Source organism: Suricata suricatta, chromosome 8, assembly GCF_006229205.1.
Source record: "Suricata suricatta isolate VVHF042 chromosome 8, meerkat_22Aug2017_6uvM2_HiC, whole genome shotgun sequence".
Taxonomy (NCBI): domain Eukaryota; kingdom Metazoa; phylum Chordata; class Mammalia; order Carnivora; family Herpestidae; genus Suricata; species Suricata suricatta.
The window spans coordinates 107,469,771-107,607,648 of NC_043707.1; the positions used below are offsets into that span (position 1 = coordinate 107,469,771).

General features: G+C 47.3%; 7 protein-coding genes, 1 long non-coding RNA gene, 5 other non-coding genes and 3 pseudogenes across 26 annotated transcripts in view; 6 read left to right on the forward strand and 10 right to left on the reverse strand.

The window, feature by feature from the left end:
• Positions 1 to 1,449: 1,449 nt before the first annotated feature.
• Positions 1,450 to 9,234, reverse strand: BTBD19 (BTB domain containing 19). 2 transcript variants are annotated; one of them, XM_029946535.1, is made up of 8 exons: positions 6,365 to 9,234; positions 4,893 to 5,106; positions 4,751 to 4,804; positions 3,314 to 3,373; positions 3,150 to 3,218; positions 2,941 to 3,072; positions 2,690 to 2,815; positions 1,450 to 2,543 (listed from the first exon to the last, which is right to left on the reverse strand). In XM_029946535.1, the coding sequence occupies exons 1-8, from the start codon at positions 6,448 to 6,450 to the stop codon at positions 2,409 to 2,411; spliced, it is 876 nt and encodes a 291-aa protein (XP_029802395.1). In that variant the 5' UTR covers positions 6,451 to 9,234; the 3' UTR covers positions 1,450 to 2,408. The 2 variants fall into 2 exon arrangements, with proteins under 2 accessions (XP_029802395.1, XP_029802396.1); XM_029946536.1 differs by having other exon boundaries at positions 5,314 to 6,456.
• Positions 7,466 to 9,458, forward strand: TCTEX1D4 (Tctex1 domain containing 4). Of its 5 annotated transcripts, none has more exons than XM_029946539.1 (3): positions 7,469 to 7,690; positions 8,482 to 8,553; positions 8,658 to 9,454. In XM_029946539.1, the coding sequence occupies exon 3, from the start codon at positions 8,669 to 8,671 to the stop codon at positions 9,326 to 9,328; it is 660 nt and encodes a 219-aa protein (XP_029802399.1). In that variant the 5' UTR covers positions 7,469 to 7,690; positions 8,482 to 8,553; positions 8,658 to 8,668; the 3' UTR covers positions 9,329 to 9,454. The 5 variants fall into 5 exon arrangements, with proteins under 5 accessions (XP_029802401.1, XP_029802399.1, XP_029802397.1 ...); XM_029946537.1 differs by lacking the exon at positions 7,469 to 7,690 and adding an exon at positions 7,840 to 8,184; XM_029946540.1 differs by lacking the exon at positions 7,469 to 7,690 and adding an exon at positions 7,840 to 8,017.
• Positions 9,341 to 14,271, reverse strand: PLK3 (polo like kinase 3). 4 transcript variants are annotated; one of them, XM_029946530.1, is made up of 15 exons: positions 13,955 to 14,270; positions 13,634 to 13,741; positions 13,428 to 13,544; positions 13,157 to 13,286; positions 12,988 to 13,075; positions 12,134 to 12,229; positions 11,846 to 12,044; positions 11,602 to 11,728; positions 11,330 to 11,421; positions 10,999 to 11,092; positions 10,776 to 10,859; positions 10,525 to 10,687; positions 10,256 to 10,385; positions 9,975 to 10,088; positions 9,341 to 9,871 (listed from the first exon to the last, which is right to left on the reverse strand). In XM_029946530.1, exons 1-15 carry the CDS (start codon positions 14,162 to 14,164, stop codon positions 9,680 to 9,682), a joined length of 1,944 nt encoding a protein of 647 aa, XP_029802390.1. In that variant the 5' UTR covers positions 14,165 to 14,270; the 3' UTR covers positions 9,341 to 9,679. The 4 variants fall into 4 exon arrangements, with proteins under 4 accessions (XP_029802390.1, XP_029802391.1, XP_029802394.1 ...); XM_029946533.1 differs by having other exon boundaries at positions 9,810 to 9,891; positions 13,955 to 14,271; XM_029946531.1 differs by lacking the exon at positions 10,256 to 10,385 and having other exon boundaries at positions 9,341 to 9,891; positions 13,955 to 14,271.
• A 9,846-nt stretch (positions 14,272 to 24,117) lies between these two features.
• BEST4 (bestrophin 4) lies at positions 24,118 to 28,652 on the forward strand. The gene is made up of 9 exons (XM_029946543.1): positions 24,118 to 24,729; positions 24,815 to 24,909; positions 25,498 to 25,731; positions 25,891 to 26,045; positions 26,473 to 26,550; positions 26,842 to 27,039; positions 27,159 to 27,239; positions 27,346 to 27,500; positions 27,651 to 28,652. The coding sequence occupies exons 1-9, from the start codon at positions 24,578 to 24,580 to the stop codon at positions 27,922 to 27,924; spliced, it is 1,422 nt and encodes a 473-aa protein (XP_029802403.1). The 5' UTR covers positions 24,118 to 24,577; the 3' UTR covers positions 27,925 to 28,652.
• Positions 28,653 to 32,159: 3,507 nt separating this feature from the next.
• Positions 32,160 to 34,877, reverse strand: RPS8 (ribosomal protein S8). Its single transcript, XM_029948423.1, has 6 exons — positions 34,772 to 34,877; positions 34,268 to 34,374; positions 33,697 to 33,796; positions 33,127 to 33,302; positions 32,771 to 32,900; positions 32,160 to 32,321 (listed from the first exon to the last, which is right to left on the reverse strand). The coding sequence occupies exons 1-6, from the start codon at positions 34,773 to 34,775 to the stop codon at positions 32,212 to 32,214; spliced, it is 627 nt and encodes a 208-aa protein (XP_029804283.1). The 5' UTR covers positions 34,776 to 34,877; the 3' UTR covers positions 32,160 to 32,211.
• Positions 32,435 to 32,503, reverse strand: LOC115300572. Its single transcript, XR_003912736.1, has one exon. It is a non-coding gene; the product is annotated as a small nucleolar RNA SNORD38 (small nucleolar RNA).
• LOC115300573 lies at positions 32,997 to 33,066 on the reverse strand. Its single transcript, XR_003912737.1, has one exon. It is a non-coding gene; the product is annotated as a small nucleolar RNA SNORD38 (small nucleolar RNA).
• On the reverse strand, positions 33,878 to 33,981 carry LOC115300574. Its single transcript, XR_003912738.1, has one exon. It is a non-coding gene; the product is annotated as a small nucleolar RNA SNORD46 (small nucleolar RNA).
• Positions 34,460 to 34,539, reverse strand: LOC115300566. Its single transcript, XR_003912730.1, has one exon. It is a non-coding gene; the product is annotated as a small nucleolar RNA SNORD55/SNORD39 (small nucleolar RNA).
• Positions 34,878 to 38,852: 3,975 nt separating the features above from the next.
• LOC115297694 lies at positions 38,853 to 39,940 on the forward strand (annotated as a pseudogene).
• Positions 39,941 to 45,943: 6,003 nt separating this feature from the next.
• Positions 45,944 to 65,914, reverse strand: KIF2C (kinesin family member 2C). 2 transcript variants are annotated; one of them, XM_029948421.1, is made up of 21 exons: positions 65,785 to 65,914; positions 64,803 to 64,897; positions 61,898 to 61,999; positions 61,677 to 61,725; positions 58,545 to 58,667; positions 57,276 to 57,398; positions 56,622 to 56,722; positions 55,880 to 55,975; positions 55,387 to 55,441; positions 55,135 to 55,297; positions 52,844 to 52,934; positions 52,522 to 52,585; positions 52,352 to 52,443; positions 51,436 to 51,578; positions 50,438 to 50,642; positions 50,212 to 50,322; positions 49,360 to 49,427; positions 48,979 to 49,084; positions 48,773 to 48,886; positions 46,686 to 46,809; positions 45,944 to 46,591 (listed from the first exon to the last, which is right to left on the reverse strand). In XM_029948421.1, the coding sequence occupies exons 1-21, from the start codon at positions 65,846 to 65,848 to the stop codon at positions 46,509 to 46,511; spliced, it is 2,172 nt and encodes a 723-aa protein (XP_029804281.1). In that variant the 5' UTR covers positions 65,849 to 65,914; the 3' UTR covers positions 45,944 to 46,508. The 2 variants fall into 2 exon arrangements, with proteins under 2 accessions (XP_029804281.1, XP_029804282.1); XM_029948422.1 differs by lacking the exons at positions 64,803 to 64,897; positions 65,785 to 65,914 and adding an exon at positions 62,158 to 62,181.
• On the forward strand, positions 54,129 to 54,224 carry LOC115300470 (annotated as a pseudogene).
• Positions 65,915 to 74,569: 8,655 nt separating the features above from the next.
• Positions 74,570 to 74,639, reverse strand: LOC115300473 (annotated as a pseudogene).
• A 7,867-nt stretch (positions 74,640 to 82,506) lies between these two features.
• LOC115300488 lies at positions 82,507 to 82,622 on the forward strand. The gene has a single exon (XR_003912661.1). It is a non-coding gene; the product is annotated as a U5 spliceosomal RNA (small nuclear RNA).
• Positions 82,623 to 88,713: 6,091 nt separating this feature from the next.
• The window catches only part of ARMH1 (armadillo like helical domain containing 1), a 51,780-nt gene continuing 2,615 nt past the window's right edge, over positions 88,714 to 137,878 (reverse strand). The window contains exons 1-13 of one of the 5 annotated variants that reach the window (XM_029949091.1): positions 129,314 to 130,353; positions 126,451 to 126,574; positions 125,196 to 125,419; positions 119,928 to 119,996; positions 119,079 to 119,245; positions 118,014 to 118,210; positions 114,450 to 114,534; positions 90,087 to 90,209; positions 89,912 to 89,984; positions 89,640 to 89,787; positions 89,476 to 89,553; positions 89,082 to 89,163; positions 88,714 to 89,005 (exon numbers count right to left, since the gene is read on the reverse strand). In XM_029949091.1, coding sequence (XP_029804951.1) covers positions 88,893 to 89,005; positions 89,082 to 89,163; positions 89,476 to 89,553; positions 89,640 to 89,787; positions 89,912 to 89,984; positions 90,087 to 90,209; positions 114,450 to 114,534; positions 118,014 to 118,210; positions 119,079 to 119,245; positions 119,928 to 119,996; positions 125,196 to 125,401 — 1,341 coding nt within the window. In that variant the 5' untranslated portion in view covers positions 125,402 to 125,419; positions 126,451 to 126,574; positions 129,314 to 130,353 and the 3' untranslated portion in view covers positions 88,714 to 88,892. Of the gene's footprint in view, positions 89,006 to 89,081; positions 89,164 to 89,475; positions 89,554 to 89,639; positions 89,788 to 89,911; positions 89,985 to 90,086; positions 90,210 to 114,449; positions 114,535 to 118,013; positions 118,211 to 119,078; positions 119,246 to 119,927; positions 119,997 to 125,195; positions 125,420 to 126,450; positions 126,575 to 129,313; positions 130,354 to 137,878 lie in introns of those variants that run through there. The other 4 variants (XM_029949090.1, XM_029949094.1, XM_029949093.1 and 1 more) reach the window with 4 other exon arrangements.
• On the forward strand, positions 97,273 to 99,328 carry LOC115299657. Its single transcript, XR_003912276.1, has 3 exons — positions 97,273 to 97,540; positions 97,679 to 97,769; positions 98,941 to 99,328. It is a non-coding gene; the product is annotated as an uncharacterized LOC115299657 (long non-coding RNA).

Genomic DNA, 137,878 nt, shown 5'->3' on the forward strand with positions numbered 1-137,878 from the left:
CGCTCAACTGACTGAGCCGCCCAGGCGCCCCACACTACCTTTTCTTTCAGCAAAAAGAATTGTGCTCTACTTGATCTGCACTGAGCCTTTTTTCAAAGATCACAGATACCTTTCTATGTCTCTGTAATATACCACAGTTAATTTAACCAGTCTTTAGATTAAAAGAGGACATTTAGCTTGTTTTCAATTTTCATTATCTAAACAATGCTGTTATGAAGTGGTACTATGAGTAACCACATTTTCAGTCAAATAACTTTCTTTAATTCATGTGCAACATATTTTTGTAAAAAATCCCTGAGTCAGAAGTTTAACCTTATTTTCTACTAATCAACTCTCCCTTGTTTTAGATTGATAATACCTTGTTATACAAAGCTCTTTTAAACTCCTGATGGAATAAAATAGCATTTAAATAAGGAAATATCATCACTGAACATTTGCAGAGCACTGATTATGTGCCAGAGACTGGAGAAACAAGAAATGAATAAGGCACCACTTCAGGTCTAGAGATCTTTGCCTAGGGTTATTCAGCTCCTCAGAAAGAAAAAAGGTGTAATGAATGAAAGATGTAGTGATGTGGGAATCAAAGACAGAGGGAAATGTAGATAAAAATTTAAATTCGCTCATAACTGGCAGCCCATTGACAAATACTTGAGGCAGGCCCACTATAACATTCCTCCAGGAACTCCCTACAGTCTTAATGTTACTGCTTTGCCAGAGGGAAAAAAAAAAAAACCAACCTTAGCTTGACAGGAGTGAGGCCTCCAGGATTCTGTGAGTCTTCTTTAGCTTATGAAAGTCCTTCTGGGAACTTCCCCTGGCCTTTACAACCCCCAACCCCCAAGTATATAATCAGTCACTTCTCACAATCCCGGGGCAGCTCTTCCTGCCCTTGGGTCCTGTCCCCATGCTTTAAAATCCCCCTTTTGCACTCAACTATTCTTTCCTGGCCATCGGCTCCACACCCCACCATCACTCCAAAACTGCATCAGTAGTATGGGGAGTCTTCAGTAACCAAGAGAGTGAATGTTCAGCCAGAGGACTACTGCCTTCAGAACCAGTGACTTTAGGTAAAGGTAGTAGTTGAGAGAAGAGTTGCTAATATTTGGAACCACTAGTAATTCTGAGCCTCCTAAAAGTGAAAGAGAGTGTATTTCGTCCTGAGCGATGGGGATGTTGAGAGGCTTAATAAGAATAGTATGGCTGAGGATCTTAAGTCTGGCTGCAGTGTGGGAAATGGCGGGAAGAGGGGCACGGCAGGGGTGGAGGCAGTGCTGGAGTGAAGGCAGGAAGGCTAGTTAAGAGCCAGTTGCATTAATTCTTAACGCAGATAGTACTGGGTGAACTAAAGTGAAGAGAACTGAACCAATTGGAGAGGTCTCGTGGGGATAAAAAATAATTTTCCCTCGACTCTCTAAGGACATAGCTGTGACTTTTGTAATAACAGACAGATTAACAAGAGAAAAACAAGTTTATTAACATGTATACCTCATGTGTACATGGGAGATACCCAGGGGAAAATGAGTAACTCCCTGAGATGGTCTAAAATACCTGCTGAAAGACCATATTCAGCTAAGGATGAAAGAAAAGTGTAGAGAGGACAGTTATTAGAGGCTACTAGGAAAAAAGGCACAGTACATAAGGTAAGGCTTGTTAACCAGGTTTCAGTGGGCGCCTTCTCCACTAAAATCCTCCTATGAGTTGAACATCCTTTTCCTGAGGAGACACCCTCGCAGATGGAGATTTCCTCTTTAAATATAAATTTCCCTTACAAAAGGGTAAATTCTACTCTGTTTCCAGAGCTTCTACTGTTTCTCAGAATAATCAGCTTAAAATAATCTTTAGCTCAAAGAATCTTTCCGTATTTTCGGTTGGCACATTTTGCTACCCTTCAGTGCCTTAGAAGGCAGAAGCCACGGGAGACAGATGTGAGGAAGAAAAACAAGGCATGCCTGAGATGCGGGTTTCTGGCTTAGACACAGAGATGAGAAACACGAAGGAACCAGAACAGGGGAAAGATGAGGAGGTAGCTCAATGTTGGATTGAGTCTGAGGTGTCTGTGGGGCACTTAGCGCTCTCTAGGAGGTAGGTCTGGAATTAAAGAAGGAGCTGAGCTGGAAAAAAACGTAGGGATTGATTATAAAAGTAAACGCGGCGGGCCCGAGGGGCCACGATAGAGTCAGGGTAAGGCGTCAAGAAAATCGCTTTTGGGCTCCCGCCTAAGCCCACTCCCACTCCCCCACCCCACTCCCCATAGCCCCACCCACAGGGCGCAGAGCAGGGAGACAGTGGCCCTTCCAGCGCCCGGCTCGCAGGGCATGCTGGGGGCGGAAGTCCGCTCTGAGCGCCAGGCACGTCGGGAGCTGTAGCTTGGGACAGACCCAGAATTACTTGCAAGTCGCGGCTTTTGGTCACTTAAAGGGCAGGTCCAGAAAGCAGTGATGCTCCCGGGGCAGGGTTCCCCTCCGGCGGCGGCACGGGGCGCCCTGGGCCGCATCCCCTCTCCGCAGAGCGTGGCACTTCCACGCCTCCACGATCTGCTCCACCTGCAGCGGAAGGCGGGTCAAGGCCGAGTCCTGCAATACCCCCACACCGGCAGACCCTGGGCTGAGCCCCCCACTCCCCACCCCCATCCCCGCGTTTTCTTCCCACGCTGATGAGCGGATCTGAGCTTGATTCCCCGCGTCCGCACCGGGATGAGCGGCTCCCGCTGGTTCTGCTCTTCCAGGGCGCTCAGCTCCGCCGGGGCCAGCAAAGCCAGTCTCAGCTCCCGCACCACCGGGGCCGCCACCTCGGCCACCGGCCGCTCCAGCACGGCCTGCAAACGCCAGCCCTAAGCCTGGAGGGGCAGGAGCACCTGCCCCGCCGCACTCTGGCCGGGTTCCTGCGCCCCAAGCCTCCTTCCACACGCCCACCCATGGTCCCCTTAGTCCCCCAGCTCACCGCGCCCACGCGCGCCCAGCTCCGGGCCGCCAGGACGAGCTCAGCCTCGTCCACGCGGAGCTTGTCGCTACGCAGCAGGGACAGTAACGCTGGCGCCGACAGCTCCAGGAAGCCGCGGGTCCGGAGTGCCTCCTGTGGGTCGGCGAATGGGTCAGGGAGGAGCAGAATGGGATCTGAGGGAGTGAGAGTATGAAGATGGGGAGCGATACCTGGCTGTGGGCCTCTATGAAAGCTATGCAACGCTCCTGCAGCGGTCCCAGGCCAAAGGTTACCGCAACCTAGGAACAGGATGAAGGCGGTCAGGTTGGAGGCTGGAGAGACCATTGTAGTCCAGTCCTCCACACTAACTGCAAGCCTGTCCAGCAACACTTACCTGCAAGGCCTCACAAACCAGCTCCACATCCAGCACCTTCACCACAAACTCCAGGCACAGCTGGGAATAGAAATGTAAGCTGGTTGTGCCAAGGTTAATCCATTCTAAGACCCCATCCCAAAGCAGTGAGCCACCCAGGTTCCTAGGCAGCCCCACACCTAAGGTGACCTCCGGGACCAAGAGAAGCAAGAAATCACCAGGGTCTGAGACTTGGCAAGCCTGAAGGGACTGGACACTAGCAGCCAACCTTGGGTCCAGCAGTCTACCTGCTAGCACATTCCCCACAAATCAGACTAGATGAAAGCCATGCGGAAATCCACTCTCCTGGGGCTTCTGGGAGGCTCAGTCGGTTAAGCATCTGGCTTTGGCTCAGGTCATGACCTCACGGTCCATGGGTTCAAGCCCCACAGCGGGCTCTGCTGACAGCTCAGAGCCTGAAGCCTATTTCGGATTCTATGTCTCCCTCTCTCTCTGACCCTCCCCTGCTCGTGCTGTCTCTCTCTCTGTCTCTCAAAAATAAATAAAAAACATTAAAAAATATATATATATAAAATCCACTCTCTTTCTCTGAAGACACTTATCTTCCTTGACTTATGTCACTTCTGGCTCAAAGACCTTTTTTTTGAACCAGAAACTGGAATTTCACCCATGACCTCCCCCTCTCACCCTCACATCCAGAAAAGCACTGGGTCATGCCAGTTCCACTTTTCTTAAAGTCATGTATCTCTCTCTTGGGTTGCCACTGCCTCTCATCCGCATTGGACTGAGGAGCCCTTCCAATCTCTCCCAATCACATCTCCTCCTATCCCCAAATCCTCACTCCCTTACCTCTCCAATGAATCTCCATGCCCTCTGAATAAAAAAAAAAAAAGTCCAAAAATTTGAAGGTCCTGCATGATTTAGCCCCCAATACCATCTCCAATCTCATCTGTGTCCTCCTCTCACACTTAGTCCAGCCACACTAACTGGCTCACTAACTCTTTTTGTGTCTCTGTGACTAAAATGCCACCTTTCCCACTCTTACCTGCTCTACCTGGTCCAACACAAATGTTTCCTCTTCCAAGAACTCTTCCCTTCTTTTCTCCCCTATGGCAAGACTAGAGAGACCTTCTGTAGAGTCTCATCTATCACACTTCTTATGCCCCTAGGTTAAGAGGTTTCATGTGTCTATCTCTTTGAAGAACAAGGATCAAGGCTGACTTATCCTGGCATCCATGGCACCAGCCATAAATAGCCCATATGCCCCCACAGCACACACAGGGCATGTACATATCCTTTTGCACACAGGCACACATAATGCCTATTTACACAGAGAGATATCCATACTTCTGTGTTGGAACACGTTCCTCTCCAGGCCAGAGTGTGTGTGAGGCAGGATGTGATCTGAGCCCGTAAGAAGCAAGAGAAATGAGACAGGAGCCTGCCACATAAACCCACCTCTCGCAGTTCCTCCAGCCCATATTCCACAGCCGTGGTCAGCACCTCCAGCACCTGTAAGGTGGGTGGTTGGGGATGTGATAGAGAGTGTCTCCTGCCCCTCCCCCTCCCTCTCATCCACACCCTTGCCCAACAGGCTCACAGAGTGGCGGTGCAGCCTGACACTGTTGGTGTACAGGAACTCCAGCACTGCCAGGAAGGCCTCCGCTGGCACGGTGCTGAGCACTACGGGGCTAGGCATCTCAGGGCCCAGCTTCGGACCCAGAAGTCGCTGGAAGAAGTTGCATCTACAGGCCAACAAGCACCGGTGGGCAAACACCTCCTGCCGTTCTTGACCGACCACAAAGCAAACATCACTGTGGGAAGGGGAGGAAAGAGCCAAAGAAGAAGAGGCCAGAGTCTTGGGTACAACTCTAGGCTTTGCCTTTGCCTACTCTGAGCCTTCATTTCCTTATCTGACATATAAGGGATAGGGCTTAGTCCTTCCACCCAATGGTCTGGAGTACACACATAAGCCTGGATTCTAGTGCATCCTATGGTGCCTCAGGCAAGTGACTGTATACCTTTGAATTTCAGGGTTCTCATCCATGAAATGGGATAGTAATCTCAAACCCTCAGGTCTTAGAGGCTATGATCACCGAGGGAGCACCAAAGCTGATGCAAGATTGATCTTACATACCCCTCTTCTCCCCAGCCTGACTCTTGAGGTAAGGGAAACTGTTCTTGGCTCCTCCTCCATGGACTGCAAACTCAGCCTTTTTCAGCCTCCTCCAGGCAGGAGGGGGTGGGGGAGCGGGGGTGCAGAGTGCACTGGCTGCCGACAGACATGGCTGCAATGCACCATCATGAGACCAGACCACATTTTCCATCTTCACAACCACTTCCGGCCCCAGCCTCTGGGCCTCCCAACAGCATACAGGGTAAGAGGCAGGAAATGAAGCTTGAGCTTCTGGAGCTTCCTAGTCCCAGGTCCAAGGCCAGGGGTTCCCACTACTCAGACCAGACTGCAATCTCCAAAGCAGTAGGGTCATGGGAGTCCTGAACCCTTGCAGATGCAGTGGGGACAGAAAGCTACATTCTAGTTCTCCTGACCAGCCCTGCCGCCTGTATTCTATCCCTAGTTTCAGACACCACTAGCATCCTGGGCAGTGAGCCCTAGGCAGCACCCTTGAACTACTTCCTGTCGGAAACTCTTGCTCATTCCCTTGAGTTTTGTTCCTCTTGTGAATCCCCAGTTCTCAGAACAGGGTCATCTGCTGCTCTGCCTCCCAGGGAGGGACTCAAGTTACATCCGATCTCTCTAGATCCAGGGGACAAAGGGCTCTTCTCTGCTAGGAACCCAAGATCCACAAAAGAAGGGCTTTGCCGGAAGTCACACCAGCTTCTCCTGGCTCCAGCCTCCATCGCCCCCCACCCCCTTCACCTTCTGGCTCTCAGGACATCATGGACACTGAGCGATGTGACCTGTAACCATTCTCCACACTTGACTTCCCCAGACTGAATTCACCAGCGAGGAGGGGTATCTCCACCTCTTTGTACCCAAGGCTTCCTCAGAGTCATGGGGCCCAGCAGAGCCAGCTAAGGAAAACCCACAGACAGGGCCCGCCCCCTCACCTGTACTGGGGATTGTTGAGAAGACTTCGGAGTGCCGTGGAAAAGGGCGCAGCCTTCCCGTGCACAACCAGTCCTGGGGTCTCCATGGTGGGGCGGGCAGGGGAGTAAGAGGACAGAATAGCCTAGGAGGCCTGTTGTCTGTTGGTCTGTGGGAGGTGGCTGGTGGGAAGGAGCAGTAGGCCTGCCTAGGCCTGGGAGCTGGTAAGGAGGCTAGAAAGGCCTGAAAGGGAGGGGCAGGAGCGTGGGAAGCCTGTTTGCTGAGAAGCTAAAGTTTAGGGATGGGGCAGGAGAGGCCCAGGTTCCTTAAGAAGGCATCAGAGGCTAGTGGAACAGGCCAGAGGCTGGGCTTAGGGATGGGGAGTCAGAGAAGGGGCCAAGAGAGGCTGAGGGCGGAGCAGACTGGACTGGGGAGGAGAGGCTGGCAGCAGATGAGGCCCCAGCTGGGAGCCTGCCAGGCAGCAGTGGGTGGGAAACCTGTGGGTTTCCACGGAAACTAGAGCCCAGCTTGGGAGGCCCCGCCCATCTTCCACAGGCCCAGGGAAAACTTCAGCCCTGAGAGGGGCCAGAAGCTTAGTAGAGGGTCTTAGCACCCAGGCCACTGCCTGTCTTAGATTCAGAGGTCCAACTCCCTGCCCCTCCTACTCCTTTCCTCACATGCACACACGGTCAGGATCAGGTCAGCCAGGCCTGGGAAACCCCCCTCAACAGGGAAATTCCTCACCCTCATGGAGTTTTCAGGGCCCAGACTGGCTTGTCTGGAGGGGTGGGGGGTGGGCAGTCCTGTTCCTCCCAGGAGAAGGTCAGGTGAGGAGGTGTCAGCTCTGACAGAAGCAGAAGCGTCATGGCCTCTGGCATCCCTAAAATGCAACCAGTTAGGGGGTTGGCACTCTAGGCACCAGGGCACACCAGAGGTGTGGCCAGCTGGGGACAAGCTCCAGGGCCCTTGGGTCAAAAGGGGTCAGGAGGCTGGACTCTGGTTTACTGCCAAGTCTAGTCACCACTGTTGCACCACTGTTGCGTCAGATCGGCTCCCACCAGCAGGGCGGATGGGCCTCCCCTCCCCCTGCACACAGCCCTGAGCTGAGGAAGTCATCCAAACCCCACCCCAGCTCTGTACAGGGAGCGGAAATGTTTGTCCTTGTTGAGGCTAATGGGGAGAGGATAGAGCCATGACGTTCTTCTTCCTGTGGGAGAAGATCCTGATTCCTGAAGAGCTACCCCTACAGGCTCAAGATCTCCCCATAAAACAGGCCTCTGCAATTTGCTCACAGCTTCAGAGCCAGCGTTCAGAAGGGGAGAAATGAACAGCGGCTCAAGAGCCTTGGGGTAGGGAAACACCTTTCTGACCAGAGCCCCTCTCTACATCTGCCCCCTCAGTACAGGGGTTCTAGGCCCCTGTTATCTCCTCTTCCCTCATGACTCAGGCGCCCCACACTCAGCACACACTCAGTGTAGTAACACTTTCAAGTTAAGCCAGAGCCAGGACTGGACTGGAAGGAGGAGACCAAAAAACAGGAGTGCCTGCCCAGTAACCCAGGGCAACTCCACAACACAAGGGGCCATTACCTTTCGTCTGCCAGACAGGCCAGCTGGGTGAGGAAGGGCTGTGGAGCTAGGAGCGAGTTTGGAGGCCAAAGGCTGCAGGTGACTCAGGTGCCTGTGGGAGTTTCGGGAGAAGAGGGCATTCATCCCAGAACTGATTCTGGAGGGGGGGCCAGAGGCCAAATGGCAAGGGTGTAAGGAGCTTCCTGAGTCATCTGCCTCTATCCAGCCTGATCCAGTTGTAAGGGAGATCTTCGTGTCAGCCACCCCGCAAGCAGGTAGGGGTAGAAGATGTTCATCACCCACAGGGCTAGCAGGATCTGTGGGGTTGAAGGAGTTGGGTCTGTCTGTGTCTTCCTCTGGTTAAGGGTTTGAGGCACCACTGTCTAGGTAGGCTGAGGCAAAGGGTAGATTCATCTCCCTTCTGGTGGAAAAGTCAGGTGGAAGAGAGAAAAGGAAGTTTATTTAGAGGTCACTTAGTTAACGTCCATAGTGCCCAGGGGAAAGTGGAGCTCAGGGGGACAGGGGCTACCCCAAGATGATAGTCTGAGCAGCATCGCTTATGTCCCTAACAGCTCTTAAGACTCTAAGCACCTAGGAATCCATGAAGCTGGGGACAATTTGATTCACCTGTCCCAAAAACACAGGTAAGAAGGGGTTACAGGGTAAAAACCCTTATTACAGAGTAAAAGACTGGATGGGGTGCAAAGATGGCCAATTAGGCCATCCCATCGAAGTGTGGGTCTTCCAGCCAGCAGGTCCATGGCTGGCAGGACTGTGCCCCCCGGATGCCAGGAAGAGGATACTGCCAAAGAGCCCGGGCTGAAACTATCACCGGTGAGGCCTTCAGGCCACCTCCCTGGTATTGAAGAGGCCCGACAAGCAGGTCCAGGCCCGGCCTCCCGCCGTGGTTCTGTGCTGGGCCCAGCCTTGTCCTTCTCACGCCGCAACTCGATGGCCGCACCAGGCGCGGGTCCTGGGGGTCGTCGACCATCACTGGGCCCAGTTCCTCTTCTCGGTTCACGGGTTAGCTTCTCCGGGTTGCCCTTAGTGCCCCTGCGTCGGGTGGCGCCCTCCTACCGCACAGAGCCGGCGCCAGGGGAGCACTGGGAGGCCTCACGTTTACAGCGCGCGCTGGAGGCAGCGCTGGAGACGAGGCTGTGCAATGCTTGCTACTCGGGCGCAGAGGCCGGGCCTCTGACTCAGGAGCTGTGCGAGCTGGTGCGTGTGCGCCTGCGCGAGATCAGCCCCCCGCGCCACAAGCTGGTGTGCAGCGTGGTGCTGGGGCCACGCGCCGGCCAGGGTATGCACGTGGTCAGCCGTGCGCTCTGGGACACGGAACGCGACGGGCTGGCCTCCGCCGCCTTCACCAATGCCTCGCTCTTCGCCGTGGCCGTGGTCCACGGGCTCTACTACGAGTGAAGAGGACTCAAGTTCTGCAAAACGGTTTATTTATTATCCCAGGAGGAGGGCCTCCCTGGGTCTCAATCCCAATAAATAAATGTCTGTCAATAAATAAAAGTGGTCCATAAATAATGTCCCCTAGCTGGGGACTAAGGCTCAGGCTTTTCTTGGAGAAGGGATGGGAGGCTGCTGCGATCGCAGACTGCAACCCCAGTAAAGCTGGTCCTGGATTCCCTGGGGGATTCGGCCCAGAACCCCCAGTGAGGCACCAAAGGGACAGGGAGGCCAAGAAAGGCAAGGGGCAGAGCCTTATAGGCACAGGCCTCAGCCCTGAGGCTTTAGGTCACAGCCTGCTCTGCAGCTTAGGGCCTAGGCTGGGCAGCGGTCCCGGAGCAGACGCAGAGCATAGCGGAGCCGCTGCCTTAGGTCCGGAGAGCAGCCCAGCTGCCGAAGGTGGGAAGCGAGGTAAGTACAAGCACTGCGATTGTGGGCCACAAAAGTCACAAGCAGGGGCTCCCAGCCACTGAAGATCAGTTTGGTGTGGTCTCCATAGAAGTTCACCTATGTGCAAATGGGTGGTACTGATCAGGGCCTAGGCCCCAGTTTCTTTCCCAGCACAGTGGGCCTCCTAGACCTTCCCCCCAACTCCAGGAAGGGTTCTTACCTGGACAGTGCCATCACTAAACAGCATGAGTAGGGCCTGATCAGTCTTGACCCACTGCAGCAAGAGTGGGGGGACAGGCATCTCCACCTCTTCCACACTGGGCAGATCACCACCCTGGGAGCAGAAAGTTATTTGTCTGATACGAGTCAGGCCCCTCCCCATTAATGTTTCCCTTAGAGGTTCAGCTTCTAGCTCTTAGCCCCCCAACCACTCCTGCCAAGGGGAATAGGAAGGAATCAGGATGTGTCAGTCCTCAATGTGTCCCATTCCAGGCCACACACCTTCATGAGATGCTGCTCCATGTAGGAGGCAAAATATCTTAGGACACCGAGCTGAGGCTGCAGGGCCCGAGGCACAGCACCCACAGAGAAAGAGAAGTGTTTTGTGCTGGTAGGGTTGTAGTGCACAGTCCTGAAGGAGGGGAGACAAGAGGTCAGAGAGAGCCCCGCACTGATGCCCTTCCCTGAGAAACCCCAGGACACCAAGCGCAGGAGCACACAGCGGCTGGGCACAATAGCCTGGATTTGAGGCACTCCATAACAGCACTTACTTCCTGTTGGCTGAAAGGGCCATATGCGTGCCATCGTTGAAAAGCACAGCCACACGGCGACTGGACAGTTGATACCCAAAGCCAAATTTATTGGAGTAGTCAACCCACTTGCTGACCCACACCAGAGTCTCTGGCTGTGCAAGGGGAGCTGGGTTCTGCTCAGCTGTCACAAAAGAGGAAGGAGTGAGGACCTGTTCCCAACACTGTGCCCAAAGAATTCCCACCACCATTCACCGATACCCCAACCCTACCTGGGGGCATGAAGGCCAGGCAGTTTCTCAGAGCACAGAGGGCTGACTCCACCACTGTGGCCACAGTCAGACCTTCTTCAAACCCTGAAGGAAACAGGGCACTCTCAGAATTAGGCATTAGTTCCCCAGGACACAGGCCATGTCTCTCTGACCACTCCTTCCCTCTGGTCCCTGGTCTCAGCCCCAGCAACCTCTAGCACTTCTCATCCTCCTGGTTGCTCACCCTCTCCACTGCTCGCTAGTGTCCCACGAGGTGAGCTGTCCTCATGTGCTGTCTCTACTAAGCTGAGGGGTGCTGGACCAGAAGCTGCTGGAGCCTGGATGGTTGGGTAGAAGGGAGTGAGATAGACCTCAAAATCCAAATCCTTGAGAGTCCATGGCTGAACCTTGCCCTGAGAGCCAGGGCACCCCAGGTCAGCCCTGCCTGGCTAATGAGACACAGCCAATTAGGCCACCACGAGGCTAGATGCTTCACTAGCTTCTTTTATCCCAGGCTTCCCGCAGCTGCTAGGGTGAGAGTGAGTCAGGGAACACTACCCACGTGAGTACCTCACCTCAGGCCTGGCGTCTTGATGGCCAATGGACGTCCGAGTGAGGCCATTTACCAAACAGGAGACCTCGTCCCGCTCCTCAGGATGGTGCTTACCTGGGTGGGGGAAGATATAGCCCTCAGTATCCCGCCCACCCACAGGCTTCCTGTAGGGATGATACAAATGGACACATGCTCTTGGTTTTCATGGGCACTCCCACTCAATGCTCCCACAATATGTGTAACAAGCCCCCCTGCCACTCTGTACCCTCAAAACCACTGACATCCCAGACTCACTCTTCTTCTTTTTCCTGCCAAAGAGGCTCTTGGTAACTTTGACAAACAGAATCCTAGCTGGGTTAAGGGGTATCAGGTCTGGGACTGTCACGCAGCTGCTGACAGGGAGCCGGTCGGGGGTGTAGCCCTGAGGAGGGAAGTTATGTGAGCAGAGAAGGGAGGTCCTAGGAGTCCTGTCACCCACCCCCCATCGAGTCCCCTAGGAATATGCAGACTTGACTTAGGTGTCTGGGGAGCCACAGACCTTGGTAAAGAAGTCATGGCGCATGATCTGGTCAATCGAGGGGCGGTCTTGGGGCGAGGCTCGAAGGATGGCAGCCAGGAGCTGCCGGGCAGGCAGTGAGAGGCTGGCAGGCAGTGTGTAATGAACCTGTTTGATGCAGCGATATGTCTCCTTCAAGTCAACTGTCTCAAAGGGGGGACTCCCACATAGCAGTGTGTACCTGTAGAATAGAGATAAGGGGTCAGCAGTAAAGTGGAAGGTACACCACACATAAGCATCCACCAGTGTGTAGATGACCCTAGGACTCACATGACACAGCCCAGGGACCACACATCTGCCTCAGGGCCATGGCCCTGTCTCTGCAGCACTTCTGGAGCCACATAGTTGGGGGTGCCACAGATGGTTCTGAAAAGGAATAGGAAGAGAGGAGAGGGTTCAGACCCAGCCAGGCTAGCTCCCCCTCCCACATCCCTGCCCCCACTGTGAGTCCAGACAAAGCAGCTGCCTGTCACCAAAGGCCAGAGAACTCCTGCTTGTCCTGGGACAATGGATACTGGGGATGGCAGCTGAGTCCCCGCCCACCCGCCTGGCCCAGCTGCTCAGCTGCTCTGCAGGACAGGGGGAGGCCCTGACCCCCAACCCAGCCCCCTCCTCCAAGGCCAGCAGAGGGCACATCACTCATCCTTCTCTCCTTCCCCCACTCCCGTCTGTCAGACACCCACACAGGCTGTCACCTCCTATGGTCTGTGCCACACACACAACACCAGCTGTCACATTGCCCCAAAACACTCATCTGCCACACATGCTATCTGTTGTCACTCACACCGTCATCAAGGCCACAGCAGGGTCTTACACAGGATGTCATGTCTTGCTATTCCCACACTCAGTCTGTCTCACACACACATTGCTTATGTCACATTCCCCAGCCAAACACAGGATCAGCCAAGAATCCTTACATCCCCTTCTGTCTCAGGGCTTCAAACACCAACCGGACCCTCAGCCTTTCCACCAGTCATGGCTACCACCTCTACCTCCCCCCTCCCCGCTCCACCACAAGCAACCATCATCCCTACACATCTATCACACACACAGATCAGTCAGTCATCATGCCTCCCACATACAAACTCACTGTCACACACGTCATCTGTGTCACAGACACTCACTTCTTCCTATGTTCCGGGGGTTCCAACCGGGTTGCCAGCCCAAAGTCCCCCATCTTCAGTTCCATGTTCTCAGTGATAAAAAAATTTCCTGAACAAGGGCAAAGAGGTGTGTCAGGCCCCTTTCCCTCTGCCTCCTCAGACCCTGATCCCGCTGGCCCAGGATTCTCACCCAGCTTGAGGTCTCGATGCAGGATGCCCCGCTGGTGCAAGTACTTGAGGCCGGAAAGGATCTGGCGCAGGTAGTAGCGCACCTCTGGCTCCAACAGGGTGTGCCGGGCCTTCCAGATGTGGGCCAGGGACTGCAGAGAGCCACTGCTTCAGCCCCTGGTCCGCCCTCTTTGACCCTCCCTCCATCTGCACTTGCTGAAGGAAGAGACAGGGGTCCAGCTTTGGGTCTCAAGGCCCCCTTTCTTTCTCCCACTCCCACTGTCATCGCTCACCTTCCGGCTGCAAAGCTCCAGGAAAATGTATATGTTGTCAGCATCCTCAAAGTGGTGTGAGAAACGCACGATGTGGCGGTGCTGCAGGCCGCGATGCAGCTCAATCTCGTTTAGGATCTGCAATGGGGGCGCGGGGTGGTCATCCTTCAGGGGCTCCTTCACTAGTGTCCCCACCCCACCCCTGATCTGCTGGGCCTGGGGCCCACCTTCTCGCGTTGATGCGGCTTGGTGATGCGGCTCTGTGAGATGACTTTGACCGCGTAGGCGTTGCCGGTCTCGGTGTCAGTGGCCTCGTAGCAGCGGGCAAAGCCCCCCTGTGGGAAGGGGGCATCAGGCAGGGCGCTCCAGTACAGCCAAGTCTGGCCCGCAGACGTCCCCGCACCGAGGGCAAGCGTCCCCGCGCCGAGGACAAGCGTCCCCGCGTCCCCGCGCTGAGGACAAGCGCTCCCGCCCCAGCAGCCGCCTTCAAGAAGGTCGGCAAGACCCCCCTCGCCCCGCCTCGCTAGCACCCCACTCCATCACTTCACCTTGCCCAACAGGCGGCCTTTTAAGTAGGTGCGACCGCTGCGCGGGTCCGTGATGAGGCGCCCCGAGTCCGGCGCCGGTGGTCCGGCCAGTATCTCCAGATCAGGTCCCGGCAGGGCATTTCCAGGCGGCCCGGGCCCGGCAGGGGGCGCGGGCGGGGCGGCCGCACGCGGGAAGGCGCGCGGGGATCGGAAGCCGGCGGCAGGCTCCATACAGGCGGTGCGTCGCAGCGCGGGCCCGGCTTGTTTCGGTTCCGCCAAGCCCGGGCCACGCGTGGCACTGCCTGGATTTGCTACGCTGTGCTCGCGCCCGAGGAAGCCCGGCGTTTTTATCAATGAACGCCTGTCTCCTCCCCGGAGTTTCGTCATTAAGAGCCCGCCCCCTTCCAGGCGGCGTGTCACCTAGAAGGCACGCCCCTCCTCGGGCCTTACGTCACCAAGAAGCTCCTCCTCCTCTCACACGACACAAGTCCAGGCCCAGCCTCCTACCTAAGTCTTGAAGACGCAACTTTACTGGTAGGCTCCATGTATGTAGTGACCAGCCTACTCTCCGTACACCAGGGCCTCACGCCCTGGTGACCGAGAGTCCCTTTAATGGAGGTCTCTTTCTTTCTCCATCTTTCGGGGTTTATGCTGAATTCCGAAGCGGGCTGGGTATCAGGAGTCTCCGCCTGGCAACTAGATGGACAAGCAATCCTAGCGGGAGGGAGAGGCAGGGACGGCGCTCGCTTTCGCCAGCGGAAGTCACCAAAACTCCCCTTTAAGTTCGTGAGTCCTTCTGCTGGTCCCCTGCCCTCGGCCAGAGCTCTCAGGTCCAGCCCGGTGCTACCCCCTTTAGGGCTTGGGAGGAACTGCACACTCCTAAGCCTGACTTGGGACGGGGAGGGGTGGGTAGGAGACTGCCACGCCAAGTTTTGGGGGTCAAACAGAGACCAGCATTCAAGGTATTTACCATGTGCCAGGCCGCAATTTCTACAACCCTCTTCCACATTCTTTTTTTTTTTTTTTATGTTTATTTAATTTTGAGAGAGAAAGAGGGCGCGCGCGCACAAGCTGGGGAGGGGCAGAGAGAGGGGGCGACAGAGGATCCGAAGGGGGCTCTGCTCTGACAAGAGAGCCCGATGTGGGGCTCAAACTCCTGAACTGTAAGATCATGACCTGAGCCGAAGTCCCACGCTAACAGACTGAGCCACCCAGGCTCCCCTCTCTTCCACATTTTTGAGGGGCAGGTCTCCAGTATTGATGGGGTCCCCTATTCCCTTTCCCTTAAAACATCCACTGTCTCAAATCAGCAGTCAGAGGCCAGAAAGTGAAGAATGGGAATTGGATTTTCTCAAATCTAGCTTTGGACAATTGGGCAGGTGGCTCTGGGGCCAACTGGACTGCTAGACCCATAGTTCATGCCAGCCCTTTCCAGGCCAGAGACAGAGAGGTGGGGTCTTAACCCTCTGGAGTGTTTGTCCCAGTTTCACAGGCTTCCCCTGGCCTTGTCCCTCTCACCTCTCTGCCCTCACACTGTACTAGTCAGTCAATTATTAAGCCATTCGGTCCTCAAAGATTTATTGAGAGCCTCTGCTAAGTGCCAAGCCCTGGATGAATAAGATTGGTCAAGGTTGCAGCCCTCGTTTAGTTTACATTCTACTTGATGAAAACAGATAATAGGCGAGTATACGGACAAGGAAATTCCAGGTTTTGAAAAGTGTTATGAAGGAGGTAAACAGAAAAGTAATCAAAGAGCTTGCTTTAGAAAGAGTAGCCAGGAAACTCAATAAATATTTATTGAGTACCCCAATTCCTGTCAATTTTATCTCGCCCAAAATAAAAATCTCTGAAAAGTACCCACTTCCCATCTTCCCCTCACAGCCTAATCTGAGTTGCAGTCTCTGGTTTGGATTATGGCCACAGCACCTTGCTGGTCTCCCTGCCTTTAGTGTCATCTCCATTTCATCCTCCCTCCATGTCACCAGCCCATCCACTCCTTCTTAAGGCTCACAAAGTCCTACTTTTCTACCCTGCCCTTCATGGTCATTGATGGAAGAAACCAAACAGCCTGAAATGTGGAGAATTTCTAGTAACTCAGATGAGTGAGGAGGAGTGAGAGGCGAAGGGTGGGCCTTAAATACCATACTCAAGAGTTTGGTCTTTATCCTACAAGCCGACAGTTTTCCAGTGGGAAGATGGTAGTGGGCCAGAAAGGACGGATCAATGAAGAAAATGGGGCTGAAGCATGTGTAGTTTTTTTCTTAATTTTTTAATGTTTATTCAATTTTTGAGAGACAGAGTGTGAGCGGAGAAGGGGTAGAGAGAAAGGGAGACACAGAATCTGAAGCAGACTCCAGTCTCTGAGCTGTCAGCACAGAGCCCGATGTGGGGCTTGAACTCGTGGTTCACGAGTTCATGACCTGAGCCGAAGTCGGACACTCAGCCAACTAAGCCACCTGGGCACCCCTGAAGCATGTGTAGTTGGAAAAAGCATATTTGATTTTGCAATTTTATATTTGGAAAATAAACCAAAATGTTTTTGTATTAGTTTGGTAGAGTTGCCACAACAAAATACTACACACTAGATGGCTTCACCAATAGAAATTTATTTTCTCATAATTCTGGAGGCTGGAAGTCCAAGTTCAAGGTATTGACAAGGTTGATTCTGTTAAGAAGAAAACCACAGACCTCAAATGGTGTTAGTTGGGCCAGGCCAAGTCACTAAGCCAGGGCATAATACCTAACCTAACTGCACTTTCAATCTCCCCCAGAAATATACATTTTAACCTGTCAGGAATTTTCTGATAGGTGCCAATGAGTCTTTCAAGAGATTCTCTCCGTCTCTCAAAGAAAGATGAGGTGACCTGCATGATAAGCCCTCCTGCTCTTCCTCGTAAGGAAAGGTGACCTTGCAGGAAACAATTCTTTATTTCCTTTTGCTTCTAACTTTCTTGCCCCTTGCTGCTTCCTATAAAAACTTCCCATTTAGTACAACTCCTCAGAGACCCCTTGACTTCCTAGATGGAATGCTGCCTGATTCATGTTTTGTTTAATAAAGCCAATTAGATCTTCAAATTTATTTAGTTGAATTTTTAAATTTTTACTATTTTTTAAATCTTTATTTAGTTTGAGAGAGAAAGAGAGACAAAGAGAGAGAGAGCAAGAGCACAGGGTAGGGGTGGGGTGGGCAGAGAGAGGGAGAGAGAATCCCAAGCAGACTCTGTGCTGTGAGTGCAGAGCCCAGAGTCGGGCTTGATCTCAGGAACCATGAAATCTTAATCTGAGCTGAAATCAAGAGTTGTTCACTTAACCAACTGAGCCACACAGGCTCCCCAGTTGAATTTCGTTTAACGATTTCTTCCGAGGACGCGCTCTTAATTTGTAGATGATAGTCTTCTCCCTGACTTCATAATCTTTCTTTCCTGTTTTTAAGTAGGTTCCATGCCCAATTAGAGCTTGAATTCACAACCCTGAGATCACAACCCATATGCTCTATTGATTGGATTCCCAATCTTTTTATTTATTTATTTATTTTTAACGTTTATTTACTTTTGAGAGAGAGACACACACAGAGCATGAGCTGGGGAGGGTCAGAGAGAGAGGGAGACACAGAATCAGAAGCAGGCTCCAGGCTCTGAGCAAATGGTCAGCACAGAGCCTGACGCAGGACTCAAGCCCACGAACTGTGAGATCATGACCTGAGCTGAAGTCGGCTGCTTAACCGACTGAGCCACCCGGGCGCCCCCAATCTTTTTTTTTAACTTAAGTATAATTGACATACATGTTATATTAGTTTCAGGTATACAGCATATGGACTCGCCAGTTCTACACATTACTTAGTGTTCACCCTCATAAGAGTAGTCACCACACACCATTATTGTAATATTGGCTATTTCTCTATGCAATACTTTTGATTTCCATCTGTGCGACTTAATTCTTTTATAACTGAGCATTTGTAGCTCTTAATCCCCCTTTTTTTTAACTTTTTTTTTAACTTTTTAAATGTTTTTATTTATTTTTGGTACCGAGAGAGACAGAGCATGAGAGGGGGAGGGGCATAGAGAGAAGGAGACACAGAATCTGAAGCAGGCTCCAAGCTAGCTATTAGCACAGAGCCCGACGCGGGGCTCGAACCCATGAACGTGAGATCTGACCTGAGCCGAAGTTGGAGGCTTAACCGACTGAGCCACCCAGGCGCCCCATTCTTAATCCCCTTTATCCACATGGTCTTTTTCTCTGTGTGTCCTAATCTCTTCTTCTCATATCAGATTAGGGCCCAGTACCAGCATTTTAACTTAACTGCTTCTTGAAAGGTTCACTATCCAGATGCAGTCACATTCTAAGGTACTGGGGTTAGGACTTTGTATAGGAGTCAAAACTTTACTACCATCCATCTTAGTCTTCAGATGAAACTCTCCAACAAAAACGTTAACAAAAGAAAAACAAACACAAGTTTATTAACATGTATAACTTATGTATGCATGGAAGAATGGGGGATACCCAGGGGAAAATGAGTAACTCATGATGCTTAGAATTAAGTCTTAAATACATCTTTTTTTTAATGTTTTTATTTTTTATTTATTTTTTATTTTTGAGAGAGACAGAGCATGAGTGGGGGGAGGGCAGAGAGAGAAGGAGACACAGAATCCAAAGCAGGCTCCAGGCTCTGAGCTGTCAGCACACAGCCTGACCGCGGCTCGAACTCAGGAATGGTGCAATCATGACCTGAGCTGAAGTCGGACACCTAAGTGACCTGTGTTGCTTAGGTGCTACCCAGGCACACCTTAAATACCATCTTAATAGGGAAAGGGGAAGGGAAATATAGACCTCTTAGGGAAGAGTAAACATGATTTCTAGAAAAACTGAATGGACCCTTAGAAGAATGTTGGAAGATCTGATCATTTGTGGCAAAGTCTGTCTGGATATGGTATAGACTTCTAGCCTCCTCTCCTGTGATATGAGGAGAAACTCCCAGGAAGGGAATTTATGCCCATCAAGTTTTTTTTAGAGATCCATCTTTAGGCCGATAAGGGCAGTTCAGAGAAAGCCTCTCCCTGCATATGCTGTTTTGCATGTAGGTACAGTTAAAAATAGTCAGTATGCCTAAGGGACATATTGGGTGCCATATTCTGTTAACCCTTCACTGTCTTCTCCCCCTGGGAGGTTATCAAGGGTTTTGAGCCCTCCTCCAGAAGCTAGCTGGACGTTGTAACTGAAGGAACTGGAAGTCTCCTCTGCCTTGTCCTTCAGTGTAGCATATGCTACCATGAATGGATCTTACGCACCTACCGTGCACCAGGCACTGGGCTAAGCATTTATGTTTTTGACTGCTCACAATAGCCTTATGATGTGCATATGATTATTACCCCCATTTCCCAGATGAAGAAACTGAGACTCGAGGGGTTAAGCTGCTTACTCAGGATCACATACAGCTACCAAGGGGTATAACAAAGATCTGAATCCAAGATGTCTGACTTCACTATTCACAACTGCCTGACTTTTCTGGGGGCCGTTGGTTCTCTGTCCTTGTACCTGTGCTCCTGCACTGCTCCATGCCTCCATGCCCTTCTTTCTCCTTCCCCCAAGAATCTCACAATCTCTGCCCAAGCAGAGGTTTTTCTGAATTCTCTGGGTCCTCATCCACCAGAGGATTCTGTCCGGCTCCTCTGCCCTTAGTTGAGCACATGTCCCACACTCCTTGCTCCCTCGGCAGCTCAGAGTCAGAACCTTTTGACAGTGTCAGGTCACAGATCAAGGGAATCTTTGAAGTATGAGAGCTGCCAAGTAAGGTTAGAACTGCGAGGGGGCTATTGGAATCAGCAATGAGATCTCAGCTGTCTTTGGTGGACACAGAGGGAGATGTCCTAAAGCCACACCAGACAGATGCTAATAGCTACAGCAGTGTTTCATACTTACCATGTGCTATTCTGAGCACTTTCTAAATATTCATTTGATATCACAACTCTGATGAGAAAGGTATTATCATCCCTATTTCCCCATGAGGAAATTAAACACAGAAAGGTGAAACAGCTTGCTCAAGGTCACAAAGGCAGTTCTGCATGGAGTTCAGATTTGAAAATCTGGGCAGTCTGGCTCCAAACTCCATGCTGTAAACTGTCAAGCCATATATCCAACTCCGGGCTGTGAGGAGGGGAGAGGGCCATTGGTGGTTAGGACCAGAAGAGAGTAAGAGGCAAGAACGAGAGGAATGACAAAGCAGGGTGGAGTAAGTGATTTACGGGTGGAATGGTTCCCTCTCCTGGACCATAAACCAAAGGGACTTGTCAGCTGCTGGGAAGGGAGATAAGGTGACTCAGGAGGGAGGGGCTGGGTGGGGATTGGGGACTGCCCTTTCCTGGAGCAAGTCTTCTAGTCCTGTACCTTTATCCATGGTGTGTGGGAAATTCAGAGCCCAGTGATCCAGTGTTGGTAACAGGCACAAGGTGAGGACCACAGAAGCGTGATGACTGAAATGCAGCAGCCTGGGATGCCCTGATGGAGTGCTGACAGAGAGAAGCTCCCAGGACTTCAGAGCCTGAGCTCCTTCAGTCCCAGGGCCTGGCTGCCTAGATGCAAGACTCTTTTTTTTTTTTTTAATTTTTAATGTTTTTTATTTATTTTTGAGAGACAGAAACAGTGCAAGCAGGGGAGGGTCAGAGAGAGAGGGAGACACAGAATCCAAAGCAGGCTCCAGGCTCTGAGCTAGCAGTCAGCACAGAGCCTGATGTGGGGCTTGAACCCACGAACCGTGAGATCATGACCTGAGCCGAAGTCAGACGCTTAACCGACTGAGCCACCCAGGTGCACCGATACAAGACTCTTTAAGAGGTATGCAGCCCAGAATGCTCCAGGAAAGCCACAGATCAGAGCCTGGGAGGGGATACATGGCCATGATAGCTGAGGCCCCAGAGCTGGTATCTCACCCTCCCTGAGAAAGGTCCTTAGTATTCCAGACTTCTGAGACACACACACACACACACACACACACACACACACACACACACACACACACAATCCAGTTCTTTCCTCATATTGACATCTCACCTGGCTCACATAGGCCCTGGAAAGAGAACATAACGTTTCTGGCCATGAATAGGTTTTCATATCTTGTTTATCTAGGAAGGTTCTCACAGAAAGAGGGAAAGGAAGGCCTGATATCTTTCAGGTAAAAATGAAAATAAACAAACAAACAAATAAATAAATAAATGGAATAGAAAAGAAAAGCCTGCTTGGGCTCAGGGACTCCCCAGCTCTATCGAGATGAATCAGATACAATCCTGTCCTTGGTACCTGGGTGGCTCAGTCAGTTAATTGTCTGACTCTTGATTTCGGTTCAGGTCATGATCTCACTGTTCATGAGATCAAGCCCTCGGCTGGGCTCTGAGCTGATGGAGTATAGCCTATTTAGGGTCTCTCCCTCTCTCTCTCTGCCCCTTCCCGCCACTTGTGCTCACTCTCTCTCTCTCTCTCTCTCTCTCAAACTAAATAAATAAACTAAAAAAAAAAAAAAAAGATACAATATCATCCTGAAGGGCCGCACAGACTGGAAGGGAGATGACCCCTGCAGACAGGTCACACAGCCCGGTGTGATTTGCTGCTGAGAGAGGAAACCTAGAGGGCATCGGGGAGTGACCTGGGGAAGATCATGGAAATGATCTGAGGATGCTCAGAGCCGGACCTTGCAGAAGCAGTGAACAGGAGCCAGGCCAGAGGCTGGTGACGGGAGCAGAGATGGGGCATTTCAGAAGCCCTTGTCCATCCAGCTTAAAAGCCAGGACCTGGCACTGTCTGGCTTGGGGACAGGCCGGCAGGACTTCAGGGGAAAGGTCTCTGCCTCTTCATCTCTGAAGGATTGCCTGGTCCTGGGACACTACAGAAGACTAGCAGGTGGAAACCACAGGGAACATATTTGGCTTTTCATGGTAACAGCAGCCCAGGCTCAATGCCTGCAGTGCTCCAGGCTCTCAATATTGTTTCTTTGAATAATCCCAATTGCCCTGTGTGGAAGGTGTTATTGATCTTGTTTTATAGAGGAGGAAATGGAAGTTCAGAGAGATTAGGCAACTCTTACAAGGTTACAAGAACAAGAATTCAAACCCAGGTCTGTCTGACTCCCACGCTTGTGCTCCTAACCACCTCTCCACGCTTCCTCTCTTTCGGAAACACTTGTAAGTAAGAATCAGCTCACAGTGTGGGGGAAGGAGCTTCCAATACAGGTCAGAAGTAGGACCACCACGCCTGGGTTTTTGTAGAAGGCCTTAGCACTGGATGGTTAATTGAGCTGGTGCCTCAAATATTATTTCTTTTGTTTAACAGATGAAGAAATTGAGGCCTAGAAGTAGAAATGGCCACTCAGGATACTAGGTACCCTTAGGAGCCAAGATGCTGGACACAGGGCTGAGGGAGTTCTGCATCTCTAGGCCTGAGTCCCAAATCTGTGGCTCTGTGGAATAGGGAGGGGAAATGGTCAAGCCAAGCCTCCTAGAGCCTGGACTAGAAGCCTGGCAGTGTGGCCAGTGCACAGGACTGTGGTCCTAGGGCTCAAGCCCTTGTTTAGGCCCAATTGAGCCCGCTTCCAGCCTTTGAAGTTGTGAAACTGAATAAAGAAAACATCATTTAAAATGGAGTCTGCGGGGGGGCAAGAGGGGGCTGGGTGGCTCAGTCAGTTGAGCATCTGGCTTCAGCTCAGGTCATGATCTCATGGTTCTTGGGTTCAAGCCCCGCATCGGGCTCTGTGCTGACAGCTCAGAGCCTGAAGCCTGTCTTCAGATTCTGTGTCTCCCTTTCTCTCTGACCCTCACCTGCTCATGCTGTCTCTCTCTCTCTCTCTCAAAAAATAAATTAAAAAACCAAAATAAATAAAAATAAAATGGAGTCTGGGAGTGCCTGGATGGCTCAGTCAGTTAAGCATCTCTCTCTTCTTTTTTAATGTTTATTTTGAGAGAATGTAAGCAGGGAAGAGGCAGAGAGAGGGGGACAGAGGATCTGGGATGGACTCTGCACTGACAAGCCCCCTAATGTGGGGCTTGAACTCACAAACCACAAGATCATGACCTGAACCAAAGTTGGAAGCTCAACCGACTGAGCCACTCAGGTGCCCCAAGCACCTTGATTTTGCTTCAGGTTATGCTCTCACAGTCATGAGATCAAGCCCTTAAGTTGGGCTCCATACTGAGCATGGATCCTACTTAAAATTTTCTCTCCTTCTCCCTCTGGCCCTCCCCCCTTCAAAATATAAAATAAAATAAGTCTGTAGGCCAGAAGGGGGTAGCTTTCACACCCTACCAGTTTGTCCTCAATTGCACACCCCAACAGGAAGAAGCATACCTTGCAGTTTCCAATGAGACAGAACCTACTTTACTATCCCTGCAAGAGGGGAAAAGACTTTGTCCTTGAACAGCAACAGCCCAGCCAATGAGAAGTTGCCACAACTCAGCCAATGAGAAAAAATCATCAGCCTTGAGTGGACTTTTGTTCAAAGTAGCCCCTTTCAACAACCTTTTTCTCTATAAAATAGAATTCCTTTCCTTTGTTTTCTAGACTTGCCTATAGTTTGCTATAGCTTGCATGCCTTGAATTGCAATTCCTCTACTTTTTTAATAAACCCATTTTGCTGGTAAAATAACTGGTTGTTTTATTTTCAAGCTCATCAAAGTCCAGCAACTCAGGCTTTGAATCCTGCCTCCAGTGCATCCCAGCTTATGACCTTGGGCAAGACATTTACCTCTTGGAGCCTCATCTATAACTGGGGAGGAGTTCTGCCTCATGGGGTTGTGATGAGGATTCCATGAGAGGACGATACAGTAGTGCCTTTGGCACAGTGCCTGGCAGTCAGTGCTCTGTGATCAGCAGCTGTCATAATAATTGATCATCATGCGTCTGTCTTCTCACCTGGAGCGTGGGACATTAATCCGTGTCATCCTGGTTTCAAGGACATGGTGTTATTTGTGTGTGCTGTAGGGTCAGTGCAGATGGCATTTCTGCCACCCAAAGGCCAGCCCAGCCCCACAGGAGTAGGGAGACAAATCTAGTTCCCAGGACCAGGAGAGGCTGGGTGACAGCCTCAATCCATCAACGATAACCTCAGTCCAGTTAAGCTTTATTGGGCCCAGCAGATATTTAAGCGTGTTTCGTGTAGGGGCTAGCCCAGTTCTTCCTCAACACATGCTGCTGCTCAGAGCAGGTAGGCAGGTGTGGAGTGGAGGGGGGGGCTGACAGTACCCTGGGCCTTGGGGGACCAGCTATCAACAAGACCCGAAGGGGTAGTTGTGGGTCTAGGCTAGAGTTGGATCTCCTGTCCTCAGCAGTTTACGATCTGGTTGGTTTTAGCCCTGCAAGTGGAAGAGGATCTTGGGAGCCGCTTGCAGGGGAGATCATAGATCTCAGTTTCCCTAGGCCCATCCCATCCTGGCTTGACCCATGCACCACTGAGTTCTGAAGGGGATGGGGATGTGCTTTGTCTGCTCTGCCGCTTCCTCCCCCGTGACCACTGACACAGGGTGAAGGCTGGGTGTATGTGACTAGAGTGGGGGGAGGTTGCCTGGGGAACTAAGCTTGGTGATAAGGGAAGCTAAGGAGATTTGCTGGGAAAGAAGGACACTCTGGGGGCAGCTCTTGTGCCCTCCTGCTCAGGCCCCCAGCACCATGACGGTTTCATACACCCTCAAAGTGGCGGAGGCTCGCTTCGGAGGCTTCTCTGGCTTGCTTCTCCGTTGGAGGGGAAGCATCTACAAGCTCCTCTACAAAGAGTTCCTCCTCTTCATCGCCCTGTATGCTCTGCTCAGCATCACCTACCGGTGAGGGTGAGGTCTCAGGGCTGGCCTGTGGGGGACTAGGGTGCCCACCTCCCTCTAACCCAGGCTTACAACTGACCTTACCCAGGTTGCTGCTGACCCAGGAGCAGAAGCATGTGTATGCTCAGGTGGCCCGATACTGTAATCGTTCTGCAGATCTCATCCCCTTATCCTTTGTACTGGGTAAGGCTCCCTCTAGTTCTCCCTGGTATCCTTCTAACCATCTTCCCTGACCTTTGGCTTGAGCTGATAGCACTGAGAGTCAGAATTACCCCAACAGCACAGCCTAGAGGTCAACCAGAGCAGGCTCAGCAGACATGGGAGTTGTGTCCTGGGTCCAAGATTTCCAGAGGGCAAGACCCTGCCTATCACTTGCTGGACCCTCAGTCCACAAACAAGGGACAAAACACCAGCTGGCTTCAAAAACCCACTCTGGGTACTGGAGGGGAGCTGCAGAGAGGTGACAACGCCTTCCCACCTTCATGGGAAGCAGGGCTCAGAGTTAACTATTACTAGTGGCTTTGAGCCACCACTGCTCTGCCACCACTTCTTTGCACCCCTCCATCCTCTGGGCCTGGCTCAGCAAGGAAGAAGCTTTAGGAAGGGGCATCTCCCCTGACAGCAAGGCAGGGCACTAGAGCCAAATGTGTCCTTCCCCCTGCTTCGGTTCAACCTAGCCTAGATCAGGCGCTTTGGCTGGGGGACAGGGCATGCTAACTCCCAGATGCTCCATCTTCCCCTCCTGTCCTCACTTCTGGGGTGGCTAACCAGGTTTCTACGTGACCCTGGTGGTGAACCGCTGGTGGGCCCAGTATACAAGCATCCCGCTGCCAGACCAGCTGATGTGCGTCATCTCGGCCAGCGTGCACGGCGTAGACCAGCGTGGCCGCCTGCTGCGCCGTACCCTCATCCGCTATGCCAACCTGGCATCTGTGCTGGTGCTGCGCTCGGTCAGCACCCGCGTCCTCAAGCGCTTCCCCACTATGGAACACGTAGTGGATGCAGGTGAGGACAGGCACCCCAGGCTTCGGTCGGGCTGGGAGCCCTGGGGTGGCCCTGGCCAGGGCCTGAATGTGGGCCTCCTAGGAGGAGAGGTCTGATCTCCAAGAGGGAAGTCCTAGGCACAGGGGATGAGTCTGGGCCCCACTCACTTTATCTGCTCAGGTTTCATGTCCCAGGAAGAGAGGAAAAAGTTTGAGAGCCTGAAATCTGACTTCAACAAGTACTGGATCCCATGTGTCTGGTTTACTAACCTGGCAGCCCAGGCCAGGAGGGATGGGAGAATCCGCGACGACATTGCTCTCTGCCTGCTCCTGGAAGTGAGTCTGCTCAGACCAGGCCCATTTGTCCTTCTCCTCCTAGCTTTGCAAACTGGAACAATAATTTTGGAAATGAGCACTTAGGTGGTGCCAACTTTGTACTGCACACTGTTGGAAGCACGTGTGTATATTAACTCATTAACCATCACAGCAACACTTGAGACATTATTGCCATCCCCCTTGCACAGGTGAGAAAACTTGGCCAAATCACACAGCTAGTTAGTGGAGCTGGGACTCAGACATTTTGGGTCCATGGTCTATGCTTGCAACTACTTTGCTAAACTGCTTCCCATCATAGATGCTCCCCCATGGTAACACCTCCGACAGCTAACTGGGTCTCTAGGCCTAGTTGGTGTTGGGCTCCCAGTTCTTTCCCCATTCTTCCTTCCTCACCTCCACTGACTTCCTCTTCTTGCTTTTCCACCAGGAGCTGAACAAGTACCGGGCCAAGTGCAGCATGCTGTTCCACTATGACTGGATCAGCATACCTCTCGTCTACACCCAAGTAACTGCCTTTCACCTCACCAGGCCCAGGGCCTACTGTATGTCCTGTGTTGTGTGTGACACTGAGAATTAGAGACGGCACCTACCCTGGGGCAGTTTAGTCCAGTGAGACACTGAACAACCAAGGGCTCATCCTCAAAGCATCCCTGGACCCCCACTAATACAACCCCATCCTCTCTGATGCTGTCACACCTTGCTACACATTTTTCTTCCTTGTCAGAGTCCTGCACTGGCCCTCAGGGGCAGGGAGGGGATTTCTCCCAGTCTCACTCAGCCAGGCTTCCTTCTCCAGGTGGTGACCATAGCGGTATACTCCTACTTTGCCCTTTCCCTGGTCGGCCGCCAGTTTGTGGAGCCAGAGGCAGGGCCTGCCAAACCTCGGGAGCCATTAGAGTCAGGCCAGAAGCCAGCATCTACTCTGGGGGACCTGGACATGTATGTGCCTCTCACCACTCTGCTGCAGTTCTTCTTCTATGCTGGCTGGCTCAAGGTGGGCACATCGGTGTTCATACCAGCTTGTTCAGTAGAGACGTGGGCTCAGGGCCCACCTCAACTTTGAGGATGGAGAATGGGGTTCTGAGCCCTGAAAACAGTCTTACAAACCTGCAGGTGGCCGAACAGATTATCAACCCCTTTGGGGAGGATGATGACGACTTTGAGACTAACCAGCTCATAGACCGCAACTTACAGGTGCGCAGGGGTCTGGGGGCCACTCCTTGTGCTCTCCTCCTTGCCAGCTCTCTGCCTTGGGTGTGGAGAGGACAGGAGGATCCTTATGACTTGCTGCCTGCCTCAGGTGTCCCTGCTCTCCGTAGACGACATGTACCAGAACCTGCCTCCCGCTGAGAAGGACCTGTACTGGGACGAAGACTCAGCGCAGCCGCCTTACACGGTGGCCACCGCAGCTGAGGCTCTGCGGCCTTCCTTCCTGGGCTCCACCTTCAACCTTCGGTGAGTGGCCCAGGCAGGCGCGGGCTCCAGTTCCGCGCCCCCACTCTGGGACACCAATGGAACGGTCCTTCCTGTTCCCGGCCCCCCTCGGGAGAGTTAGTCCTGGGGTGGCTCGCGCCTGGATCGCTCAGATCTCCCTCCCACCCGCAGTGTGAGCGACGACCCTGAGCAGAACGTGCAGGTGGACACATCCCCAGGTTCGGCTAGGCCGCTGCCTGCCGCGCAGACCCCGTTGCTCGGCCACTTGTTTGCCGCAGGAGCACCCTCGCCTGCTATCAGCCTCCGGACCTTCGGCCGCGCACGTGGAGCCCCACGGACCCCACATCTGCTGCGTTTCCGAGCGGAGGAGGGCTGTGACCCCGAGGCCGCGGATCGCATTGAGGAGGCATCGGTGGGGTCAGGGGACGAGGCCGGGGAACCCTGAGCAAAGCCTGCCTCCCCCAAGCCTGCCTTTGCCTGCCCCGCCCCGCCTCGCTGCCCTCCAGACGGCGATATGTGCCCTGAGCCAGAGCCAGAGCATTTAGGGACCGACCTTGGAAGATGGCGGGGCCAGTGTCAGTGCTGGGAATGCGTCCACTTTGGCAGGAGAAGGTAGGATGGCTTGCTTGGGGACGGTGAAGATAGCTTACATGAGTGAGGCCTAGAGGACAAGAACCCAGGTGCACTGTCAATTTCCTGGGCAATGGGCAGCTGGGCTCGTTCTCAAATTTGAGGGAGCATCAGCGTCATTGAAGAGCCTGTTCAGGAGTTATGGGTGTCTCTTCCAGTGTTTCTGATTAGATCTGGGTAGGAACCCAAGAATTTGCATTTCTACTAAGTTCCCAGGTGCTGTAGCTGCAGCTGGTCCACACATCACAATTTGTGTAAAAAGATGTTGAGTATGCCTTATCTTGATAATCTCACTTTATAGAGGGATCAAAGTGTGTGCGCTGGGGAACTTTTGCTTTACCTATATTCTTTGTTTTTGTGTACAGTGAGAATATAATCATTACTTGTGCAATTATAGTTGTTTCAAACAATATTGGCTTGCTGTGCAGTGGGATAAAAGATGGTATGGAAGGGCTTGGGAATCTGTACTGGAGGCTGATTAAACTCAGAGATGTGAAGGCAGTCATACACCACCCACCCTAGACCTTAGGCATTTGAACCCTTCTCTGTGCCCACCAACCAACAGAAGAGACCATGTAAGGGGAGAAAGCTGGGGGTCCATCTCTGGTGGGCCTACAATTCTGGGGGGAAACCAGACTCACAAAACACTAGTTTGGAGTTGCCTGAACTGCTCCTCTGATTCCTGGCCTATAAGTTCAGCCTCCATTAAAGAAATTGGTGAGTGCCAAAACTGAAACTTAAGATCAAAGGAGGGAAGAAACAAGAATATAGAGGTTGAATGCAGGCTCTGGCATTTCGACTGACTAGATAATGCTGGCTTTGCTACTCTCCTGCTGGCTGACCATGGGTCACTGGGTCCCTAAGCCTAGGTCTCCACATTTACAGAGACAGTAGCTCGGAGACGACAGCCACTCACTCATAAGGTACTTCAGGTTTTTCACAGGGCTAACAGGTAGCCTCGCTCAGGGCAAGAATGGTCATCTGAAGGCTGTGGACATGAATTCTGCATGGATCCAAGACACTTTGAAAAAGGTTCTATTCATAAATTATAAGTGAAGGGGAGATATAGTCTTGTGAAGCTCAAATTAGGAAATAAAGGCAGTGTTTTGCTGACCCATACCAACCCCGGACTCGGACCTCTAAGTCAACAACAGCTAAAATTAAGGTGCTGCGTTAAGAGAATCACTGGATGGAAGGGTGGGGGACAGGCCTCCCCAGAGCCAATGGTAAGGTTTACGAAGGTTGGGTTGATTTGTGTCCTGAAGATTTTCTACTCAAAAGTGGTGGCTGCCATCTTTCCCTATTGTCTTTTCACAGAAGTCTGCAATTCAGCCAAGCTAATGAACCAATTAGGTTCACTTCTTAAAAGTTACATACTTATACTTTCCATCAACTTTAAGTTCGATAAAATCTTTTTTTTATTTAATTACTTTAGCACATTTGAGTGCTTGTTATGTTGCCCTGCACTTCAAGGTACTGGAGATACAGCAGGAAACAAACATACCTGTTCTATAGGACAAAAAAGACAAAATGAGCAAAATTTATGCCCAAGTAAGGGGTAAGGAGAAAAAGGAGGAAAAGATACAGCACCGAAAGGACTGATTTAAAAATCTGTGATCAGAGAGTAAAAAAAAACTAGGGTCTAAGACCTGGAGAGGAAGCCATGTGGGTACTTGAAAGAAAATGTTCCCAACAAAAGGAACAGTAAGTAAAAATACAGGTATATTTACTCAGTGAGGCAGGATCATAGGCACTATAGAAAAAGGGATCAGGTTGGGATGCCTGGGAGGCTCAGCTGGTTAAGCGTCTGACTTCAGCTCAGGTCATATCTCACAGTTCCTGAATTCAAGCCCCACATCAGGTCCTATGCTGACAGATGAGAGCCTGAATGGAGCCTGCTTTGGATTCTGTGTTTCCCTCTCTCTGCTCCTCCCCTGTTCATGCTCTTCTCTCAAAAATAAACATTAAAGAAAAGAAAAAGGGACCAGGTCATGTTGAGTTTCACAGTGTTTACTTAGGCTTTTGAGATGGTTAGTTGTCCTGTCAAAAACCTAATCTTTTCTTTCTTTATTTAAATGTTTAGGGGCACCTGGGTGGCTCAGTCAGTTAATTATCCAGCTTCAGTTAAATATCCAGCTTCGGCTCGGGTCATGATCTCACGGTTCGTGGTTTCAAGCCCTGCGTTGGGCTCTGTGCTGACAGCTAGCTTAGAGCCTGGAGCCTGCTTTGGATTCTGTGTCTCCCTCTCTCTGACCCTCCCCTGCTTGTGCTGTCTCTGTCTCTCAAAAATAAATAAAAAAACATAAGAAAAAATTTAAATGTTTATTTTTGGGAGAGAAAGACGGCATATGCAGGAGAGGGGCAGAGAGGGAGACAGAATCTGAAGCAGGCTCCAGGCTCTGAGGTGTCCACACAGGGCCCGACACAGGGTTTGAACTCACGGACCACAAGGCTATGACCTGAGCTGAAGCGTGACGCTTAACTGGCTGAGCCACTCAGGCGCCCGAAAAACCTATTCTTTATAAGTTTATTTATTCTGAGACAGAGACAGAACTGTGGGGGAGGGGCAGAGAGAATCCCAAGCATGGTCTCCACTGCCAGCACAGACGCTGATGTGGGACTTGAACCCATGAAGCTGCAAGATCATGACCTGACCTGAAACCGAGTCGGGACACTTAACCAACTGGGCCATACAGATGCCCCAAAAACCTGATCTTTATTTATACTTTTTTTTTTTTTTGAGAGAGACAGCATGAGCAGGAGTCAGAGAGAGGGAGACACAAAATCCAAAGCAGGCTCCAGGCTCTGAGCTAGCTGTCAGCAGAGCCTGATGCAGGGCTTGAACCCACGAATCCAGAGATCATGACCTGAGCTGAAGCCGGACGCTTAAGCGACTGAGCCACCCAGACGCCCCCAAAAACCTGATCTTTAAAATGATCACCTTTTCCAGGATTGTGTTGGGGACAACGGAAGCCTTAAGTGCTACTTGCAAAAAGGTGACTGGAAAGTAGATGGTCTTAAGGTTGCACCAAGATCTAGGGAGATTAGATGTTAGAACGTAAGGGTCACAATGACCCAAGATTTTGATTTTGATTTAAGCAGCTGTATAAAGACAACTATCTGCTATAATCAAATAGCTGAGAAACTATTTGAAAAGGAAAAGCTGAAGAATGTTATCCATTTTTAACACGTTCACCTTTGAGAGTCCAATTATGATATCCAAGTGCAGGAGTTAAGTAGGTTTGGATTAAAGTTAGAAAAATGCATCCTACGGGATGTCTGGGTGGCTTGAGTTGGTTGAACACCCAACTCTTTATATATACACTCAGGTGGTGATCTTGGTCATGAGATGGAGCCCTGAATCAGTCATGGAGCCTGCTTGGGATTCTCTCTGCCCCTCCTCTGCTCTAAGAAAGCAAAGGAAAGGAAGAAGGAAAAAGGAATGGAAAGAAGGACGCATCATAAAGTACATTTAATATGGACAACAGACAATGTAGCCAAACTGGAGACAAAGAGCTGACCCTTACAGATTTAGCAATGCAGAAACCACTGGTTACCTTGCATACTTTAGGAAGAGGGGAAGGGATGAGGGTTCAAGAGAAAAGTAACTTCAGAAAGACATTAAAAAACTGAAGGATAGATAGGTAGGTAAATGTGTTCAACTTCAACAATGCAGAAAAGAACTTTGGAATACAATTTCAAGGTTTCTAGGCTTTCCACAAACCCAGGCTGAAAACTTTTAAGCTAAAAGCTGAAGTCCAAGGGGAAAAGGTACAGGATCTCAAAGAGCCAGATTTACGAGGCAGCATGGCCTCAGGTACCAGTCATGGTCAACACAATGGTAATATTGGGCGCCCAGTGCTGGGATACCTCCCTCATACAGTCTCTGCTTGGCCTGCATGCCACAGCCCTGTTCCCACTGAACACTAGCCTTTGGGGGGAGAAATGCTCCCCCTCTTCTAGACACAGCCCACAAATTATCTTGGCCTTCAGGGAGAGTGAGCTGGGGCACTCTACAGTTTCCCAAGCAATCAGATTTTCACACATGAATACCGGGCAGAATAAACACCTTTATTACATGACCGAAGAAAGAAGAAAAGATTTATTTGCCTTTCCGGGCTTTGATTTTCCTCAGATAGAACTCTAACTCCTTGCCCTCCAGCACATAGCCATCTGCTCGGCCACACTGGCCTGGTCTTGAAGCGATGCATGCTGCAAGAGAGTATGCATTCATTAGCAAAACGACAATGTGGCCCTACCTAAACCTGGGTACACCTTAAAAGCCCATGTCGGTGAAGGTGATCACGGGGGAGGGGGGCACAGTGTCTCCTCAGATATACTTTATCGTCACTTAAAGTCAGTAGCAGAACCGGACAAAGTTTTCATCACTGAGACACCCCCTCAGCCCACATGTGCAGGGACTTCTCAAAAACCTTCTGGGAATTAGAGGCAGAGGGCAGTTCAGGCCTACGGACTCATGCCCAGATTTCCCATTTGAGTTTCATGCTAATGGGATGACCGGAGGTTCTGAGTTGTGCTTGGATGTGGTTATCCTTCAACTATCTGGGCGAAGCCTCTACCACAGGCTGGCCAGTAAAAAGAACAGAAGAGGCAAGAATAAAATGCAGACACCCCCTCCTCCAAGGCAACAGCTCTCTCACCAAGCAGCTTTCCCTGCTGGAACTGCTCCTCCAGGAGACTGCTGATTTTGGCATTCTTTTTCCTTTCGTCGTATTTCTTCTGAATTTTCTTTGATCGTTTTTTGTTTAAAATCTCTTCCTCCTCGGGAGTCTGAATAAAGGAGACAGATATTTAGCCGGAGCTCCCCAAGCCCTGGCGAGAACGTCCTCATAGCTTTGGGCCCTGTACGCCCCAAGCCCTGCTGCCTTCCTCAGCACTAAAGGCTTTCATCTCTTTCCCTTCAGTAGCAGAACTGGACACAGTTTTCATCATAAGAAGGCTGCAATGAGGATGGCCTCCCCCCGCCCACAGGGAAGTTGGCACCCGAAATACGCACCAGCTTGGCCCCCTTCTTGCGGCCCAGGGGCAGTGCATAGTGGGACTCGTACCACTGCCGGTACGGCGTGCTGTCAATGAGCACGATGCAGTTCTTCACCAAGGTCTTGGTGCGGACCAGTTCGTTGTTGGATGCATTGTAGACAACATCAATAATCCTCGTTTTGCGCGTACAACCTGCTCACAGGAGAAATCCAGAATCAAGTCCTGTAAACAACTGGCTTTGTTGTTCCCTGCACATCGCCCCCAAAGTGCCTAAGGAAAAGGAAACTCTAAGCTGTTACCCAGCCATGGGTGTCAGCTCACCCTCCACAAAGTCACCTTCCCAGAGCCGGCTGGCAACCAACCACACATACGTAAGGTCTAGATTCAGCCCCAATCCCTGAGGCTATAGGAGTTAAAAGACTAAACAGGATAGAGAATTCTCCAGCGACCACACGTTAAGATCTTTCAAACAAAGAGAAACTTCAGTATCTCGATGGAAGCCAAAGACTTCCTGTTAAAAACACCCACTGAAGCTTAGAAGTTTTACGTGATGAGTTCCCATCTGCTCCTGGAGGACCTCACTCACACTCAGAGCCCCAGGAGAAGTTCCCCACGTCCAGCCTCAAGGCTCGGTACTTCTTATTGCCTCCCCGAACCCGGACTGTGTGTATACGGCGGGGGCCAATCTGGAAAACACAAGGAGACAGGAACTAGGTTATCCAAGAGAGCAAGAGGGGAAGGAAGAGAAACTAGGCTGGACGGAGGCAACACAGTCAGTGTAACTATGACAAGTCCTAGCATTGGCAAGTGGCACACAGGTGACCAAGACGGCCACAACCATGCCTAAGGATACTTTTTCATCACTCTAGTTACCTCCAAGAGGAAAAACCTAATTCCAAACACCGAAAGCTAAGTCTCTATACAACAAAAAGCACTAGGTTTCTATCATTCGAAGAGCCCACTCCTTCCAGGCGCCTTGAAGTCCTACTACACAACATCTGTCTCCATGCAATCTCTTCAGTCTCAACCAACAAGCAAAGGTGAGGAGGCCGCCCAGTCCCCTAAACAAATCACACAACCCTGCAAAGATCAACCACCACAGGCAGAGGCCAGACCACGCTGGAAACTACAGGGGGCCGCGAACGCCCCGCACGCACCTTAGTGTTGGCAGCCGGGCGTCCCAGCTCATACTTCCGCTTCTTGTGGTAGGGCTTTCTCTTGCCCCCGGTCTTGCGGCGCTTGTGCCAGTTGTCCCGAGAGATGCCTACGCGCGGGAGGGGGGACGCAAGCTTTAGCCACTGCGAGTCGGGCCGGCACCTCGCGAGCTCCAAACCCCGTGCCGGGCAGGCCGCACGCTCAGCTCTCCAAGGTTGGCCTCCCCACTGCGCACTCGGGAGTTTGCAGCATTATCGAGGTGTCATCATTCACGTGCGGCCCAGCCCGGGCGCTTTCCCACGGCAGCCATGTTGGCGCCGCCTGCAGCCCCAAGCTCCTACTGCTCCCGGAGGGGATCTCGGCGGCCAGAACCTGAGTACCACCCTCCTCGTGGCTGCTCGGTGCTAATGGTCGGAGCGCCCGCACTCCTGACTTGACTGGGAGGCAGGATGGCGCCGGATCGAGTTCATCCCCCTTCCTCGGCCCCAAAGCAAAACGACACTCACCCATCACTCTCGGCGCTGGCTGCGAAAGAGAAAACGCAAAGCCTCACGGTCCGGTTTGTAAAACGCAGCCCCGCCCCTTTAACGTGGTTTCTGCGCGCCGCTGTGAGGATCCGGGAGTCTGAGTGCGACGTAACTGACGTTTCTACGGCAGTAGAATTCGTAGGGAGGGCTGGGCAGGTGGTTGCTGCTGCTCGCCAGGGGTTGAGGGCTTTAGGGTACACCCGAAAGGGCGTCACCCGGCTTTACGTTTTGAAAAGACTCGTTTTAGAAGCTGGGTGCAACTGCGTTGGGAAAGGGTGGAAGGCAAGGTGGAAATGAATGGTGGACTCGGGTTTGATTTTGAAGGGTTTGGTGATAGATTGGATGGCAGGTAGAGGGGAGGGTTAGGGAAAGGGAGGTGTGTCAGAGATTCCTAATTCCTCACTTGACCAGTTGGATGAAATCGGCGCCTTTTATTGAGATGGGATAAACTAATGTAGGAGCCGTTCTGGATATGTTCATTTTGAGATCTAGGTGACATCTAAGTGGGAATGACAGGCAGCTGGATGTTCATGCCTTGGCCATCCTTATAGAAGAGATGTGGACAGAAAATATTACTTTGTGAATCATTACTGTGCAAATGGTAATTAAAGTTTCCAGATTGAACCACATCTAGGGAGAGAGCATAAAGCAAACTTTTCTTGTAAAATGTACTAAATAAACAATTTAGGCGTGTGAGAATGTGTGTCAGAACTACTCGACTCGGCTAGTGTGAAAATAGTCCTAGACAATAGTAAACGAATGTGTGGCAGTGTTCCAAAACTTATGATACTGAGAGTCATCTCTCATGAACCATTATGGTTTTGATTTTTTACAAACATTTACAAACCTAACAACCATTCTTGGTGTGTAGGGTCAATCAGCATACAGTAATGTGCCAACCCTTAGCATAAAGAAATACAGGAAAGTGTTCTAGGTCCAAGGCTTGAGGAATATGAACCTTTAAGGCCAGGTAAAGAAAAACTGGCAGAGGAGACAAGGAACATTTAGGGTGACAGGAAGAAAGCTAGCACAGTATATCATGGTCTAATGCTACTGTGAAGGTTAGTGAAGGTCTAAGAAGGGATTCTTGGATTTAGTAACTTGAAAAAAATTTGGTAATATTGGCAAGAGCAGTTTCTGTGCAGGGAAACTGGCAAAAACTCCAAACAGAATGGGAAATTTAAAAAAAGATACAGGGGCACCTGGGTGGCTCAGTCAGTTAGGCATCTGACTTTGACCCAGTCTCCTGGTTCATGGGTTCAAACTCCGCATCAGGTTCTGTGCTGACAGCTCAGAGCCTGGAGCCTGTTTCAGATTCTGTGTCTCTCTCCCTTTCTCTCTGCTCCTCCCTTATTTGCACTCTGTCTCTGTCTCAAAAATAAATAAACATTAAAGAAAAGATACAGTATATGTAAACAATTATTTCAAGAAGTATGACTTTAATCGGAAAGAGAAAAGAGTACCTGGCTGGCTCAAAAGAGCCTGTGGTTCTTGATCTCAGAGTTGTTAAGTTCAAGCCCCACGTTGGGTATGGAGATTACTTAAAAATAAAATTCTTACAGGTGCCTGGGTGGCGTTTGGATTTCTCTCTCTTCCCTTCCCCAGCTTGTGTTCTTTCTCTCTAAAGAAACATTTTAAAGAATATTTTTTAATGTTTATCTCTGAGCGACAGACAGAGAGCGAGGGGCAGAGAGAGAGGGAGACAGAATCAGAAGCAGCCTCCAGGTTCTGAGCCGTTAGCACGGAGCCTGATGTGGGGCTTGAACTCATGAACCACGAGATCATGACCTGAGCTGATGTTGGATGGCTTAACTGACTGAGCCACCCATGCACCCCTTTCCACAAAATAAAACTTTTTAAAAATAAAAAAATAATAAAGAGGAGACTGACTGGTGGCTGGAGGGGAAATGGGATCAAAGGGCAGTATTTAAAGGAGTAAACTGCCTAGTGGATAAGTCCTTTACACTCTGCTCCAAATCCTATCCCATCCCTTTGAAGGGATTTTTCTCAACATTATCTTTTCTTCTAGATCTTCAACCTTCTTCCACTGGCTTCCTACCACATTCAGGATAAAATATAAATTCCTTACGATGACCGGGAATATATGACCTCTGCTTATCTCTTTGGCTTTATCAATTTAACTTTTCTACTACTATCTCCCTCACTCAATTCCAAGGACTCTGACTTTGCTGTTCTTGCCTCAGGCCATTGTGCTTTAAGAGAAAATGATGTTTTCCTAGTCTTAGCATAGTTCCTTTCCTCCCTTCAAGTCTCTGCTCAAAATCTCACTTCCATGTACAAACGTACACTGGGAGGCCTTTTCTGAATCTGTTGCTTTCTAAAGTAACAACGCTTGGGGTGCCTGGCTGGTTCAGTCCGTAGAGCATGTGACTCTTGATCTCTGGGTTATCCCCATTTTGGGGGTAGAGCTTACTTTTAAAAAAAGCAAAAATCAAGGGGCATCTGTTAAGTGTCCTACTTTAAAAAAAATGTTTATTTATTTTGAGAGAGAGAGCGAGCGTGGGTGAGTGAGGGATGGGCAGAGAGAGGGAGAGAGAAAATCCCAACCAGGCTCTGCACTGCCAGTGCAAGGCCCAACTCTGGGCTAGATTCCATGAACCCTGAGGTCATAACCTGAGCCAAAATCAAGAGTCTGACGCTTAACTGACTGAGCCACCCAGGTGCCCCAAGCACCCTACTTTTGACTTTGGCTCAGGTCATGATCTCACAGTTTGTGAATTTGCCCCATATTGGGCTATGTGCTGATGACAGGGAGACTTCTTGGGATTCTGTCTCTCCTTCTCTCTGCCCTTCCCTACTTGTGTGAGCCTACAGGCATGTGCTCTCTGTCTCTCAAAATAAATAAACTTAAATAATATATAAAGAAATAAATGGGAAAAACATATGGTCACTTCAAAACACAGAAAAAGCATTTGACAAAATCCAATATCTTTCATGATAAAAACACTTAAACTAGAAACAGAATTGAACTTCCACCTGATAAAGACCATCTATAAAAATGATAGATAGAACCATATTTAATGATTAGGAACAAGACATTAACTCTCACTTTTTTTTTAAATTTCTGATTGGGGGGTGCAATTGAGTGAGGGGCAGAGAAAAAGTGGGGGAGAGAGAGAGAGAGAGAGAGAGAGAGAGTCCTATATAGGCTCCAAACTGTCAATGTGGAGCCCTAAGTGGGGCTCAAGCTCACCCGAAGTAGGGCTAGAACTCACCAGATGCGGGGCTGAACTCACAAACTGTGAAATCATGACCTGAGCTGAAGTTGACTGAGGCACCCAGGCACCCTGACCCTCACCACTTCTATTCAAAATTGTATTGAGTGTTCTATCCAGAAAATTAGACAAGAAATAAAAGACATCCCATTGGTAAGGAATAAGTCAAACTATATTCACAAATGACATGATCCTATATAGAGAAAATCTCAAAGGATGCACATATAAAAATATTCCAGTTAATAGGGGTGCCTGGCTGGCTCAGTTGTTAAGTATCTGACTTTGGCTCAGGTCATGATCTCATGATTCGTGAGCTAGAACCCCGTATCAGGTGAGCTCAAGCCTCGCTTTGGATGAACCTCGTTTCTCTTTTTCTCCCTGTCTCCCTCTCTCTCTGCCCCTCGCTCATTTGCCCCATCTCTCCCTTTCTCAAAAAATAAAATAAAATAAACATATCACAGTTAATCAATTCAGCAAAGTTGCAAGGTACAAGATCAACACACAAAAATGTTTTCTATCCACAAGCAATGAACAATCTGAAAAGGAACTTAAGAACAAATCCTCTTGCAATAGCATCCAAGGAAATAAAATACCTAGGATATAGATTTAACCAAGGAGGTGAAAGATTTATACACTAAAAACTATAAAACATTGTTGAAATAAATCAAAGAAGATCTAAATAAATGGAAAGTCATCCTGTGTATATGGATTAGAAGACTTAATATTGTTGAAATGGCAATATTACCAAAAGCAATCTACAGAGTCGGTGCAATCCCATCAGCCTTCTTTTTGGCAGAAATGGAATAGGTGATTCCCAAATTCACATGGAATTGCCAGAGGCCCTGAAGAGCCAAAATGAAAAAGAGTACAGTTGGAGGACTTACACTTTTTGAGTTCAAAACTTATTACAAACTACAGGAGCACTTGGGTGGCTCACTCAGTTGAGTGTTCAACTCTTTTTTTTTTTTTTTGATGGTTTTTATTTATTTTTGAGAGACAGAGACAGTGCAAGCAGGGGAGGGTCAGAGAGAGGGAGTCACAGAATCTGAAGCAGACTCCAGGCTCTGAGCTGGCTGTCAGCACAGAGCCCAACGCGGGGCTCAAACCCATGAACCGTGAGATCATGACCTGAGCCGAAGCCGGACGCTTAACTGACTGAGCCACCCAGGCACCCCACGTGTTCAACTCTTAATTTCAGCTCAAGTCATAATCCCAGAGTTGTGGGATTGAGCCCCATGTTGGGGACTGAGTGAGGAGCCTGCTTCTCTCTTTTCGCTCTCTCTCTCAAATAAAGTGAAAAAAAAATCACAGACTGCGGTAATTTGTATGGTATTGGCACAAGGATAGACATACAAATGGATTAGTACTTTAAAAAAAATGTTTATTTTTGATAGAGTGTGAGTGGGGGACAGGTGGGGTGGGGGGGGGGCAGAGGATCCAAAGCAGGCTCTGCACTGTCAGCACAGAGCCCGATGTGGAACTGGAGTTCATGAACTATGAGATCATGACCTGAGCCGAAGTCAGAAACTCAACCAACTGAGCCACCCAGGTACCCCAGAATAGTATTTAAAGGCCGGAAATCAACTTCGCATCTTGGAACCAGGGCACAGTTTGTCTGTAACCGTGTGGAGAAGGCCCGGTGCTGGTGAACACTGCTGTGACTTGCTTGAAGGCTGAATTGCTGCATTTGGGCACTATGTCAAGTTTGAGCTGTTTCCTCCAATCCCTGCTGAGATCCTTACAGTTATTCAGAGCTTGAAAAAAAATGGTCAAGAGTGCTCAAACTGGTAACTTCAAACAGCTCACAGTTAAAGAAGCTCTGCTGAGTGCTTTAGTGGCCACTGAGGTATGGATGTGATTTTATTTCGATGAGATCATAGGTAAATCTGGCATCATTGGCTATAATGTTTGAAGACCAATCTTTAACGTCTGTTGATATTTGGTTTCTTATTTGAGTGTTCTTGGACTATCTGTGAGGAGACTAGTAATTGAATAAAATAATGTATAAAAAAAAAATCCAGGGGCGCCTGGGTGGCTCAGTCGGTTAAGTGTCCGACTTCAGCTCAGGTCATGATCTCACAGTTCGTGGGTTCGAGCCCCACGTCACGCTCTGGGCTGACCGCTAGCTCAGAGCCTGGAGCCTGTCTTCAGATCCTGTGACTCCTTCTCTCTCTGACCCTCCCCTGATCACTCTGTCTCTCTCTCTCTGTCTCTCAAAAATAAATAAAAACATTAAAAAAATTTTTTTAAAAATCCAGAAATCAGCTCATACATCTATATGGTCAACTGATTTTCAACAAGTGTGCCAAGACAATTCAATGGGGAAACAACAGTCTTTTCAACAAATGGTGGTTGAAAAATTGGATCACCACTTGCCAAAAAATGAACTTAGACCGTTCATACCATCTACAAAAATGAACTGAAATTGGATCAATGTCCTAAATATAAAGGCTAAAACCATAAAACTCCTAAAAGAAAATATAAGAGTAAATCTTCACAGGGGCACCTGGGTGGCTTAGTCAATTAAGCATCTGACTTCAGCTCAGATCATGATCTCACAGTTCATGAGTTCGAGCCCTGCATCAAGCTCTCTGCTATCAGTGAAGAACCTGCTTCAGATCCTCTCTCCAGCCTCCTTCTATGCCTCTCCCCTGATTTCTCTCTGTCTCTCAAAAATAAATGAACACCTATTTAAAAAAAAAAAAAAAGGGTAAATCTTCACAGCCTTGTATTTAGCAATGGATTCTTAGATATGATACCTGAAGCACAAGGAACAAAACAAAAAAGATAAGTTAGACTCCATCAAAATGGAAAACTTTTGTGCTTTCAAAGAAATTAGCAAGAAAGTAAAAAGACAAGTCATAGAGTAAGAGAAAATATTTGCAAATCATATATGTGATAAGGGTATAGCATCCAGAATATATATAGAACTCTTACAAGTCAACAATAAAAGACAACCCAAATTAATAATGGGTGAAAAGACTTCAGCAATCAGACAACAGAAAGAAAGAAAAGTCATCTAGATCAGCAAGGAGGAAGTTAAACTTTCACTCTTAACAGATGGCATGATAGTTTATGTGGAAAACCCAAAAAACTCTACCAAAAAACTGTTAGAACTGATCCATGAATTCAGCAAAGTTGTAGGATATAAAATCAACAGAAATTGGTTGCATTGCTGTACACCAATAATAAAGCAGCAGAAAGAGAAATCATTTTACAACTACACCAAAAACCATAAATATCTAGGAATAACCTAACCAAAGAGGTGAAAGTTCTATACAATGAACTAGTGAAAGCTTATGAAAGAACTTGAAGAAGACACAAAGAAATGGATAAACATTCCATGCTAATGGATTGGAAGAACAAATATTGTTAAAATAATGATACCACCCAAAGCAATCTACATATCCAGTGCAGTCTGTATCAGAATAACACCAGCACTCTTCACAGAGCTAGAACAAACAATTCTAAAATTTGTATGGAACCAGAAAGACCCTGAATAACCAATGTTCGAAAAGAAAACCAAAACTAGAGGTATCACAATTCCAGACTTAAAGCTGTATTACAAAGCTGTAATCATTAAGAGTCTGATACTAGCACAAAAATAGACATGTAGATCAATGTAACAGAACAAAGAACCCAGAAATGGACCCTCAAATATATGGCCAACTAATCTTTGACAAAGCAGGAAAGAATATCCAATGGGGGAAAAATCTCTTAAGCAAATGGTACTGGGAAAACTGGACAGCGACATGCACAAAAATAAACTCAAAATGGATGAAAGAACTAAATGTAAGACAGGAAGCCATCAAAATCCTAGAGGAGAAAACAAGCAACAACCTCTTTGACCTCAGCCACAGCAACTTCTTACTAGACACGAGGCAAGGGAAACAATAGCGAAATTAGCTGTAGGGAGGTCATCAAGATAAAAAGCTTCTGCACAGCGAAGGAAACAATCAGCAAAACTAAAAGGGAACTGATGAAATGGAAGAAGATTTTGCAAGTGACATATCCAATAAAGGGTTAGTATTCAAAATCTATAAAGAACTTATCAAACTCAACACCTCAAAAACAAATAATCCAGGGAAGAAATGGTCAGAAGACACGAATAGACACTTTTCCAAAGAAGACAGCCAAATTACTAACAGACACATGAAAAGATGCTCAACATCTATTATCATTAGGGAAATACAAATCAAAACTATTATGATACCACCTCACACCTGTCAGAATGGCTAAAATTAACAACACAGGAAACAGCAGAGGTTGGTGAGAATGTGGAGAAAGGGGAACCCTCTTGCACTGCTGGTGGGAATTCAAACTGGTGCAGCCACTCTTGAAGAGTATGGAGGTTCCTCAAAGAATTAAAAATAGAACTACCTTACGACTCACCAATTGCATTACTAGGTATTTATCCAAAGGATACAAAAATGCTATTTTGAAGGGGCACATGCACCCCAATGTTTTTAGCAGCACTATTGACAAAAAAAGGGTGTGTGTGTGTATATGTGTGTGTGTGTGTGTGTGTGTGTGTGTGTGTAATGGAATATTACCCAGCAATCAAAAAAGAATGAAATCTTGCTATTCACAACAGTGTGGATAGAACCTCAGAGGAGGACAAATACCATACAAATACTCACATGTGGAATTTAAGGAACAAGAGATGAACATAGGGGAAGGGAAGCAAAAATAAGATAAAAACATGGAAACAAATCATAAGAGATTCTTAAAATACAGAAAACAACTAAGGGTTGCTGGAGGGGTGTTGCGGAGGGATAAGGATAAATGGGTGATGGGCATTAAGGACACTTGTTGGATGAGCACTGGGTGTTATATGTAAGTGATAAATCACTAAATTCTATTCATGAAGTTACTATCACACTATATATTACCTCACTTAGGAAGTTATAGAAGACTTAAAACCTGGTCAAAAGAAAAAAAAATGAATGAACTACATGAAAAAAGAAAGAGCTTGGGATTTGATATCCTGTAGGAATAACACTTATTAAAACCATCACAATAAAAATCCTGAGGAGGCATTTAAAAACAAATGGGCAAAGGACCCGAGTATACCCAAGAAAATTGAAAACACAGGCCCAGACAAAAACTTGTACAAAAATGTTCAGAGCAGGATTATTCCTGATGCCAAAAAAGTGGAAGCAACCCAAATGTCTGTCAAATGATGGATACACAAAATGTGGTATGATCATACAATGGAATGGGATATTTGGCTATAAAAAGGACTGAAATATTGGATCAACATGGATTAATCTTATTTAATGATTTAATTTTTCCAAGTAATCTGTACACCATACACGGGATTTGAACTCAGGACCTTGAGATCAAGAGTCACATGCTCTACCAATTGAGCCAGTGAGGCACCCCAACATGGTTCCTAAAGCAGGTTAAGATCTCATATTGTATGATTCCATTTATATGAAATGTCCAGAATAACAAGTCCATAGACTTGTCCATAGAGAAAGTAGATTAGTGGTTCCTAGGGGCTGGGGGAAGAGGAGATTAGGAGGTGACTGCTAATGGGTATTGGATTTTTTTGGGTGAAAATGCTCTCAAATTGGGGTGCCTGGGTGGCTTAGTTGGTTAAGCATCCAACTTCGGCTCAGGTCATGATCTTATGGTTTCTGAGTTTGAGCCTCGCATCAGGCTCTCTGCTGTCAGTGTGGAGCCTGCTTCAGATCCTGTCTCCCTCTCTTTGCCTTCCCCCACTTGTGGACATGCTTGGGTGCTCTCTCAAAAAGAAACATTAAAAAAAAATGTTCTGGAATCAGTGGTGATGGTTGCCCAATTAAATACCAAAACCACTGAATTAATAGTGTGCGAATTTTAAAAGAGTGAGTTTTATAGTATGTGGATAGTATCTCAATAAAGCTGTTATTAAAAAAAAAAGCCCTGGTGTATTCAAGAAATAAAGGTCAGTGTAGTTGGAGCGAGTGGTAGGAAATGCAGTGTATTCATTCATTCAAAAATGTGTATTGTGTGCTTACCATATGTTCCAGACATTATGGATATAGTATTAAGTAAAACAAAAATCTTTTTCCTTATGTGCTTAGCTAGCTAGCACTTTTTTTTTCTTTTTTCTTTTTCTTTTTTTTTTACATCTAGGGGCACCTGGGTGGCTCAGTCGGTTAAGCATCCGGCTTCGACTCAGGTCATGCTCTCACGGTTCGTGGGTTCAAGCCCCATGTCGGGCTCTGTGCTGACAGCTCAGGGCCTGGAGCCTGCTTCAGATTCTGTGTCTCCCTCTGTCTCCCTCTCTCTCTGACCTTCCCCTGCTTGCACTGTCTCTGTCTCTCAAAAATAAAAAACATTAAAAGAAATTTAAATTTACATGTAAGTTAGTTAGCATATAGTGCAACAATGATTTCTGGAGTAGAGTTTTTAAGCCCCTTACCCATTTAGCCCACAACCCCTTCAGCAACCCTTTGTTTGGTCTCTATATTTAAGAGTCTCTTATGTTTTGTCCCCCTGCCTAATTTTATATTATTTTTGTTTCCCTTCCTTTATGTTTATCTGTTTCTTAAATTCCTCATTCGAGTGAAGTCATATTTTTTCTTTCTCTGACTGGCTAATTTTGCTTAGCATAATACCCTCTAGTTCCATCCATGTAATTGCAAATGGCAAGATTTCATTCTTTTTGATGAGTAATACTTCATTGTGTGTATATATATATATATATATATATATATACACCACATCTTCTTTATTCATTCATCTGTCGGTGGGCATTTGGGTTTTTTCCATACTTTGGCTATTGTCGATAAGCTAGCTAGAACTTATATAGCATTTATTAAATGTTAGACATTGTACTCACTACTGTGTGCATATTAACTGGATTTTCATAACACCTCTACACCAGTATTATCATTTCACAAATAGCACAAGGAGGTTAAACAACCCACTTAAGGTTCTGTGTGGCTTCAGGAGCGGGCCTTTGCACCTCCTAAGTGTTCTGCCCAAACTGCATTCCAACTGGTCCAACAGGAGGAGCAGACCAGGCCACGGTAGGAGATTCAGAATTTATCCTTTGTGCAAAGGGACATTATTAAAGGGTTGGAGGGGCACTTGGGTGGCTCAGTCTGTTAAGCCTGTGACTCTTGATTTTGGCTCAGATCATGATCTCATGGTGCGTGAGATTGGGCCCAGCATCCGGCTCTGTGCTAAGTGTGGAGCTTGCTTGGGATTCTCTATCTGTCCTCCACCACCTCTCAAAGTAAATAAATAAACATTAAAAAAATTTTTTTTAAAGGGTTCGAAGCAGGTGATGACTTATGAGGATTCCTCTGGCTGGTCCCATGAGGGACTCATGTGGTATTCCAGATGAGAAGAAGGGTCAGATCTTCATTTAACCACCTGAGCCACCCAGGTGCCCCTTTCTGAGGTCATTCTAAAATATGTATTTGGTTGCGTGGCACTTAGACTAAAAATCTTTTAGTAGCGTGTTACTATTTAGATAATTCATGTTCCAGGACAAGGAATCTGGAATCTTCCAGTTCCTAAACTGTCCAGGCTCTATGACTGGTCCTCAGTCGACCCTGCAAACTTCTAATTTTTCAAGACCAAATTGGTATTGGTTGTCAGAACCTTTCCTGCCTAGCAAGCCAAGGGCTTTCTTGTCAGTGTTGCCACAGAATGTACTGTGCCCTGAGCAGACTGTAACTGACAGAGCACCATCTTCTTTCTGTTTAGGACTCCTGTTCTCAGAAGACCTGGGACCTAGGAAGCACTGAACAAGGCAGGGCTTGGGATCTTTACTCCATCATTGAAACTGCAGGTGTGGATTTGGCCTCCTAGGCAGAGTACAGAATCAGCACCATGGAGAGTTGCAGAAGTGTCCGTCCTTCATCTGAGAAAGTTCGTACACGTCCCAGGCCCCTCCCACACACCACTCAACAGGTTGATTTTTTTCCTCTTTATTGTTAGACATAATATATAAACATGTGAAACAGAAAACAGCAGGGATCTTCTTGGGCCTCAAAAAAACAGCAAGGAAGGAAGAGATCCCAGAAACTTTTTTTAAAAGTACAAGAGAGTGCCTGAACCAAGGGCATGGAAGGCAGGCCAGAGCCAGCAGAGAGCCAGACTGACGCCTCCTTTCCTCTCCCCAGCGCCAGGATAACCCCAGGGAGCCTCGACCAGCAGCCAGTCCACGCAGGCAGAAGGCCACCCAAGGGAAAACTCTTTACCAGAGAGTCTTTCCTCCTGGAGAGAAGGGCAACACCCAGGATAACTTAAAAGGTCTCTCTTCCCATCCTTGCTCCCTTGACAGCTATACCGAGCAAAAGGAAAGAAGTGTCCCATGTCACTCTGACCCTCTCCCCAGTTGCCTCCATACCTGGCATTTACCAAAGCCGTTTCCAGCTCAGACCCTGACTAGACCCACCAAGTGCCCCAAGTTTGCTGGGGAGGATGGGGAGGGGCAGAGGCTGGGTGTGACACCAAACATCTTTCATTTACAGTTGTCACTGGGGCCGTTTCTTGTTGCTTATTTGTTTGCTGGCCTGCTCTTCCAGCTGCATGGCCAGGCGCAAGGCCTTGATGACATCTGGAGGGAAGGAGTGGTGGTGCACGGGGGTTAGTGGGTGTCTCAGAGGCCCCATTCCCTCAGGGCAGAGGCCCCATCCTCCAGCCACACCCACCTCGCAGTGCTGAGAAGTGCTTGGCTTGCTGGACCAGGGCAGACTCTGCCTTGTTCACGAAGGTCTCCAGGTCATAGTCTGGCTGCTCGGTCATCTCGGAGAGTTCAAGCCAGCTTGGCCCTTGCTGCAATGACATGGGGGGACCTTGTCAATTTAAAAATGACCGAATCAATTTAGCAAATTGTTCCTGGGATCCTACCATGTGCAGTGCAGACAATGTGGGCAAGATGCCCACTCCTTCAGCCATAGCTCGTACTCCTGACCTCCTCCCATAGAAATCCTCAGCTTGAATGCATCCTCTTTCCTACCCCAAACTTGTCCCTCTCCCTAGGTCAAATGAATGTCACAATCTGTCTTGATGCCAAACCAGAAATGGGAATAACTTTATTCTTTCACCCTGTTGGTTCCCAAATCCTACCAATTCTGCCCCTTAAATGGTACCAGAGTCCTCACTCCAGTCTCCTGGTGGCCATGACCACATTCCATCTAGGTGCCAGCATCTCTCTTGAACTTTTCTTTTTAATGTTTATCTTTGGGACAGAGAGAGACAGAGCATGAGTGGGGGAGGAGCGGGGGGGGGGCACAGAATCTGAAGCAGACTCCAGGCTCTGAGCTGCCAGCACAGAGCTCGATGCAGGGCTTGAACCCACAAACTGTGAGATCATGACCTGAGCAGGTACTTAGCCGACTGAGCCACCCAAGTGCCCCAGAACTTTTTTTTCTTAATGTTTATTTGTGTGTGTGTGTGTGTGTGTGTGTGTGTGTGAGAGAGAGAGAGAGAGGGAGAGAGAGGAGAGAGAGAGGAGAGAGAACGAACGAATGTGGGGGAAGGGCAAAGAGAGGGAGACACAGGATCTGAAGTGGGCTCTGTGCTGACAGTAGCGATCATGATGATGCAGGGCTCAAACTCACGAACTATGAGATCATGACCTGAGCCCAAGTCAAATACTTAATTGACTTAGCCACCCAGGTGCCCATCTGTTGAACTCTTTACAACATTCTCTTAACTGCTCTTAACTCCTAAGTGCCTCTTCTCATGCTCTCCCACATTCCCAAACGAGACTCTACATTGTAGCCAGTGATGTACCTAAAGCTGCAATAAGACCATGTCATCTGATGTGACCATACTCTACTTTACTCCCTTCAAAGGTACCCACTGCCCTCATAACCAAGTCCAGGCCTCTGGAGTGAACCATTGGTCTTTTAGCTTCAGGTACCTGCTGGCCTAGCCACGGATTTAGTTTTCATCACTTGTGTACACCCTTTGCTTTGACCAGAGTGAACCTCTCTTCTTTCTGAAAATACCATGTCCTTTCACACATTTGTACCCTGAGCACTCTAGGGAGGGAGGACATGCCTAAGCACTTACTTTTCATGTTCCCTTCTCATTTCTGAGTGGCCCAAGCTCCTTTCTGCACTACACCCTGAACAGCCCACTGGCAGAGTGCACTCTTGGGCCTCCCCTCCCCCTGCTCTCCCACAGCAGGAGTCATGACAGCACCAACATCTACCACTTACTACACACTAACCACATGCTGGGCACTGCTTTAAAAGCATCTCTTTTAATCCTCAGAGGCAACCATCCTGCCTTGCCCACTTCAGAGATGAAGAAACTGAGGCCTAGTGGTGCTAAATGACTTTCCTAAAGATATCAGCTTATAAATAGAAGAGTCAGGAAAGAAATAAATAGAAAATCTCGGCAAAGAAGTCACCCTCCAAAAGCTTGATCAGGAGCATAGAGGGGAGAGACTAGCTCTGGCTATGAGGATGGAGGAAGGCCTGTGTAGGCCAGGCTGGAGAAGAGAGTTTGGTAATTCATTGTTCTAGAATAGCTAGATGAATAGGTGGAGAATTAAGGAATGCTAGGTAGAGGGCTGCCTCTTTCCATCCCTGCCTGAAGACCATGGGAGCAAAGCCCAGGTCATGCTCAAGGAATGGTGCTGAGCACTGCTGAGGGCCCGCGCTGGGGTGGATATCCAGTCTATCCCTAGCCAGGACCGGCTCCTTACCTCCTGTCTTCCTGTATTACCTCCAAAGTGACCCTACTCACCATGCAGGTCCTTGAGTTCTCCCCGATAAAGGAGTACCTGTGTTATCTCCTTGAGCTCCTCCATGGCCCTCTCCTCCAACTCCCTGATCTGAGACATGGCTTCATTAAAGCTGGACATCTGGGAAGACAGCTCCTCCTCTTCCTTGGAGAACTGAGGGGCCAAAAGGAGAGGTACAACAGTATGGCCTAGTTCCCCTCAACAGGCCACGTTTCCATCCTCCCTGGCCCCACCCTACACCTTACATTGCTTGTGATCAGGGACCCATGAGAGCTGACTTCCATCTCTTCTGTTTCCATTTGAGTTGGCTGCTCCCCAGTGGATCCACTGTGGGGACTCAGCTCCTTGACCCTGAGGAATAAGAAGGTCTCAGATCCCACAGGAACCTCTTTGGCACTCAAAGGACTGCAGCATCACTCAGACGAGGCTCCTCAGCTTTTACGTTGGCCAAGATGACCCACGCTGGCTTCCCACCAAGGCTTGAAGGGGAATGGGACACGTCTGTACTCAGATTCACGGAGTCACAGAAGAGTATACAGTAGGCACTGAGGCTCCAGACTTCCTCCCTCTTTCTTTCCTCCCTCCTGCACTGGTCTCCCCATCCCACTGGCCACGGGTACTAGTACCTGTCTGCATATCTTAGTGTGTTTAAAGTATATTCGCAGGAGCTTATGCCTGGTGAGATCATGGCAATCTGCAAAAGGGGGAAACAGGCAGTTAAGGGTTGAGGATCACAGGATGAAGGCGCTGGGCGGCCTCGTACTGGAGACTGCCAGGAGTTGTCTCTTTGAGCTGCTGACACCCAGACGGTATTGGGGCAGAGAGCTGAGCACCTAGTCCGTGCCAGGCAACTTTCTTCAAGGGCACTGAAAATTAAGGCACCGTAAGAAATGGTTGCCTGCCTTTAAAGGTGCATCTGGTACCCCTGTTGTTTTATCTCTTTATTGACTCTTTCGCCAAGGTCACATCTCAAGGCTCTGTGGCTCCTGCTGAAACCTTCTCCTCACCTAGGCTCAGGAGCTTAGTTAGAAATTCCTACCTTCTCTAGTAGGCAGGGAAGAGGAGATTCCCTGGAGGGGAAGCAAGCAGATCCTAGCTAGCAGTGCTTGTAGATAAAATAAAGAAGGGGACAAAAAGTCATTTGAAGCCATAGCCCTCTCCTATTTACTTAGTTAGGAGCTAGTGAGGCTGAGGGAAACCATAGAAGAGAGGAGAATTTTGTCTCCTGCTTTCCCACAGGCCATCCTTTTGAACTCTGGGGCCCGCGCCAAACCAAGAGCTGCAAAGACATACAGTAAAGGGAGCAGATCCTTTCCTTCTCTCTTGAATAGGCAAAGGGGAGCCTGGTACTAAAAAGCAGTGGGGGATGCTCAGTCAAGTTTGAGTCTGGAAACCCAGGTAGCCAAGGGCACCAAGCCTTCTGCCCAGAGACAGGATTCAATGTCTTCCTGTATTACCTCCAAAGTGACCCTACTCACCATGCAGGTCCTTGAGTTCTCCCCGATAAAGGAGTCCCTCAGCACTTGTGTCAGCTTGCTCTCTCGAAATGGGGTGTGAGCCTTGTTCTGTCCCAGGGCCCTGATGCACTCCTGTGGGGCAGCAGGAGCCACTGAGGTCCCTTTCTTCCTCTTGAGTTGCCCATTTCTTCCCTCCCTCCCTCCACCAGCAGCCCTCCAGGCCAACCACCTGTCTAGGCCCTGCTACCTTCAGAGCCAAGAGACTCTTGTTAATTTCTGCACCCTCCATGCGGGTCTGCCGGTCAGCACTGGAAGTGTCCGCACCTCTCTCATTCCCTGCCAGATCCACCAAAGAGAACTTGCCATGCACTCTCCCTTTGGCTCGAAGAAGAATCTGGAAGCAGGCGTGGGAGCGGGAAGAGTTGGAGTTGGCAAATGTCTGTCCAGAAGTCCTGTGGCAAAGAAGAGCAAAGAAAGGCTATGAGCCTCTGAAGTTACCGGCCACTGTGGCTCCCCAGAGTTCAAGCCACCCCACTCCATAGCACTGAGTTCTCTGCACAAGGGACACAGGTCAAGACTCTAAGCAGTCCTGTGTTTTCTTGTCCCAGACTTCCATTTTGCCCCTCCTGGGCAGCAGCTTTCCCTCTAACTCCAGATCAGGCAAGTTTTCTTGGCAGTGAACAGTACTGGATCCTGTGCTAGGGCCTTTGCGTGACCTGAGGGCCCAAAAGCACATGAGGAAGGAAGAGCTGCCTGTGTTGCAGGGAACATGGGGAGGAGGGGTTGTCATGAACCACTTGTCAAAGCCTCAGGGCCCTGGAGAGGGCAACCCCCTCCCTGCGCCTCCATAAGCCACTGTACCATGCCTGGTGGAAGAGCACTTCCCTGCCTCTATCCAGGAGCTATGACCCCATCCCTTCAGCCTAGAATAGACCCAGAGCTCGTCTCCTACCACAGAAGGAGGGAACAACAAGAAGAAGCCTAGAGAAGCCAGGAAGGATATATTGGGGTAAGGACCTGGAAATAAAGTCTACCTTGGTTAGATTTGAGACACTTTGACTCACTCCTGATAAGCCTCTGGCCCTGGGTCATGTGCCCTATTCAGAGTCCTTATGGCAGAAGCCCTCACAGCCCTCACCAAGCTGCGGAGAGTGGCACTCTGTGGAAACAGCAATGGGCTCAGAGCGAGGGTCCATCACCTGAACTGGGCATTAGGCGGCCCCTTCCCCTCACCAGAACCCTGACCTGCAGGCACTGCCTATGTCGATCATCTTGATGACGTCGTCCGCGCAGCTAACCAGGTGCTCCTGCAGCCCCACCACCTGCACCTGCTGCTTGCCGTCCTCCAGCACTCGCAGCTTGGCTTTCTTGTTGAGCAGGTCAAACAGCTGGCAGGGGAACAAGGCTAAGGCCATTAGGTGCCGGGCACCCCACCTACACCCCCCAGCTCCCCGGTTTCAGGGCCTGCCCCAGCTTAGATGAGAGCTAGCAGGAGGGAAGGCAGAGAGAAGCTAAGCTGGGTGGTGGGCAGTACACCTGAAAGCTGAATCAGGCTGCCTCAGTTTGATATGACTCTGTTACTTTGTCAGCTGTGGGAGCCTGGACTAGTGCTTAACCGCTCCAGGCTTATTCCTCATCTACAGAATCACAATGGGCATACTTCCTCATAGGTTGTTGTAATGACTGAATGAGTTGAGACAAGCGCTTAGCACATGATACTACCCCAATAATCAACACTAGCCGTTATTATCATCATCAGGATCCTGCTCTGAGGAAGGCAACTGCAAAAGCAGAGTGTAAAGGTACAGGTAGGAGGTGTGGAGTATAAGGAGTGGGGGAGAGAGTGAGGAAAGAGAATATGAACATGAAAATGAATGTATACAATCGGGGGAAAAGTAGAAGGTTATAAAGGGAGGACAGGGCACACATGAGGCAAACCTCCCAGGTGAGAGGGAGCCGCGAGTGCTCCTGCCATACTTGCTAAGCTTGGGCACCGTCCCACCATCAGGTGGAACCTCCCACACACGCAGGGCAGAGCAGCCCATTAAAGGCTTGATGGCCCACAGGTTGTTTGGTTTCTGCAATTTCTAGCCAACCTCAAGGTTTCAGAAAGTTCAGGGACCCCAATAGTAGAAACAGGGGCTCCGTGCCAGCTAGCTACCTTCCCATTATAGATCTCGAAGAAGGTCACATAGACTTCCAGGCCCAGATTCCGGTAGCGAGGCTGATTCTTCAGGAGGAAGACATCTCGGGCTACGGGAGAGAGCCTGGATTAAGTAAGCAACCTGCCTTTCTGTGAGCAACCCAAGTGGGGCAGAACACACTACTTACAGGCCATGGCATAGATCCCTTTGGATGCATTCTGGGCTTTCCCAGAGAGGTCTCCACCCATAGTCTGCAAAGGGAAGGGGCAGAAGATTGTGGTAAAGAGCCCTGGGCCTGGGCCAGAGCACTAGTGGCTCCATTGCCACAGTGGGCCACCACATCAAAGCTGAAACGCTGCACCTGCTAAGATATCTGGCACAGCAAGAGTATCTGGTGATAGGGCATCTGTACCAAGGGGACTTTCTGCAAGCAACTTACTTGCTTCCTTTTCAGGGACCCAGTGTGACACCATGGGCTGGTTTGCTTCCTGCCAGGCCTGAATACTTACATGTGTCTTACCACTTCCCGTCTGGCCATACGCAAAACAGGTTGCTTTTCCCCCTTCAAAGATTGTCTGGACCAATGGCCTTGCTGTGAACCTTGGAGAAAGGATAGGAAAGAGTATACATCTCTCCCCAAAGTGTGCTCCCTAGAATGAGTTCCTGCTGCCCTTCTGCTGCAGAACTACTGCGGTCTTCAATTCCTCCTTCTAAACACTAGCACTTCTCTCCTGCAGGGTGGTCCCACTGGACCCCGGCCCCACTTACAAATCTGAAATTCGCCCAGCCAACTGCAAAGGGCTGGACTGACCTGCCAAGAGTAAGCTGGTGGCCTACACTCCAACAGCCACTAGGCTTTTGTCTGACCCTGGAAACCCAAGATGAAACCCAGAGCTTAGTAGCAGACTACCAGCATAAGAAACACTACAAAGATCAGAGGAAACCCTCTAAAGTAGGAGCCTAAAATATTTTAGGCCACATAGGTCTCTGACTTTCTTTTTTTTTTTTTTAATTTTTTTAATGTTTATTTATTATTGAGACTGAGAGAAATAGAGCCTGAGAGGGAGACACAGAATCTGAAGCAGGGTCCAGGCTCTGAGCTGCCAGCACAGAGCCCCATGTGAGGCCCGAGCCCACGAACTGCAAGATCATGACCCAAGCCGAAGTCGGACGCTTAACCGACTAAGCCACCCAGGTGCCCCTCTCACTTTTATTTTTTAAGATTTTATTTTTAAGTAATCTCTACACCCAAATGGGGCTAGAACTCACAACACTGACATCAAGAGTTGTCAGATTAAAAAAAATTTTTTAATAACTTTTTTTCACGTTTATTTATTTTTTGAGAGAGAGAATGAGACAGAGTATGAGCAGAGAGGGTCAAAGAGAGAAGGAGACACAGAATCTGAAGCAGGCTCCAAACTCTGAGCAAGCATTCAGCACAGAGCCCGGCATGGGGCTCAAACCCACCAACAGTGAGATCATGACCTGAGCTGAAGTTGGATGCCTAACTGACTGAGCCACTCAGGCATCCCCCCACTGTCAGAATGTTTTTTTAATATTTATTTTTGAGAGAGAGAGAGAGAGAGAGAGAGAGACAGCACGCATGCAAGTCAGGGAGGGGCAGAGAGAGGGGGGACAAAGAATCCAAAGCAGGCTCCATGCTGACAGCAGAGAGTCCAACACGAGGTTGAATCCAGAAACTGTGAGATCATGATCTGAGCTGAGGTCAGACACTTGACCAAGTGAGGCATTCATATGCCCCCTACTGTCACGTGTTTTTAAAAATGATCCTTTATTGCTTCTCAGCCTTTTGGCTAAGATCAAGTGTAGTAAAAATGATCCTTTAAAAACATAGAAACCATTTATTCTTATTTTGAGACCCCACCCCAAAAAAAGGAACTGCAAACCAAATTTGGCCCATGGGCTATAGTTTGTCAACTTCTGGTCCAGAGCAGTATTGTTTATAGAACTTTCTGTGATGATGGACATGTTCTTTACTGTGCTAATAGCAGCCACCACCACACGTGGCTATCAAGTCCTTAACATGTGGCTAGTGTGACTAATGTACTGAATTCTGGGATGCCTGAGCAGTTCGGTTGGCTAAGCATCTGACTTCAGCTCAGGTCATGATCTCACTGTTTGTGAGTTCAAGCCCTGAGTCAGGCTCTGTGCTGACAGCTCAGAGCCTGGAGCCTGCTTCAGATTCTGTGTCTCCCTCTGTCTCTGCCCCTCACCTGCTTGCATGCATCTTCTCTCTCAAAAATAAATAAACATTAAAAAAAATTTTTAAAGAAATAAATTCTGGGACACCTGGCTGGCTCAATTGGTAGAGCAAGCAATTTTTGATCTCAGAGTTGTGAGTTCAAGCAAAAAAAAAAAAAAAAATTTCTTAATTTTATTTAACTTTCATACAAATAGCCACGTGAGGCTAGTGGGTGCTGTATTAGACGGAGCGGTCCTAGTGTTTGCTGAGTCTGCTAAGCTCAGTGGGTAATGGAGTGGCTGTATAAGACAATGCAAGAATGCCTTCAGCCTGCCCAGCCCAGCCTCAGGGAGTACATGGGTAATGCCTCACTTGTGATCCATGTGAGGATAGGCTGCTAAAGATGCAAAATTGGCTGTGACAAGCCCAAACTGAGGCCTTCCTGGTGCCAGGAGCTAGCTCTGTAATGGCTGATCCAAAGAAAATATGAGGAGGCCAAGAAAGGCCTCAGAGTTCGGTGTGGTTTTGAGTAGTAGGATATCCCGCATTGCAAAGAGGAAGGCTAGGGTAAGGAAACAAAAGAGTCAAGAAACTAACCTGTAGACGACTTCATTTGAAGCTGTTTCATCAAATGCAAAGTCAAAGTAGAAGGCTTGGTTCTCCAGATACTTTGTTAAGTCCACTTTTAACTTGGGCTCATGGACCAAGAGGAAACATTTGCTGGGAACGGAAATCACGTCAATTTCTTTCTTGGCCAATTCTGCAGAAGAAGAGTATTTCAGGGGATGATCCCTGGACATGGAGAATGGCAGTCAGTCAAAAGCCTCCTTCTGACTGCTCGGGGCTTACCTTGTTTATTTAGTGGGCGTTTCCTCACACAGACACATATCCTGTGCTCTTCAATCTTCAAAAGTATGAGAGAAGACAATCAACCACCAAAAGGTCAGAGCAATATGGAAAGAATTCCTCCTCTTCCAATCCCATGTCTGGCTCACTCAGGGGCCAAGACTAACACTGGGACCCACCTCCACCACCAGTTACTCTAGAGCACTGGCAGCATTTCCTTCCCAGTTTTCTTACCCTGCTGCCTACAGGTTTCAGAGCTACTTCCATGATTATTAGTAAGGATCTAGCCAACCTACGGAAGGGAGGAGGGTGAGTTTATGCAGCTCACGCTCTCCCATCCAGCCTTACTAGCTCCAGCCCACCACAGCATATTAAAAATATCCTCAAGGGTAAGCGGAGATTCTTGCAGGCTCTCACATTCCTAAAGAGGAGATCTGTCTCTCAATTGTATACCTACTCAGGAAGGAGAGGGTAGAAGCCCTTTGGGTTTACTTACAGGATCAGTCATAGTAAGTGGATGACATTCCATAGTAGCCCGAAATTCTTTAATCATCCGGGCAAATTCCCAGTTTGGAAAGCTGCTATCACACTCCTGTGTGGAACAAGGGCAAAAAAGGGCTGGCTGCTAACAGGTAAATAAATGCTCTTAGCGCGCAGTGCTAAAGCAGCAGCAACAGCTCTTTATATGCACACAGCCCTTCTGCTGACAGAGCTTCTCACTTCCTCCCATCCTAGCTTTAGGCTGAGAACTCAGGAGCAAAGGCCCTGGGAACAGAGATTGGCGGTGGGGAGTAGGGAGGTGTCAGGCATGCATCTAACCACTGTAGGAACTAGGGCGAGCGCCACTGTCCCCTTTTTAGGAGCCCAGCAGGTTGAGATTCCCCAACTAACCCAATTGAAGGGAAGTGCTCCAAAGTGGGACTTTATTGCAACCCCCCCTCCCCAACCCCATATACACAATTAGGAGGTAGGGGAAAGCAGGCGGACTCTGCCCAGCAGCTCCATTGGCCGCTGCACTGTGATGGGTGTGCCTACTGGATGATCAGCACGAACTATTCCCCACCTAAGGGGCTTCAGAAAAATACGATTTATTCTCTGAATCCTGATGAAAAATCAGTTAAACTTCCTGGATATCAGAACTGGAGCCTCAGAAATGCTGGGGCCCAACTGTATCTCTGCTGCTGGTAAGGTTGCAATTAAGAATGCCTGTCCAAAAACCCTTGACTTAATAAAAGTACCTGAGCTCGCTTTATTCTCATTTCAGAGTTCTGGGCCCTCTTCTCTTCTCGCTTGTTCTTCATTTTTTCCATTTCCTTCACAAGACATGATTTCCTCCGAACTGCGGGGGGGAGGGGAAGAAAGCCCACTTTTACCTGTCTAGGCCAGCCAGCCTACTCTTCTCCAGCAGCTCTACGGAGTCATGGGCCTTTCCCAGGACTAGGCCTTTCCTAGACCCTTGCTCTTAAACCACCATATGCAAGGAGAGGAAGCAATGGATAGGACTTCTGGGATGGCCAAGCCTGCGAGGTAAAGGCCTGCACAAGCACTCTAGGCCTAACCCAACCTCTCTCCATGCCTTTGTGGCATCTTCTCAACAACCACAAGAGGTGATACCATCCCTGATTGATCTTGATGGGCATTCTGGGCTGTTCTTCAGGTGTTGGCCAAGACTTGAGCTGTGGCAACATCTCAACTACATCAGAGGGCTCCTGCCAGCTGGTGGGAATAGGGTTACCTCCTGTGAAAGACTAATGTGATGGCCACAGGAAAACATGCCCCCATGTGACAAAGATGGTTTGGAACTCAGGTTCCAAAGCAGGCCAGGTTTGGGACAGGAGATAACAGCCTGTCCTGCACTAGGAGCAGGGCAGCAGACAGCTCAGCACGTCTACCTGAGTTCACAGAGTTTGTAGAAGAGCTGCCTCGGATGGAATGGACTTGCTCTCCCACCTCCTCGCTGACCATTGTCAATGGTATTTCAGCCACTGCAGGGCAGGAGGGCCTAGGGGGTCCAGCTGTGGGGGAATAAGAGTCACTGGAGAAGCAGGCAGGCATACCAGAGCTGTGCTCCTCTGAGCCCTAGCAGGTCATGGGCCAGGAGGAGGGCAACTAATCGCCGGCTCAGCAAGGCCTCAGGCTCCCACAGTGTGAGCAGAGCTTGGGCTTTCCCCTTCACTTCAGCCCAAACCCTGAACCCAACCAGTCTCTACAGGGGCTGACTCTTGGGATCAAAAGTCTTAGAGGGTGGGGCGTCTGTCTGGCTCAGCTGGTAGAGCAGGTGATTCTTCATCTCAGGGTTGTAAATTTGGTATAGCGATTACTTAAAAATAAAATCTTTAAATAAAAAGGAATATATATCTTAGAGGGGATGTGAGTAGCTCGGCATGGACCTCGCCACAAAGGGAAAGCCTCTAAAGGCCTAAAGACTTTAGGCTTGATCCAAGCTTGGGTTCTCAGGCCAGGGCTTTCTCATTTGGAAGAAAAAGCCAGACTTCTCCAAGCCTTGGAACCTGGCTTAGCAGGGACAAAGACCAAAAAGTCAGGACTAACAGGAACCTGAGCAACAACATATTGATTCAACCCCAGAAAGGTACAGTCCATGACAACTCGCTACTTCCCATACCTGGTTGTGACCCTTTTGTTTATATTCATTTTACTAGAGTTGAGGTTGATACATGTAAGATGTAATGATTATATATCTTACACAAGCTGTATCTGTTTTATCTAATAAAAGTTAACAATTAAAAATATTTTTCAAATTCTATTTATACGAAGTCCAAAAAGGGAAAAGCTAACTTATGGTATCAGAAGTCAAAATTATAGGTACCATTAGGGGCTTATGACCTGGAAGGGAGGTTAAGGGGGACTTTCGGGTTGCTCATAATGCTTTGAATGATCTGGGTGTGAGTTACGTGAGTATGTTCAGTTGGTGAACTATACTCAATGATATGGTTGCTTTTCTGGTTGTGTGTGTGTGTAATGTTTCAATAAAGTTAAAAGAGTAAAATTAAATGATCCAAATAATGGGGCAGTGGGGCAGGGGAGGAATAGAATTGAAGCCAGGGGAGTATAGAAATTTGAGGATATTTCAGAACAGGGACAGGGGAATATATGAGGAGTTGCTCAGAGCCTCAAACAGGAAAATCAAATTCATTACTTGCCAGAAACTGAAAACTGCTTGCGGGAATTTATAGACGCTGGTAGCTCCACCTCCATATCATTCTCCTGAGTGGTGACTCGAACCTCTGAGAGAGTGGACATTCTCGTGGAGCGGCCTCGGAGACCTGAAGAACCAAGGGCAGCAGCCAATCAGTGCAGCATGATCAGGAGGGCCAACGGGGCAACCCTCCAAGATTCTGTATAGGGTGGGAGGGGTCCAGATCACCAGGAAAACAGCCTAACTTCCCACTCCTTCCACCCAAGGAAAGGAAAAATTAGAAAGGCCAAGTACTAGTGACCCCAAAATTAGTCTGTTCACATTCTGCCAATGTGAGAGCTCCCAAGGGCAAGGATGTCTCCCACAAGAGCATCCGTTCTGAGTAAACTGAGAGACCTACAGCCAATCTGAAATCCTTTCTGAAGAGACAGACCTAATCCCTGGAAAAAAGCATTATTAACCCTAACAGCAGCAGCAGCAGCACCTACCACTGTACAATCTTCCCACACTCCAAAACAACACTGTAAGGTAAGTATCAGTATTCCCATCTGATGGAAGCGGGCAGGAAGGCTCAGAGAAACTAAGCAACTTGCACATTGTAGTTAAGTGTTGGAGCCAGGATGTGAACCCAAGACTGTTAGATTCCAAAGTCTGGGCTTTTTCCACAGTTCCAGGATGCTTTACAGAGCCAGACCTGGGCCACATCATCAGAAACCCATGGGTCAGCTATACTGATTTTCTAGAATCTTAAAATAATGCTTAACTGAGAGAAACAACTGAGTTATACTTGAATTCTTATTAATTTCTACCCATTTATATAGTTCCCCTCCATCACCTATAAAGTCATACATTTGGAAATAGAACACATGGTATGGGGCGCCTGGGTGGCTCAGTCAGTTAAGTGTCCAACTTTAGTTCAGGTCATGATCTCACAGTTTGTGAGTCTGAGCCCCACATCAGGCTCTGCTGTCAGCCCAGCACCTGCTCAAATCTTCTGTTCCCTCCTCTCTCTGCCCCTCCCCTGCTCATTCTCTCTCTCTCTCAAAATAAACTTAAAAAAAACATGGTATCATATAGGCAAACATCAACTTGTACTAAATTTCTGAGTCTCCTAAGTTTAGGCTGATCTGATAGCTCTATATAATCCATGTCTTTCATTAAGAGCATAGATTATGGAATTTTCCTTTTCCCAAAGGATTTGTAATCTTTCATTTCTAAATGTTTATTTAACATGCGCCTTTATTAGGATTTCTTTTGCATTGACAGAAGCTGTAGCAATGTCCTTTGAGGACATGCATATGGGGTAACAACATTCCCATTTTTCTTGCAGGTCCTTGAATACAGCTAGGAAGAAGGTCAGCACCACACCACTCAGGCCCAGCCCAAGTTTGCAATCCCACCACCTTTTACCTGGGCTCCCCAAATCCTGGAGCTTCAGCCAAGTAGTTTCTGGGCCCCTGCGGCAGCTGGACCATGTCAGGGCAGAGATAACCCCTGGCTGGTAATAGGCCATGCTGACTGCGAGGTATAGCTGGCTCTGAGTAATAAGTTGGATTTCTTGGGCAGTTTGTACCTACAGCCACCCGGCCCCCTACAGTCACAGACTGTTATAATCAGACTAGTTTTACACTGATAACTTCTGCAGAGAAAGCCCGACCTTCTCCTAGACTTCAAGGCAATATGAATATTCTTCTCATCCCAACCCACCCCCAGATCTTCCTAGCACCATCAACTATACTTCTAAACAGCTGAGACCTAGCTTTTCCCACAGCCTGCTCACTGCCTCAGTCCAAGGCACACTGTTCCCTTGAGGAAAGCAAGCAAGCACATTAGTGGCTGATTATTGCTCTGGATGGATTCTATAGGAAAAACTTATAGGACAGATGGCAAATTTCTCAAATGCACCAGGTTCCTGAGAGGTTGGCCTAAGGACTGTAGACTGGATTTTTCTTTTTATTTATTATTATTACTTTTTAAATTTTTACTTATTTTTGAGAGAGAGAGAGAGAGAGAGAGAGAGAGCGAGCGAGCGAGCACAAACAGGGGAGGGGCAGAGAGAGGGAGACACAGAATCCAAAGCAGGTTCCAGGCTCTGAGCTGTCAGCACAGAGCCTGACATGTGGGCCTTTAACTCATGAGGTATGAAATCATGACCTGAGTCAAAGTCAGATGCTCAGCTTTTTAAAAGCACTTTATTGATGGGGCACCTGGGTGGCTTAGTCAGTTAACTGTCTTGGTTTTAGTTCAGGTCATGATTTCAGGTTTCATGAATTCTGGCCCCCCATCCCGCTCTGAGCTGATGGTATGGGGCTGCTTGGAATTCTCCCTCTCTCTCCCTCTGCCTGTCCCCTGCTCACATGTCTCTCTCAAAATAAATAAACTGAAAAAAAAGCTTCACTGAACTATGATTGAAATACCAAAAGCTGTAGATATTTAGTGTGTTTAACTCGATGTGTCTGGAGAGAAGTAAACACCCATGAAAGTATCATTATAATCAATGCTATAAACTTACCCATCACTTCCTAAGGTTTGTTCCTACTCTCTGTTTTGTATTTTTTTGTTCTGCAATTAGGGTACTTATAAGATCCACCCTCGGGGCACATGGGTGGCTCAGGCGGTTGAGCATCCGGCTTCAGCTCAGGTCATGATCTCACAGTTTGTGGGTTCGAGCCCTGTGTCGGGTTCTGTGTTGGCAGCTCAGAGCCTGGAGCCTCCTTCCGATTCTGTGTGTCCCTCTCTCTCTGCCCCTCCCCTGCTCATGATCTGTCTCACTCTGTATCACAAAAATAAATGTTAAAAAAAATAAAAATAAAAAAATAAACAAAAGATCCAACCTCGTAGTAAAATTTTAAGTATACAGTACAGTGGTGCTCACCACAGGCCAGATGTTGTACATTAGATCTCCAGAACTTACTTATTTCTCATCACTGAAACTTTGTACCTTTTGACTAAAATCTATTTCTCCCTCCCTATAGGATGGATTCTTCCTTACTAAGATGCTTAGAAGACAGGGCACGGCTCAGCCCAGAGAGAACCACCTACTAAAGTGGAGCAATGAGTCTATTTCACAGCTTCCTGTGCCCCAGGAATATTATGCTCAAACTCCATGACAATAAGCCAGTAAAAATTCATTTACCTTCCTTAGGAGCAGGAATTTTGGAGTTAACTGATCTGCGTTTTTGTTTCTGAAAAATAAAAACAAAAACATCATAATATATGGTTCCTATCAATTTTCAAGGATCTATCTAAGGTCCATGTGTTATGCTGAAGTCCTAGGCAGTTCCAGAAAATCAGCAAAAGCCAACAAGCCAAGCATATCATCTGGGGCACTGGCTCAGTCAGATGACAAGCACCTACCTGGACCGTTACATTCTCCTGCAGGGGCAGATTGTCCTTTGGGTGCAAAGGAAGAAGTTGTAAAAGCTCTGGGTTTATTGCGGCCACATCATCAAAATCAATCTGCAAAGAGCAAGTAAAAAGTTTCACTGGAACACCATGGCTTCTTCAACCCAATTGCATCTCTGCAACCAAAGCTACCCCTAGCTTCAGACTTTATCAACATGAAGTTCCACCAAATACCAACAACTATAACCAAATAGCTCTTAGTCATGCTTTACCATCTAGATGAATATTAGTTTCCGATTGCCAAGCCAATGGTAGATGTCAGTGATGAGAACGAGGTAAAGAGGAGGGCAGACAGACAGGCAAACCGTCAGGCAGTCCACAGGAGATCTAGACCACTTAGTTTCCCTACTGTTCTGCTGGGTAGTGGGGTCTTACTGGGCACAGTCCCCTGAGCACCTCTTGCTGGATGACACAGAGGAGAAAACAAGTTCTAATTATCCCAGTGACAGTCAAAATGGAGGGCCCTTTAGTATCTTATGGATGGGGACAAGTTCGCGAGAGCTGCTACCTAACCCTAAGTCTACCTACATTTTCTACTGGGCCCAGAAACTGCTTCCCCAGTAACAACTTCCTGCTCATGCCTGCAACTGAGGTCACAATTCTAGGTTTACATCACCAGAGTCCTCCAGGAGCAACTCAAACTTCATCAGCATACTTCACAGCACTTCAGACATACCAAAGTAGTACCATCCAATCTCGAAATGTTTCCGAGCTGAAGCATGTACTCCACAGTGAAAGCTTTATGCCCTACATATGCAACCTATACTTATTAATTAGCTTATTCAAACATTTATTAGGCGTAATTAAGGCAATAGGGGGAAGGTATTCAAAGAGGAATTAAGACATATATATTGCCTTTGCCTTCAGTTAGCTCCTATTCTTTTCTCTTTTTTAAGTTTATTTATTTATTTTGAGAGAGAGAGAGACTGAGCACGCAAGAGAGTACGAGCTCACAGAAGGGACAGAGAGAGAGAGTCCCACGCAGGCTCTGCACCATCAGGGCAGAGCCAGACACGGAGCTCGAACTTACAAACGGCAAGATCCTGACCTGAACTGAAGTTGGATCCTTAAACAACTGAGCCACCCAGACGTCCCCAGTTTCCTCATATTCTAGTGGAAATGTCATATGCACAGAAGGCTAGAAACCAAAGCAGCACAGGATAGACAAGGACAGAATTACCAAAAGCAAAAGCTGGCAAGTACTTTAATAACCACACTTTTGTACCCATTTCTTGGACAACTATAGACCCTCACTACATATTCCTCCCATTTCCTACACTTAAACCATAGAAAACAGACAATATAGAAGATCAGTATTCTAACCATAGTTCTGACATTAACTCTCACACTGATGATTCAGGACAAAACATCCCAGGAGGAAGGAGTTAAGAGTGACAAGCGTGAAGGCAGCAAGGCACCAGGCATGGTCACAGAGTGGGGACCTGACGCATCTGACCCTGACACAGCATACTTTGGAAGAGTGTGTGGTACAAAGAAAAAGTCGATGGGTCATATCCTGAAAAGGTTTTGAATGCCTCCCTAAGAAGCTTAGACCTTATTCCGAACGCAGTATCTGAGCTGGTGTGAGATCCAACAAGAGCTATATTTCTAAACAAAGAACAAAAATCAGCAAACAAACAAAAAAAAAATCACAAGGAACTACTAATAGCTGGTTGAAAAGAATTTTAGGAATCTCTTGATTTAAGAGCAGATAGTATGAGTATTCAATCCTTTTTTTTTCTAAAATATACCACTAAATATCTGCTTATCTACCATAAGGCACTATGCTAGGCAAGTCCTTTACATGCATTCTCATTAAGTTCCATTAAAGAGGGTCCTGGTCTTATTCACTTCAGTACCCCATCTGGTATTTTGGAACCAGTACAAAAGTTCTATTGAATAAATCCTCACAATAACCTTATTAAGTAGATATCATTATCATCCTCATTCTTTTGGTAAGGAAACTGAATTTCTAAGAGAATTGGAGGCAAGCCTGAGAACACAAAAGAGCGGCAGAGCCAGACTAGAATCCAGGCTTTCATACTCCTAGCCCAGTGAACTTTTTACCACACCACGCTGCCTCTAAAACATAAGTGCCTTAGTCACATCTCTCCTCTTCTCAAAATCTTCCCAAGGCTCCCCAGTATCTACAGAATAAAATCTTAAATATCTTAGTGCCAGAGAGGATAACCTGCGGGTCCCCCTTTTCAACTGTCCAGCATCCTGGGCCTTCCACTGCCTGGAGCAGGCTTCTTCCCTAGTCCCGACGAAGGCCACCTCACTAGTGTTTCTGTTAGGCCTTCCCACCACGCCCCCACCCGTCAAGTCCATCCCCAGTGAACTACCACCTCTCAGCTGCTCAAGCACTATTCATCTGTGCCATTTATAACAAGTTGCCTTCTGTTATTTGGGGTTTCAGAAACATACTTTTGTCTCAACTGGGTTATCAGTTTTGCTCCCCAAACTGTTCTTGTAGGTAGCTTACACTCAGAACCTAGGATAGGTAAGCAAGGTTTTAGGATTCTGTGCAGTCTGTCTTCTACAAACACACCAGAAACTGTTGATTGTTTCAATTTAGATCAGTCCCAACTAAATAAAATCCCACGGCGTCCAAAGAGGACCATGTTCAAGATTAGGGAGGACCAGGCAGCATCAGAAACAAGGGTCTTACAAGTTCCATTTCCACACAGAGCTTTTTCTTTGTTTGTTTTTAAAGTAATCTCTCTGCCCAATGTGAGGCTCGAAATCAGGACCTGAGTCGCATGCACTACCAGTCAAGCCAGCCAGATGCCCCTTCACATAGATGTTTTAGCGGGGAAGATGTTAAATGTGGTAGAGGCATTTTCACAGAACTTACCTCTTTGCCCTTTGTGGTCTCTCCTTCTGTCCATTCCACTGAAACACAGGATTTCTCCAAGTTCACAGTCCTTACATTAGCACTGTGAATTATGCCTACAGTATAAGAAGTCCAGAATTTACCCATCTTTTTCATTTTTAAGATCCCACAGAGATTCTCAATGTGAAGTTGACTTAAGGAAGGAACAGCTGCCTTCTTTCTTTTTAACACTAGGAAACAAATACAACTTCTGGTTTTAGAAGATTCAACTCCTCACCTTTAGAACATCCCAGGTGAGGTAGGCAGGGAACAGGTCTTAAAACTGAGCTGCAGGATTCATTCATTGATAAGCATTCATGCCTACTCAAAAGAGGGCCTACAGTGAGGTGAAGGTATGTCTGGGCAGGGAAGTCACTCTAGTCCTTAGGTACTGTTCCTCAACTCGCAGGATACTCCAGCGCCACTGGGTTTCCCTACCAGACCGTTATGTCTGACCATCCTCCTAATGACAGGGTATTACACCTGCCAGAGATTTGGTAGCTGCTTAACCAAAAAAGAGGGCAGAATTGCAAGCTCCTGAAAAGCAGGGATCTTTCTCTCTGATTAACCCTGAATCCCAGTGCCTGATATACTGCAAGTGCGGAATATTTAGATGACAGTAAAGGGGCCAGCAAGCCAAGGTCCCTACAAGGGCATGGCAGTTTCGGCGGAGAACTCTGGAAATGAAGTGAATCTAGCTACCCTAATTTTCCCGGGAGGTCCTCTGATGAGAGGAGCCCCGCCCACTTCCGAGGATGGGAAGGGGACCCAGTCAGCGGCGAGGCCCCTACACCTGGGTAGGAAAGACGCAGTGCTAGTGCTAGTGCTAGTGCAGAGACCCAGACCAGGTGGAAGCGGGGGATTCCCTAGCAGCATCTCGGCCCCGCCATTTGCAGAGGAGCAGTGATTTCAGTCATCTCACACAACCCACGGGTCCCCTTGGCTTCGCGACCCCTCCCCTCACCATTACTGCGTTGGATCTTGATGGTGAGACCAGGAAACAGGCGAGCATGAAGCGACGAGTCCATGGGCAGTCGAGGGGAAAAGAAACGCGAAATACAAACAACCACAGCTCTGCTAACCCTTCAAAGTCTTAACGCAGCGCAAACCGCCGCAGTTTAAATCCCGCGCGCCAGCGTCCCCGAGAACGTCATCACGCTGTCGCCAGCCTCGCTACCGCCAGTCCGCGGGCCCCTCTGCAGCCTTTTGGGATATGTAGTCTCTGGTCGGTTTTCCGGCGCCTAGGACCGCCCACCCGTCTGGCCACACCCCCGGCGCTTGGCCTCCTGGGAGTTCGGCCGGCATGCCCGGCAACACGTCTCCTTTTTCCGGCCTTTTACGGAAAACTGCTGTGGTATTGGCCTTCCCAAAACTGAGAAACTCCAGGATGGTGTTTGAGACCGAGGCGATGGGGTTCCTACAGACATGGGTTCCAATCCCTGTTTCTTCAGTCACTAGCTCAGTGACCTTGGGCAGGTTGGAAACTGGACTCGGTTCCCTTTGCACAGTGAGGAGCATGCTTTTTCCCTCACGGAGTTCTGCGAAGTTTAAATGAGGAACTATGTTTCAAGTGCCTGGAAGACACAGATTACCTGGATATTTATTGTCTACCACGTGGTAGGCATGGTACCTGGGTGCTAAAGATAATAGTGAACGAGGCATAATTCTTGCCCTCCTTGACCTAGCATTTCTAATATGAACAGGGGACACAAAGAAGTAACAAATAAATTAGGAATTGTGGTAGGTGCTCTGAAGGAAACTAAGATCTGAGATAGAAAATAATGGAGGCACTGACTTAAGATAAAGTGGGCAGGGAAGAAATCTTTGAAGCGATATTTAACCTGAATCTAGAGAACAAGAAGGAACAAACTGTCAAAATGGAGGGCAGGAAGGCGGGGAGCCTCCCAGACTAAGATCTAAGGATGGTGTGTGCAAAGGCCCTGTGGCAGTAAATTACTTGGTCTTGTTTGAAGAACTGAAAGTAGCTAGTGTGGTTTGGAAAGCAAGAGGAGAGGGGGAGCAGGGGGAGAACATGTAGCATCTCCTAGCCCATCGTAATAATTTTGACTTTTATTCTAATGAGAAGTCATGGAATAATTTTAAGCAGAGAAGTGACAAGATCTGAGTTACATTTGATTTGATTGATATTATCAGATTTGCTGATGTACGGCAAACTGATTTGAAGGGAGAAGACTGGAAGTGGGATCATTTAGTAGGCGAGGATTATGCTGGCCTAGCCTGGGGTAGTGATCATGAAATGTAACCAAGAGAATGACTTAAAGTTTGGGAGTTGGAGTAAGTGGGTCTTGCTGAAGGGTTGGATATGAGGGTGAAGGAGAAGGGGTAATCATGCCTGATTTCTGGTTTCTGGCTAGAGCAATTGGGTAGGTAGATGACGAACTCTTTTCCTGAAATAGGGGAGTCCAGTTGTGAAGGAAATCGGCGTGTGTATGGGGGTAGTGAAGGGTTTCATTTTGGTCATGTTGAGTCTGAGATGTCTGTAAAACTTCAGAGTGTAGGTGTCACGTGAGCAGTGAATACGCAAGCTAAGAGCTCAGGGAGAGATCAAGGCCAGAGACAGAGATTTGGTAGCCATTTTATGGAGATGTATTTACATAAATGTATTTGCTGTCCTTGAACTGAATGGGTTCTAGAAGAACATAATTGAGGTAGGGCAGGGGAGGAGGAGCAGCAAAGATGAGACTAGGCTGGTTTGAGGGGTGAGGAAAACCAGGGAGTGGAAGCCTAGGAAGGACTGAGAAGGAGGAAGTATCAGGAGAGCTGGTAGTAAGAGGAGGACATAGAAATTGCCTTTGAATTTGCTAGCATATAAGTCATTGGTGACCATGAACAGCCTTAGTGAAGTACTGAGGGTGAGGGTCAGACTAGAGAGACTAGAAGTGGGACATTGCTCAGGGATGCATACATATGTAATAAAATACAGATACACTCAGGACTTACAGACACTAAGATTTCAGAGAGCATTTGCCTTTGGCAGAGAGGGTGATGCAATTGGAGAGGGTACAGCAACAAAATAGAAATTTTACTTTTTTACATGAATCATGCACATACATGAGTGGTCATTCTGTTATTTTCTGTACCTCCTATGTTAGGGAGCTGATGTAAATTTGGGCCCATCCCTGCCTTTTTTACGTTTTCTACCTGTGGGTCCAGGTAGTTGTGGGTCCAGGTAGTTGCAGACTTCCTGGCTGAGTCCCAAGGCCTGTGCGGAACCCTTGAGGCACATGGGTTTTTTCAGCAGGGCTTATTTCTAGTTCTTCAACCTTGGGCAGGTCCAGTGAATCTTTCCTGGCCTTGCATGGGTAATAAAACTCCTCCCCTCCAGTTGTACAAATGGAAAGTCAAGAAATTAACATGGAGTGGTCCAAAAATAGTAGAAGCCACAGGAAACTCAAAGTCCCCAAATTCAAGAATTTCTTTTGTGCCAAAAAAGGAAGAGAGACGTCAGAGCAGCAAGGGGAGGTGACCCTGGAGAGGCTCATCTTCTGAGAAAAATGAAACTCCTAAGACCTTAGAAAACACAGAGCTTTTAGATTAGGGGCACATTATGTCAAGGAATAAGCATATTACCACAGACACATTACCAGGATAAAAAAAAAAAAGACCCTCCCCTCCTTGAACTGGTAATAAAACATTCAGAGTATATAAAATTCGTATGCTTAATATCAAGAAGAAAGTATGTATTAAAAAATAAATGATTTTGGGGGTGCTGGCTGGCTCAGTTGGTAGAGCACAAGACTCTTGGTCTCAGGGCCATGAGTTCAAGCCCCATGTTGGGTGTGGAGATTACTTGAAAAAAAAATCTTTTAAAAAATCATTGTGAAAACAGAGCAATATATAAAAAGGAACAGAAATAACAGAAAAACTTTAAAAAATCATTTTAATGTTTATTTTTGAGAGAGAGAGAGACAGAGCATGAAGGGGGAGGGGCAGAGAGAGAGAGGGAGACACAGAATCCAAGGTAGGTTCCAGGTTCTGAGCTGTCAGCACAGAGCCTGATGTGGGGCTCGAACCCATGAATCATGAGAGAGCTGAGGTCAGATGCTTAACTGACTGAGCCACCCAGGTGCCCCGAAAAACTTAAAAAAATTTTTTTTTAATGTTTATTTTGAGAGAGAGAGAAAGACGAATGGGAGCTGGGAAGAGGCAGAGAGATACAGAGACATAGAATCCGAAGCAGGTTCCACGCTCCAAGCTGTCAGCACAGAGCCAGATGTGGGGCTCAAACTCACAAACCATGAGATCATGACCTGAGCTCAAGTTGGACACTTAACTGAGCCACCAAGTCACCCCCTTCAAAAACTTTTTAAAATATGGCCACTGAATTTTAAAGAAACAACTCTGGAACTATACTGCAACTTCCAAAGAAATAAATGATTTAGTGTATAGTAGGTGAAAGGTTACTGAGTATAGAGGATGTTCACAGGATGCCAGAATCTTGCTCCACAGATAATTTGAATTAACAGTTTGCAAAGGCAAAGCATACCTTTAAGTGGAAGATGTGACAGTCACTACTGCAATCAAGTGATCAAACTTTACATCACTAGTCATGGGGTGACCTGACATTATGTGTCTCCTCATTGGATATAATATGAAGTATATAACATCATCCAGGAGATAATAATGCTAAAAATGTGTAACCTAAATCCAGTCTAGCCCCCAGACTTAACTTCTTGCTTCCAGAAAATACAGGGAGTGAAGGAACAAATTGAGCAGTACCAGGAAGAATAATGAGGCACATTTAGAATGGAGGATAATTTACAAGATATTTGACCTGGGGGTCTCTTCAAAAAGTTCCTACCGAGGAAAAAAAGTACAAAGACTGTTCTAGATTAAAAGATAATCCAAACAACAGCCAAACGTAAAGCATGAATCTTGACTGCATCATGGTTAAAAAAATTGGAAGGAGGCACCTGGGTGGCTGAAGAGGTTATGTGTCTGACTCTTGGTTTTGGCTCAGGTCATGATCTCAGGGTTTCAAGAGTTCAAGTCCCCTGTTGGGGTGCTGACAAGGTGGAGCCTGCTTGGGATTCTCTGTCTCTCTCCCTGTCCCTCTCACACTTGTGCTGTCTCTGTCTCTCTCAAAAAAAAAAAACAAACAAAACCCAACAACTGGGGGTAACTGGGGAAGCTTGAATAAGGAGTAGGTAAGAAAGATTTTAGGGAATTATTTCTATTTTACTTAAGTATATAATGATGCTATGATTATGGGAGAGAATGTTCTTATTTGTGGGAGATGCATGCTGAAATACTTAGAGCTAAAGAGTCAGGATGTTTGCAGCTTTCAAAGTGTTCAGAAAAAATATGAAGAAACCAGGATATGTCACCTTAAAATATGCCTCTTTGACATAAGAATTATTTTTAGTTGAAGCCAATTATGAAGCAGCATATACAGGACAGTTCTCTCTACCCTCCCCCTTTCTCCCTAAAGGCAGAATATAAATTTTCCTTTACTGGAGAGGACTCTAGACTCTTATCCACCCAGTGATGGCATCAGAGGAATCTGCAAACAAACCTTACTCCATTAATCTTCCCCCATATATTTATCTTCCCACAGTTTTCTGTCCTTGAATCTTAAAGCCATTTTCCTTTTTCCTATTATTTCTCTACAAATGTATCATTCTTTGTTTAAAATGCTATACAAGCCCAAGTTCAGGCCACCTCTTTGAGTTATTCATCCCTGCAATTCTCCCAGGTATACAGGAGATACACATGTTAATGAACTTCTGTCTGCTTTTTCTTGTTAATCTGTCTTTTGTTACAGAGTCCCAATTGAGAACCTAGAAAGGTAGAGGAAAAAAAGATTTTTCTTCCCCTGCAATAACATATAAATAAACTAAAGATGAGATAGCACAATGTTAAAAGATGTTGAATCAGGTTGGTGGGTATACGAGTAGGTGCTGTACTAGTCCTTCAACTTAATTGTCTGTATGTAATTTTTTATAGTCAAGGTGGGGGAAATTGCTAAATGGAGCAGATAAAACTCTGAAATAATCTAGACTGATAGTGGTAGCTCCTTCTGCCAAAACCTGAAGATGCCTCAGAAGTGAAAGTCTAAGATTTGTTTAAAAATAATCCAATAATCCAGCAGGCCAGCAGTGAGGGGCGGGGAAATAACAGTGGCCATGAATTGATGATCATGGGTGCTGGGTAATGGAGATGGTGTCCTTGCACTCAACTTTTGCTTGCTTGAAAATTTCTATATAACAGCAACAAAGAAGAAGAAGATACAGAAGTCAAAAGGGGTTGCATATTTGAGAAACTAAAGTAAAAACTGAGAAATCCAGGGCACCTGGGTGGTTCACTTGGTTAAGTGTACAGCTTTGGCTCAGGTCATTATCTCACAGTCATGAGTTTGAGCTCTGCATTGGGCTCTCTGCTGTCAGCACAGAGCCTGCTTTGGATCCTCTGTCCCCCTCTCTCTCTGCCCCCCCCCAAAAACAAAGAAATAAAAACATTAAAAACAACAGCAACCACAACTGAGGAATCCATGAGGAGACAGAGGGTGGTTGGGGCCAGTTGTGGGGAGATTGTGACTGGCAGCCAGTGTGGAAGAGGGTCAGATGCCTGGAGATGAGGGTGAGGCCAAGGAGAGTTTTCAGTTTTGCTCTCCACTGCGCCTGTGCTCTGTGCCCGCACTCCTCAGGGCCCTGAGTGAATCGCTGCCTCGTTACTGTGCATGAGGCAGGAAGCCAGCAGCGTGTCAAGTGCTCCATCCTGGGTAGGTAGGTGGACCTTAAACATTACTTCTCCTTCTCCATATTCTATAATCTGGACATTAGCCTTTCCCTGCCAAGTTCACTGACATCCCCAAAGTAATAGGAACTCAAAGGGGAACTCATTTGCAATAAAAGAAAAACAAACTGAGAAACTAATAATAGATGAGGCCAACTTACTAGACCTGATTGGGGTTAAAATAAACTCAATAAATATCCTCAAAAGATAAGAAAGGAGGAACAAACAGGAAAAATCAGATGGAAATACTGATTATGAAAACTTTAATAGTTGAAATCCATACATGGATTGAAGAGCAGATTGGTTATAGCAAAATGAAACAATAAGCAACAACATCAGGGTGAGGATTCACCCCAAAGGCATCAGGAAGGGTTAAAGAAAACAATGAAGACAAAACAGATGAGCCAGTTGTTTATGACACACACTCTCTTGGTGGCTAATCCAACAGCTATTCCCAGCTTCCTTACTCATGTCTACGTTAGAGCCTGGAAGAACGAAATACCTGCTTTCCTAGATTCCCACGCAATTGGAACTGACCATGTGACACAGTCCTGGCCAATGAGACATAAGCAGGAATATTAGGGGGGCTTCTGGGCAGGATGTGTTGTTTTCTACTAGAAAGGAATGAGGTGACATGGAGGATGCTTTGCTAGTAACAATGCATCCCCTTTTTTCTTGCCTTGGACATTGGTATTCCGTCTGGAGTTGTGAGAGCTGCCTCGTGAGCATAAGGTAGTTTGATAGTCATGAGATCAAAAATCTAACACAGGGCAGCCAAGTAGGAAAGAAGAAAGAGCCCAAACCCCTGTTCTTGATGGCTGAGCCATTGAATCAAAGCCAGCCACCAACTACCCCAAGACTCCTTGTGTAAATAACAAAACAAAACCCACCTAGTTGTCTAAGCCATCTTTATTCACGTGCCTTAACCTGCAGCTGGAAACGTTACTAACAGACACTTTGTTCAATAATTTGGGAAAGAGCTGCAAAGTTGAGACTCAAAGAAATAAGAGAGAGAGGAAAAAGGCAGAAATCTGTGAAAAAGAGATTTTTAAAATTTATTTATTTATTTATGAGAGAATGAGCAGGGTAGAAGGGCAGGGGGGAGGGAGAGGGAGAGAGAGAAAAAGAGAGAGAGGGAGAGTGAATCTCAAGATCTCATGCAGGCTCCATGCTCCATGAGGAGCCCAACCCCTTGACCCTGGGATCATGACCTGAGCCAAAATCAAGAGTCCAACACTCAGGATGCTCAACCAACTGAGCAACCCAGGTGCCGCTTGAAAAAAAAATTTTTTAATTTAGTTGTTTGGAGGGGTGCCTGGCTGGCCCAGTTGGTAGAACATGTGACTCTTGATCTCAGGGTCATGAATTCAAGCCCCACTTAAATAAATAAATAAAAATAAAAATAATTAGTTGTTTGAAAGTCTTTTTTTAATTAAAAATCATTTTTTTTAGTATTTATTTTTGAGACAGAGAGCACGAGCAGGGGAGGAACAGAGAGAGAGGGAGACACAGAATTTGAAGCAGGCTCCAGGCTCTGAGCTGTCAGCACAGAGCTCATGAACTGCGAGATCATGACCTGAACCAAAGTTGGACACTTAACTGAGCCACGCAGGAGCCCCGAAAGTCTTTTTTTTTTCTTAATGTTTATTTATTTTGAGAGAGAGAGAGAGAGTGGGGGAGGAGCAGAGAGAGAATCCCAAGCAGGCTACATACTTAGCTCCAACACAAAGCTTGACCTCACTACTGGGAGATCACGACCTGAGCCAACATCAAGAGTCAGATGCTTAACTGACTGAGCCACCCAGCCACCCATGAAAGTCTTAATAAGCTAGACAAACCCAGTGTGAGTGTTTAAAGAAGAACAATATGTAAAAGAACAAAATATAGAATAAAAAGGAAATAAATACAAACATAGATTTAAAATATTTTTAATGGAATAAAAATATTTTAATGGAAGAGCATGTGGCTCTTGATCTTAGGATCATGAGTTCAAGCCCCATGTTGCATGCAGAGATTAACTAAAATATATATAAAAATAAACTTTAAAATGGGCCTAAGATCTGAATATACAGTTTAAAAGATATTTTTTAAAATAAAATAAAATAAAATAAAAATAAAAAAATAAACAATTTTAGGGGTGCCTGGGTTGCTCAGTCATTTAAGTGTCCGACTTTGGCTCAGGTCATGATCTCACAGTTTGTTTAAGTTTGAGCCCCGCATTGGGCTCTGTACTAACAGCTCAGAGCCTCGAGCCTGCTTCAAATTCTGTGTCTTCCTCTTTTTCTGACCTTCCCCCACTTGCATTCTGTCTCTCTCTCTCAAAAATAAAAACATTAAAAAATTTTATAAAAAGATATAAACAATTTTAGAGGTGCCTGAGTGGCTCAGTCAGTTAAGCTTCTGACTCTTGATCTCAGCGCAGGCTATGATCTCTTGGTTCATGAGATTGTGCCCCATGCTGAGCTCTGTACTGACAACGCAGAGCCTGCTTGGGATTCTCTCCCTCTCTCTCTGTCCCTCTCTCTTGCTTGTGTGCAGGCATGCTCTCTTTCTCTTTCAAAATCAATAAAGAAACTTAAAAAAAATAAAAAGGTGGGCACCTGGGGGGTTCAGTGGTTAAATGTCCATCTTTGGCTCAGGTCATAAATTCATGGTTCATGAATTTGAAGCCCACATTGGGCTCTGTGCTATCAGCTCATATTCTCTGTCTGCCCCACTCTGACCCCCCAATAAACACTTAAAATAAATGAATAAATAAATAAATAAATAAATAAATAAATAAATAAATAAAAAGGGGCCCCTGGGTGGCTCAGTCACTTAAGCATTGGACTCTTGATTTCAGCTCGGGTCATGATCATGTGATTCATGAGATTGAACCCCATATGGGGATCTGCCTAGACAGTGTGGAGCCTGCTTGGGATTCTCTCTCCCTCTCTCTTTGCCGTTCCTCCTCTCTCTCCCTTTTTCTCTCAAAACAAATAAGTAAAACTTTAAAGAAATAAAAAACAAAATAAAAGATAAACAGTTTTACACTTGATCTTAGCCAAAAGGCCGAGAAGCGATAAAAAAGGTAAACAATTTTACATAAATAAATTTAAAAACTTAGACAAAGTCAATAAGGTTCTAGAAAAAAATATAAAATTTTAAAACAAGTACAAGAAGGAAAAAGGAAACTTGAATAGACCAATAGCCAATAAATAAACTGAAATGATAAAAAAAGGTTTTCATCTCCAAAGCTGAAGTGGTTATAGATAAGTTCTTCCAAACTTTCAAGGAGTAATTAACGCCTGTCTTCTATCAGTAGTTTCAGCCAGTTGGAGCAACATAAAAGTGAATCCATACCTGACATCATACCCCGGAATAACCCTCAAACAAAAATAGTGACTAAAAAAAAACAGTAGCAGAAAATATGAGTGAATTGTGAATGAAACATTTTTTAATGTTTATTTTTTGAGAGAGAGAGAGAGAGAGAGTGAGCATGTGCCAATGGGGGGAGGGAGAGGGACAGAGAGATAGGGAGACACAGATCTGAAGCAGCCTCCAGGCTCTGAGCCATTAGCACGGAGCCTGATTTGGGGCTCGAACTCACTGACTGTGAGATCATGACCTGAGCCAAAGTCAGACACTTACCTGACTGAGCCACCCAGTACCCCAAACATCAATACATTTTAAAAATAATATGTGTGAAGAAAGATTTTTATCTTATTAAAAATTTTTAAGTTTATTTATTTTGAGAGAGAGCATGTGAGTGGAAGAGGGGCAGAGAAAGAGGGAGAATTCCATGGTTAGTGCAGAGCCTGACGAGGGCTTGAACTTACAAAACTGTGAGATCATGACCTGAGCAGAAACTGAGTTGATGCTCAACCGACTGAGCCACCCAGTTGCCTCTGAAGAAAGCTTGACTTGAAATCCAGATGAAGAAAATATTGGTAAACACATTAAAAAATGCTTTTGGCTGGCAAAAATGATAACTAGGAGAAATTATTAATGATTTACATGGCAGATAAAGGACCAATACCCTTAGTACATAATAAGCCCTTTAAAATTTTTTAAAGTAAGGGAAACTTTTCCTTTCTGTAATGCATGACTGAAAGATGGCAGTGCAGGTTTCTAAGAAAGACTGAGGGGGGAGAGAAAGAGCTAAAACCCAACAGAAAAATGGACAAAAACTTAAATAGAAAATATACACACAAAATAGGTACACAAATGACCTTAAATGTACAAAAACTACTCAGCTTCATTCATAAAACAAAGAAATACAGTTTAAAACTATACTGAGAGGGGGCGCATGGGTGACTTAGTTGGTTGAGCATCTGACTCTTGATTTCAGCTCAGGTCATGATCTCATGGTTCCTGGGATCAAGTCCCCCATTGGGCTTCACACTGACAGCATGGAACCTATTTGGGATTCTCTCCCTCCCTGTCTTTCTCTGCCCCTCCCCTGCTTGCTGTCTTTCAAAATAAATAAACTTAAAAAAAAAAAAACAGCAACAACTACACTGGGTGCCTGGGTGGCGGCTCAGTCAGTTAAGTATCCAACTTTGGCTCAGGTCATAATCTCACGGTTCATGGGTTCAAGCCCTGCGTTGGGCTCTGTGCTGACAGCTCAGATTCTGTCTCCCTTTCTCTGCCCTTCCCTGTTCGCAGACAGACATCTCTCTCAAAAATAAATAAACATTAAAAAAAACTACACTGGGATACCATTTTAGATGGATAGGAACTTTAAAACTTGACAACATCCTGTTAGCAAAGCTGTGGAGAAACTGATATATCCTCATACCTTGCTGGAGGGAGCTCACATTCTATAAAATGGAATTTTGGCAATATCTCACATAACTACATATACATTTGGTCTTTGACCCAACAATTAACTTTTGGGAATTTACCCTAAGGATACATACCCATGGGGCACCTGGCGGGCTCAGTCAGTAGAGATAGGACTCTTGATCTTAGGGTTGTGAGTTCAAGCCCCACATTGGGCATAGATATTACTTAAAAAACAACATACCCACAAATATAGAAAACAGATGCACAAGTTATTAGTTGCAGCATTATCTGTAATAGCAAAATTCTGCTAAACAATTTAAATTTCTACCCGCAGGGACTGGCTGAATAAAGTATACTATATCCACACAGTGGAGTTACTATGAAGTCAGGGGGGAAAAAAAGGAGGAAGATCTCCAAAGACCAGTATTGCACAATAATCAGGATACTTTATTAAGTGATATAATCTTTCGATAAGGGAAATAAAACTATGTGTGTGATTGTAGTTATAATTTTTTTAAAAAAAAGAAACAGATTAAACCAGAAACTCATGAACACAGGGTGAGAGGGAACGGGGTGGAGATGATGAGGACCAGCTGGAGACTTCTCCGAGTTTATATATTTTTATAGTTTTAGCTGCCAAGTAAAAGACCACATTTTCCAGCCTCCCTTGATCCTCAGTAGCACCAAGTGGCCAAGTTCAAGTTGAAGTAGAAATATTATAAATATATGTACACGAAGGTATCCTAAACCTGTCTAAAATACTTCTGAGACTTTAAACAGGATTGAGTAACTTTCTCCATTCCCCTTTCTCTGTCCTGCTACCCGGATGTGGAGGTGATAGCTCTAATTCCAACAAATATCTTCATGTGAGAATGGGGGTGGGGGAGCCCTGATTTGTAGCATTTGCCTATTTTTGTGGCTTTAAGTATTCCCACCATGCCAATTTGAAGTCACTGGAGTTGGAGTTGAGAAGAGACCCAGAGATGAAGTAGTTACATAGCTCCACCCACATAGTGGAGGGCCATGCACTGGTGGCCCATCTGCAGCCCCGGAGCAATAGTCAGTTAAGGGATACACAAGATGAAAAGATGTAAAATGTGACATCAAAAATATAAAATGTGATAAGGGAGGGTAATGACATTGAAGTTCACAATGGGATCAAAGTTATCAACTTAAAATAGATTTTTCTGGAGATAAGTTGTTATATGTAAGCCTTCCCCCATCCCCTCATAAAAAATTTTTTTTAATGTTTATTTATTTTTGAGAGACTGAGAGAGACAGACCGTGAGTGAGGGAAGGGGAGAGAGAGAGGGAGAGACAGAATCCCAAGCAGCCTTTAGACTCTGAGTGGTTAGCACAGAGTCCATTGTGGGGCTCGAACCCACGAACCCATGAAACATGAAATGACCTAAGCTGAAGTTGGATGTTTAATCGACTGACTCACTCAGGCACCCCACCTCCTGCCCTTTTTAAATGCAAGAGAACAAATCCACAATTTACTTATCAATAAGTTTAAATCCTTGATGGGTAAAGCATCGCTTGGATTCCGTGTCCAATGGCCATAACAGGAGTATTACTTCGGAGTTTGGCGGGAACGATGCCACTGTTTCCACGGCCACGAATTATCCTTTCCCCAGTTATTCAGATTTTGTTTTGTTTGCCACCAGGAGTTACCGTGTCTTTCTTTGCTTTGTACACATAATCTTTGCCCAGATAGAATTTAGTCTCTAGCATGCCTTTGATTTTGAGAAGAGCTATGTGCTTACTCAGTTCCAGAGATCCTACTTATAGCTAGCAAAAAAATGGCCCTGGCCCACAGCCTTCCAGACATATTTGTCATTTGAGAAGTCCTGTCCACAGCAAGCCTCCACAGGCTCCAACATGGAGGAAAGAAATTAAGGTTTTCCTTTTCAAGCATATCTAAAGCACATTTGAAGAAATGTTTTTATCTATTAAATTGGAGTATCAAGTGTGTATTTTTATCCTTTATACTTTTCTGTGGAGTTTGAAATAATTTATGACAAACTTTTAACATTATTTATTTATTTGCTTATTTAGAGTGCACGAGTGCGTGTGTGCGCACATGAGCCCCTCTGAGTCGGGGGAGGATCAGAGAGAGGAGAGAGAGAGAATCTCAAGCAGACTCATGACTGTCAATGCAGAGCTGAAAGTGGGGCTTGAACTCATGAACCCTGAGATAATATCCTGAACCAAAGCCAGGAGTCCGAGGCTTAACCAACTGAGCCACCCAGGCACACCCCCATGATAAATTTTTAAAATAGAAATGAGCAAGTAGAGACAATGAGAAAACTAACTGTTTTACTGTAGAAATTATTTCACCTAGTAAAAACTTGAAGTCTCTGGTGTTTGAATCAATTTCAAGATTTGTGAAGAATTATTTGGATAATTACATGAGTTATTTAAAAATATAGTGTGAGAAGGTTCCTGGGGGGCTCAGTCTGTTAAGTGTGGGCTCTTGGTTCCGGTTCAGGTCATGATCTCACAGTTCATAGGTTTGAGCCCCATATCCAGCCCTGCACTGACTGTGTGGAGCCTGCTTGGGATTCTCCTTCTCTGCCCCTCCCATACTTGCAGATGTGCTCTCTCAAAAATAAATAAGTAAACTTAAAAAGTCTAGTGTGAAAATTAATTCAAAATTGTACCAGTTGATGTAAATGCATCCACAGTGGAAGTTCTTTAGAGTGAAAGTCAATGGAAACTATTTGTTTAGAATAAAAGTCCCATATATTCTCTTGGGGCTGCAGGAACTTTTTTGAAATTAAAGAAAAAAAAGGTTTATTTAACTAATCTCTGCACCCAGAGTGAGGCTGGAACTCACCACCCCAAGAACAAGAATTGCATGCTCCTCCAACTGAGCCAGCCAGGTGCCTGTTTTTTTACTCTTACAATTTTACAATATATATATATATATATCACTCTTTTCAGTGCATTGTTTAATTTAAAAAAATTTGTAGGGGCGCCTGGGTGGCTAGTCGGTTAAGGGTCCAAGTTTGGCTCAGGTTATGATCTCACCCTCCATGAGTTAGAGCCCCATGTTGGGCTCTGTGCTGACGGCTCAGAGCCCGAAGCCTGCTTCTGATTCTCTCTCTCTCTCTCTCTCTCTCTCTGTGCCCCTCACCCCTCATGCTCTCTCTCTCAAGAACATTTAAAAAATTAAATTTTTTTCTGAAACAAAATAAATTTTAAAAATATTTTTAATTTTTATAGTTTATTTATTTATTTTTAAAAACTTTTTTAAAATGTTTTATTTATTTTGATACAAAGAGACAGAGCATGAGAGGGGGAGGGGCAGAGAGAGAAAGAAGGAAACACAGAACCGGAAGCAGGCTCCAGGCTCTGAGCTAGCTGTCAGCAGAGCCTGATGCGGGGCTCGAACCCACAAACGTGAGATCTGACCTGAGCCGAAGTCGGAGGCTTAACCGACTGAGCCACCCAGGCGCCCCTAGTTTATTTATTTTTGAGACAGAGAGAGACAGAGCACGAGTGGGGGAGGGGCAGAGAGACACACACACAGAATCTGAAGCAGGCTCCAGGCTCTGAGCTGTCAGCACATACCTGATGCGGGGCTGGAACCCACGAACCGTGAGAGCATACCCTGAGCTGAAGTCGGACGCCTAACCGACTGAGCCACCCAGGCGCATCTAAAAATTATTTTTTAAAGTTTTATTTATTTAAGAGAGAGAGAGAGAGAGAGAGAGAGAGAGAGAGAGAGAGAGAGCGCGAGAGAGAGCGAGTAGGGGAGGGGCAGATGCCCGGGGAGAGATGGCAAAAGGCTTCTGCTTTTCAGGGAAATCTGTTGTGAGGTGGTCTCCTGAGAGAGAGGGAGAAGGCGTGGGGCAGTTTCCGTGAGAGAAGAAAGTATAAAGTGGGGGCTAAGGGCTTGGGGAAACCGAGCCAAGAGACGTGGCAAGGAGGAGCGGGGCCTTCCTCAGGGGTGTGGCTCAGGGGTCAGACGTCCCCAGCTGCTCCGGGGAGATGCTGAGAGGTGGCAGATTGGGGCTGGGCGGGATGCCGAAGGGTGGAGGAAAGTGGAGGGTGAGAGCCGGGGAGGAAGTGTTGGGGAGCGCTCGGCTCCGGGGACCTTAGTCATTGTGGTGCTTACCTGCCTGCCTCCCCCGCCCCCCCCCCCCCCCCCGTCGTCGAGTGACACCGTCAGGAGTGTGGGTCCTCTCCTGAAGGGGGACCACCATCCTCCTGGACGGTCACTCTGCCGCTGTACCGGTGCCTTCCCAACAGCGAGGAAAGGTGTTTAACACGGTGCTCACCTTCCCGGGGGCGGGGGGGGAGGCTGAGAGCTAGCCTTCGATCTCCCGCCTTTCCGGAAACAGCCTCTCTACATTTTCAGGGGCCACTCTCTCAGTCGAGTTGCTTGCATCGTCCGCCGCGTCTGCCCGTATCCTCCACCTCCTCTTCCGCGCCACCTCCCGGCAGTCCTGCTGCCACCGCGCCCCGCTCGCTGGAAAACGCTCTGGCCAGGTCACCACCAAGTGCCCTGGCTGTTGAAGCCCATGGATTTTGCAGCCCCATCTCACTCATTGGACAGAACTGACCACTCCCTTCCTGAAACTTCTTTCCTGCCCTTGGTTTTTGTGGTGTCCCACTCCTGGTTTCCAGCCTTCCAAATTGCGCCTGCTGCTCCTCTCCTCAGGCCACTGTTCTCCAGGGCCCTCTCCTGGTTGCTTCCCTCTCCTCACCGGACTCTCGTTCCTTGGGTGCTCTGGGCCATCATTTCTCTCCGGCTTTACTGCTCGGTGTCCTAAACTGGCTCTCGACTTTTTTTTTAATTAATTTTTTAGTTTACTTACTTTGAGAGAGGGGGGTTGAGGGAGAATCCCAAGCAGGCTGTGTACTGTCTGTGTGGAACCGGACACAAGGCTTGAACCCATAAACCGCAAGATCATGACCTGAACTGAAATCAAGAGGACCCTTAACCAACTGAGCCACCCAGGCACCCTATCTCTCAACTTCTTGAGTACTTTAATCTCCAAACTTCAGAGAGAGGCTGTCCATTGTTTCTCAATTCAGTCTGCATTAAAATCATCTTTAGATTGTTAAACTCAGACATCTGGGTCCCACCCCTAGTTTCAGATAGCAGGTGTGGGGTGGGGCCTGATTTTTTGCATTTCTAATAGGGACACAGGTGTTTCTAGAGTTCCATAACAAAGCACCACTGACTGGGTATCTTAACGGAAATTATTGTCTCAGTTCTGGAAGCCTCATCTTAACTAATTATACCTGGAATGACCCTACTTCCAAATAAAGTCACATTCAGAGATACTGGCGGTTAAAACTTCAACAAATGAATTTGGGGAGGCACAAGTCAACCAACACCAATAACACCAGGTGATGCTGATGCTGCCTCAAAACACTAATCTGATCCTACTCTCTTTTAAAGGGTTCAAATTGCTCCCCGCCCCCCTCCCCGCAGCCCTCAAAGGTAAGTCTAAGCTCTTAGCTTGGCATTGAAGACCCATCAAAATCTGGCCCTTGCTACTTAGCCACTTGCCCCTTCCAGGCTCTTACAGCTTATGGCACCGCCTAGAATGCCCTCAACACCCTACTTTGATGAATCCTTTCATGCTCAGCCCATGTGTCACTTAACATTCTGTTACCAGTATTCACCACACATACCTGTCTCCTAAGGCCCAGACCAGGGTTTTGACACAGTGTTCAATGCATTTTTGTTGAGTGAAGACACTCATTTTCAAGACTTAAAAAAATTCAATTTTAATTTTAATTCAAGAGAAGTTTTATGTTGGCGTGCCTATTCTAAAACAAACAAAACAAAAGAGACTTTCTCGTTAAGCCTGGCGTCTACTTTTCTTGCGAATCTGGCTTCGGCCCTGCCCCCTGGTGGTGGCCCTAGGCTTAGCAGGTAAACGAACTAAAAGAATTTCCGGAAACCGGAGACTGGTGACTAGTAATTTACATACCCACAATGCATTGCACCTAGGGTACCTCTTATTTTAAAAAGGCTAGATTTTTATTTTTCCTTCAACTTTTTTTCCTCCTAAAAATGAGATCGCCTTCACAGAATTGACTGAGATTGAAGCAGAAGCCACTAGATCTTTTGGATAATTAACTACCATTGCTGGTCTAGGAGTTACAGTTACCCGAGATCTGTATGAACGGACACTAAAGCATACTCTGGTTTCTCTTCAGATCGTATAAATCTTTCGCCTTTTACTAAAGATTTCCGTGGAGAGGAACAATTCTGAGTGTTTACCCAATTTTTTGAGGCCTTGCTTTAGCAAGGCTTACTGACGTGTGTTAAAAAGCAGACTTAGTAACGAAGTATGGTCTTGCAACTTCTGTCCAGAAGTAGTATTTTGTTTGGGAAGTTTTGTCACATCGGAAATGATTCGGCCATATGTGTGGGTGTTTTGGCTTCCGTGTTTACTTTAGGGAGTTTTCGTGTTTATTAAGCACTTGTTTGCTTTCTATACGAGGCGGTTTTTTTTTTTTCTCTCCACGTGTGTTCCTAGTTTTGGGGGGAAAACGTAATAGGCATATAGGAACCAAGATTTTTGTGTCCCTGTTTTCGTTTTTTAGCGGATCTGCTGTGCTTGATTCATATAAAATTAAGACTGTTTTGCATATTAGCTGTATTAAAGTTCTTCACCACCATTTGCATCTGGATTTTGTTAGGGGCCAAGTCCCGAATCTCGTCTGGGAGCATCTGAGATAGGTACCCTTGCACCTATGCAGGAATCAGTTTCACGTGGTTTTCTGAAGTCTCTCACTTTTCGCTATGGGGTTTCTCTCTCGTACGCACTTTAAGTAAACTGCCATTTCCACCTGTAGCCCGACCGATTTCTTCACTTAGGTTAACTGAAGAAAGAATTGGGTGTAGGGATCTACCTACGCTGTTCAAAGGTTCCATCTAGGCTTCCAGGCATAGCAAAGATCACTCCATGGATTGTGTTACATTTCTGCCTACTTTAGAAACATGTTCGTGTGTCAGGCGTAGTGGGTTGTGTGGCTGGTTTCTCGAGGAGTTGCGTGGCATTTACCTTCGCTGTAGTGACAATGTTGATCGACAATGGAGGAAGGAGAGGATGAAAGCCATAACCCGGTAGGTCGCGGAAGGAAGGGGCCATCTTGGCGGGGGTGGTGCCAACGGCAGCCTAACTCCAACAATCGCAGTTTTAAGAACCTCAAGTACATTAGCAGAGAATTTGCAATGTTCACAGGTTGGGAACCACCAAGCTTTACCTTGAACTGCCTCCTGTGCCTAGGGCCTGGCACAGAGCAGTCCTCCAATAGATGTTTGCTATCTATAGAATAAAACCTTTAAAGGTCAAGCTTGGGCATATCTGTTCAAAACATTTTTCAAGACAACACTTTTGTACCTCAGGCAAGCCTCCTCACTGGGGCTGTGGCTCTAAGTGTAAACATTTTAAAAATTAAAGTATAATTATTTCAAGCTTTTTGTGTGGCACACATTTATAATTTCTTCCCTGATGTGTTAATTTAGCCGTAGAATTAGAAATAGGTCATTTGAAATTATAAGTAAATTCTGTTTAAACAATTTTTTAATGCTTTTTCTTTATATTTGAGAGACAGAGAGAGCGTGAGCAGGGGAGGGTCAGAGAGAGAGGGAGATACAGAATCTGAAGACAGGCTGCCAGCTGCCAGCACCCGACGTGCGGCTGGAACCCACAACCCTGAGATGAAGTTGGATGCTTAACCAACAGACCCACCCAAGTGCCCTGTAAATTCTCAGTTTTGTGTGTGATTTCAAATTTTTATGTAGATCAAGACAGCAAGTAAGTGTCATAAAATTTATAGTATAAGGGCGCCTGGGTGGCTCAGACGGTTAAACATCTGACTTCTCAAGTCATGATCTCAAGCTTGGTGAGTTGGAACCCTGCATGGGGCTGTCTGCTGTGATCACTGAGCCGGCTTGGGATCCCCTATCCCTGCCCCTCCTCCGATGGCTTCCACACTCTCAAAAACAGACATTAAAAAAATTTATACTACAATGACAATCAAATGCAACATACAACCTTACCTGAATCCTAAACAAAAAACAACAAACAAAAATTAAAAAAAGGAAAGAAGAAAACAGAAGGTACATTTTGGGGACAATTGTGGAAATTTTAGTATGTATTCTATTTTAGATATTACTGAATTAATAATTGTTTTGGTTTTCTTGTTGCTGTTGTACCGAGTAACTACAAACTGTGATGTAACCCAATTTTTTTCTCTTACAGTTCTGGAGGTCAGCAGTCCAAAATCAAGGTGTTGGCAGGGCTGCCTTTTTTTCTAGACGCTTTAGGGAAGAATGTTTTCTTGCCTCTTTCAGCTTCTAGAGGTTGCCCGTATTGCTTGGCTTGTGACCCCTTCACTATGTCACTCTAACCCTCTTGCTTCTGTCCTATCATATAGTTCTAACTCTGGATCCTCCTGCCTCCTTCTTATAAGGACTCTTGTGATGACCTCAGGCCCACCTGGTGAATCCAGAATAACCTCCCCACCTCAAGACCCTCAATCACACCTGTAAAATTCTTTTTTACCATGTAAAGTAACATATTCACAGGAATTAGGATGTGGACGTATTTGGGGACCATTACTCAGACCACCAAAATAATCATAATTATGTAGGAGAATGTCCTTATTCATAGTAGAAACATAATGTGAAGTATTTAATGGTGAAATGTCATGATATCTGAAACTTTGTTACTTTTTGAAACTTTATTTTTTGGGAGCGCCTGGCTGGCTCAGTTGCTTGGGCATCCTGACTCTTGATTTTGGTTTAGGTCATGATCTCATGGGTTGTGACTTCCAGCCCCTTGTCGGGCTCTGTGCTGACAGCCTTGGAGACTGCTTGGGATTCTCTGCCTCCCTCTCTCTCTCTGCCCCTCCCCTGCTTGGTCTCTTTCTCACTCTCAAAATAAATAAACATAAAAAAAGAAACTTTATTATTACTATGTTTTAAAGAAGTCTCTATCGCCAATGTGGGATTTGAATTTATGACCCTGAGATAAAGAGTTACATGCTCTACCAACTGGGCCAGTCAGGCACCCCAGTAACTGAAACTTTCAAATGGGTCAGTAAACACAGAGAGAAAAAGCAAACGTGTCCAAGAGTGATAGATAGATATACCGGTATTAACTGTATTTTTCTTTCAATTTTTCTTGTAATTTTTAACTTGTAAGCATAAGAAGTAGGGGAAATATGTATTAATAAATTCCATGTAAAACGTGGATGTTTTAGGTATGTGTTTTGTAGTTAAGATTCAATTTTAAAAGTTCCATTGTTTTGGGGGTGCCTGGTAGCTCAGTCGGTTAAGCCTCTCTTTTTTTTTTTAATTAAAAAAATGTTTACTGGGGCGCCTGAGTGGCTCAGTTGGTTGAGCGTTCCAACTGGCTCAGGTCATGATCTCACGAGTTGTGAGTTCGAGCCCTGGGTCAGGCCCTGTGCTGACAGCTGAGAGGCTGGAGCCTGCTCCGGATGCTGTGTCTCCCTCTCTCTCTGCTCCTCCCCTATTTACGCTCTCTCTCTCAAAAATAAATAACATTAAAATTTTTTTTAAATGTTTATTTTTGAGAGAGAAAGACACACATATTGTGAGCAGGGTAGGGATACAGAGAGGGAGACACAGCATCCGAAGCAGGGTGCAGGCTCTCAGCTGGCAGCATAGAGCCTGATGTGAGGCTCAAACTCACAACTCGTGAGATCATGACCTGATCTGAAGTCGGGCGGTCAACCAACTGAGCCACCCAGGTGCCCCATCCTCTGACTTTTGATTTCAGCTCAGGTCATGATCTTGGAGTTGCTGAGTTCAAGCCCCTGGCCAGGCTCTGCATTGACAGTGTGGAGCCTACTTGGGATTCTTTCTTCCCCTGCCCCTCAAGATAAATATATAAGCTTACAAAAAAGTCCCATAGTTTTTACCAAACTATGGTACGTTAGACCAGTGGCTTTCAGATTTTTTGATTTTCCAATTATTAAAATTTCCAGGGGAGCCTGGCTGGCTCAGTCTAGTAGAGCAGACGACTGATCTGAGTTGTAAATTCGACCCCACACTGGGTATAGAGATTACTTAAAAATAAAACTCTTTTGGGGGCCTGCGGGCGCAGTCAATTAAGGTCTGACTTCGGCTCAGGTCATGATCTCAGTTTGTGAATTGGAGCCCCACATAGGGCTCTGTGCTTACAACTCAGACCCTGGAGCCTGCTTCGGATTCTGTGTCTCCTTTCTCTGACCCTGCCCGGCTCCTGCTCTGTCTCTCGAAAATAGAATTTAAAAAAAAAAAAAAAAAGAAAGAAATCTTAAGATTTTTGAGGTACTTTTAAAATCATCATTCTATAGAGAGCAAAGGGCATTTCAAGACTAAGAACAGGGGCTCCTGGGTGGCTCAGTAAGTTAAGCACCTGACTTTGACTCATGTAATGATCTCATGGTTTAGTGAGTTCGAGCCCCTGTATCAGATCCTCTGTCCTCTCTGTGCCCTCCCCCGCGCATGCTCTCAAAAATAAACATTAAGGGGCGAGTGGGTGGCTCAGTCGGTTAAGCGTCTGGCTTCGGCTCAGGTATGATCTCACGGTTAGTGGGTTTGAGCCCTGCGTCGGGCTCTGTGCTGACAGCTAGCTCAGAGCCTGGAGACTGCTTCAGTTTCTGTGTCTCCCTCCCTCTCTGACCCTCCCCTGCTCACGCTGTCTCTCTCTATCTCTCAAAAATAAATAAAAAACATTTAAAAAAAAGCATTAAAAAAAGACTAAGAACAGACACTTCTTTAAAATAGGAAATCCATTTAGTTTTGTAGAAAGCATAACTGTATTTTGTTAACTTTTCTTTCCTCCAACCCAAATGGAGGAAAGCTGAAGCTGTCAGTTTGAGGGAAAGCTGGGCCGCCTTAGACTAACAATATCAGGGCCGGTGATGCCCTCTTATGGCCACCAGGAGAATTACTGCCATCTGACTTCATTTCCTCTGATTTGATGGACAATTTCCTCCCAATACCTCAAGTCATTAATTCTTGCATGCCAGACATAGTTTGGGAAATAATAAAGAACAAAAATACCCCTGCCTTAGTTGAGTTTATGTTCAGAGGGGAGAGACAGACAATACACAAAGTAATAAGTGTTGTGGGAAAAAAGGCATAGGGGCTTGAGGGTCAGTATAGGGAGTAGTAACATAGTTGCAACTTTAAGAGTAGCCCTCACTGAGAAGATGACTTGTAGAGTTGGGAGGAGGTGAGGGAGTTCACCCATGTAGCTACATATCTGAGGTGAAAGGTTCTAAGACAGAGCCTCTCTCACTGTTCAGCAGAAAAGTCAGTACAAAACCCTAAGGCAAGAGTTTGTCCATTTCAAGAAACACAGAGTCAGGGTGTCTGGACCCAGTGAAGGAGAAAGGGAGGAGGAGACATTAGAGGTAATGGAGAGTAGGTTGGCCAGGGTCATCCCTGCAGCCCTGTAAGGGCTTTAGCTTTACTTAAATGGAGAACCCTGCAAGAATGATAGACTCTGACGTTTAAAAGGACTACCCTGGCTGCTGTATGGAAAAAGGAATGGGGCAGGAAGCCCTCTGAAGTAAATCAGAGGAAAGAGAATGGTGGGTTAGACTCGGGCATTAGCAACAGAGGTAGTGAGATATGGATGGATTCCGGATATATTTGGAAGGTAGAGTCAACAGAAAGACTGGATACAGATGTTGAAGAGAGACAGTGATGAGAACACTTTTGTTCTGGGTGACAGGTTGAACTGCTATCCGTTAAATTGGGGGAGGTGACATAGGATCAGGAGCCCAGTTTTCGACACAAAGAGGTGGAAATGTTTAGCCGGAGGTAGAAATGTGTGAGTCAATGGAATGTGAACAGCATTTAAAGCCCTGAGACTGGATGAGATCACCAGGGTGAAAAAGCAGATAGAGAAGAGGCTCAAGGTCATTCCTGTTAGAAAGAAGCTGGTTTGAGGGGGTCTGAATAGCTCAGTCGGTTGAGCATCTGACTTCAGGTCACAGTTCGTGAGTTCAAGCCCTGCATTGGGCTCTGTGCTGAGCCAGCTTGGGTGCTCCCCCACCCTCTCTCTCAAAAATAAACATTTAAAAAAATTAAAAAAGAAAGAAGCTAGGTTGAAGAGGACAAATCAGCAAAAGAGGAAGCAACCAGAGAGGCAGAAGAAAAACCAGGTAATGTGGTCTCCTGAAGAAGAGAGTGCAGGGGCCAGTAAGGAGCTGAAGTGAGGGGCTCTCCTCAGGCTATGCTTTTGAACCTTAAAGGATGTTCATGCTCCTTCCCTCCAAACCAGCTTTTTTCCTTTTCCTTGGTGAGCAGAGGCACCCCAATCCATCATCGAAGCTCACATTTAATCCTCCCTCCCCCTTACAGACAGAACAGACAGACAGCAAGACTATTTATTGAATTTTCCAGCCAACAGCCCTCCCTTTCCACTACTGGCATAAACCCCCAGCTTCCCACCTAGGGCGAACAGAGTCACCCTGAGCTTGACCAGGGGTTCCTTCTGCTAGGCTTCCTGAAACACAGCCTTGGACTTTCTGGATTGCCTCAGAGGCTGTTTGTTACTCCTTTCCTTCCGAATTCTCCTTCTGGAAGTATGTGGTGTAAGTCAGTTGATTCTCATCACGAGGGCCAAGGTTCATGCTGTTGTAGGAGATGCCACTGGTGGATAATGCTGGAGGGAGGCGCGCCGGGCCTGAGTCTGAGTGCCCGCTGCACCTCTGCTCCAGGTTCCCTCACTCCCCACTCACCTTTGGAAACATTGACTTTGTTGGCCGCCAAGATGTCCGCCTGAATGCTATCTATTTTCATGTACAAGTCCCCGGCATTGCTCTGAGGACAGGAGCAAGGGGAACTTGCTGACGTGCCTGGGCAGTCTGCACTTGGAGGAAGGCTGGGACAGAGGAATGTCGCAGGCACCAGTGCGGACCGGAAGGTCAGGAAAGAGGACGCAAGGACGCCGGGGGAGTGGTGGTGGTGGGGGGTTGGGGATGGGTCGGGCAGGGGCCCCAGCCAGGGCAGCCCCTCCTGCAGCGGGCCCAGGTCCAATCGGTGTAGGGGGTGTGTCCCAGGGGAGAGCCGCCAGGGAGGCGGCACCGTTCAGTCCAGGTCCCAGCTTTTGGGGGGCGGGGCGGGAGCACTCACGCGGAAGAGCGCGTAGAGTTCCTCTCCCATGGACGGGCGTACGTGCTCCTCCACCACTGGGAATATCTGCACAAAGTACTGCGGCGGCGGACGGGGCGGCGGGGTGACCGCTGTGGAGTCGCCCGGGGCCCGCCGCGCCGCTCGCCAGCCCGCCCGCCGCTCACCTCCAGCGTGAGGCTGGCCTGCCGCTGGCTGTTGCTGTGGTCCGTGTTGCCCATGGCGGCCATCAGGCTGTGCACCACGCGCAGGTGCAGCATCTCCTCGGCGATGCTCGTGTTGCTGCGCGCCAGGACCCTGGGCCGGGAATTCGGGCTACGGCGACCCCTTGGAACTCCCCGCCCCCACCCCCGCCTCCGGCTGCGCGAGCGCTCCGGGGCCTGCGGGGCAGCGCCAACCTGGTTCGCTGCAACCGCCTCCACTACCCCTGCCAGCTTACCCGATGGCCTTGGCCGCCGCGGCCTGCTGCAAGAACACCGGCAGGTTGGCGGTGAGCTGGAGAACCGCGGGGTCTGGCGGAGGGGCGGCCGTGAGGCGGGAGGCCCTGCTTCCCAAGCCCAGGAGTCCCCCGCCCGCAGCCCGCAGCCTCAGCCCCAGCCCCAGCGGCTCCCTACCGTTGAGGATCTTGTGCTGCAGTTTGCTGGTCTCCTTGACGGACGGTATCAGCAGTGCCACGAGGCCCTTGAGCAGCGCCTGGCACACGTCATAGCTGACCAGGTCCTTGATCAGCTCGATGGCTGGGGGAGGGCACAGGCGCTGGGGAGCCCCGACCTCCAACACTCCCCAACCCCATCCAACAAGCAAAGACCCCCTTGAACCAAGTTGCTTCCCTTGACCCCCATCGCCTTCATGGACCTTTCCTAGCACCTTTTTTTTTTTTTTTTTTTTTTTTTTTTTTTTTTTACTCGTCAGCACTGTGCAAGGTGTGTTTGGGGTAGGCTGGTCAGGCAACACCTCACTCCTGCCCTTTCTGGATCTGTGGTTAAAGAGGAGGAGGGGGCCGAGCCTCCTCCCTCACCTTCCCTCCTCACCACTCGCATAACTAGCCATAGAGGGAAGAGGAGGGTTGGGTGGTGAGCCTATCCATCAAGGAGGCTTAGATGCTGTCGGAGCTGAAGGCCCCACAGAGGTGGGACCACCTTGGGCTTGGAGGAATCCAGGTGTCCTGGTGGGAGCGGCTGGGTCTTGAAAGGAAGACAAGGATGGGCAAAGACAAGGGGTGAGAGGGAGACAGAGCCAGGGGTGTGGAGGATGTGTGGCAGAAAGTGAGAAGGATGGAAGCAAGGTAGACTGCAGTTTGGGGAAACTTCAGTTTCTGACAAACCATTTATGGAGCCCCTCTTTGCCTAGGCTTTCCACACAGTATTGCACTGAAGCTCACCATAACCAAATGAAATTTGCTTTCCCATTTTACATTTGAGGAAATGAAGCCCAGAGATAAAGCACTCTGCCTAAGGTACCACACTAGGAAGTGGTAGAAGCAAAAGGAAAGACCTGGTTAGGAAGAAAGAAGGAACTAGAATTCAGTGAGGGGGCTTCCAGTAGAAACTTTCCAGTCATTCATTCATTCCAGCATTCACTTAGCCTTTTGGCAAATCTGCACTGAACACCTAGCACAGGCGCACAGTAGGGTGACGAGTGCTGTTAAAGGTGTCGGTAGGCTGTGGAGTACCTGAGAAGATGGGGAAAACTGAATATTGTTGTAAAGGGAAAGGAAACAGAGAGGCAGAGCTGGAAGGGGGCATGGTGAGAAGGTAATGTGATGGAACACTGGGGTAAATGGTATTTGAAACACATATGCTTGCCACACAGAAGACAGAATGCACAGGGGTCCGGTTCTGCCTATTTCTCCACTCACTCCTCTGGGAACTGAGATTTGGGAAGGCACCCTTGCCTGACTAGCTCATTTGCATGTCAGAATGCATTTATACACATGGGAACTATTACCAGTGTTATCTCTTTGAATAACGAAAGTTAACCTTTTATTTCCTTGATTGGAAGTTTTTACCTAGGAAGGATATGCTTGAGATAATTATCTGCGCTGGAAGAAAAACTTTTGCCCGTAGGTGCAAACGCACCACAAGCGTAGGGACATCAGCCAGTATCTGGGACAATGAGCACAGCGAGAGGACCAATATTTTGTTTCTCTCCTTCTTAAGTGAATCTTTTTTTCTAAATATATTTTTTAAATGTTTTGTTATTTTTTGAGAGAGAGAGAGAGAGAGAGAGAGAGTGTGAGCAGGGGAGGGTAAGAGAGAGAGGGAGACACAGAATTTGAAGACAGGATCCAGGCTCTGAGCTAGCTGTCAGCAGAGCCTGACTCGGGGCTGGAACCCAAGAAATGCAAGATCATGACCTGAGCCGAAGCCGGACGCTTACGGAGCCACCCAGGCGCCCCTTAAGTGAATCTTTGGCTTAGCTGCTAAAGGTTTTGTGGGCTGAAACACTAGAGAATTGGTAGTGAAACTTTCAGTGGCCTTGCTTAGGAAAGGCTGAACACTGAGCATGTCAAAGATAGTCTCCTAACATTGTATGGGCCCGAAGGGACTCTACTTAGTCATAAGAAACTATGACTAAGTTATATTTCTAAAGATTATTTTCAGTGGGCTGCTTTTTTTCCTGGGGGCATGTACTCCTTCACAAGGTGGGTAACTTAAGATTGGGTGGCTGGGTTTCCACACTCCCTACCCCTCCTCCCCCAATCATAGCTACAAGTGAGAGTCCAGTTTGGTCCCAATCCCATCACCGCCTGGGCTCCTTAGGGCCCCAAGACCTAGGCTTGGGCCACTGTTTTGGGTCCTTCTTTTCCTCTAAGCCATGGGCAGGGGTGCAGACCCATGCTCTACTTTGGGCCAACCTACCATCTCACCCAGAGGGCTCATTTGCATACCCACTGGGGCCACCTTCGGTACCACAGGTTGCTTAATACAAAGAGAGACAGAGCATGAGAGGGGGAGGGGCAGAGAGAGAAGGAGACAGAACCGGAAGCAGGCTCCAGGTTCTGAGCTAGCTGTCAGCACAGAGCCTGATGTGGGGCTCGAACCCACGAATGTGAGATCTGACCTGAGCCGAAGTCGGAGGCTTAACCGACTGAGCCACCCAGGCGCCCCCACAGGTTGCTTTAAAACTGGGCATTTCTCTGTTTGCATGGGTCAATTTACATCTTTTCCCAAAATCCCCTTCACAAATCTTCCTAGCAGAGTGACACAGCACAGGAATAGGCACCAGTCTTGGAGAATTGCAGTCGGTTACGGAAAGGGGCAAACACAGCTACCTATCCTCTGGTTTCTCTTCAGATTGAGGTCTGACCTTTTGCTAAAGATTTCCGTGGAGAGAAGCTTTGCAAGTTTACCTTATTTCTGAGCTCAAAGGAAGAGTTTCCAGCGTTTCATCTATTAAGTATGGCATTTGCTCTGGTTTCTTGTAGATACCTCTTATTGGACAGAGATTAATTTTTTCAAACTTTTTTCTGTTAAAATGATATATGAGCATCCCTGGATTGATACATTATCCTTGGCATATGCTGCTAGATTCAAGTTGCTAACATTTTATGTAGAGTTTTTGAGTTATATTCCTGAATAAGGTTGGTGTCTAATTTCTTTTTTGCGTGCTGTTATTCATGGGTTTTGGTGTTAAGATTAGGCTAACCTTAAAAAAAGATTAGGCTAGCCTTACAAGATGAGTTGGGGTATATGTACTTTATTTCTCTAATGTTGGAAAGAGTTTGTATAAGACTAGAATTTTATCCACAATGTTTGATAGACTTCTCTTAAGCTGATTTTATAGGAAAAAATTACTGATTCATTTTCTTTAATGGTTAGAGGACTATATCCATTTTGGCAGGTTATATTTTCTAGCAGTTTTCATCTGTATTTTCACACATATTGAAAAAAGTTCATTTTATCATCCTTTTAAAAATCATTTTAGGGGTGCCTGGGTGGCTCAGTCGGTTAAGTGTCCAAATTTGGCTCAGGTTATGATCTCACGGTTCGTGGGTTCAAGCCCCGCATCGGGTTCTGTGCTGACAGCTCAGAGCCGGGAGCCTGTTTCAGATTATGTGCTTCCCTCTCTCTCTGCCCCTCTCCCCAACTCGTGCTCTGTCTCTCTCTGTCTCAAAAATAAATACACTATATAAAAAAATAAAAAAATAATCATTTAAATGAGTGTAGTATCTTTAGTGATGTTTCTTTTTATATTCATATTAATTATATGGCTTTTCTCTTTTTGCATCAGTTCCCTTTGCCCCAAGTCCCATGGGGGTAACACCATGGATGCTTGCTTATGCAGTGGTGTGCGCTACAAAGAGAAACCCTGATCTCAGACACCCTGAATGTTATAGTCAGTAAGCATGCCTGGCTTTTGCTCTAAAGGGGAAAATCTATTTTCCAAAGTTTGTTTGCTAACCAACATCCTTGAAGAGAGTCTGGAATAAAGAGCAGTTAGTATCTCAAAAGACCTGCAGAGGGGGGCCTGGGTGGTTCAGTCAGTAAGTGTCTGACTTCAGCTCAACTCATGATCTTATGGTCTGTGAGCTCAAGCCCCACATTGGGCTCTGGGCTGACAGCTCAGAGCCTGGAGCCTGCTTCAGATTCTGTGTGTGTCTCTCTCTCTGCTCCTCCCCTGCTCGCACTCTGTCTCTCTCTCTCTCAAAAATAAATAAATATTTAAAAAAGACCTGCAGAAATGTGACAGACCTGTAGAGAATTGTCTCCTAGGATCATTTTTCTTTAAAAAGTTTTTTAAAATGTTTTCTATTTATTTTTGAGACACAGAGAGAGACAGCGCAAGCAGGGGAGGGTCAGAGAGAGAGGGAGACACAGAATCTGAAGCAGGCTCGCTCCAGGCTCTGAGCTAGCTGTCAGCACAGAGCCTGACACGGGGCTCAAACCCACAAACCGTGAGATTATGACCTGAGCCGAAGCTGGACGCTTAACCGACTGAGCCACCCAGGCGCCCCTAAAATTTTTTTTTAAACTTTTATTCATTTTTTGAGAGACAGAGCGTGAGTGGGGGGGAGGGGCAGAGCGAGAGGGAGACACAGAATCTGAAGCAGGCTCCAGGCTCTGAGCTGTCAGCACAGAGCCCGATGTGAGGCTTGAGCTCAAGGAGCTGAAATAATGACCTGAGCCAAAGTCAGATGCTTAACCAACTGAGCCACCCAGGCACCCCTAGCTATTATATATTTTTAAAAATACCTTTTTATTTTGTGGAGAGCACAGCAGGGGAGGGGCAGAGAGAGGGGGACGGAGCATCCAAAGCAGGCTCTGTGCGGACAGGCTGAGAGTAGTGAGCCCAATATGGGGCTCAAACTCACAAATGATTAAATCATGACCTGAGAGGAAGTCCGTGCTCAACCGAGTGAGCCACCCAGGTGCCCCAGCTTGTGTATTTTTAAGTTTGAGAAATTCCATCTGGTTGTTTCCCAAATCTATTATGTCACTTTTTATAGCTTCCTATACCCTAAAGTTATTTAACAGATTTTTTTAAACTGAATTTTTGATAGGCTGAAGTCTTCATGAGTCATTTTCTAGGCTACTCATCACTTATTGTGACTTCTTTGAGTGCATGGTTGTCTTATGGTTTGGGTTGGTCGTGTATTTGCAAACTTAATTGTAGGAAAAAACTTCAGAGCTAGGATGGAGATACTTTTTTACAGAGAGGATTCTTCTTTCTTTCTATCAGCGTCCTGGGCACTAACAATTCTGAATCATCTTTGTACAAGTTCAAGACTTGAGGGTTTCTGGACCACACGGGCGGTTGTACAATCCATGCAAGATTATTTGAGGGCTGGCTTACTTCTAGCTCATCCTTATCTTGAAGGCATTCTCTTCTGGGGTCCCAGCTTAATCTATTTATACTTGAGGTTATCAGATTCCCACTGGGGGCAGGACTTGGGTGTCTTTTCTCTCTCTTGCCATCTGACATTGGTTAGTTTCTTCAGGATCAGAAAATGGCCTCAGCTTTGAGTGCTGGTCTTACCTTTCTGTTCTCACCTTCCCCTAGGTTTTGGTCTGGTTATTGCTCATTGTACTGCTCTTCACTGTTTGTTTTTTGTTTTTTTGAGTAGACACCATATCCAATGTGGGACTTGAATTGACATCCCTGAGATCAAGAGTCACATGCTCTATGGACTGAGCCAGCCAGGCACCCTGGTCTTCATTGTTATTAAGATTACAACTTTTTTCTTTTTGATATATATGCTATTATGGGAAATAGATATTTGATTTTTGCCCCTGGTTACTAGCCCATAGCATGTAAAACCCTTGGACTCTCCTGAGTGTGAATAGAGTATTTTTATTTTTTTAATGTTTTTTATTTATTTTTGAGAGACAGAGAGAAACAGCGCAAGCAGGGGAGGGTCAGAGAGAGAGGGAGATATAGAATCCAAAGCAGGTTCCAGGCTCTGAGCTAGCTGTCAGCACAGAGCCTGAAGCAGGGCTTGAACCCACAAACCGTGAAATCATGACCTGAGCAGAAGCCAGACGCTCAACTGACTGAGACACCCAGGCGCCCCTGAAATAATTGGTGACTGGGAGCCTCCAGATGGCATCAGGATAGGGGTTGATCAAAGAAAGACCAAGGCATGACTACAGGATTGGAATTTTCAGATCAATCCCTTGACCTCTGGAGAGGGGAGAGGGCCTGGAGAGTGAGTTAATCACCAATAGCCAATCACCACTAACCAAGCCTATGTAATGAAACTTCCATAAGAATCCTAAGTGATAGGTTCAGAGAGCTAAATTGGTGAATGCATTGAGGTGGGGGAGGGTGGTATGGCTGGAGCAGTCCCCCAACCCATACTTTGCCCTCTCTTCCGTTTTCCTGTTCCTGAATTGCATCTTTTATAATACATTACTGGGGTGCCTGGGTAGCTCAGTCAGTTGGGCATCCAACTCTTGATTTCAGCTCAGGTCATGGGCTCTCATGGTCATGAGATTGAGCTGTGCATTGAGCCCCATGTTGAGCCCCACATTGGGCTCTGCATTGGGCATGGTGGCTGCTTAAGATTCTCTCTCTCCCTCTCCTTCTGCTTATATCCTATTTGCACACATGCTTTCTCTCGCTCTCTCCAAAAAAAAAAAGTGTAATAGACTGCTAATAGTAAGCAAAATGCTTTCCTGAGTTTTGTGAATTGTTCTAGCAAATGACTGAACCTGCAAAAGAGGAGGGGGTGTGGGAGCCCCTGGCTTTTTTATTAAATTTTTTATGTTTTTTATTTATTTTTCATACAGAGAGAGACAGAGCATGAGAGGGGGAGGGGCAGAGAGAGAAGGAGACACAGAACCGGCTCCAGGCTCTGAGCTAGCCGTCAGTACAGAGCCTGACGCGGGGCTCGAACCCACGAACGTGAGATCTGACCTGAGATGAAGTCGGAGGCTTAACGGACTGAGCCACCCAGGCGCCCCAGCCCCTGGCTTTTTAGCCAAGTTGGACAGAAATATGGATAACCTGGGGACCTAATACTTGTGACTGGCATTTGAAGTGATGGCAATCTTGTAGGGCTGAGCCCTTAAACCTGTGAAGTCTGAAGCTAACTCCTTAAACCTGTGGAGTCAGAATTGAACCGAATTGAACTGAAATGTAGGACACGCAAATGATGTCTGGAGAGTGCTGGGGAATTGCTTGGTGTGGAAACTCCCCTCCCCGCATTTGGTATCAGAAGCGTTGTAGTAAAAACAACTCAATGTCAATCCCCCTGGAAGGGGAATTGATCCACATTTCCTAGCCTACCATTATCAGAAAAAAAGAATCTTCTTCACCTGACTACTGCTACTTATTCTTCCAGACTCACCTCAGAAATTAGCTTTCAAGTAGCGCTCTCTGGCCTATTCTCCCGCTGCCTCCCCCTGGACCGCTCAGGAGGGGATGTCCTGCATCTCTGGCCCTCAGCACCGTTTTCTCACCACGGAGTGCTGGCGTCATCCAGTAACTCTCTCTCCACTACTGGGAACTCCGGTGAGCATGCCTGAGGCATCTCTGCCTACCCAGAGCCTCAAACCCGTCCAGTCCATGAATGTTGAAAAGAATTGACTGGATCCTGCATTCCTGCGGCCTAACGACCACTCAGGTAATGGGAGCCTGGGACTGTGCTGGAAAAACTGCCATTACCTGGTGGAAGATGGCCTCAGAAGAGGCTCTGCCCTGGCCACTGTGGCCCTTGTCCACCCTGAGCCATGGAACTGCTCTTGGCTCTGCTTCCTCATAGGCTGGAGAGCCATGAAGCCATCCACCACAGCACCTCCATCCCCCACGGCCAACTGAGAGAGCTCTTTGAAGCCAGGACCTCACACTCGATGGTGAGCCCAGAACCGAGCCACACATGCCATGAATACTTCATATGAGGCAGGGGTATGGAAAGGGGAAGGGATTGCGGCCCCTCCCCCACGGTGGGGGAGGAGGGGCAGCAGGTGAAGGAGCCAGGGACAGGGCCTGCGCGGGTCTGCAGAGCACACAGAGCGGGGGTCCACACAAGGCTGCTCGCAGCTCTTGGAATCGGTATTTGCGTAACTCCAAACAAACATATGTTGCCTAACCATGAGCATGTGCTGGTGATTTATAATCTTGTCAGAAAACCGTCACTGAGTTACCAACGGCGCAGCGGCCTGTTTACCCAGAGGCACAGGCCGGGGAGGCAGCCAGCAGCCCCGTCCGTGTCTCATACGCCACCCACTCTGCTCTCCTGCCTAGTGCGGAGCAGTTTCAGCTGCCAAAACGCCCAGAAGGAGAGGGGCTGACCTCTGCACACCAGGCCTCGAGTGTCCTTGGGCAGGAAGGAGAACCCGTTCTGGCTGGTGGGTCAGTCTCGGGCAAGGCACCAGTAAGGCCTCCCCCACATTGCCCCGTCCCAGACCCTGGGGGCCGCCCACCCATCTACACTGCAGAGCCATGGGGCACACAGAGGCCCCGTCCTGAAACCCCCCACAAAGCCAGTGTTGTCTCAGCCTGTTTTTCCCCATCACAGAATCAACGATTCACTCGCCAGCCGAAAAACTCTTAAGAACATCCCCGTTACCCCTCTGGTGCTTAGCATTCTGAGGACGGGCCTTCTGCCGTAGCCCCTTCTCTCTAGACCAACTTGATTCAGAAACAGCTGCTTCATTCAGAAACACTTCCAAGGACGATCTAGCTTCTGCTTGCTTCTGGGCTTTCTTTCCTCCGGGCCTTCCAGGGTAGCCCTCGCAATCCCCCAGGCCCCCACTCTAGCTCCCGTTGCTCAGATGTGGTTCTGATTCGGAATCACAGAGGCAGCGACACTGCAGAGGGAGAGGGGCCAGGGCACTGACCCTCCCTGGCTTCCCCCAACCACCGTGCGGCTTGGACAGAAACGTAGCCTGGGATGCCTCAGGCTGCTCGGCTAGTGCCTGAACACCGCCCCCCAACCCCCCACCATCTGGTCCCAGGGTTGGTTTTTTACTTGTTCTCTTAGTGTTTGGTCCTGAAATTTTCTTCTCTCTTTTGAATCTGTAGAGTTTGGATTGGCACGGTTGGCCCCCTCACGCCCGACTCTGCCCTGTCAGCCTCAGCACAGCTTGCCTAGTGGCTGTGCTCTTCCCCGGCCCAAACGGCAGCACCTTAGGGCCAGGACACCTGGGAAGAAGACTTGCCTGTGCCTGCGAGAATTCTCTGCGCAGCAAGGAATGACTCAGCGAGCATTCAGGGTGGCAGTGAATGGAATGTATTTTTATGAAATGTCCTTGACCACAAATGGTATTCTCTGCCCACGTAGGACCAAAAGCTCCAGGAGATAAATACCTGGTTCTGCCTATTCACTTTACCCTAAATGCTTAATCCTTCATTGCTAACGTGTCTGCAACACTTGGAACTCTCTTGGAAAAATGAAGATTTATTCACTGAATCATTTTTGATTGAGTTTTAAAATTCACAGCTGTCAATGTTTACACTCCAAGCAAAAGTGCCAGTCTCTGCCCAAATGTCTCCACAAGAAGCACAGCCAGTTACCATTCTTTATACACTGGGCTCGTTCCTAAGCATAGCAGCGTCATTCAGAAAGCAAAGGGCAGTAGGGGATTACTGTCTTGGCAGTTTTGCCTGAAGCCTGTGGTGCTGACAACATCCAACTGTCCTAAATTGGATCAGTCACTGATTTATTGATTCATTCATTCATCTAACAGAATACTCCTTGAACATCTGTGTGCCAGCCTCCTGTGCTAGGGCTAAGAGGGGGACCAAGACAGCATACCTGCCCTCAGAGATGCCACAATCTAAGGAGGGACACTAAGGGGGAGGATACCAGTAGGGAAACTGGCATGTATGATGGAGGTTTTTCTTTTTTTCATTTTTTAAAGTTTATTTATTTTTGAGAGAGAGAGAGAGAGAGACAGAGCATGAGCAGGGAAGGGGTGGGGAGAGAGTATGAAACAGGCTTCAGGCTCTGAGATGTCAGCACAGAGCCTGACGTGGGGCTCGAACTCATGAACCATGAGATCATGACCTGAGCCAAAGTCGGACGCTTAACTGATTGAGCCACCCAGGTGCCCCTATGATGTAGTTTTATAAGAGCCATGGGAACACAAAGGAAGCCAGGTTGGTGCGAGGGTGTGTTGAGGAACTGAGGGATAGAGAATCAGGAGAAGACTTCCTTGGAGAAGGTGACATGTGAGCTGACAAAGCCATGGGGAGGAGGGAGGGACTAGAATTATGAATGTGGCAAAGTACATGCCACCCTTGGGGCTGGGCAAGCAGGGAGGTCTGCCTGGGGGATATGGAGTGATGGCCCATGGAGTGAGAGCTGAGCCCAAAGACACGGGCTGCCTTCCGAGGGCTTTGCATGTGTCAACCACTCTATAGTGGTGACATGTCTTTCATGTCAGAGGAAGCTGACTTAAAGAGATTGAGTAGCTTGCCCAAGGTCAAACAGCTAATCAGTAGCAGAATGAGTCTTTTGGATTGCAAAGCTCATATTCTTCACCACTAAGCTCCACTACCTTGGCTCTGGTAGACTAGGAGAGAAGGCTGGAGAGATGGAGATTGGTTTAGACGTGAGACATATAAAGATAGGAGTCGCAGCAGTGGAGACAGAATGAAGAAGAGAGAGACTTGAACAATGTTAAGGAATTAGAGTCTTGTTAGAAGTTGGTTGCGGGTGGGAAGCAGGAAGAAATGTTGAGGACCTACATTTCCAGCCTTGGGTGCTTTTCACTGAGATTGGGACCTTGGGCTGGAATCTCGGGAGTCCAATTCTGAACTTGGTCAGTGACATCCAAGGGGAGATGTTCAGAAGGCAAATGGGGACAAGGCTCAGGAGAGCAGAGTGAGCTGGAGAGAGGTCACTCAACTGCTCTGCCCATCTGCCACAAAATGGGAATACTAATTGTGTCTACCTCATCGGCTTGTTGTGAGAATTAATGAGCGGAGAGCTGGAGCAGTACCTAACATGGAGTAAATACCTTATAAAGGCTAGCCGTTAGTGTTTCTATCACTATAGGCAGTTTTTACAACTGTGGGAATAGATGAGGTACCTCAGACAGAAAGGAGAAGAGCAGGGGACCTGAGATTGAATCCTGAGAGAAACAGAAAGAAAGCTGCACCTGAGGACTGGTGGAGGGATGAATGTGCAAAGGACTGAGCAGCAGTTCCCAGAGAGATAGGAGGAAACCCGGAGAGTGCTGGAGAGGGCGGGCGTCTGGGAAGGAAGAGATCAGTTTCCAGGGAGGAGGGTGGTGAGGGAGAAGGTTTGAGCCATTGAGAGGTCATGCCCAGGGAGGCTGAGAAGTAGTTCGGCAGGAACCCCCACGATTTCATTTGACAAACCGGTTGGGTACAGTCAGCTATAGTGGTAGTGCTGACTGGAACAGCAGGAAACAAAACAGATGCAAGGGGTAGCCCACTGACACTCGAAGGAGACTTGAGTGCAAAAGGAGAGATTGCTCCAATCCAAAGAAGAACCACAGAACCCACAGCCTGTCAGCCCGGGAAGAAAATTTCTGGATCACCTGGCTGGTAGCTGAAGAAAGCGGGAACAAATGACTTGCTCTGGGAGTCACAATGAATAGGAGACAGGGTTGTAGCAGCGGGCTCAGTATTCTTTGCACAGACGGAACCTTAGAAATGGCATTGCACCTGGGAGCTGTGGAAATGGCACGCAACTATTTCTAAGGCACTCAGCACAGAGGAAGTTTGTTTTACGATTCTTCGCTCCTAGAGCCTTGGGAAACCCTGGTCTCGGTTCTGTCTTCACTTTCATACGAGACTGCTACCTACTGGCCGCATGTGAGAAGTGTGCTTCGGTGCGCGTCCGTACGCAGTTGGGCTTCCTTTCCTAGCAAGTGTGAATACATTTGGCAAGTTGTTGCTATAAGGAGCTTATAATTTATAAGATGCCAATGTCAGGCATCTTCCTGACCAACCGCATTCTATCTCTGACTCCTGTACACCTCACCACCTCTTTCACTACATCTTGTTCAAAGCCCGATGTTGAAACACAGAAAACATATTTTACACAGTATTTCTTTTAAAACACTCAGGCAAAGGGGCACCTGGGTGGCTCAGTCTGTCGCGTTGAGCGACCAACTCTGGTTTTGCCTCAGGTCATGATCTGGCAGTTTGTGGGATTGAGCCCCTCAACAGGCTCTGTGGTGCCAGCGTGAGCCTGCTTGGGATTCTCTCTTTCCCCCTCTCTCTGCCACCCCAACCCCCTGGCGTACATGCTTCCTTTCTCAAAAATAAATAAAAATTTAAAAAGAAGTCACACGTTAAAGTAATTAATGTTATTGCTCTGGTGGTGTAGGTACTGCCTAGTTAAGAATTACTGTACCTGTCTCCCGTAGACATCTGCTCTTCCAGGCAAGGCTCACTAAGTCCAACTGCGCCCGTGTGCTGGCGCCTGGGACCCGCCCTGACACCTGCGTGGAGCACCGCTGCCCAAGACGCACAAGGGGAGACCGGCCAGGCCAGGGCAGACGCAGAGGCGCTGCGGGCCAGGCAAACCTGGCACTTAGAAACCTGTTTTCCCTAAGAACGTTCTATTAAAAAAGAAACAAAAAAACGATGGGAGACTATATAATAAAACTTAGGAACACTGAATAAAGAGTGGCAGTTGAAGTGCTCAGATAATTTTGGGGAAATAATGCATCTTTTAAGAATATGCAGCAGACTTTTTATGGTAAACTATCCATTAGTGTCAGAGCCTTGTGATTGTTCGATGGAGCTGCACAGGATGGGCAGCCTCTTACGCAGCAGGAAAGGCTGAAACTGCTGATAATAAGGGTTAGCTCAGAAGAGGAGAGCAAAGGCACAAGGTTCTATGGGGCAAAAGTGTGGTCTTAAAAATGAGATCTTATAGTATTTGCATGACCCTGTGAAGGGCATGAAGCTAAGAAACATGATTATGTCTTATGATAATAATAATATTATCTATCCTCAGGTTTTTTCCTGTTTATCAAAAGTAAAAATTTCAAAAGTATGTTTTCGTAACACTGGAGAGACAGGATAGTGTTGCGATGAGGATTTGGACCTGCAGGGGTCAGACTGCCTGGGTGCGAACCACAGCTCTCCCACTTATTATCTCTGAGATTTTGGGTGGGTTATTCAAGTGCTCTGTGCCTCAGTTTTCTCATCTGTAAACTGGGGATGATAATAGTACCTACTTCTCAGAATTGTTCTGAGGGCTGTGTGACATGATTGAGGAGCTTAAAACACAGTCCTCACCAGTCCCAGGTAGCACTTACTGTCGTTATTACTGCTGCTTCAGAGCTCTACCAGGGCAGGGACTTCGTTTTGTTTGTCGCTATACACTCAGTACCCAGCCTAGTGCCTGCTCTTTTGAATAAGTAAATGACTGGACAAAAAATCTTAAGCCATTGAAAAGTAAACTAAGAAGGGGTGGCTGGGTGGCTCAGTCAGTTGAGTGTCTGCCTTTTGATTTTGGCTCAGGTCTGATCCCAGGGTCCTGGTATGAAGCCCTAGGTTGGGATCTGCGCTGAGCGTGAAGTCTGTTTGAGATTCTCATTCTCTCTCTCTGCCCCTTTCTCCCTCCTTCCCATCTATAAAATAAAATAAAATAAAACCAATAAAGGACATTATCAAAAAAATGAAAAGACAGCCTACAGAATGGGAGAAACCATTCTAGTATCCAGGATATATAAAGAACTCTTACAACTCAACAGCAAAAAGACAAACAACCCAATTTTATTTTTTTATTTTTATTTTTTAATATTTTATTTATTTTTAATACAGAGAGAGACAGAGCATGAGAGGGGGAGGGGCAGAGAGAGAAGGAGACACAGAACTGGAAGCAGGCTCTAGGCTCTGAGCTAGCTGTTAGCACAGAGCCTGATGTGGGACTCGAACCCACGAACATGAGATCTGACCTGGGCCGAAGCCGGAGGCCCAACCGACTGAGCCACCCAGGCGCCCCACAAACAACCCAATTTTAAAAATGGGCAAAAGCCTTGCATAGGTATTTCTCCAAGGAAGAAATATCAATGGCCAATAGGCACTTGAAAAGATGTTCAACATCTTTAGTCATTAGGACCATGCAAACCCAAACCACTCCATATGCACTAGGTTGGTTACAAAAAAGATAAATAAGTAAAATAAAAAGGAAAATGATAAGTGTTCGTAAAGATGTAGAGAAATTGGAACCCTCATACATTTGACAGTTTCTCAAAAGGTTAAACGGAATTACCATAAGACCTAGCAATTCCACCAGATATATACCCCAAAGAATTGAAAACAGGCACTAAAAATGTACATGTACATGCATGGTGTTCATAGCAGCACTATCCACAATAGCCAGAAGGGGGAGACAACCCAGATGTCCATCAGTGGATGACCGGACACATTGTGGTCTATACGCACAACGGAGTATCATTGAGCCATAAGAAAGAAGGAAGTCTGAAACATGCTTCCACACAGATGAACGTTGAAAACATGCTGAGTGAAAGTAACCAGATGCAAAAGGCCCCACATTGCACGATTCTGTTCATATGAAATATACAGAATATTTAAATCCATGGAGACAGAATGAAGAGTGGCAGTTTCCAGGAGCTGAGGGGAAGGAATGAGGAGCAAATGCCTAATGCTACAGAGTATCCTTTTGGGGGGATGAAATGTCTCAGAGCAAAATAGAGGTGATGGTCACACAACACTGTGAATGTACTAAACACCACTGAATTGTTCATTTTAAATTGGTTAATTTTCTGTTATGGGAATCTCACCTCAATTTTAAATAAAGTCTTTTTTTTTAATGTTTTATTTATTTTTGATACAGGGAGAGACAGGCATGAGAGGGGGAGGGGCAGAGAGAGAAGGAGACACAGAACCAGAAGCAGGCTCCAGGCTCTGAGCTAGCTGTCAGCACAGAGCCTGACGCGGGGCTCGAACCCACGAACGTGAGATCTGACCTGAGCTGAAGCCGGAGGCTTAATCGACTGAGCCACCCAGGCGCCCCTCACCTCAATTTTAAAAATGCCTTTATGGGGGCACCACGGTGGCTCAGTCTGTTAAGTGTCTGACTCTTGATTTCAGCTCAGGTCATGATCTCATGGTCATGAGATCAAGCCCCGCATCAGGCTCCATGCTGATCGTGAAACTTGCTTGGGATTCTCTCTCTTCCTTTCTCTATGCCCCTCCCCACCCCACCTCAAATAAATAAACATTAAAAAATGCCTTAATGAAGAAAAAATGAAATGAGCCAAATCTGTGATTGATTTCTATATAAATCATTCTCCTTAGTATTAGGAATCTGTGTAACTTCACAAAACCTAAGAAAAATTAACAATGAAATTCATGTCCACTGCCAGTCTCTCTCCAGGTCTCTGAGGGGCAGGGGAAGAGATTCAAAGACTTGTCTATGTTTGTCCTGTCACTTAGGCCACTGTTTCTCTGAACTACATTTCTAGAAGAGTCTACTTTGTTAGTGAAGTACAATTTGCTCAGCCATTAATCCTGCTTTTGTACTTTGTGGCTGATAAGCTACACTTTATTTTTTATTTTTTTTAACGTTTTATTTATTTTTGATACAGAGAGAGAGCATGAGAGGGGGAGGTGCAGAGAGAGAAGGAGACACAGAACCGGAAACAGGCTCCAGGCTCTGAGCTAGCCGTTAGCACAGAGCGTGACGCGGGGCTCGAACCCACGACCGTGAGATCTGACCTGAGCCGAAGCCGGAGGCCCAACCAACTGAGCCACCCAGGCACCCCGATAAGCTACACTTTAAACTTCACTACATGAAACATGATAATTTATTAGCAAGTCAAATTAATCCTAGGTTCCAGGTCAATTAGACAAAAATGTTATTCCCAAGTAACTATTTTCCCAAATTCACAAACATTTCCATTTATCATGAACTGGTTTCTCATGCCTGTGTTTGTTTTCCAGCAATTTTTATGAGATGGTACAGTGGTTTTAAAATATGTCCACAGAAGTTTGAGTATGTTTCCTCTCAAGGGGTGGACCCCATTTCTCCTCCCGGGCTTCTAGTGAATGGGGTAAAACAGAAGCAACGGTATACGACTTGTGAGGTTAGATTATAAAAGGTAGTGGGGCCTCCTCTTTGCACTCCCTCAGATCACTCACTCTGGAGAAGCCAGCTGCCATGTTGTGAGGACACTCAAGCAGCCGGGTGGAGAGGCCTATGTGGTGAAGACTTGAGGCTTCCTGTCAACAACCAGCTTTAACTCGCCAGGCCGGTGAGTGAGCCACGATGACAGAAGGGCCTCCTCTACGTCGTCACACCTTTGGATGACCACGGCCCCAGCTCTCTGCTTGACTGCAACCTCATGAGATACCTGGGGCCCAAACCACTCGGTTAAGCTGTTCCCAGAGTCCTAACCCATAAACACTGTGTGAGATAATACATTTGTTTATTTTTTAGCCACTAAGTTTTGAGATAATTCGTTATATAGCAATGAGTCGGGATAGAGATGGATGGATTTAGGAGCTTTCATAGATTTATGCAAAGTGTGAATACAATGGCTTTCATTTTGTCTTCCTAGTGGCATTTTATGGAGTCCTCATTGGTCTCTGCCCAAGCTCTGTAGCCGCAGGGGCAGGGAGCGGGGGCAGGGAAGGGGACCCAGGGGAAGGAGCCTGCTGGGGTCCCCATGCTGCATAGCCTAGACTGCCCAGGCTTGAGAAGAGAGGATAGCAAGAGGTGGGACAGAGAAAGGGAGACCAAGGGCCAACAAAGGGCAGATGGGGGACCTGAAGGGCAGAGAGAGTGTGAAGTCTCTGAGAACTCTGAAGTCCCCATCTCCCTCAGCCCTCGTTTGTCCCATTAATACAGCCAATGCTCTAAACTTCACAAATATTTAAAGAAAACATGTCAGTAAATTGGTAATTTGGTGAATTGGGCACTCAGCAAATTGGTCATTTGGCCAATGGATTTTTGGCAAGCATGTATTTGGCAAATTAATTTGCAATGATTGGTCTGTTTCTAATTAAGTCACATATAGTAAGTTTTATGTTCCTAAGTAATAATTTATTTGTAGAAGATGCGAATGTATTTACACACACATATATATTTCAAATTCCCAACAGAACTCATTAATTTATTCTTCTGCGAAACTTTCTATGACTTTGAAATTTCTCCTCTCTAGGAAGGGAGGCCAGCGAGAGAGTAGTTCTGTGGCTTTGGACTGCTCGTCATGATTAAGTCGCTGCCTGCCACCAATTCCTGGAACAGCAATCTTCCCTGGGAGGAAACTGCCATTTTTCACTTCACAGAAATCATAAATGGAGATAAATTCCAGGCAGGACCACTTTGAAGAAGGCCTCTCTTAATTTTAATTTTGGCTCTCTGATGTTTAATGGGATCGTCATTAAAAGAAATTCTAAAATGTTAATTCTAGGGGAAAAAAAACCCTCAGAAATTAGTGGACACCAGTACCCTTTCCGTGGTTATTTCTACTTCGAAGTGAAGAACAGACAAGAATGGACAACCAGAGTCCCCGGCAGCGTGGATGAGAAAGCCATTCTCTGATGCACAGGCTTTCTCTCGCACTCTTTTGGGAGAACAAGGGTGCATTTGGAACCATACTAGACCCTGAGGCAAAAGGAGAAACCAGTAATAGTATCCACACTAGCCGGGCACCTGGGTGGCTCAGTCAGTTAAGCCTCCGACTTCAGCTCAGGTTATGATCTCATGTTTGTGGGTTCGAGCCCCGCGTCGAGCCCCGCGTAGGGCTCCGTGCTGACAGCTGGGAGCCTGGAGCCTGCTTCCGATTCTGTGTCTCTTTCTCTCTGCCCCTCCCTGCTCATGCTCTGTCTAGCTCTGTCTCGAACTGTCTCAAAAATAAATAAAACATTAAAAAAAAAAAGTATCCACACTAGCCTTTAGGTCCAGCTGTTCCCCCCGCCCCCATGTCTTCCAGGTGAGGCCCCAGATAACATGGAGTAGAGATAATCCATTTCTGCTGTGTCCTGTTGTAATCTTTGACCTCTGTACTGTGTGAGAGGAAAACAGTGACAGTTTTGTGACATGAAATCTGGGGTGGATTGTTAAAAGCAAAGGTAACCAGAGCACTCATGCCCTGCTCCTGTGGCCTTACTGTCTCCTACCTTCCTCTAAGAACTGCTTCTTTTTTCCCCCCTCTCCAAACCTTCTTCCTTGGCCCTAGCAACTCTCAGGAAATAAAGGGTAATTTACTACACATAGCCTCCACTGAGCCATCCCTCCAAATTCTGTTTCCAATATGATGCCTGTTTGGTAATAATTAGGGTATGTGCGACTCACCCGTCTCCGTTCATTCATTCAACAAATATTTAAGAGTCTACTTTTGCCAGTACTGTTCAGGCGCTCGGGATACAATGGTAAACAAAGAAGAGGGTATCTCAGCTCTTTTGGAGCTGACTTTCTTCCAGAGCACAAACGAACACGTACACAAATGAACAAGGTGATTTCTAAAGAAGATAGCGCAATGATGGGAGAGCCTGAGGTAGGCGGCAGGAGGGAAAGGGGAAACTCCCGAGAGAGTGGGCCTCTGCCAGAGGTGATGTCTAGCTGAAGTTTGAGAAGTTGTCCATCAATCCAAGGTCTAAAGGGGAAAGCCTTCCAGAAGCTTTGCTGGCCATGACAGGTGTCTAGATTTTACTGTGGGTGTAATGGGAAGCTGTTTTTGAAATGATCGTTCTGGCTGCAATGGCAGGATGGATTATAGGAGCCCGGAATGGAAGCAGAAGTTAGTGGACAAGTTGTTGGGTTAGCCTTGGGCGATCACGAGGTGGGGTTGGGGTGGACAAAGAGGGTAAGTAGGGGTAGAGCCAGAGAGAACTTGGCAAGGGTTGGATGGGGTGGGAGGTGAGAGAAAGTGCAGGTCATCTGGTACTAGTCTTACACTTTTTTACTTGTACAGTAAGTACAAGTAAAAGTGCTTTTAACCCTAAAAGGTGGTGGCACCTTTTACTGAAAATTGGAGAAAGAATAGGACTGGAGAAGAAAATCAAGAGTTCTGTTTTGGCTATCAATTTCAGATGTCTGGGGAGATTTCAGGGGAGAGGTCATGCTAGAGATGCAGTCCGGTGTCTGAATGTGTCACATATTTGTGGTGTGTAAAGCCAGGGGACTAGACAAAATCACAGGGGCAGAAGGTGTTGGTAAAGAGATGAGAAGTAGGCTGACTCAACAGCGTGGTAGGGAAATTGGGAGAAAGTAGCAAAGCAAGCAGAGCAAACACAGCTGACCGAGCTGGCAGGAGGAAAACCGGAAGTGGTGACACAGAAGCCCAGAGAAGAAAGCCAGATGCTTTGGGCCAATTGGGCCAAAGCAGCTGAGCGATCAAGTAGGAAGAAAATGGAAAAATGGGTAGCTGGAGCAGAACTTGGGTCAAGGAGGGGGATGCATCCTTAAACACTATCATTTAATTTAATTTGGGGGGATGTCTTTTAAATCTCTTTTAATCCATAGATTACCAAGGAGGGGCTCTCTTTTAAAGATGAAAGATATGGGGGTGGGTGCCTGAATGGCTCAGTTGGCTAAGTGTGCGACTCTTGATTTCAGCTCGGGTCATGATCTTGTGGTTTGTGGGCTAGAGCCCCACATTGGGCTCTGCGCTGACAACAAGGAGGTTGCTTGGGATTTCTCGCTCCCTTCCCCGCTTGTACTCTCTCAAAATAAATAAATAAACATTTTTTAAAAAGATGGGAGATACAGAACATATTTGCATGTCAATGGAGATGATCCACCAGAGAGAGAGAGAGAGGCTGTTATGAGAAGACTTTCTGAATGTGCTTCAGAGAATAAGCAGAAGCAGAAGATGGGGCGCTTGGGTGGTTCAGTCGGTTAAGCGTTCGACTCTTGGTTTCAGCTCAGGTCATGATCTCACGATGAAATCCAGTGTGGAACCTGCTTGGGATTCTCTCTCCTTCTCTCTCTCTCTCTGCCCTTCCCCTGCTTGTTCTGTCTCTCTCTCAAATAAGTAAATAAATAAACTTTAAAAAAACCCAGCAGCAGCAGAAGAGCTGGCCCGTGGTAGGAGCAGGGACACTTGGTAGTAATAAGAAAGAGAACAGAGAATGAGTAACGGGCCAGGCAGACTGGTAGATTTGGAGGTGGGGGTGTGTGTGGAGTTTTGAAAGAAAAAAGAGGTGAAGGTCTCTCCTGGCTCCTGCACCACTGACACCCACTGCAAGGGAAAGAGTCACCACATCTCCCAAGCCCCCGCACCCCATTTTCACTGGACTCTCCCTGAGAATCCCACTTTCCCTGTAGCCTTCTCAGCGGAAGGCTGCCAACGATCCCCTCCCAGCATGGGAGATAGAGTGCACGTCCTCTTACCCTCCTCCTTCCTTCTGAACCATTCATTTTTGTTTGTTTTTGTTTTGTTTTGAGAGAGAGAGAGAGAGAGTCGGGGAGGGGCAGAGGGAGAATCTCCAGGCTCCACACCCAGAACAGAGCTCGACATGGGGCTTGATCCCACAACCCAGAGATCATGACCTGAGCCAAAATCAAGGGTGGGAAACAACCAGCTGAGCCGCTCAGGCGCGCCTGACTGAGACACCCAGGTGCCCTATGAACAATTAATTTTTCTCTTCAATAAAAACAAACACAAGCCACTCCCCAGTACTTGGAGTAGTTCCTGGCACACCACAGACAAATCAATCTTTGTTTCTAAACAACAAACCAACTCTGCCCTTTTAAGGGTTAGTCCATTCAGCTGTATCACTTACTCCTCCTGGTCACAGGGTTCTATCTCTAACCACGACGGTTGCCATCATCCTGATCTTGCAATTTAGTGTCCTCCAACTCAGAGAAATTAATCTCTGATCCTCTGGGTCGTCACTGTTAGGACCGCATCTAAGACCTGTCGGGCCTTCCCTCCCTGCCTTTGGAAGAGTCTCAGAGGGAGCTAACACTGTGTTCTCTCCGGGAACTTCCACTCCACCAATTGTGTGGCATAGCTCCCCCTCGTGGAACGCCACACATGTACGTGCTCTACATTCCCAGTTACACCAAGACTATTTTTTAAAAATTTTTTAATGTTTTATTTGTTTTTGATACAGAGAGAGACAGAGCATGAGAGGAGGAGGGGCAGAGAGAGAAGGAGACACAGAACCAGAAGCAGGTTCCAGGCTCTGAGCTAGCCCTAAGCACAGAGCCTGACGCGGGGCTCGAACCCACGAACATGAGATCTGACCTGAGCCGAAGTCGGAGGCTTAACTGACTGAGCCACCCAGGTACCCCAACACCAAGACTATTTTGAAGCTCCTGGTAAAAAAAGAATGATTCATTCATTCAACAGACATCTTGGGCACCTGTTATGAGTCTGGCATATATGAAATAATCTTGAGGCTCACAGTGTCACTGTTATCACAGGAGCAGATATGAAACCAAAAGGGCAGTGAACAAACCTCATGCCTCTCCTGCCTCTGCCTCAGTGTGTGTGTGTGCAGTCCTCCCTCCCTCCCTCCCTCAACAGACATGCAACAAGGATCTACCCTATGCCAGAGACTGCACTGAGGGTATAGGACACAAGCGGGAAGAAGTGCACTGCAACTCTACACAGTGCATTCTGGGAGGGGTGCACCGGAGGGCAGGAGGGCGCCGGGTGGTACGAAGGAAGGAGGGCTGACATCTGGGCAGGGGTTGAAGGCAGGTGAGGGAAGGCCTTGGGACAGAAGTGCTTAAGCTAAGAAGTGATGACGACTGGGAGTAGTCATGTGAGCCACAGGGAGGTGTGGCGGGGAGGGAGGCTCACTGCCACCCCTCAGGCTGCCTGATAATGCTTCCTAACATGATTCCACTGCCAGGTCACCCCCTTGCTCCAACGCAGCGACAAGTCCCTGCTGCTGGGTCTGACTTTTACCCCCCCATTCACTGGAAACACCCCCCGAGCTAGGAGACTCTCCTTCAGCTGGTAATGGATTTCAACACAGCATTATTTCTCAATATACAAGGTCCATTTTCCCATGCACACCTGCAGGGGTCAAACAAATATGAAACTGGCAACGCTGCTGAAGGAAAAACTGACATTTAATTTCAACACTGCCTCCAAAAACCAAATGATATTGAAAGTCAGCCTCTGGACCTTTGTTGGTCTTCCCTGGTACCTCACATGCATACTTGAACCCTGGTACACACCTGCTCCTTCTGCCCCTCCCAGACTTCCTGGATCTGGCTCTCCTCCTGCGGAATCCTGATATGTACTGATGTCCAGACCTTTCCTGCTTTAACAGGTCTCTCTGTGCTGGCCTCCACAGCCCTGTTCACTCCCCCTTCTATATACCCTCTCATTCTCCATACCGAGGCAGTTCCCAGTCCTGTCCATTCTCTCTTCCCAGGGCCTGTATATTTGGCTAGACGAGCACTTTTTTTTAAAGATTAAAAAAAATTTTTTTTTTAAATAATCTCTACACCCAACGTGGGGCTTGAACTCACAACTTCAAGATCAAGAGTCACATGCTCCACTGACTGAGCCAGCAGGCAACCCTAGACCAGCACGTTCTTACTATGTTACCTGAACAATTTGAAAGGCCTCCCAACTGGCCTCAAGCCTCAAGAGTCTCCCAGCGGCTCTGACCTACTGCGGTACCACCACCCGGTCACCTCCCTGAGGCGGTGCTTTCCCTCTGCCACCCGCTGTTCCCCGTTCACTTTTCAATGGCTCTGTGCTGCCTACAGGAGAGTATCCGCTCCTCTTCCATCTGGCCTTCAGGGTGTTCCTCAATCTGGTCCTAGCCTGCCTTTTGAGATCTTCCTGGACCAAGGCCTCCCAAACCTCCACTAGATGATCCTCCTGTCACGCCTCAGATACATCTTGTGTCTCCCTATGTCTGGGACTTCATTTATACCACTCTCCCTTCCAGAATACCCTGCTCTGATCCTTTCTACCTTCCCAAATTCTTCCCATTCTCCAAGGCTCAGCTCAGATACCACCTTCTCAGCAAACCCTTTTTTGATCCCTCCTGTTGAAAACAATTTTTCTTCTTTGAACCACTCTAGGAACAGGGAAGGAAACGACATCCTGTAAACACCTGTCATGGGCTCATGTTAAAAGCATACACTTTAGGGGCACTTGGGTGGCTCAGTCAGTTAAGTGTCTGACGTCGGCTGAGGTCATGATCTCGTGGGCCGTGAGTATGAGCCCCGAGTCTGGCTGTGTGCTGACAGCTCAGAGCCTGGAGCCTGCTTTGGATTCCATGTCTCTGTCTCTCTCTGCCCTTCCCCTTTTTGCTCCTCTGTGTCTCTTTCCCTCTCTCTCTCTCTCAAAAATAAACATTAAAGGGGTGCCTGGGGGGCTCAGTCGGTTGGGCCTCCGACTTTGGCTCAGGTCAGATCTCACGCTCGTGGGTTTGAGCCCCGCGTCGGGCTCTGTGCTGACAGCCAGCTCAGAGCCTGGAGCCTGCTTCCGGTTCTGTGTCTCCTTCTCTCTCTGCCCCTCCCCCTCTCATGCTCTGTCTCTCTCTGTATCAAAAATAAATAAAACATTAAAAAAATTAAAAAAATAAACATTAAAAAAATTAAAAAGCATACACATTGGAGTCAAATCTGGTTTGAATCTAGTTAGCTGCATAACCTTGGGAAGCATACTGAATATCTCTGTGCTTTGATGCTTTAGCTTGAAACATAAAAATGCTTACCTCCACCATTTATTCATTTAAACATTTATTCACTTGAACATTCATTTGAACCTCTACCATTTATTCATTTGAAACCTAATATGTGCCAGGCTCTGTACTCTTGTGGTTCTTTTGAGAATTAAATGAAGTGATGCATAGAAAAGTGGCTGGCACATAGACGTCCTGAATACATGAAAACATATCAATACTACCACCATCCAGTGTAGTTTCTTAGGAGAAGGACAGTCCCCCCAGGTGATTTCTGTTTAGTGGGGAAGCACCACAAAAGACTGGGAACCAGAGCCAGCTCTGCACCCAGGCAGGTCCTAGCAAATGTCAAAGCACATGTGGCTGATTCAAAGTACAGAAAGTGGCTGTCATTTTCTGAATAACTTGTTGATCAGACCAAACCAGCATCTTCTATCTGCCAAGGTTATCCAGGGTACTTAACATCGTTCCTTGTGACTAAGAGAAAACTCTTATTGAATGATTGATTGATTGGAGTGTGAGCGGGGGAGGACAGAGTGTGAGTGGGGTATAGAGGATCCAAAGCAGACTCTGTGCTGACAGGCTGACAGCAGAGAGCCCGATGTGGGGCTCAAACTCATGAACCGGTAGATCATGATCTGAGCAGATGTTTAGCCCAAGTGAACCGTCAGATGCCCCATGACTAAGAGAAAACTCTAGGGGCGCCCGGGTGGCTTAGTCAGTTGCTCAGGTCATGATCTCGCAGTCTGGTCCATGAGTATGAGGCCCTGTGTCTGGCTCTGTGCTGACAGCTCGGAGCCTGGAGCCTGCCTCAGATTCTGTGTCTCCTTCTCTCTCTGCCCCTCCCCCACTCACACACTCTCTCTCAAAAATGAATAAATGTTAAAAAAAAGTTTAAAGCACGAAGGTGCCTAGCCCTCATGGTGACTCTGGAACCTGTGGGCGGGAGCAGACCCGGCCGCCTCCCCTACCTTCATACTGCACTTCCAGGTGCATCGTGCGCAGTACCTTCAGCACGCAGTCCACGATGCTGGGGTGTGTGGTTCCAATGATCGACTGACAAGACAGACAACAGGACAGGGTGGTTACTCCTTAGATCTAGTACACCCGGAAGAAATGAAAAGTGAACTTCCAGACAGCTAGCAGCCTGGCTGAGTGGGGAGAGGGTAGGGAGCGGTGAGTCAGGGGGTCTTGGCCTTTGCACCATCAAGTACATTTCTTCTCCAGAGGAGGGACAGAGACGGGGCAGCCAAGAATCAGACTGAGAGTCTGCTGAGGTTGCCACTGATCCCCTCTAGCTCAGGGGGCATTCAGTCGGGGTTAGCTGGTCACCTGCTGGTGGTGCGGGGACAAGCCTCCCCCCCCCTTGCTGGGGGGAGGGTGGGAACAGGGTGGGGACAGTGGAACTCATCCAGAATCCTAAATCTTCTCTCTCTCAGGAACCTCACCTGATGAAGGAACTCTTCCTTTCTACCTCTTCAACCTTTATGTGTGCATCTGTTCCTGTCTGTTAGCATGAAACACCCACAGGCTCACCCACATGGCACAGAACTGTCCTTCGGCTCAACCTTCTTTTGCTACTGCTCTTTTCTCCCTTTACACCTACGCTTTGCAGGAGCCCACGGGAAGCCACCTCATCTTCCATGCATCCTGCTTGGACAGACTGCTGCAATTTAAGTTTTCCTGCCATGGGACCAAGATTCACCCAAACGTTTCTTTTGGGGACCATCTTTCGGTTCTACCCACACTTAACCTCTCTGTTGTATTTGACCTAGCTGGTCATGTTCTCCTTACTGAAACTCTTTTCCCTTCATTTTCACAGTCCTATTTTTTCCCTGTTTTCATTTTATGGCCTCCATTGTTTTTTCTCAAAGAGGTTGAGTGGTATATGGAAAGACTAAGAACTCTGGGGGTGCCTGGGTGGTTCCATCAGTTAAGGGTCTGACTCTTGATTTTGGCTCAGGTCATGATCTCACGGTTTGTGAGATGAAGTCCTGTGTGGGGCTCTGCTCTGACAGCATGGAACCTGCTTGGGGTTCTCTCTCTCCCTCTTTCTCTGCCCTCCCCTGCTCGAGCTTTCTCTTTCTCTCTCACAATAAATAAACATTAAAAAAAAGTTCTGGGAAAACTAAGAACTCTGGAGTTAGTTTAATTTATTTATTTAAAAAATGTTTTAATGTTTATTCATTTTTGAGATAGAGAAAGACAGGTAGAGAAAGAGAGAGAGACAGAGAGAGAGAGCGAACATGAGTGGGGGAGGGTCAGAGAGAGAGGGAAACAGAATCCAAAGCAGGCTCCAGGCTCTGAGCTGTCAGCACAGCTGACACAGCACATGGGGCTTGAACTCACATATTGTGAGATCATGACCTGAGCTGAAGTCCAGTGCTTAACCAACTGAGCCACCCAAGTGCCCAATTTATTTTTTAATTTAAAAAATGCTAATATATTCATTTTCAGAGAGAGAGAGAGAGCATGAGTAGAGGAGGGGCAGAGAGAGAGAGGAAGAGAGAGAAGGTCAAGTAAGCTCCACGCTGTCAGCGCAGAGCCTGATGTGGGGCCCAATGTGGTCCCAAACCGACAAACCGTGAGATCGTGACCTGAGCTGAAACCAAGAACCAGATGCTCAACTGACTGAGCCACCCAGGTGCCCTGAGAGAGTTGTATTTATTTATTTATTTATTTATTTATTTATTTATTTATTTATTTTAAATGTTTTATTTATTTTTGATACAGAGAGAGACAGAGCATGAGAGGGGGAGGGGCAGAGAGAGAAGGAGACACAGAACCGGAAGCAGGCTCCAGGCTCTGAGCTAGATGTCAGCACAGAGCCCGACGCGGGGCTCGAACCCATGAACGTGAGATCTGACCTGAGCCGAAGCCGGAGGCCCAACCGACTGAGCCACCCAGGCACCCCGAGAGAGTTGTATTTAAATGCCCACTTCGTACATTTAAATGCCCACTTCTTACTTAGTGTGTGGACTTGAATAAGTCACTGAACACCCCTCAAGGCTCACTTACATCTTCTTTAAAATGGGGATAATGATGTCTGCCTCCATTAGCTATTATAAAGACTAAAGTAAGCCCCTGGCACAGTGCCTGGCAGGTGGTACTTTAAAAATGAAAACTGGAAATAATAATGATAACCCAGCTGTTTTGTCAGACTTTCCTCCTCCACTCATCTCTTAAATGCTGGCGTTCCTTCTCCTTACTTGGGTCATTTTAGCCGGCTGATCTTATTCACTTCTGTTGTTTTAGTTATCATTTTTCTGCTCATGAAACCCAGTGGGCATTTCTACTAGATGTCCTCAACAGTAAATCCTTGGTTGGGCTAGGAGTCGGAATTACATGGGGAGCTTAACAAGAAAAAGCATTACCAAAGGCTGCCTGAAACCTGTCAGAGTCTATGAGAGGGAGGCCCAGGATTTTTTTAAAATTTAATTTTATTTATTTTTGAGAGAGAGAGAAAGAGAATGAGCGCAAGTGGGGGAGGGGCAGCGAGAAGGGGAGACAGAATCCCAAGCAGGCTCCAGGCCATCAGCGTCCAGCCCAACTTGGCGGCTCAAACTCATGAATGGTAAGATCATGACCTGAGCTCAGATCAAGAGTGAGCTCACTGCACCATCCAGGTATCCCCAGGATTTGGTATTTTTTATGTAAATGACCTATTTATATCCTTTTTTTTTTTTAACCTATTTATATCTTCTGTAGCTGGCTGGGTCTGCTCCTTAGAGGGCACTTGGGAGTCACCGGGGTCCATCAAGTCACAGCCTAACTCCTCCCAAATCAGATCGGGTTTTCCTACTCTCTCTTGCTGTCACACAACTCCTCCTGATGCTAAGTCCAAAACTGGATGTCATTTTTGACTGCTTTTCTTTTACTGCCCCTGTCCCACTCATTTGCCTTAGAAATGTCTGTCTGACCGTGTTGTCTCTGTTCCCACTGCCACAGTTCAGACCTTACCATTCCTTTGACCTCTTGTTTTGCTGCCTCCACTGAGTCTGGAGCTGTTTCCAGAGCTCTTAGTAATTTACCTCGAGCCCAATCTTGGAGCCTCCCTTCCCTCCTCACTCGCACAGTATCTTCATGTGGCCACCATGTCCCAAATCTGCTTCCACTCGCATTCAAGGGCACTGAGAGGAAGATAGAGCCCACAAGAGAAAAGGAGCTTTCCCAAGCCCTGGCGATCTGGCCTCTCGCTTCCATGCCCGCTACAAATGCTCCGGTGATGCCTTCCCTACCAAATTGACTCCTGTAAGCTTTTCTACAGTCTTTTCATCATCCTTGTTGCTTGTCTCAACCACTTTTAAGTCTGCCAACATCTTTCTGATCCTTAAGTAAACAGGACAAATCACTCTGCTGGGAGACATGAACTCTTTGCCCCGCCTTGGCTTTCTGAAAGTAACGCTGATTGAACAGCAGACGTACAAGGGGAGGCTGAGCTCGGTTTCTCATACCTGAGTGAGGTGCAACTGTGGAAGGTAATTTTCAGGTTAGTGTGTTGAATCAGAACCACAGGAGCACGTGGCCCGCCTCACCTGTGCAGTCCTGAGAGTCTGCAGGGACAGCTGCTGAGCTTTGGGGGACGCACAGGACAGCAAAGCTATTAGACCTTTGTACACTTGATTCTGGTACTTGGGATTGCCATGGACCAAAGAATCCAAGAGAATCTGCACTTCTTCCTGGGACTCTTCTGATTTAGACTTTGCCAAAAATTCTGCTATGGATCTTACACCTGAACAAAGAAGAGAGGAAATGCCTAATTGGAAGGGATTTATGAGAAAGAGCCTCACTTGAGATTACATAATACGGGGTGAGGACTGAGATGTGTTACCCAAGCCCATTTGAGTGAAGTGAAAATCAAGGCTTAGTTCTTGCACTGCCTCACCGTCTTGCCTGCCGTCCGTGGCCAGAGGATTTAGTTTCAACCTAGGGCACGTCAGCTTGTCAAAATCTGTTTGAAAGTTTAAAGTGGCTCTGCGAAATGCACAACTAAACACGTGTTTGGGATTGCCATGTGATGATGAACACGTGTGCAGTGTTCAGCAGTTCACTAAATGTTCTGACACATGCTGCCTCATTTAATCACTTACTGAGAGGGAGGTGTTAGTCCCATTTTACGGATAAATACACTGAGGCTCAGAGAGGCCGTGGGGAGACATAGAGGAGAACCATGATGAAAAGCACAGCGAGGGAAGTACTTTGAAATGCGGACGCATCAGGGGATGTCATCTTCTTTATCTACCTTGATCAGGGCACTTGATGGAACATTCATAACTCACTTAATTTCACAAAGGATTTTAGGCAATGGCTCAATAAATCTTTGCTGAATGGATGCATGAAAGAGGATATATTTAAAATGGAGAACTATTTCCAAAACCACCATGGGAAGATCTGAGCAAATGACAAATCAAGGAAATCATAAAGCTGACTCTTCTGGCAGTGATGTGGACAGGGGCTAATTGGCTCCACCGTACAAACTGCTTCTGTGCAACCAGTTCCATGACGCGTTTTTCTAGAGCAGTGCCGGGCGTGGACACGTTTTCACCCTGGCCCCAGGGAGACATGGAATCACCACCCACCCTGTCATACACAGTACCTACCGTAGCTTTCACAAATGAGCTCCTTGTACTTCCTGCCAGAGTTCGCAATGACCTGAAGTAGCCTGATGGATTCCTTCTTGTCCTCCTCCTTGATCTTCTCCAGCCCAAGTATTTCCAAGAGTGTTAGGATGCCTCCAACCTCGAGAAATTCTATAAGGTACCGATTACTGTCCAGAAGAGTACAAGAGGAGTAGTAAGACGACTGTCAGGTTCCTTGACACTCACTTCTCTAAGGGATCTCAAGGGCCTTTCTTCACATACTTTGCCCTCCGATTTGGAAGTGTTCAGGTGCAAAGTGACCCAATAACTTGGAAGTTCTTCCTTCTAGCAGTAAACGCAAAAGTTAAATATAACGGACATTTCTTGTGTGTGGTTTTTCAGCACCTGTTTCTCTTCTTGAAAAGGCACCTCAACTGACCCTTGGGGAATCACGCCTCTGCCACTCAAAGGCCATGTGGTTTTGGCAGGATGAGCAGGTGACAGGGCACGCCGTCATTCTGACTGCAGTAATTGGTTGGGACCAGCCATGTGACCTCAGTTGGTTCAATCGGGTTCAAAACCAGGGACTTTCTTAGGAATCCCTGGGAAAGATATGCTCCCTTTTGGGTGGGCTGAGCTGGAAGGATGCATGGCTGGAGCTCCCGAGAGCCATACTCTCAGAACAGAGCTAAGAAATAGAGAAAAGGAGAGGGAGGGACCAAGTACTGATGACATTTTTTGAGACCCTGGATCTAGTCAGGCCGTAAATCTGGGTTTCTACCCAGGTGGTCCCACATGGTGTGAATGCCAAGGGCACCATGAGCCCAACAGGCAACTGAGACCCCAGAACCTCTCTGGAATAGAACTCACCTGCTTACAGCTGACAAGAAGATGCCAATTGACTTTAGAAGCTTATCTAAACACCAACCAGTCATATAGCTGTATGACAAGTTAAAGAGTGAATTCCAGGGTGGTTCTCCACACAGGAACCAGGTCCTTTGTCTGACTCCTAGTCATCATCTATGATGATGATGGCCCATTCTTGGGCCTACATCTATGGCCCAGGATGACTGACAGTTGAATTGTGTTCTTTATCTGAGAAGGGCCCTTAGGGTGAAGGGGAAGTGGAAACAAACACAGGGTGGGGGGATGCTGGTAGGCATGTTCACAGTCCCCCAGGAAGCTTTACTGCGGTGGTTCAGCAACCTTCACTCTGACAGGCCCCCAAGACAGCAAGGAGGCTCTGATGAATATAAGGTGCGTGGAGAAAGCATAGTCAATTTTCCGAGCCTCTCTATACCATGACCATTGCACCCTTGGGTCTCAGCACAGTTCATTACTTTGTGCCTCATTTTTAGACTTCTCTAAAAATAATCAGCTTCATCATTAATTCTCAATTTTGTACTTGCTCAAAGCTTTACACTGGAGGTCACTATCTTTATGAAGAATTGCGTGTCTTCCTAATAAGAACAACGGGAGATAGTAGAAAAATTAAACTCTGATTTAAAACAACCTCAGTATTTAATGTTATTTTTTAATGTGAGCCTTGCAAAAAGCTTCATTGTAATAAAGCACCCAGAGCACGCATCAGCTCAGATACAAGGTATGAAATCAAGCCACAACAGAAAAGGAACCAGTCAACAATTACTAGGCTCATAACACATCACAGGCTCTTAGAACACTTAAGAAATTAGCTGAAATTATTGCAGCTCATGGAGGATGACTGAGAGCTTCCAAGACTGATAAAGGCTAATGTAATGGGTTGGAGGTAATGGTGCTTTGTTGGGGGGGAGGAGGGCGCGTGAAGCAAATTATCTCTGCTGCACCCTGGTTCCCAGGATGCCAATAGAAGTGGAGACAGATTGGCTCATTAGGAAAGGCTCTTTGCTGCAAAAACAGGGTTTGCTCGGGAGCCAGGCTCCCCTGCCTGTTGCCGCTACGGCTGGGGGCCAGGATATCAGCCCACAGGATAGTGTCTATTCCTCCATTGTCTTCCACCCAGCTCCCCATGAGCCCAGCTCCCTCCCCCTGCACTCCCCCTTCCCCTGTTCCTACCTCATTGCCTTCTCCCTCTTCTCCTCAGTTACCAGCTAGGCTTACCAACTTTTGTCACCTCTTTTTCCTCTGCCCCAGGCTAGTCGTGCTTTCACAGTCACTCATTATACATATTTCTGGTCCATTATTCCCAGCAATTAGTTCCAGAAGTTTGTCACGATATCAGCAGGTGCGAACCAGTATTAAGTATTCATTGTGGGCCAGGCACTGTGCTACTTTGCTTGCATTGTCACACTGAATCCTCACCACACTCGCAGGGGCTGCTATTGACATGTCTGTCTACTTCATGAGGATGCAATCTCAGTCAGGTTAATGACCCCTCCAAGTCCCAAAGGTAACTGATGGAACTGGGATTTGAACCTAGGAGTCTAACTCAGCGTCTGAGTTTTTCCTGGCAGGCCCCGCTGCCTGGAGACAGATGAAGGGAGTGGGGCGATTTGTGGATTATCTCCTTGGATAGTTTTGCCCTGTTGCTGGGGAGGAGCCAGTGAAGCAGAGTGGATGGAACATGGGCTTTGGTCCAGACAGACCCTTTGCAAACCTTATCTCTGCTCTTTACTAGTAAATTACTCAACCTTTTCAAATACTGCCAATCACCTATTAGGCTTGGTGTTGGGCTTAAAGGTTGATAATATTTGTATATCACATAGCTCAGTGCCTACAGCATGAAAAGACTCAATAAATGGTAACTAATAATTTTGTCATTATAATATATAAATCCTTAGTTTAAAAAATTTTTTAATGTTTACTTATTTTTGAGAGGGGGGGGCGGTGGGAAAGCAGGAGAGAGGCAGAGAGAGAGGGAGACACAAAATCCAAAGCAGGCTCCAGGCTCTGAGCCATCAGTACTGAGCTCGACACAGGGCTCAAACCCATGGACCATGAGATCATGACCTGAGCTAAGACGCTGAACCAACTGAATCACTCAGTATGAATCCTTAGTTTTACTGACCTATTCTAGAAGTTCACGGTTAAAAAGGGGGTTTGAGGCTTCTGTGAGATTAGGCAAGAGTTGATTTTGCAAAACAATTATGCTCTGTTGATTTGTTTTCCTTCAAAATCCACCATGACTAGAGGGCTGGGGAGGAGGAGTGAGGTTACTGATTAAACACACATCACTGGGGCACTTGGGTGGCTCAGGAGGTTAGGCATCGGACTTTGGCTCAGGTCATGATCTCAAGGTTCCTGAGTTCAAGTGTTGTGTCAGGCTCTGTGCTGCCAGCTGAGTCTGGAGCCTGTTCCGGATTCTATGTTTCCCTCTTTCTCTGTCCCTCCTCCACTCGCGCTCTGTCTCTCTCTCTCAAAAACAAATAAACATTAAAAAAAAAATTTAAAACATGGCATCACTTTGGCTGGTCTATTTTCTCTGTTGTATGACAAGGTCATCGCACGTTAGGAAATTATGAATAATTTCAGGTGTAGACACTGAACATACAACTGTATATTAAAAGCACGGTTCTTTGAATCATTCACTAAGTGCTGAGTGAGCATCTAGTGAATGTTAGGCATTCTGACTGGCACTTGGGATACGGGGAAGGATCATACCATGCCTGGGGTAATCAGGGCAGTGACTGAGGAAGAAAAGAACACTACCACTTAAGGGGTGGGTGTAGGAAAGATCCTGTAACAAGACTAAGAAACTACCATGGAAGAAGGTGGAGGAGAGGCGAGCACAGGAAGGGGGCAGTGGTCCAGCTGGAGGGGGGCTAGGGTGCAGTGAGTGAGGCACTTGCTTTGATTGTAAAATTTCAGGGGACATCAAACTACTCAGTAATCAAATAATATTCCAATGTGCTACTTAAAAAACAAAAATTAATTAAAAAATCCATGAGGAATAAGATATTAAAGTTTTAAATGAAGTGGGACCCGACCCTGTGCTTGTACAACCCCAACTCCCTCTCCTCCTCCTGCCAGGTGGAAAGTGCTGCCGAGTGAGATGAGGAGGGAAAAAGGTAGTCTAGACCCGGTGACAAAGGGGTTGCAGGTAACCTTGGTGAGGTCAGTGTCACAGGTTGTAAGGTCAAAGCCAGATTATAGATGCTGATGTTTCTCAAAATATCATCTTCGGATCACAGACATCAGAGTCACTGAAGGGGGCTTATGAGAAACAAAGAGGCCAGGAAGTCTCCCTCAATCCACTAAGTCAGAACGGCGGGGTGGGGGTGGGGATGCAGATTGGTAATCTGTATCTTGAACCTCTTTTATGCACACTGATGTCTGAGGACACTGGGGTCAACCTTGAGACATATTCAGTGGTATTCCCCTTGCCCTGTTCTAGGCCTGAGTCTGATTAGCAATTTTGTCAATGACTTAACTGTAAGAAGAAGAGAGCTGTGTTTACTTAAGCCCGTAGTTCTGCCCAGCTGCAGACTCTGGTTCACTCATTCCTTTATTCAATAAACATGTAGTAAGTACCCCTTATGTGCCAGGCATGGTCCTGGGTGTTAGGGTTGTAGAGATGAGGAGAACAGATGTGGTTCTTGCCCTCACAGAGCCTACAGTCCAGTAGAGAAGAGAGATCCTGAGCAGGTTTGAACAATACAACGTTATGCAATGAAGACAGAGGGAGTGCCAGGAGCTACATGTGTAACAGGCTAGGTATGTGCCTAGGCTAGTCTGGGGCTCAGAAAAGAGCTTTCTGCGGAAGGGGTTTTTAGATTGAGATCTGAATAGTGGAGTAGGAATTAGTCAAATTAAGAGAAGGTTTAGAGAAGAGAGGAGAGTTCAGGCAAGGAGAAAAATATATAATAAAAGGATCTGAGATGATCCATGGAATGCTGTGGGCACCCAGTAGGAATATCCACAAGCACACGCCTAACTCAAATTGTCAAATCTGTCTTCAACCCCGATCTGTCTCTGGGGCTCCTGAGCAAGGTGCCTCAAACACAACATATCCCAAAGCCGATTCATCTACTCCAACTCCCTTGTTTTCACGGATTCTCTTCCCACGTGATGGCACCCCATTCACCCAGTTTCCCAAGCCATATACATGAGAGTCATTCTGTGGAATAGAAGTAGAGATGGAATAGAAGTTGGATTAATAGGTATGGAACTCATAATCCAGAGAGAAATGTGGGCTGGGGTACACAACTGAGAAATAGTGGGGTTGACATCACAACGATGGGTTAGGACACTCAGAGAGAATCTACAAGTGAGCAGAGAAGAGGGATGTGGATGGAGTCCCAAGAAACATCCACATTTCAGGGATGGCTGAAGAAAATTTGGAACAGAGAGAAACAAAGGAGAAAACCAACAGAATTGGCATCATGGAAACCAAGGAAAGAGTATGTGGTTTTTTGTTTGTTTTTGTGATGATCTATATGTTTTCTCTTTCTTTCTCTTCCTTCCTTCCTTCTTTCCTTCCTTTCTTCCTTCTTTTTTCCCTTTGTTTTTCTTATTGAAGTATAATGGACATATAACATTATATTAGTTTCAGAGAAGCGTGTTTTCAGAAGTGGTAATGGTTGATTGACAAATGCCACTGAGAGGTCGTGTATAATGACCGAGGATGTAGTCACTGGGTTTTGTAATTAGAACAACATTGGTGACCTTGGCCAAGACCTGCCTCAGTGAAGGGGACAGAAGTCAGACTGTGGTGGGCGGGGGAGAAAAGGGAGGTGAAGAAGTGTAGACAGGGAAAGTCAATAACCTTTTCAAGAAGCTCCACCATGAAGGGCAGGAACTGGGTAGAATACTGGTTTGAGATGGGGATTTAATTTAATGTTTTAAGGTGGAAAGGATTTGAGCATATGTAAATGCTGATGAAAAAGCTGGTAGGGAGGCAAAAGTGAAGGCCACCAGAGCGAAAGAATAAGGTTCCTGAGGACAGAGAGGGCCACATCAGAGAGAAGGTATGCCCGTGGCAAATCTGACGGGAGCGGAAGAGGTTAGGGGTGAGACTGAGGATATATTTATAGGTAGGGAAGACAGGAAGGGAGAGAGTTCTTGACTTTGGGAACACTACTTTGATCACCAGATGTCCTGATCTAAAATCTTAGACTCAAGAGAAGAGCTCCCTCAATAATCTTCATTCCTTTTCTCCTTTGAAGATTGCCCAATTTATTTCTGTTCAGCAAAGGATACGTGAGTCTCAGCCAGGAGGTCAGGCGTACCAGGAACAAGCTGGCTCCCTGGGAAAACTCCTGCTCCAGTTCAGGGGCGGTCTTGCCTTGGTTGGTCTCGATGAAAGTGTTGAGGATGTGACTCCTTGCAACTTTGCCAGCGTTGTCCCACTCCTGTAAAAAACTCAAGAGCCGGCTGATGGCTGCCTGCTCCTTTACAGAAGTCATGGTCAGTCCTGAAGCTGGCTACAGAGGGAAGGAAAACGGACAGGTTTCCAAAACAGAGCCGTGCAAGTCCCCTGGGCTACACTATGGGCTTTGCTTTCCCAGCAGTCAGCTGGAGGCAGGCTGATGTTTCTCAAAGTATCATCTTCGGATGTTGAAACATTCAAAACACATCTCTAGAATAGATCACCTCCTACTTGAACAGGCAGGATCTAGCTGTGTTACAATGGCATGAAGAATATCAAGGTGCAAACACCTGCTTCACATTGAAGAGCTAAGATTTTAGCTCCTTGGATCCTCTGCCAATGCCTGCTGAGATAAGGGTGCTTGCTAAAAACCTGGGTCTCCTTCACCTCTCATTTCACACAGGGTCAGAGATTTGGGGTCTTTAAAGACCTGGCCCGTCTCATACCAACTGGCCAAAGAAAATGGTTCTTAACCTTGTGCCTTGGGCTTTTATACTAACTCTTTTAAAAACAACTTTAAAAAAAGTTAGTGAGAATAAAAAGTTCCCATTCCATAGTTGGGTTAATGGGCTGTGGTTTGTAGGAGTCTGTGTCCTTGGGAGAGTGTTTTCAGTGGGGGAGGGAAGGTTTAAAATCAACCCGTTTTCCAAAAATAGTTATGATTGAAAGTGTTATTATCCATAACAAATGTTAGTGCTGATGGGAGAGAGGCTTGTGTGATTCTTTTGCCTAACAGACAAGTGAAAGTCATATTTCACATTATCATGGGGTTTTCTGTGATTTACAGAATATTTGTGAAACATTACTTGCAGGGGCCACGACTGATATGGAGAGAACAGCTTGTGTGTAGGGAGATGTGAATTTCACGAAGACTGTTCACCATGAAATTTACAGTCCCATAAAGTGCTTCTACATCTTCGCCAGAGATCTAGTTAAAAGGACTTTACAGTCTGAAACATCCTAAAATTGATTCTAAATTAACGTTTCCTCACATGTATTTGAGATATTGATGGGGCCCAGCTATCAGAATTTTATTAGGAAGCAATAATCTGAGGCACACTGAGACATACATACACACACACCAACCTCCACGACTCCCCAGAGGACACTGGACTCGCACTCCAGGAAGGGCGTCCACGCAGACTCGGGGATGGAGACAACCACGAAATCCTGTCAGCCTTCACAGCCAGGTGAGTAACTGTGGATCAACCTAAACGCAAAAATGACCAAAACCCCTCGTAGGATCAGGAATCAATCACTGTGAATGACATTATAGCCCTAAGTTTGGGAATAACTTTCAGAGGCCATGGCCACCTTCAACAGCCCAACGGGCCTCAAGAAAATGGGGATGAATGTCTGTTCTGGACCCGAGGAAAGAGGAGTTGAAACACCACCATTAGGTTTAAGAGGCAGGAAAGCACCCTGTGCCCACTCTGCTGCCCCCTGCTACCGTGGGTGGACTCTCTCTAGGATTCAAACTTAAAGTGCCATCAGAGATGCACCCAGCAATTCTAGGCCAGGGAGGATGGGACGCTTCCAGCTGGGCTCTTCCCACTTTGGCTCCTGAGGTTTCCTTGGACCTTCTCTCTCTCACTCTTTTCTTAACAGGAAAGGAAAACCAACAAATGGCAGCTTTGAAGGTCACAGCGACACAGCTCTATCAGTGAGTATGTGGGGCGGGCCCATCCCGTGGCGCTGAGTGAGGTGCTGAGGGAGATGGGGGGATGAACATGGCCCCGGCAGGGCCCCCGAGGAGCCCCAGATCTTGTGACAGTGAAAGAACATGAGGTTTGCAGTCAGACTGGGAGCCAAGGCCTCACGAGAAACCAGTCCGGCAGCCCCTTGATCTCGGACACCTTGAGCAGAACCTCCAGACTGTGAGGGAATCAGTACCCACTGTTTAAGGCCCCGGCCTCTTGTGTTTTGTGGTGGGAGCCCCAGCGAACTCCGTCATCACCCTCACTTAATTTATCCATTTTAGGCAGTATTTATTTCTTACTCTGACAGCTAAGGAATAAGCTTTCTTGTGCCATGCTAACTTCCATGTTTTTCTTCTCCCCTTATCCTCACAAAATAGTTTTCCACAATTTATAGTTAAATCAATAGTGTTTACATTATTGATGAGGTAAATAAACACTGTCCACTCAAGCTGTAAACTACGATTATATTTTCTTTCCCTTACACATTGGTTTTACCTGGAATTAACCATTGTTTTTTTTTTTAATTGTTTAGATTTCTGAGTACCATGTGTTCCAAACACATGGCAATTTTTCCAGATGTTCAATCCCTAACGGATCAGTTCCATCTTTTCCTTGGTAACTTTTTACAAAATGTTTATTTTTGAGAGAGAGAGAAAAAAGAGAGAGAGAGAGAGAGAGAGAGAGAGAGAGAGAGAGAGAGAGAGGGAGAGAGAGCACAAGTGGGGAAGGGGCAGAGAGAAGGGGACAGAAAAGCAGGCTCTGCACTGTGGGGCTCAAACTCATGACCTGAACTGAAGTCGGACGCTCAACTGACTGAGCCACCTAGGCGTCCATTCTCTGGCAACTTCTTTTCCACAGACCTCTGTCTTTCTGCTTCAGTTTGAACTGGCTGCTTGCTAAGCCTGGCGCACCAATGCTGTCCTCGGATTTCCTTTATGCCAGTTTTCTCTGTTGACTATTCTGTTTCCTGGATCTGCCTCTTTCTCCTTTGTGGTTTGCTCTTGTTTTGTCAAAGCATATTCTTCAATAGTCTCCTAAGAAATGAAAATCACTTTGTGTGTGTGTCCCTGAAAGTCTGAGAGTATATTGACCCTGTGTTAGATTGGTTGGGTATATAAGTCCATGTTAGAAATAAACTTCTCTCAGATTGAGCCTCCTTTGTTGCTGTTGAGAAAAGTCTGATGTCATTCTGATTTATGTGCCATTGCCTGTGGCTTGCTTTTTCATTCTTGATGCTTTTAAACACTTTTCTAAAACTGTATGACGATGTGCCTGGTGCAGGTCTTTCCCACTTAGTGTTCTAGGCCCTTGGTGGGCTCTTTTGATCAGGTGCTATGTTCCTTCGGGTGTGGGAAATTTCTTTATCAGGCAATAACTGGTGTTTTCACTGAAGACCACATGTGCCAGTGGAGGGTTTTTTTACCCCTCCTGGTGGTCTCCAGGACTTTTCTACTTTCCGGGGTGGTGGTGAGAGGGTGGAGGGCGCTAGATGTCTGGGGTCCGGTGAGGGACTCGGGCTGTCCCAATGCAGTGTGAGGCTTTCCCTCCATCACTCAGTTTTCCACCCCATATCTCATCCCTGCCCTTCAAACTATGCCTGAGGTCTCTTGAGTATGGAGGCCTCCGGGGCTCAGTTTCTTTCTTCCTTATGCAGCAAGAGGGTTTAGAGTGGCCAAGCGGGTTTTGAGAAAGGGGCTCTGGGGAGGGGGCAGAGTGCTCTGCATGCAGATTTCAGCCAGTTCCCCCAAACCTCATGTCTAACCTGAGCTGATTTGTGCCTCCAAGGCACTAAGCTTTTTGGAGGTAAAACTAGGTGAATTGACTGGCTTCTTGCCAGTAATCTCCCCTTGCTGGCACTAGTTTGTGATTTCTTAGGATGTTTCAAGCCAGGTAACGTCCCCCTACCTGATTTCTTTTCTTTCTTTCTTTTTCTTTCTTTCTTTCTTTCTTTCTTTCTTTCTTTCTTTCTTTCTTTCTTTCTTTCTTTCTTTCTTTCTTCTTTCTTTCTTTCCTTTCTTCCTTTTTTATTTTTTTTTATTTTTGAGAGACAGAGAGTGACAGTGTGAGCAGAGGAGGGTCAGAGATAGAGAAGGAGACACAGAATCTGAAGCAGGCTCCAGGCTCTGAGCTGTCAGCACAAAGCCCAACACGGGGCTCGAACTCATGAACTGTGAGATCATGACCTGAGATGAAGCCGGACGCTTAACCGACTGAGCTACCCAGGTGCCCCCCACCCCTGTGCTTTCTACCTTCCAGATATTTGTCAAGCTTTCATCCGCTGTATTTCTGTAGTGTTACGTTAGGGAGGTGTGGAGAGGTAGGGGAGGAGAGGATGGCAGTCATGTTGAATCAAGAGCCTCCAGCCACTTGATTATTTTTGACTCAGCTTGTCTTCGAAATAGGCCTTGATGAGGATTACAAAACAAACAGAAACCAAATAACCAGTAAGTACAATTTTAAAAAGAAGAAAACAGTGGGCAAAGGAGAGAAATGTGACACTTTGAGGAGAGAGCTGCTGGGATAAATTCTGTATTGGAGCTTCTTGACTATCAAATATAAGGGGAAACATCATGTGTCTTTCGTGGTGAAGGGAGAAGAGATGGAATGATGGTGGAGAGAAGAAATTCATGTTGTTTCGTGTGTATAAGAGCCGGTCACACGTATTTTATGGACATTGTTTTAATCCTCTTAAGATCCTGAGGCTGTATTTATTATTATCTCCAGTTTTTGGATGACAAAGACTAAGGCTTAGAAAGGTTTGCTCATTTACTGAAAGCCTCACAGCTAAACAGGGTGGAAATGGAAACTGCACTCAGGTTTGTGTGTGACTCCGGAGTCTACCTTCTCTCGCTTAAACCAAAGGCACTGACTGATTAGGCTCTCCCTCGTGTTCCAAAATGTCCCAATAACCTCTGGTTGTCGAATTCGGTGGCTAACTTGCAGTCCCATCTTGCCTGATGTCTGATGGACTGTGGGTGACTCCCTTTTCAACACTTCTTTCCTGCCCTCACTCTCCCTGGTCCTACCTCCCACTGGATCCTCATCGGGCTCCTGGGCCGCTCTGCTCCGCTCCCGGTTGTCTTCTCGTGCTTTGTGATCTCCCGGCGGCCTCCTCTGCCTCCCGTACTTCGTATTACATCTGCAGGTTTCAGGTCTCCCAAGCCCTACTGTCAGCCGGGCCTCCTGCCTGAGCCTGTGTCTACATGACCGTGGACGTCCTCCTCAGTGTGTCTCACACACTCTTCAAATCCTAAGTCCCCAGGTGAGTCGCTCGCCAAGCCCTCACACCTGCTCCTTCCCCTGTGTTGTCCTGCTTCAGTAACTGGCTCACCACTTTCCTTGGCACCCAAGAGATATATATTTTTTGAATGTTATTTTTATTTTTGAGAGAGTGAGCAAGTGGGAAGGGGCAGAGAGATAGGGAGAGAGAGGATCTCATGCAGGCTCCATGCTGTCTGTGTAGAGCCCAATGCAGGGTTTGAACTCACGAACCAAGAGAATCATGCCATAGGCCGAAATCAAGAGTAGGATGCTTAACCTTAGCAGACTGAGCCACCCAGGCGCCCCTCAACAGCTATCTTTGACACACTCCTCTCCCTTACCTTCCATGTCTGAGCTGCTGCCAAGTTCTGCCAGGTGGCCCTCCTAAATCTCCATTAGTTTGTTTATCTTCGTCTCGACTGCCAATACTTCCATTGACCCCGTCATCCCTCAGGTGGACTGCTGCCATGGCCTCTACCCAATCTTCAGGTGTATCCTTTGTTTTTTAAATTTTTTATTAATTTTTAAAATTTATTTTTGAGAGACAGAGATAGTGTGAGCAGTGGAGGGTCAGAGAGAGAGGGAGGCACAGGATCTGAAGCAGGCTCCAGGCTCTGAGCTATCAGCACAGAGCCTGATGCGGGGCTCGAACCCACGAACTGTGAGATCATGACCTGAGCTGAAGCCGGACGTTTAACTGAGCCACTCAGGCACCCCAGATTTATCCTATCTTAATCTTCACAGTCATTGGACATTAAAAAAACCCTGCAAATCTGACAGATTTCCCTGCTACAAACTCTTCAGTTGTTCTTCATTACTCTCCAGGTGAAGTTTCAAACACCTCACCTCAAAAGACTTGTAAATTCTGCCACAACTGAAATCTGACCTCCCTCTGCCCCTGCCCCAAGTCACTGCTTCCAGTGGGAATGGGGAGAAGGCTGCCCTCTTACCCACGCTTCAAACCCTTCTCTAAATTCCCCATACGAAATAATTTCTTTTTGAATGGTTGAGCCTGGGTGGCTCAGCTAGTTGAGCACTGGTTTGAGTCATGATCCCAGGGGTGTGGGATCGAGCCCCGTGTCAGGCTCTGTGCTGGGTGTGGGGCATGCTTGAGATTCTCTCTCTCTGTCCCTCTCCCTTGCTCGTGTATGCTCTCTCTCAAATAAAATAAAAAGGGGCACCTGGGTGGCTCAGTTAAGCATCCCACTCCTTTTTTTTTAATGTTTATTTATTTTTGAGAGAGAGAGAGAGCGAGCGAGCGAGCATGAGCAGGGAGTGGGGGCAGGGAGAGAGAGGGAGACAGAATCCAGAGCAGGCTCCAGGCTCTGAACTGTCAGCACAGAGCCCGACGTGGGGCTCAAACTTGTGAGCCAAGAGATAATGGCGTGAGCTAAAGTCAGATGCTTAACCGACTGAGTCACCCAGCATCCGGCTCTTAACCTTGGCTCAGGCCATGACCTCACAGTTTGTGAGACTGAGCTTCACACTGGGCTCTGCGCTGACAGCACAGAGCCTGCTTGGGACTCTCTCTCCCTCTCTCTCTGTCCCAGCCCTGCTCATGTGCTCTCTCGCTCTCTCTCTGTCTCAAAATAAATAAACTTTAAAAAAGTGAGCAGTTAAAAAAATAAAAATAAACTTAAAAAATTACTTCTTTTCCTCTGAGGTCCAGCCTCCTGTCCTTCCCCCTCTGCTATGCTTCGGTGCTCACTTATGGGCCACTCCCTAATGCCCACGATGGCTTGGGCACCTGTCTTCCTGTTTATCCAAGTGCGGCTGGGCAGTTTCAACATCAACATGCTCCATCTTCGAAATTTGGGGGGCTGGCATTGACCCTGCCACATAACGGGTACTCAACAAGTGTTATTTTAATTGAAATCTGACACAGTGTGCTCATAATGAGCACTTTAATTTCCTTAACTCTACACAGTAATTAATTAAACATTTTATTTTAATGAAAAATGATTTTAATGAAATCTGGTGATTTTAATGAAAAATGAAAAGTGTTCTTGGGGCGCTGTGAGCATTGATTCTTGATTTTTGGCTCAGGTCATGATCTCATGGTTCATGGAATTGTGCACCCCCATTGGGCTCTGCGCTGACAGCGTGGAGTCTGCTTGGGACTCTCTTTCCCTTTCTCTGCCTGCCCCTGACCCTGCACTTGCATACACATGCTCATGCTCTCTCTCTCTCTCAAAATAAATAAACAAACTTAAAAAAAATCGTATCTTTAAAAGAAAAAGTGAAAAGTGCTCTGATGGAGTGAATCCCAGGATCTGTTGAAGCAGGCAGGAGAGGCACCACATCATCTAGATTCCAATGGCCTTGGACCTGTGCCTCTAGCCAACCCCACATTCACAGTCATGAGCCACACACTAAACTCCGTGAACTCCTGTGAGGTCTGCAAGCTCCTTGCCCCCGCCCCCTCCATCTGTTCTCAGGACATCTACTCTTGGGTTAACGAAAAGTCATGGTGTAGGAATCTCCTCACAGTCTTCTTCACTCTTCCCATGTGACCTGCGCCCACGCCCGACCTTCCCTTTTCCTTCTTCCTCTCCCAGAACTCTCCATCTGTCCGTCCTGCCTTAAGGCCCTCACTCCACCCACTGGCTCCTTCTCCCCTGTATCCTCAACTGCACTCTTTATTTAGGCATTTTTCTTGTTAACTTACTTAAATCTTGATTAGCCTAAAACAAAATTAAACAAAAATAAACACAAAACCTGCTCACCTCAGCCCCACGTGCCCTCCAGTCCCCTCTCTGGTTTTCTCACTTCCCAGGAGAGCTTCTTAAAAACACTCTACACACTCTTTTCTGTTCCCCCACTGACCGTTCTCTGCTCAACCCACTGCAGCTTGACTTCTTCCTCCCCGGCCACCCGTCCCCCCAACTCCGCTCCCATCACTTCACCCAGCGTCTCTAACCTCCTCATTGCTCTGCAGTGAGGGGGTTTAGTCTTTTGCTCACTTGTCCTGTTGCCGCAACAACTCCACTGACCATTCCTCCTGCTCAAAAGGCCCTCTTCCCTCAGGCTTCTCCACCATGGCATCTTCTCTTGGGCTGCCTGCATCCCTGGCAGCTGTCTCCCTCTGCTCCATCTTGGCTCCCCAGTGTCTGTCACATTGCATGTAAGTCCTCAGTAAGTCGCCTCAAACATGATTAGGAGTCTCTCTGCCTGACCTCCAATCTCACTGTCAGCAATTTCATTAAACATGAAACTCAACAAATAGTGGCAGCAGACAAATGTGTCCCATCCTTATGCTTGGCCTCTAGGAATAAGTGTGAAAAAGACACAGTTCGGGGGTGACACAGAGCCCTGTAGCTGAGCGACTTCAGTTTCGATAGTGTGCTAAGTGACAGCGTTAGCACAAGGAGACTTTGGGAATGTGAGCAAGGGACATCTAAGCCAGCCTTGGTTGGGGCGGTGTTGTTTCCAAAGGCATTCCAGAAGAGATGCCATCCAGGCCGAAAGGCTACGATATGTGGCCAGCCAGGTGAAGAGGTGATGAAATTGTATTTCAGGTAGAGGAAATAAAATACGCAAAGGCATAGAGGTGAGAGAGTGTAAGGCATATTTCAAGAATTCCAGGTGGGCGGCAGTACTGGGCTGTGGCTAGGAACACGGACACTAGAGCTCCCGGGTCTCCTGCCTCCTGGCTGTGTGACCTTCGCAAAGTATTTAACCTCTCTCTAGGTTTCAACTCTCTCACCTGAGAAGAGGTGATGATACCTCAAAGGGCCAACATAAAACTTAGCTCCTATTTTCATTGCTGACACTACTCAGAATGTCTGGGGGCACAGAATGAGGTTGGAAGTGGCGAGGGATAAAACTGTGAAAATAGGCAGAGGCCAGAGAATGAAGAGCTGTGTGTGCTGTACAGGGTTGTGCTCGGTCCCCAGGGCCATGGGAAGGTACTAAAGGGTTTTAAGTAAAGGGTGACAAGAAAAGATTTTGTTCTAGAAATCTCTTGACTGCAGTGTAGAAAGATGACTGTAAGGGGGCAAGACTGGAAATAGGGCACCAGTTAGGAGGCTGTTCCCTTAATCTTGGCAAAAGAGTCTGGTGACAGTAGGGCTGCAGAGGAGCAGGAATGCCACACAGGTAGAAGTGACAGGCCCTGGTGACTGGCACTGGAGGATAAAAGCGGGGGAGGAATCAAGGATGCCCAGCTGACCTTGCTTCCTACTTTGCAGAGAAAATAGGGCCTGTTAGGTGCACCTCCCTCTCTCCCCTCCATTCTCAACCCTACTATATCAGCACCCAGCCCTTCCATCGGTGCTAGACTCTGCCCCTCTATCTTCACAATCTTTCCATCTTTCTGGCTTTTTTACTTTTATTTTTTTATTTTTGAGAGATTGAGAGAGACAGAGCACAAGCAGGGGAGGGGCAGAGAGAGAGGGAGACACAAAGTCCGAAGCAGGTTCCAGGCTCTGAGCTGTCAGCACAGAGCCTGACGAGGAGCTTGAACCTATGAACCGTGAGATCATGACTTTGGGTGAATTCAGAGGCTTAACCAACTGAGCCACTCAGGCCACCCCATTTCTGACTCCTCTTAAACACCTGCTCAATCTTCGCCAACCAAAATCAGGTGTAAATAATGCCTTCTTTAAAAAATTTTTTTTTTATGTTTTTAATTTATTTTTGAGAGACAGAGAGAGACAGCAGAGGACGGTCAGAGGGAGACACAGAATCTGAAGACAGGCTCCGGGCTCTGAGCTAGCTGTCAGCACAGAGCCTGACGCGGGCCTCGAACCCACAAACTGTGAGATCATGACCTGAGCCAAAGCTGGACACTTAACTGACTGAACCACCCAAGCGCCCCAATAATTCCTTCTTTGATTATCTTTCCTTCAAGCTTCTACCTTTCCTCCCTTCTTCACCCCCAAATTCTCTAAACAACAGGTGGCGTAGAAGGCGCTCCGAACTTGGCCCCGGACTGACATCATCTGACCTTTCAACTTCCCAGGCCCTTCCAGGCCCTCTGCATTTCAATGCTGCTCTTCCTTCAGGAATGACCAGCCTCCTTTTTGCCCTTTGGCTAATTCCCCAAGACAACTGGGGGCGCTTGGTGCTGTGGTCCCATCTATGCCACCTCCTCCTCTACGATGCCGTACTGCTTAACCATCCATCCCACGAGAGTTCGAGTTCCTCCAGGGCAGGAGTTGGTCCTCCCTATCTTTGTGTCCCCAGGGCCTGGCATAATGCCTGGCACAAAAAAGATGTTTAATCCATGCTTGCTGGGTGAATGAGTGAAGAAGTCAGCCCGCACCTGTTTTAGATGGTTATATCTGAGTGTCCATGATATGTAGGTCCATAAAACGACCAGCTTCCCAAGGCTGCCATGTGCAGGGTGGCAGAATCTCCAACCAAGAAGGCCAGTGCAAAGTCTATGAGGCATTTTACAGCTACGACAGGAAATAGCAATGTCAGCAACGGTGTCATCTCTGGACACTAAGGACAGGGATTCAGTGCCATGAACGGTCAGTTAAATTGTAATTGGAGCGAACTGTTCGCCTGCAAACCATAATGTTCTTTAGCTGCACGGCCAAATGGCATTCAAGAAGAGGAGAGATTTTTTTGAAATGTCAAAGAAATTATTTCCAATTTGGTGCTCACAACCAGAGACTCTAATGATCAGTGGAAATGAGAAGCAAACAAATTAGCACTAATGGAAAATGGCTTTTGGAAAAGAGGATTTAATTTATAGTCAACTGATCATGGCATGCGGCATGCAGTAAAAGTCAGCCTCACCAGCTTGATCGTAAGGACCGGAGCACACATGGACTGCCAGAGAAAAATATACGTATGCCATCATGCTTATTGGAATCTCTCTGTAAGTGGCAGCCAATTATAATTGTCATTATTTTACCTTGGAGAGAAAATGGTCTGAAAAAAATCAAACCACATGAAATTAAAATCCGGATTAGGAACCATGGTCCAAATTGGTTTGTTTGTGGCCTTTTAACCTTGGCAAAGTCTTCTGCAAGGACGACAGACCTACTTTGTCTTCAGCCCAGAGTGGACTCTTTGTTTTTAATTTCCTCTCCGTTTTCAGAGGTGATTAATAAATCTGGACTCACCCATAAATCATTTCTATAGCAGACAAATGGTTCTTCATGCAGGGAAACTAAGATCACAAAAATCTCAAAAACCCCAGCTACTGTACTAAGTCAAAAGTCCTTAGTGACAAACGAGCAGAGGTATTAAAAACCAAAAGGTCACCTGGTCTTGTTTCTAAATAAAATTTCTCAGAGGGCTTTCTTTCCCTAAATCAAAGATACGTTTCTAAAAGCAAGAAGCCTCTAGAGCATGGGCTGCCAGCCTGGCTCCCTGTCCCCAGATGGCCCTGGAGACAAAGCAGTCACTGTCCCCTGTTCTTACAGTCTCCATCTTTAGAATGGGATAGAGACCTTCTCCTTGGGCTCCCACCCCAACTTCTCACTCTCAGCACCCCATTCAGAAAAAGAGGGAGGGAGAAGAGAGTCAGAGAAAGAAACATTCTCCTCCTGACCTCAGGCCCAGCCAGAGGGTGTCCTGGCCTTTACTTCTCTCTCAGGGCACATGTGCTACAGTTTGTCACTTTCTTCTCATAGATTCCCTTCCTTCTGTTCCCCATTCATAACTTCTTCATAGATCCCTCTGACCACCAATCACTTCCCTACAGACTCCATGTGCCCCGTCTTTTCCCCAGTTTCCTTTCCCTCCATCCTGTCCCCAGAGACCACCTTTCTCCCATCTCCCTCCTATGAAACCCTCTGCCTTCATCCTCTTGTCAGACCTACCATTCTTCTCTACCCAGATCTCACTTTTCCTCTCCTAGATCACTTCTGCTTCCCACCTCCGCTCCACAGACCTGCCCTCATGCTCTTCCCACAAAACATTGACTCTCCAGGCCAACCGTCATCTTTCTACCCATGGTCTCCTCTACCCATGGTCTCCTCACCCCTGCAGTGCTCTGTGCTTCATCTTGTCTGACCTGATCCTATCCCTCTTAGCTTCTCCATAGTGGCTCTGCCTCCCCTCAGCCTGCCCCCAAATTTGGCTCTACCCCACATGCCACTCCTGCATAGCCCTCCCCGGTAGAGGCTGTTTATATTCTTACACCCCAAAAGTCTCAGGATTGGCAGGGGGATTGGGGTCTCCTTGCCCAAGCCCAACCCAGTTCCTTATTCCACCTCTTCCTTGTACAAACCCTTGCTACTTTGAGGGTCATGCTATTCTGCTGTACTGACCACTATCCCTCCTCATATTCATAGCATCACCTACAGACTCCAGAACAATGTACTTAATTCATCAAGGACTTTGGTACCTAGCTCTCAAGCATCCTTTTCCCTCCTAAGTCCTGCCATCATCTGGGGAGGAGTGGGGAGCTGGCCATGTCAATATCTTGACTGTCTTCTGTATTCCACTCCAGCCACCCACTCCCATGGCTGCATCCTGGACCTTATTGTCAGCTGGACCTACTCAACTTTCATTACTCCACTTTCTGATCACACCTCTCTCATTCAACTATTTCCAAGATATGGGTTCTCTGACTTCCCTGGGAGCCCCAGTCC

Excerpts from the sequence above, each read along its gene's own strand:
- BTBD19 (XM_029946535.1), bottom strand. The coding sequence starts at position 6,450 with ATGGAGACCCCAGGACTGGTTGTGCACGGGAAGGCTGCGCCCTTTTCC. Across the intron at positions 3,219-3,313 it reads TGGTTTGTGAGGCCTTGCAG|GTTGCGGTAACCTTTGGCCT; the intron begins GTAAGTGTTGCT and ends TCCTGTTCCTAG. Across the intron at positions 2,544-2,689 it reads AGCGGGAGCCGCTCATCCCG|GTGGAGCAGATCGTGGAGGC; the intron begins GTGCGGACGCGG and ends CTTCCGCTGCAG.
- KIF2C (XM_029948421.1), bottom strand. The coding sequence starts at position 65,848 with ATGGACTCGTCGCTTCATGCTCGCCTGTTTCCTGGTCTCACCATCAAG. Across the intron at positions 52,444-52,521 it reads AGGGATCTATGCCATGGCCT|CCCGAGATGTCTTCCTCCTG; the intron begins GTAAGTAGTGTG and ends TCTCTCCCGTAG. Across the intron at positions 46,810-48,772 it reads AGCTCAAGGAGATAACACAG|CAAGGGCCAAGCTGGCTTGA; the intron begins GTACTCCTTTAT and ends ATGTCATTGCAG.
- TCTEX1D4 (XM_029946541.1), top strand. The coding sequence starts at position 8,669 with ATGGCTGGCAGGACTGTGCCCCCCGGATGCCAGGAAGAGGATACTGCC.
- PLK3 (XM_029946530.1), bottom strand. The coding sequence starts at position 14,164 with ATGGAGCCTGCCGCCGGCTTCCGATCCCCGCGCGCCTTCCCGCGTGCG. Across the intron at positions 13,545-13,633 it reads AGCCGCATCAACGCGAGAAG|ATCCTAAACGAGATTGAGCT; the intron begins GTGGGCCCCAGG and ends CCCCCATTGCAG. Across the intron at positions 13,076-13,156 it reads GCATCGAGACCTCAAGCTGG|GAAATTTTTTTATCACTGAG; the intron begins GTGAGAATCCTG and ends GCCCTTGTTCAG.
- BEST4 (XM_029946543.1), top strand. The coding sequence starts at position 24,578 with ATGACGGTTTCATACACCCTCAAAGTGGCGGAGGCTCGCTTCGGAGGC. Across the intron at positions 24,910-25,497 it reads CCCCTTATCCTTTGTACTGG|GTTTCTACGTGACCCTGGTG; the intron begins GTAAGGCTCCCT and ends GTGGCTAACCAG. Across the intron at positions 27,040-27,158 it reads TCTATGCTGGCTGGCTCAAG|GTGGCCGAACAGATTATCAA; the intron begins GTGGGCACATCG and ends ACAAACCTGCAG.
- RPS8 (XM_029948423.1), bottom strand. Across the intron at positions 33,797-34,267 it reads GCCCGGCTGCCAACACTAAG|ATTGGCCCCCGCCGTATACA; the intron begins GTGCGTGCGGGG and ends TGTGTTTTCCAG. Across the intron at positions 32,901-33,126 it reads GCAAGAAGGGGGCCAAGCTG|ACTCCCGAGGAGGAAGAGAT; the intron begins GTGCGTATTTCG and ends TCCTTTATTCAG.